Source organism: Equus quagga, chromosome 12, assembly GCF_021613505.1.
Source record: "Equus quagga isolate Etosha38 chromosome 12, UCLA_HA_Equagga_1.0, whole genome shotgun sequence".
Taxonomy (NCBI): Eukaryota; Metazoa; Chordata; class Mammalia; order Perissodactyla; family Equidae; genus Equus; species Equus quagga.
Genome location: NC_060278.1, coordinates 19773245 through 19917423, shown reverse-complemented (window position 1 = coordinate 19917423; position 144179 = coordinate 19773245). Strand labels below are relative to the sequence as shown.

Below are 144179 nucleotides of genomic sequence, written 5' to 3'. Positions count from 1 at the left end.
GTTCATGTCATTTGGTGGACATAAGCACGCTTTATCCTGTATATATATTCATGAATAGAATTGCTGAATTATAGTATATACATATGTTTAGCTTTAGTAGATACTGGCAAATAGTTTTCCTAATTAGTTGTACCAATTTACACTCCCACCAGCAGTGTATGCGAGTTCTAGCTGTTGCATATCTTCACCAGCACTTGGTATTGTCAGGGGTGTAGCGGTATACCATTGTCTTATTGGGATTTTGGGATTTTTAATTTGCATTCCCCAATTGATCAATGACATTAAGCACATTTGTGTATGATTATTGGTCATTTGGACAGCCTCTCTTGTGATGGGCCTTTTCAAGTCTGTTGCCCATTTTTAAATTTCTGAGTTGTCGATCTTTTTTATTAATTTGAGGGAATTCTTTCTATATTCTGGACATAAGTCCTTTGTAGGATATTTGTTTTGCAAATGGCCTCTCCCACTCTATAGCTTGTGTTTTCGTTCTCGGTGTTCTTAAAGTTCTTAATTTGAGTGCAACTGAGTTTGTAAATCTTTTTATGTCATGTTAGGAAATTATTTTCTATCTGCATACACTTTTCTTTTAAACTTGAATTTGTCAGTGTGTTAGTTTCCTGAGGCTGCTGTAACAAATTACCACAAACTTGGTTGCTTAAAACAACAGAAATTCATTTTTCCACTGTTGTGGACGCCAGAAGTTGGAAATCAGTATCACTGGGCCAAAGTCAAGGTTTCAGCAGGGCTGTGCTCCCTCCAGAGGCTCTAGAGAACAATCTGTTCCCTGCCCCTTTCTGTGCCTTGCCTCTTCCAGCTTCTAGAGGCTGCGGGCATTCCTTGGTTTGCGGCCTCATCACTCCAATCCCTGCCTCTGTCTTCATCACACCTTCTCCTCTGTGTGTGAAGTCCCCCTCTGCCTCTCTCTTATAAGGACTCTTATGATGGCATTTAGGACTCACCCCACTTATCCAGGATAATCTCCCCATCTCAAGATCCTTAATTTAATCTCATCTGCAAAGACCCTTTTTCCATATAAGGTCATAATCCCAGGCTCCAAGGATTAGGATGTGGATGTTTTGGGGGTCCATTTTGCAATCTCTCGGTCAAATTGACTTCAGAGTAACTAAACGTCAAGGCAAGGCAGTGATATTATAGACAGAGTTCTGGCTGGGAGACTTGAGTGAAACTACCCGTGCAAAATTTTAGCATCTGTGAGCCTCAGTTTCTTTGTTAATAGGAATAATAATATATGTCTTCTCAACTCTACAAAGTTGTTTGCAGGTGAAATACTGCATGTGAAATTCATTTGAAATATTGAAATTTAGGGTCACGTGGTGCCGTACTTGAGAAGATGAGGTTGAGTACCTTGCCCACGTATCACAATTCTCATTTCTGCCCCTGAATGAAACTCCTAGGTAAGTAAATACTTCCGGTGGCATTAGAGGGGTCCAAGCCGTAGGGGAAGTTAGCCTGGATTTTATGTCAAACGTTCCAGACCGTGTAGCATCGTAGTTTGGAGTGTGTCCTCTGGGATCAGACCTCCTGGGTTTGAAGCCCAGCTTGATTGATTCCTAGTGGGACAATCTTGGGCAGTTTGGGGACTGACTTCACTTAACAGCCTTCTGACATTATATCCAGGGACAGTTTAATATAAAGGATTGTTAACTAGTAGAAGGGGCTTAGCTGCTAAAGGGAGTAAAAGGCTAAAAGGCATCTAAGGGGTACCAAAGGCCCAGCCACTACCTCTTGGCTGAAAGGAGGGGACAATAAAGGAACTAAGGGCAAGGATGGGAGTCAGTCCTCTTCAGAGAAGCCATTGCTACCTCAGGAACCTGCAGCCTGCTGGTGGGACAAGACTTGCAGAAGGTAGGGCCAGAGCTGGTCTGCAGAAGCAGTGCCCAGAGAGGAGAGTGTGGCCGGAGATGCGGCTGGGACTCCAAGCTGGCCTCTGGGCTCCTGCTCTGAATAACTATGGAGGACCAGGACCTGTAAGGGAGGGTCTTCCTGGGGCTGCAGCCTTGCAGTGTCCCTCTGGTGCCCTCTGTTGACATAGCCTAACATTCTGCCAGCTCCAGCCATGAGGCAAGGCAAAGAAGGGTGGGTTTGGGGCTGGGACACAATACATTGATAACTGGCAGTGATTTATCCTCTTATGCCTTATGTTCATCTGGAAACGGGAGATAATAATTTTACACCCCCCCCACATACAAAGAATTATCACATAGACTTATTGTAAAAAGTAAATGAATTAATGCGTGTAAGTGCTTAGACCCATAGCTAGTGCAGTCTCGGTTGGCTATTCCAATTGGCTCTAATTTATTACCTCCTACCGGGCCCATGTCATGAGCTGATATCCAGGGAAGAGCGGGACCCTGCCTCTGCCCGCATGGAGCCGCATCTTTAGCGCCTTTAGTTACATGGTCAGATTTCAGATGCTTCCTAGTTTGTATTTTAAGGACTAATACTATCCTGAAGCCTAGCTTTAAGAATTTGAAGAACTTCTTAGCATAATGTAACCATTTTTCTTTTGGTCTAACTCTTTTTAGCAGAGAAGGATGCATGATATTTTTCTCTGTGGTTCCTTAAAAAGAGAAATCACTGCCAAATAATGAATTCCTTCACCCAATATTTATTAACTGCCTACTATGGGTCAGACAGGATTCTAGGTCCTGGGGATGCAGAAGTGAACAAGAAAAGACAAAACGAAATTTCTATCTTCATAGGGCTTAGATTCTAGGTGGCGGCTGGGGGAGATGGACGACAGACAAAATAAATAGAAATAGGGTATAAGTGATAAGTACTATGGAGAAAAAGAAAACTGGGAATGAGGATAAACTTGATTCTCTTCCTCAAGTCTCACTACTTAAAAAGAATTATGTGTGTGTCTGTGTGTTTTGGTGCCAGTTCCATGTATATTCTGTGATTCCGAATCAGTTGTGGAAACTAGAAACGCCAGGATTCCAGGAGAGCCTGTGTGGGGAAAATTTTCCCTTTGATTTTGATAAAATTTGAGTTAGGTTCTTTTTTTTTTTAATCTTCCCCTCATAATGTAAACATATTTGCCTCAGTCAATTCAGATTCATTGTACCAAGTTGCACATCTATGTACTCAGTAGGCGAGAGAGTCCTTTCTCTATTGGCAATAGCCTTAATTCTCTCTTAAGTGCCAGATTGGTGGTAATTCTCTCTGGTGAGTTGCTAAACCCAATCTTTTTCATCTGTATGTCTGAATGTCAACATCTCCTTAAATCTGAGTCGGACCTCTGTGTTAAATTCTTTTTAAAAATTCTTCCTTATTTAAATATTCATGGGAATGGCTGATCTCCAACCTATGAAATAAAAGTAGAAGTTTTAGACAAATCTCTTCCATTTAATTTTCCCATTCCAAAGACTTTAGAAACAAGTCTGAAAATTATAGGAACCACAAATTTAAAAAAAAGTGTTAGTTTGATATGTCTGAAATTAATGCTTTAATTTATTCACCACAGAATGTCTTCACACATCGCTGTTTTTTGTAATTTATACCATACACTGTCTACTCAAGTTAATGTGTGAAGCATGGTTAAATTATGCCTAAAAAGGAATATGAAAACTCTCTACAATATGGTCACGGGAAAAGGGTCTAACAAGGAGTAATGGGGCAAAATTTAAATAAGAGAAATTGAAATAGAAGTTTCAGAAAAACTGTCAGGTATTGAAGATTCACCTAACTGGAATAAGCTCCTCAGAAAAAGACTTAAAAACTTTTAGAGGGCCAGCCCGGTGGCGCAGCAGTTAAGTTCCCATGTTCCACTTCGGCAACCCTGGGTTTGCTGGTTCGGATCCCGGGTGCGGACATGGCACCACGTGGCAAGCCATGCTGTGGCAGGCGTCCCACATATAAAGTGGAGGAAGATGGGCATGGATGTTAGCTCAGGGCCAGTCTTCCTCAGCAAAAAGAGGAGGATTGGCGGTAGATGTTAGCTCAGGGCTAATCTTCCTCAAAAATAAATAAATAAATAAAAAATAAAAATAAAGTGAGGCATATTAAAAATTAAAAAAAAAACTTTTAGAGCAGTCGACTGGAAATGGATTAGACAAAGTTCTAGAAAATATTTCTATAGGGAATGCATAATTGTACGTGTGGTCTAACCAGTAGACCACATAATCTAATGAGCTTTTGTGTGTTTTCAATCTTTTGTTAATCATATCAAAGGAGGTTTGGGATAAAGATCAAATGAACAATTCCATAGAAAAGAGACATATTTTGTCAATATGATGTCGTTTGTTCTTTTCCCCATTGTGTATCACATGCTGACAGGACTTTCGTTCCTCTTCTTGTGGCTAATTTAATGCTGTAAAGGATGCCAGACTGATAGCTCGGGAGATTGCTGTCTGTTCTACACGTTCCTGACCTTGTACTTCAGTCTCATTCTAAAGGAGTCCGGGCGAGAACTGTAAAGGCAGGATGGTCACTGTGTGATACAGTTTTGTTTTCTTTTTGAGATTAATAATACAGTCCTAATGAGTGTTTTTAAATGTTAGCAATTTGGAGGTTGCATTCATTAATTCACTGAAACTCCTACCTGTGTGTGAAACCCTTGCTTGTAGGTTTTAGGCCGTGTAGGAAATACAGATCTCTGAGAGACTGCTCCTGCCTTCAATGAGTGTACAGTTCGGTGAGCTGCTAAAATGAGTAAGAGCTGCTCTTTACATGGGCCATCACTTCTAAAACTCTGAACCCAAAACGGGAAATGGAGTTCGGAGATGTGAGGCATGAGGGGGTGGGGAGAGGGGATGTGCAAGAGGAGGTTGCCACGCTGGGTGAGTGTAGGTTTATTTCCCTCTGTGATGATTAATAGACTTGTTTTTTCTCTTGTACTAGGATTCTCCCAAGAAACAGAACCAATAAGAGATGGACAGGTCTAGATAAAAAGATGTGTTTGAGGAACTGGCTCACATGATTACAGAGACTGAGAAGTCCCACGATCTGCATCTAAAAGCCGGAGACCCAGCAAAGCCGATGTGTAATTCCTGTCTGAGTCCAAAGGCCTAACAACCAGAGGAGCTGATGGTGTAAATCCTCGTCCAAGGGCAGGAGAAGACCGAGGTCCCAGCTCAACCTGGCAGGTAGGAAGCAAAAGGGACGAATTCCTCCTTCCTCCTTTTTGTTCTATGCAGGCTCTCAACAGATTGCATGAGGCCCACCCACATTGGGGAGAGCAGTCGACTTCACTGAGGCCACTGATTCCACTGCTAACCTCATTCGGAAACACCATCACGGACCCGCCCCATGGCTCAGCCAGGTTGACACATAAAATTAACCATCACAACTCTCAAGTCCTATTTCAGCGGTTCCTTTCAAACCGAGTTGAAGATGCGAAATAACTTTTGGACTTCTCTAGAGGAAACATCAGCAGGACAGTCTCATCATTTACGGCCTGGGCCTTTGCTCCCGCCTGGCCTGCCCCACTTCTCCTCCGCACTCTAGAGCTCTTCCTGTTTGCCTGCTCTGTTCTCAGGGAAGCTCCGCTTGTGAATCTTATCGTTGACCCCAACTCCCCCATCTGTCCCTGCCCTACTCAGGCCCCGGGGAACAGTGGGCGGGAAAAGCTGTTCAGCGCTTGTCACCCACTGTGGCTACTGCTGTTCCCTGAGCTAGCACAAGGCCTGTTCCCTCCTCACTCAGGTCACCGAAGGGTCCCTCGTTTCATCTGCAGAATCCTTTGTAGTCGAACCTTTGCTTCGATGAGATCTATATCTTATGGGGATAATGTAGTTTTTAAAACAGCAAAGCAAAACAAATAAATTGGATATCTACTATGAAACTTAGGTGATTTGGTGATTCTTCTGGTTTCATGAGTTGATTGTTAGTAATTATGTATATAGATACATTTATACAATTCTAATGATTTTTACTAATTGAATTGAAATTGTTTATAATTACAAATTAAATGTAGTTGTAGTACATATTTGCTTTTAGAATAATGATTTAGTCCTACGTAGTGACACTGCAGTAGTTTTAATCTCTGGAGAATTCAGTTGAGATACCTTTTTTTTTTCATTTTTGGTGAGGAAGATTGGCCCTGAGCTAACATCGTTGCCAATCCTCCTCTTTTTGCTTGAGGAAGATTGGCCCTGAGCTGACATCTGTGCCCATCTTCCTCTGTTTTTTTGTATGTGGGACGCTGACACAGCATGGCTTGATGAGCAGTGTGCAGTTTCTGCACCTGGGATCCGAACCTGTGAACCATGGGCCACTGAAGCAGAGCACATAAACTTACCCACTATGCCACCGGGCTGGCCTCCTGAGACACCTTTTTTTTTTTGTTTTTTCTTTTCTTTTTTTCACCGGGGGGGGGGGGGGGGGGAAGATTAGCCCTGAGCTAATATCTGCCAATCCTTTTTTTGCTGAGGAAGACTGGCCCTGAGCTAACATCAGTGCCCATCTTCCTCTACTTTATATGTGGGATGCCTACCGCAGCATGGCTTGCCAAGTGGTGCCATGTCCGCACCCGGGATCCAAACCAGCGAAGCCAGGGCCGCAGAAGCGGAACGTGCGAACTTAACCGCTGCGCCAGCGGGCCGGCCCCCTAAGATACCTTTTTTTAATGAGAATGATCAAGATTGAAGATAAAAAAAAGTGAGAATTAACCAGGTTAGAGTAAATTTATCACTTCAAAATTTCACTTTTTTCCTCAATCTGTGTTGGTGTTTTTCTAGAAAGACTTTTGAGTGCTTTGGCTGATGCCTGTTTTAAGTTTTCTAGGTCCCCTGGAGTTGCCTTTTATTGTAGTGGCTTTGATCTGTTCTCTCAGTTTGGCAATGCAGACTTCCTTCAGATTTTTAAACGTTCCTATAAGCACTTTGCTTTGAAATTCCCAACTCCCTTTCCAGGAGCTGAGAAGAGACTTTGAGCTCATTTAGACAAGTTACGCTGACAAGGAGATTTTCATATGGCTACAACACCATATAGTCTTTAAGGACAGCTGACTTGGTCCCTGTCTATAGTGCACCAATAAAACATTTCCAGCTACTTCAGCATCTTAATGCTCCCAACGGCCTCTGCTGGATCCTGCTGCTTTTGGAGACTGATTTTTTGATATTCTGATGTTTTCAATACATTTTTTTGTGGGCAACTCAAGAAGTAGTATATACCTAAGAATTCTCATTTTCAAGCCTAAGGTATTCACTTCTGACGTTAGTGATATTCCTCTCATTAATTTTCTTAAATTAGGGTTACCAGATCTAGGGAGAAAAAACTCAAACGGGAACACCCAGTTAAATTTGAATTTCACATACAGAAAGAAAGCTTTTTTTTTTCTTTAAGTCTAAGTATATCCCATGCAGTATCTGAGACATACTTTTACTAAGCAATTATTCGTTCCTTGTGTGAAATTCAGATTTAACTGTGTGTCTTGTATTTTATTTGGTTGCCCTATCATAAATGGGATTTTCTGCTCCCGCAGCTTCCCCACCCTTCCAGCTCCAGAACTTTACCCGGGGTTCAGAGTCCAAAGAGAAGGAGAGGGCGTGGAGATATAGGAATATAGGAGGGGATACTTGACGTTTGTTGCCAGGTCCTTGGCAATTTCCTGGCCATAAACTCCCTTCTAGGCCTAGAAAAGTGGTGCTGAGGTATCAGGTAAAAGGAGGGGAGCCCCAGGAATGAGGTAGCTTCTCATGGCACTGTTTGCCCATCCATTTATCAATAACAATTTATCCAGACCCCAGCAGCACTGCAGCCCCATTTACCAGTGAATACGTGGTCCCCGACTGTTCATCTAGAGTCTACAGCCAGGCCGTGTGGTACTTTATGATGTCCTGAGAGCCTGTCTGGTTGCAGTTACCCATCATCCTACCGTTTAGTGAAATGTAATTCTGCTTGTAAGATGTTGGTATGACAAGAAAAAAATTAATATTTGAGGGTTCACAGCCTCTCCTCCTCCTCACCTTGAAAAGGACAATTCTCTCTTCCTGCCCTGTGTCCCTGGTCCCAGGATCACTGGGGACCAGGTTAATGGGAGAGGGCTGGAATTAAACGCAGCCACGGCCGGTTTGATTGACCTCAGAAAGGCAGCAAGATGAGACGAGAACACATACAGAAGACGAGAGAAGCAGGGCAGAAAAGGAACAAGGCGGTGTGCGTGTGGAAGGGAGAGATCTGAGAGGGGAGGATTTTGGAGGAATGTGAAGAGAAAGAAGGGGTTTGAAGGCAGTGTTTCTGCCAGACTCTGTGAAATATCAGGGAAGAGAAAGAAAAAGATTTTCAGGAAGTTGTGGTGTGGATTGTAAGATTCATTCCCCGTTGGCATTTTTTTGAGCAGCTGTGGTTAATATTTATATTTATTTAGTGACTTTTTAGCTGTTGCCGTGATGTTTCCCCTGATTGTGAATTATCCTGAGATGTACCTACATACGACCCAGCTCTATGCCATTTACCCAAAGTAGGGAAAGAGAAAAAGCAGGGCAGTGAGGATCCATTAAATTCTGATCAGACAAATGTTGGGCAGCCAAACTGTAAAGCAGTGCCTCATTTATTCCATCATTCTAACAGTCCCTGGGAAGAGCTAAAACAGTTATTCCCCACAGGAACATTAAAACATAAATTGATGTTATCTATTCATGTATTTATGACATTATGGATTTTCTCTCTACCCTCTTTCCTCCCTTTTCCCTCATATAGTTAAATATACGTGTGACATGATGTGTGACCATGAGATAAATAAACATATTTTTGTCATGCCGAGTAGAACTTATACTCCAAATCAGTGGTTTTTTCTTTTTCTTGCAAAGTTTGTCAACGTGGATGCTGAACTCTTTGCATCTATGCATCATTGCACTGCATTGCATTGTTCAAAAACATTGGGATCTCCTGTTTTGGAAATACCTTCAGAGTTTATGTCAGATTATTTTAATTATCCTCACTAATGGAAAATCTGTGTCCTTAAAGATACATTTGACTTTTGAAAACAGCCAAGGATAATTTGGAGTGTACTTTGATGGATAAAGTATATAATCATAAAGATTACACTTTTGGATAAAAACAAGATAGGAAAATTAATGAAATTTTCTGCATAGCTCATAAACTGAAAATAATAAAATAAGGCATTCTAAATTATTTGTGAGCAATGAATTGAGTTGAGTAGAAGTATAGTCTCCCAAAAACTACTTCAAAATAACCATTTCTTTTAAACTGTGTTTATACATTTGTTTATCCATCCATTCGCTCAACACTAATTCAATAGACATGCCTTGAGGACCTACCCAATCTTAGACACTGGCTCTGAAAATACCAAGATAAAAAAACTTAGTTCTTGTTCCCAAAGAACTTCTAATTCCATTGAAAAATAGATATGTAAACATACAATTTTAATATACAGATCCAATCTGAAACCTTTGATGGATTTTGGAAGTGAGAATATTTCACATTTTAGCAAAGTAATACGATGGGATTCCAGTTGCTATGGCCGGAGAACAATTACCCCAAAACTTTGTGTCTTAAAACAACAAAAGCATTTGTTTTTCTCATGAGTCTGTGTTGTAGGCAGGGCTTGGTGGCATCAGCTTGGCTTTGCTTCACCTGGCCAACAGTTGGGGCCTTTGAACGCTGAGGGCAGGCATTGCTCTCACATGTCTGGCAGTTGACACTGGTTGGTGATTGAGACCTTGGCTGGAGTTGATGTGCCAGAACACTTACATGTGGCCTTGCCATGTGACTGAGCTTCCTGACAACATCGTGGGTTCCAACGGCAAGCATTTTGAGAGAGAAAGGAAAATAGGCAGAAGCCATATACCTTTGATGTATGACCTAGCTTTGGAAGTCAAGCAGTGTCTCTTCCACGACTTTTATTTATAAAACCACTCCAAGTTTCAAGGAGGAGAGGAAATAGCCCTCACCTCTTGATAAGGAGTGAAAGTTGTAGAAGAACTGTGGGATAAGAAGTGTTGCAGTAGCCATTTTCGGAATGGGCCACAGATAACGCATGCGACATGTTACATAATACTACCATTGGTGGGGGGGCTTCACTCTGTAATGAAACCCACTAATATTTCTGCAACAAAGTGAATGAATATTCACACAAAGTGGAATAAATTGAGATTATAGATATAAATAGTTCAGTTCAGGTTTTGCCGCTAAATGAGTTACCAAAAAATATTTTAGTTTTCAGAGGTTTTTCTGGATTTTAGACTTTCCAGTAAGTGATTTTTGACCTGTAGTATAATTTTTGCTGATGCAGGTTATAGGTATCCACAACATATTTGGACGAAGAGACTGTAGAAGGACTGAGGGAGTAAGAAATCTTCACGGAAGAGATAGCCGAAAAGGGGTCAATTAGGAAGGACACTCCAAACTAAACAAACTGTCTGTACAGTCATGGAGGTCTGAGAGAGCATGGGGTGTCCAGAGAAAAGCAAGGTTTTCAGAATAGAATATATAGATGAGAGAGTGTCGGGGTCAGGTCATGAAGAGTCTTGGATGCCGTATTATGGAATTTGGATGTTATCCTGTAGAGATAACATGAGACCAACCACAGATTTTAAACAGGAGAGGGATGTGATCGTATTTACTCTTCAGAATGATTATTTTGGTAACAGACAGTAGATCGAGGGGAATGAGAATAGCGTTCACTTAGGAGGTTCTTGAGTAGGCAGCTAGAAATGATGATCGCCTAAAATAAGAGCGAGGAAGAACTGGTGCATTTAGCTGCATTTCCTTTTCTACTATAGAACAGAGTAAATCAAGAAAAGCATGACACGGAGATGGAGAGGAGTTTCATTGTCTCTTTTCTAGATTAATTTTTTATCCAAGTAGTGCGTATATCTTCTTTACAATGTAAAATAGCATAAGGCATAGAATAAAAACCAACATGCCTCGCACCACATCTCATCACCCCTAGTCTTGCTCCCTAGAGGCTCCCACTTGCACTCCTTTAAATGGTTTCTTCTGGGGTTTACCTCCATGATCTAAATAATGTGCTGTGTCTGTTACAAGTAGTGGAAAAACCAATTGAAAATAACTTAAATGGTAACACGTATTCTCACATAACAAGAAGTCCAGATTGGGCAGGCTTCAGACACTGTGTTTGTCTCCATCTCAGCTGATTCCTCTCGTGGTCACAAGCTTGATGCTTTAGTTACATGAAAAAAAAAATCCAGTGGAAGAAAAAGAGGGACTGTTCTTCTTATGAGTCTTTGTTTTGTTTAGTTTATCAGCAAATAAATTTTTTCCAGAAGCTCCCCAGGTCCCTTCCCTTCCTGTGCCTTCTGCTCATTTGGGTCACATGCCCTGTGTTGGGTGATCTGTTAGTCACTTGGCATCACTTCTTCTAAGGGCTCCTTTCCTTTGAAGAGGAGAAGCCAGAAGCTACATTTGCCAGAATCTTCTTCATTTTGCAGCCAGGCTAGAGCATGTCAGCGAGAGGCACCCTTGCGCCCAAGTGATGGAGCGATCCTTATTCTCCAGTCAGTTGCAGTCAGAATTGTGAGTAGATGTGATACTCCTAGAAACTTCAAGGCAAGTTGTTTTTGTTTTTCTTTTTTTAAAGATTGGCACCTGAGCTAACATCTGTTGCCAATCTTCTTCCCCTCCTCCTCCTCCTCCTCCTCCTCCTTTCCCTCCTCTCCCCCTCCCTTCCTCTCCCCCTCCTTCTTTCTCTTCTCTCCAAAGCCCCCTGTACATAGTTGTATATTCTAGTTGTAGGACCTTCTGGTTGTGCTATGTGGGACGCCACCTCAGCATGGCCTGATGAATAGTGCTAGGTTCACGTCCAGGATCCAAACCAGCAAAACCCTGGGCTGCTGAAGCAGAGCCTGTGAACTTAATCACTTGGCCACGGTGCCGGCCCCTCAAGGTGAGTTTTGAGAACAACTTGCTTGAGTGCTTCAAGTTGAGAAGGTCAGCGGTGATTTCTCTGACCATTGCTCCCTTAGGCCTTTTTTCTGGGTAAGCCACCAATTCCCTATATTAAAACCCTTTATATCTAGACTGCAAAGAGTAGCTTCTGGTTTCCTGACTGATATATGACCCTTCCTAAACGTATCACTGATGCTTCAAGAGAAATGAATTATGGCGCTGACATAGATGGATCAAGATTTACACCCATAGACATGTGGAAGGAGGATGGACATTTGAACACAAATCCTGTTCTACCAACAAAGAAAAATGGGATGAGGAAGGAGATGTGATTCCAGTATGGAGCAAAATAGTAATACTGGGAAATTTGGCTTCTGGTAATGGTGACGTAGCTTGGTTGGACTAAGCTTCCCACAGATAACAGTGATAAAGTTTGGATGAAAATATTAAAAATCGACTACTTGAAGACACTAGACAGAGACTAAAAGCAGGCAGAAATTGGAGAGGAGTCTCCACTTAAAAAGATTGGAATTACACCAATGTGATTTTGAGTTTGCAGTTTTTGCCCGGAGTTGCTCACCAGTGAAGTTGCAGACTTACAGGATGGTGGTGTCAGAGTACAGAGTTCAGGGCTGGAGGAAGGGCTGCTGGGGATCTGGGGGCAGGGGGTCCTAGAAGGGAAGGAGCCATATTGATGGTGAGCCCCCACATCTGCACATAAGCCCTGCTCAAATTCTTGTCTGACCATTGAAATATACATTAGTGGAGGAGACAACAAAGAGCCCAGTGGAAAAGTGGCAACTAAAACCTGAAAGAGTTGAACAGAAATTTCAGCTATACCCCAAAACAGAGGAGGAGACAGACTTAGGAGTTTGAGTCCAGCCAAGTCAATTCCTTGCTAGAAGAGAAATCACACTTTTCTGAGCAATATAACAGAATCCAGAGTCTCTCCAATGTATCATTCCTAATGTCTAGTAGACAATAAAAATGACTAGACGTGTGAAGAAACAAGAAAATGTGACTCAAATGCAAAAAGAAAAAAAACTGTCCATGGAAACCAAACCTTAGGAGGTGCTTAGCAGATGAGGACTTTAAAGCAACTACTATAAAATATGTTCAAGGACTTAGAGGAAAATATAGCCATATTGAATGAACAGATGGAGAATCTTAGAAGCAAAATAGAAACAATGAAAAGATTCTGTTTTAGCCTGTTTGGGCTACTATAACAAAAATGCCATAATGACAAATGTTTATTTCTCACAGTCCTGGAGCTAGAAAGTCCAAGAGCAAGGCACCAGCAGATTTGGTGTCTGGTGAAGGCAGACTTCCTAGTTCGTAAATGGCTGTCTTGTCACTGTGATCTCACATGGCAGAAGGGGTAAGGGGGCTCTCAGTGGTCTCTTTTACAAGAGTACTAATCCCATTTGTGAGGGCTCCACCTTCATGAGCTCATCACCTCCCAGAGGCCCCATCTAATACCATAACATTGGTGGTTAGGATTTAAACATGAATTTTGCGAGGGGACACAAACATTCAGTTTATAGCAGACTCAAATGAAAATTCTAGATGAAAAATACAGTAACTAAAATGAAAATTTTACTGCATTTGATTAACAGCAGATTGGAGATGGCACAAGAATCAGTGAATTGAAAGTAGATGAATGGAAATTGTCCAAATTCAAGAAAAATGATGGAAGAAATATGAATAGATCCTTAGAGAGCTGTAGGACAATACAAAGCAGTCTCATATGTGTGATTGGAGGACCAGAAGGAGCAAAGAGAGAGAATAGGGAAGAAAAAATATTTGAAGAAATAGTGATTGAAAACTTCCAAATTTAGTAAAAACACTAACTTATAGATCCGAGAAGGTCAGTGAACCATAAGCAGAATAAATACAAAGGAAACCACACTAGGCACATGTCAGACGGCTGAAATCCAAAGATAAAGAGAAAATAAAAACTATATATTATGTAAATAAAAACGTTAATACAAATGATGGCAGACTTCTCGTCAGAAAGAATAGATGCCAGAAGACTGATGCACACCCAGATCCCAGCAATGAAAACCTTGTTGCCTTCATTGCAAGGAGCCCCTATAGCAGATAGCCTTCAGTTGTCAGCCCCTTTCAGGAACTGATTAGCTGTAGAGAGCTCCCTCACTCAAGGTCATGCCCCTTCCCAGGTTGCCTACAGCCAGTGATTGATCAATGCAGGAGTATCTTGATGCAGGAGTATCTTGACCTGACTATCTTGGCCCAATGCAAGACAAATCAGAAGGGCCGTTGTTGCTCCAGATCGCCCCAGGGTGTGTAGGGCATGCAGCTCAGCTCAACTTTTCCTTCTGACTACTCTTGCTTCCTTCTCCTTTCTGCAGGTTTTGATTCAAGGAAACTCCTTAGTAAACACCCTGCTGGATAAACTCCATCTCAGAGTCTATCGCCCAGGCAACCCAACCTGTGACAACAATTGAATAACATCTTTAAGTACTGAAATATATAAAACTATCAACCCAGGATTCTGTATACAGCAAAACTGTCTTTCGGAAATGAAGGCAAATAAAGATATTTTCAGATAAACAAAAGCTGAGAATATGTATCACCAGCAGACTTGTGCTATAAGAAATACTAAAGGGAATTAAGTGGAAGGGGAATGACACCAGATGGTAACTTGGATTCAATGGAAGGAATAAAGAATGCAAGAAATGGCAAATATTTGGGTAAATATAAGAGTATGTACACATTTTCTTGAAAAATCATATGATTGTATAATGCAAATTATAACACTGTGTTGTGGGGTTTATAACATAAGCAGATGTAAATATGAGTAAAACCTCATAAAGTTTGGGAGAGTAGTAAATAAAACTATATTATTAGAAGGTTGTTATATTTATGTACAGTTGTGCAATATAAACTCTAAGTAGATTGCGACAAGTTAAAAATGTATAATCGTAGGGCAATTACTAAAAATAATGCAAGATGTATAGCTAAAGAGCCAATAGAGGAATCAAAATGAAGTACTATAAAACATTCAGATAACCCAAAAGAAGGCAAGAAAAGAGAGAGGAACAAAGAGAATTGGACAAGTAGGAAACAAATAGCAGAAAGTATATTAATAATAATGGGAATAGGTTTCTTATTGTCAGAGAAGGGAGTTACAGATACAGAAAGCAGGAAACTAGAATGAACTAGTGGTGTTGGAATTTGTGTGAATCAATGTCTTTCAATATATATAAGTAAATACGTAAGCATGGAAGTAATATGTGTATGTATATACTTATATGCCTGTGTATATGTCTATGAATATATGTATATATGTGAATAGATGGATAGATGGACATACACACAAATCCATATAATGACTGGCTCTGACCACTGACAAGGCTTGAAAGCATCAACACCCAATAGCAATGAGCTCATCTGGAGACCTAATCTTGATTTATGAAAACCATTCTCAAGCAAAAAGAACCAAGGCATTTTGAAGAAAAGATTGATTTGAGGACTAGGGTAGGGAATAGTCAAAATGAGCCTGGAACATTTCGTACCAGAAAGTAAGTCCCCAAAGAATGATGGAGATACATCAAAGGACAGAGTTCAGCTTGAGTGGGCTCCCAGTGGCAAAATCTGGGACAATATGACATCAAAATAAATAATAGCAATAAATTATAAGCCATTGAATAAAACAAGAATCCAGGTGTCCACATTTAATATAAGTAAATGTGTGAGTAAATTGAAAGTTAGACGAGGAACAGTTATTTACATAGTCTCAAATTACCTCCTCATAAAGCACCTATTAATTACAAAGGAGAAAAGGGTAACTTTACAGTGGAGAAGCTGGCAGACACCGTCTTAACCAAATGAGCCAAGATAGCCTCACTAGTAATGGGACAAAGGGAAATTAGAACCACCTGATAGAATTCAATGAGGAACGGCACGCACCATCACTTCGGCCATACTGCTGTCAAAGATCCATAAGCTGAATCTAATCACAGGGAAACATCAGAAAAGCCCAAATTGAGGGACATTCTATAAATAACTGTTCTGTAATCTTCAGAATTGTCAAGGTCGTGAAAATTAAGGAAAGTCCAAGAAACTGTTCCAGGCTGGAGGAGACTAGAGAGACGTGACAAATAAATGCGATGGAGGATTCTGGACTGGGTCCTTTTGCTATTAAAGACGTTAGTAAGACAATTGGTGAAATTTAAATGGGATAGAAGGATTAAATAGTAGTGATGTATTAATGTTAATTTCCTGATTTTTATGAAAGTGTTGTAATTATGCAGGAGAATATCCTTATCTGTAGGAAATATACACTAAAGCATATGGGAGTAAGGAACGTGATATTGGCAGCTACTCTCAACTGGTTGAGGGAGAAAAAAGTACTTTGTACTGTACCTGCAGCTTTTCTGTAAGTTTGAGATTGTTTCCAAAATAAATAAACACTTACTTCCAAAAAAAAAAAGTACCCATGAGATACCAATAGAATGACTAAAATAAATAGAAAATGATGACAGAAAATATTGAAAGGAGGGTGTGAAGGCATCAGAGCTCTCATAAATTGCTGGTGTAATGTAAAGTTATAAAATCACTTTGGAAAAGCTTTGGTAGTTTCTTATAAAGTTATCCTTTCCTTTGACCCAGCAATTCCATGCCTAGGTATTTACTCAAGAGAAATGAAAGTGTATGCCTACACAAAGACTCGGACATGAATGCTTGTCACAGCTCTCTTCATAATAGCCAAAGTCAGGCAACAAAATATCTTTCAAGAGGAAAATGGATTTAAAATTGTGATATAATCATACAATGTAATAGTACTCAGTAATCAAAAGGAATGTACTAATACATGCAACAATATGGGTGAATTTCACAGACATTATGCAGAGTGAACAAAACTGGAGTACATTCTCTATGATTCCATTTATATGAAGTTTTAGGAGAGGCAAATCTAATCAGTGGTGGAAAAATTCAGAACAGTTAATTGCCTCTGGTTGTGATGTGATTAACTGGGAAGGGATAATATTTTAGGGATATTTCTGGGCTGATGTAAATGTTCTACATCTTGATGGAGTGTGGGTTACACAGATGTATCAATTTATCAAAATTGTAGATTGTTTACATAGACAATTCTAAGGAATCTACAAAAAAAGAGAATTTAGCAAGGTTGCAATATACAAAGTTCATATAGAAAATCAATTTTTTTTAAAGATTTTATTTTTTTTCCTTTTTCTCCCCAAAGCCCCCCAGTACATAGTTGTATATTCTTCGTTGTGGGTCCTTCTAGTTGTGGCATGTGGGACGCCACCTCAGCGTGGCTTGATGAGCAGTGCCATGTCCGCGCCCAGGATTCGAACCAATGAAACACTGGGCTGCCTGCAGCGGAGCGCGTGAACTTAACCACTCGGCCACGGGGCCAGCCCCTAGAAAATCAATTTTTAAATTTTATATCCTAGCAACAATTGGAAATGAAATTTTAAAAGTACATTTATAACATCAAAAATTATAATATTTAGGGAAAATTGAGCAAAAGATATGCAAGACTTCTATCCTGGAAACTACAAAACGCTTGTGAGGAAAAAATTAAAAGACCTAAAGAAATGGAGAGAGGTACCATGCTGAAGAATTGGAAGACTCAGTATTGTTAAGATGTCGTTTCTCCCCAAATTGATCTCAATCCCACCAGGCTTTTTTTTATAGAAATTGAGTAGCTGTTTATAAAATTTATGTAGAAATACAAAGGACCTAAAATATCCTAAGCACTCTTGAAAAAGTAGGGCAACATTGAGATGTTCCTCAACTGCCTAGTAAGGTATTAAAAAGATAATAAGAAGAAGCTTAATGTGTATGAACAGGACTTGTTGTCTGGTGGGCTCTGTAGGGTAATTGGCAGGCACATAGCTGTTTTATTGGGCAACCTCCAAATGTGAATTTTCTCCAGGAGGTGAGGCATCGATGCGGAGGTGCAGTGGTGGTTGGGGGAGTGACAGTGGGAGAGGGGACCTTGGACTGTACCATTCAATAAGCAAACTTTCATGCAAAAAATTTTTAGGGACGTTTCTTCACTGACTTCTACTATATCTAGTGTCCATGTCCAGAGCATAGGGTTAAATTTCTCCAAATATAAAATGAACCTCTCACCCCTTCTGTGGGTTGATAAGGGGTGCCTAGCTTCATGGAGTATGGGAGAGACCTTTTAAAGACACTTTCAGCCAATCCCTCCATTTGTAGTCCCATTCTCACACCCATTTCCTGTCTTATTTGGTGCTCTAATTTCCAGATCTTCCCAGGGTTCTTTTAGGTGAATTGGCTTGCTTCTTTTGGCATTCTATTGTGAACAAGTCTGGTTGCTTTTTGGCTTTCTCTTGTCTGCTAAGTAAATTACCACTCCATCGTCTGTTTTCCATTTCCCAAAATTTTATTGATAATCCTTATCTGTTGTTTCATTCTCTTTTTTGTGTGTGTGGTTATGTATTTTTTAACCCTTTACTGCCGTTTTAGATTGGTTTTGGTAGTGGACATAAAAAAATACTTCTTTAATTTAATCTTTAGTTTAATCTGCCATGAAAAACTGGAAATCTCTCTGGGCTTTCCTGAAAGGTAGTGTGATTTGGAAAGGTAGAGATTGACGGGGAGGGACCCACAAATGGAGAGAGAAGCGATAGGTGGAGAGAGGGGACAAATACGAAAGATATCTAGATATGAATTTTAAAGTACTCAAATATTTTTATTATGAATTTAGGAAAACATTCTTTGGTAATGAAGTTATTGAAAAGAAAGAACAACAGTGATATTTTTAGTGCACGTGCTAAAGACCAACTTTTGTTTTGGTTTGCTTTACAGGTGTATTCTCATTAGTGAAAGATACTGATGGGGTTATAATGGGCTAAAATCCTTATCATGGCAAACAAAGTCAGACTAATGGCCTCCTGGATTTCACATGTTCTAGGCCCTTCTCTCTCTGACTTTATTTCATACCACTGCACCTTCATTTACTATTCTTAGGCCTTCTTAAATAGATATTATATTTTAGCCCAATCCTATTACTTTATAATCTTGTCTATATAGCCCCAATTAACATGCCTGTTTAATCATTCTGCTATCCAAAGAATGTAAAAAAATTTTTTGCATAAACTCTTGTGGATTATTATAAAGTAATGTGTTTTACTCTTAAAAATCAATTCCTCTTCAATAAAATATTAGCAAATCAAATCCAACAATGTGTAAAAATATTATTACACCACAACCAAGTGAGATTTATTGCAGTTATGCAAGACTGATTCAACATTTGAAATCAATTAATGTAATCCATCATATTGACAAGCTAAAGAAGAAAAACCATATGGTCATATCAATAGATGCAGAAAAATAATGAAAAAATCCAACACACATTCATAAAAACTCTCAAAAAACTAGAAATAAAGAGGAACGTCCTCAACTTGATAAAGAATATCTACAAAAAACCTTTAGCTAACATCGTACTTAATGGTGAGAGACTAGATGCTTTCCCACTTGATCAGGACAAGGCAAGGATGTCCACTTTCACCACTTCTGTTCAGCATCATACCAGAAGTCCTAGCTAATGCAATAAGACAAGAAAAGGGGGAGAAAGGTATACAGGTTGGAAGGAAGAAATAAAACTGTCTTTGTTCACAGATGACATGATTATCTATGTCTCAAAGAATCAACAAAAAACCCGGAACTACTAAGTGATTATAGCAAGGTAGCAAGACACAAAGTTAATATGCAAAAGTCAATTGCTTTCTTCTGTATCAGCAATAAGTAAGTGGAATTTGAAATTAAAAAACACAATTCAATTTACGTTAGTACCATAAAATGGAGTAAAGAGATCAAAGAAGATATAAGTAACTGGAGAGATTCCACACACATGGATACAAAGACTCAATCTTGTCAAGATTTTTCCCAACTTGTCAGTTCTTCCAAGCTTGATCTATAGATTCAATACAATCCCAATCAAAGAATAGAGAGCCTAGAAATAGGTCCACACAAATATAGTCAAGTCATCTTTGACAAAGGAGCAAAGGCAGCTCAATGGAGAAATGAATGTATTTTCAACAAATGGTGCTGGAACAACCGGACATCCACAAGCAAAAGAAATAAATCTGCACACTTTTCTCAAAAAGTAACTCAAAATGAATAGTAGACCTAAATGTAGAAAACATCAAGACTCCTAGAAGATAAAATAAGAGAAAATCTAGGTGACTTTGGTTTTGGTGTTGACTTCAGCTGGAACACCAAAACCATGATGGAAAAAATTGATAGTTTGGACTTCATTAAAATTTAAAAACTTTTATGAAAAAGACATTGTTCAGAGAATGAAATAAGCCACTAATTGTGAGAAAATCTTTTCAAAACACATATCTTATGAAGGACTGGTATCTCCAATATATAAAGAACTCTTAAAACTCAACAATAAGAAAGCAACCCTATTTTTTTAATGGGCAAAAGATCTGAATAGCCACCTCACCAAAGAAGATGTATAACTGGTAAATAAGTATATGAAAAAGTGCTCAACATCACATGTCATTAAGGAATTGCAAATTAAAGAGACAACAAGATACCGCTACACACCTATTAGAATGGCTAAAATCCAAATGCTGGTGAGGATGTGGAGCAACAGGAACTCATTCATTGTTGATGGGAATGCAAAATGGTACAGCCACTTTGGAAGGTAGTTTGCAAGTTTTTTGTTTGTTTTTTACAAAACTAAAAATACTCATACCATCTGATCAAGCAATCATACTTCTTGGTATTTACCCAAATGAGCTGAAAACTTAATGTCCACACAAAAACGTGCACACAAATGCTTACAGCAACTTTGTTCTTATTTGCCAAAACTTAGAAGCAACCAAGATGTCCTTTAATAGGTGAATGGATAAACAAACTGTGGTACATTCATACAACGGAATATTATTCAGTGATGAAAGAAATGAGCTGTCAAGCCATGAAAAGACCTGGAGGAAGCTTAATTGCATATTGCTAATTGAAAGAAGCCAATCTAAAAAAGCTATCTACTATATGATTCCAACTGTATGACATTCTAGAATAGTCAAAACTATAGAGACAGTAAAAGGATCAGTGGTTTCCAGGGGTCAGGGGGAGGAAGGGAGGCATGGATAGGTGGATCATAAGGGATTCTTAGAGCAGTAAAACTATTCTGTATGATACTGCAGTGGTGTATACATGTCATTTTACATTTGTCAAAACCCATGGAAAGTACAACACAGAGTGAATCCTAATGTAAACTTTAGACTTTAGTTAATAATAGTGTATCTTTATTGGCTCATCAATTGTGAAAAAAAATGTACCACACTAAGAGCCAGCCCTGGTGGTCTGGTGGTTAAGATCTGGCATTCTCACCCCAGCGGCCCGGGTTTGTTTCCTGGTCAGGGAACCACCCCACCTGTTGTCACTTGTCATACTGTGGTAGCTGCGTGTTGCTATGATGCTGAAAGCTCTGCCACTAGTATTTCATACACCAGCAGGGTCACCCATGGTGGACAGGTTTCAAAAGAGCTTCCAGTCTAAGACAGACTAGGAAGAAGGACCTGGCCACCCACTTCTGAAAAAAATTGGCCATGAAAACCCTGTGAAGAGCAGCAGAGCATTGTCTGATAGAGCACCAGAAGGTGAGAGGATGGTGCAAAAAGATGGGGCATGGTTCTGGGCAGGGTTCTGCTCTGCCGTCCACAGGTATCCTGGCAGTTGGAATCAACTCCATGGCACTAACAACAAAACCTCACAAAGCAAGATGTTAATAATTGGGGAAACGTGGGGCAGGAAGGTTGAGGAGTATAAGGGAACTCTGTGCTTTCTGCTCCTTTTTCTATAAACCTAAAACTGCTATTAAAAATAAAATCTATTAATTTTAAAAATAAAAAATAAGGAAATTTTAAAAAGTCAATTCCGTGACGAAATAGTTGTGATGATGGAAATGTCTATATCTTGACTGGGATGGGAGTTACACATCTGTAGACATTAATCAAAACTCATTTGATTGTTCACTTAAGATCTATACTAAAAGATCAACTCTATATTATCATCTGTGCTTAATTTTGCTGTAGTCAACTATATATATATGATACGACATTGAAAAGTTTAAAGGAAGCAGGAATCAGCTATAAATAAGTATTTTTGACCTTGAAGAGATGATGCAGTGTTCTTGAGCATCATGAAAAGGTGGAGAACAGCGCTCTCAAATGTATCTCCTTGTATAGCTGGTCTTCCTTCAGGTTAACTAATATGCAGAAGGGAAAATTCTAGCTCTAGGTTTCGTTTTCCTAACTGTGGCTTTTGGAGATGCCTTACTGTATACCTTTCAGATTTAGTTAGAAGAGAAATGCTACCTCATGTTTGAGCCCCTACACGAAAGAAATCTTGGTGGAGAAGTGGTGTGAGCTTGTTCTTGAAGGAGGTGGGAGGTCTGAAGAGACACAGAGATTTGGGGCTCATGGAGCATGAGTAGCCACGGTCCACTGGTGAGTGCTAGTGAAGGGGAAAGTGGCAGAGCTGACCTGACTCCACAGGTGAAAGTTTGTGTTCAGGAGCCATGAGGAATAAGTCCTTAAATATAAGAATGAGAAATTTGCCTTGGGTCACATAATCTGGGAAGAATTGGGAGAAGACACATGTGTCCTTATTTCTCTCTCATGCTCAAGAGTTCAATGACCTTGATTTATTTTGTGGCTGTGATGGTTAATTTTGTGTGTCAACTTGGCTAGGCTATGGTACCTAGTTGTTTGGTCAAACATCAGTTTAGATGTTGCTTTGTCAATGTGACTGACGTTTAAATCAGTATACTTTGAGCCCAGCAGATTACCCTCCATAATGTGGGTGCACCTTGTCCCATCAGATGAAGGCATTAAGAGAATATGACTCTGGTTCCCCAAAGAGGAAGGAATTCTACTCCAGGCTGCCTTTGAGACTGCAACATCAGCTCTTCCCTGTGTCCAGTCTGCTGGTCTGCCCTGTGGATTTAGGACTCACCAGCCCCTATGTTGCATGAGCCAATTCCTTAAAATAAAATCTCTTTCTATGTGTATTTATATAGCCTATTGGTTCTGTTTCTCTGGAGAACCCTTAATATAATAGCTAATAGTCAACTACCTATTTTGAATTCCTCTTGCCTCCTTCCTGCCCTCAACCCAAATCAGCTTTTAGCTAATTCTCAGTTTATGGAGAAAGAGATATTTACGTTAAGGTGTTTATGTGAAATTGATAGGGCATTATGTATCTTTTTAAGAATACAATGGTTTCACACCAAAAGAAAGGAGTGCTAAAAGGTTGGAGGACAATACCATACAAATGCATTTGGTTATATCTACACAGATATGTGTTTTCACTTACTTTGTCTTTGGTTGGAGGATATTTATGGATGTCAGTCTCTGCCACCTACAGATGGTGGGCAACTACATCGGCAGACTAAGTCTTCTCATCTCTGAAACATAGATTTTTTTCAGTCCATGGGTAATAGATTAAGAATTCAGGTCCACTAGTTCAGACGTAGTCATTGCTCTCAACCAGACATCTAATGAGATAGTTCCCTTAAATCCTGAGTGCTTACGAGCCTGCCTGCTGCGTGCGGGCACAGTCTTCCATACAGCTCCCCATGAAGGCCTAGTTTGTACAACTGGGCTTCTGCCCTGGTTCCTTGTTTTCACTAGTCATCAGGTAGCTCTAGAAGCATGCCACAAACCAACCCTATTTGGTGGGGCTCTGATCCCCTGTCTAATTTTTGGGGCTCCTGTGCCCCAGAGTGTCTGGCACTGCTCACTCCACTCTTAAGTCTCATTCAACCTGGATAAACTTCTCTTGGACTCTGATTTCAGGTTCTGCTTAACCATGTGCGTTACCACTACTCAGTGACTATCGATGCTGTGCCCTTACTTAACTTGAACTGGACCCTAGTTTTTCTTGTTCCGATGGACACTGTGACATGCATCGTGGGACCCAACATTGTTCCTGGGTTGGTGTGTGCTAAATCTAGTCCCACTGGCTCCAGTTTATTTCCTGGTTCCTGCTGGTTAGACTTTGGGGCCCTATATGCTTCACATTTTGTTTGGTAAGGGTTATTATAGAGTAGTCAAATCATACCACATGGAAGATGGGCAGATAAGGATATCTTCAGTGAGACAGCGACGTGATGAAAGTGGCCTTTTAGGATAAATAATCTCTTAGTGTTATGCAGGATAGATCAGAAACAGGGGAGATGGGCCAGCACGTTAATCCATTAATTGAGGTGTGTGGTGCTTAAGATCTGCCCAGAGTGGTAGTGAACACAAGAAGTAATGAATCTAAAACACTTTATGCAAATAACACGCTATTTGCATAAAGATGTCCACTGCAGAATAATTTATAATAGCAAAAACTTGCAACGACCTAAATATCCAACAGCAGGGGAATGATTTAAATAAATTTTAGTTATAGCCCACTTAATGAAATATTGTAAAACTAATTCAGTAAACTGTTATGAAAACCATGAATCAAAATGGAAAAGTGCATATGATATAGTATTAAGTAAAAAACAGGATACAAAATAATGTGTGCACAATTATTACAAAGTCTATAAATATGCATATAGAATATGCACATAAATTGTATCAAATGATATGAGTGATTGTATGATCAAGCTGGAATTATGTATGATTTAATTTTTTTCTATTTTCCAAATTTCTGTAATATGATTATATTAGCTTTAAAGATTAGATAACTCTAACTTCCTAGTTAGGCTAATTCTTTCTCAGCTTGAAATGATAATTTTGGCAAATGTATTGGAGTTCTGATATCTCCTTGGTCCTAGGATGAGTCTTGAGTGAGTACAAACGTGGCTATTTTGAGAAAGTCATCATTTAACCACTGAAGGCAGGTTTGGCCCTTGATGAAAAAATTAAAACAAACAACAACAAAAACATCTTTTCCAGGCATCCCAAAGAAGACTGACTTACTGACAATCTCTGTGTTGGACTTGTATTGATTTCTAGTATAGCTGGGCTCCAGTGCTCTTCTAGAGCACCCAGTGCTCATAATTTGTACTCACTTTCCCTTCCCTTTTGACTGTGATGGGAACTAATGTTGAAATCAACAAGCCTTAACCATTGTCCGACTGACAAGGCCTGCAGCTGTGCTTTTTTTCTCCCCCCATAGTCTTCTTTATCTCTACCATGAGACTGTATTAACTTCGTGATAAGATCATGGACTTTGAAATATGGCAGATCGGGGTTCAAATTCTGGGTCCTCTGCTCATAGCTGTGTTACTGTGGGCAAGTTACCTACCTGTGCCATGTCTCGGGTGAAATTGTTTACCATGTGGGATCGTAGGGTGGTTGTAACAGGGCCAAGGAAGAGCTATTAATCAAGCTGTCACTCAACTTCACCAAGTTGCTGCTGAGGGCGAAGGGTATGGACCTCTCATGGATCCTGTTTCCTCCTTTCAGGGGAGGACAAGGTAGAGCTCTGCTCAAAGACCCTATATCTTGTGACTCAACAGGCTCTGAAATGTTGTCTGTATTAATCACTCTCCTGGGACAGTTTGAAATTCACTGTCATTCAGAACCTGAATATTCTTATGCAGCTACAGAGTTTATTGAGGACAATAATTTTCAGAAGAGGCCGGGAAAGTGGCAGTCTTTGTACACCTTGATGACAGCATAAATGAACACATAAGTGAGTAGTCTAGAAATAACCCTTGAATTTATGTGAAACAGCTCTCTGAACTCATCTCCCCTGAATACTCCTTTTTGTGGTATCTGTGGCTTTACCACCACCTCTTCCTGGTATCATCTAGATCTCCATGAGCCCAGTTACTGGTCAAATTTATGTAGGAGCTCGTGCTGCTCAGAAACACAAGACTCCCTCTAGTACCACAAGGGACATAGCAATACAAGACCATAGTCAGTAGGTACCAAACAGCAAGGGGAATGATTAAGATGAGAGATCTCCCAGCTCTCCTACTACATTTATATCTGTCCTTGCCTGAGAGTCTAGGACTCTTCATAATTACAAGTTCGTAGCTCTGATAGTTTTCTATATTCACTTCCTCCTGTACATGCTATTTCATCTCAAATTTAAGCACCTGTCCTCTATTACACACTGAAGACTTACCCTACCAATCCTATATGAGGCCCCAAATAAATGATGAGTGAGGTTGATGTAGCCACAACCTCCAAGACCAGTTCCAATTCTGGTCCAGTGAGAGGGGCACAGACTGAAGTATGCTCAAGGGGTACTCAGTACACACCCCAGAGAGCAGCTCCTATCTTCCATGAAGAAGACCCAGATGGGCCCCTCTGGACCTATCCTGTCTGATAGGAAGGACCTATTGGAGGAGATTGACCTGACCCTGTGTCTCTAAACTAGCCAGCCACCCCTAGGCCGTGCGTCGAGCGCTCAATGTAAACGATGCCTGCTCTGATACATTGTGCACAGCCTGGAACACCAAAGGTTTGTTTCATGATTGCACTTTGCTTCATGGAAATATTTCTAATGTCTTTGGCTCTTGGTCTCTTGCTCCACCTTTTATTTATGGTCTTGTACTTGTCCCTCAGATCTCATGCTTGATGCCGTCCTTTGGGCTTGGATTTCCAATTTCTCTTCCCAACAACAGCTTATACTTGCCCCTTGGATTACCTCTGCTTGCACCTCTATAAATCCATACTTTTCCCTGGCCCAGCCCAGCCCCCATAACACCTGACATTACCTCCTCCTGGAGGTATATTATCTCCTCATCCTAGTCCTGTTAATAGGAACCACATATAAGAAAGTAACATATCCGTCTGCTGTAAGGACAAAACTTCCCAGCGATTTTCACCTTTTATCCCACAAAGTCCCAATCTAGTACCACTCAGGAGGAAGGTCTATGGAGAGCAAAGTCAGAAAGCACTTACTTATGCACACTTTAAGACGGACAGGGTACAACAAAAAGGGGTGTGGAATGCTGTTAAAACTAGGAAGCTGTAAGTAATACATTTGTCTAACTGTCTTGCTCATGGACTCTGATCTCTGCACTTTGTTACCTCTGTTTCCTCTCTAACCTGTCTCCCTTGGCTGGATCCTTGAACTTGCTGGCTATTCTTCTTGGCTTACCTTTTCCACTTGGCATTTTGACAATGGCCCATGTGCTATCTCCCTCGCCTGTCCTCCACCCTGCCAGTCCAGTATGGAACAGTCAGGTGCTGTTCCCCCAACTATGACCCTTCCCTTTGTTTCAGAGTTGTAGCTCTCATTGAGCACTTCACCAACACTGACCAGAAACGATGCTCCTGAGCAGCCCAGCTCCCTCCCATGGGCAACTGATACCTTGGAATAGGGCTAAGACCCTCTATGGAGGATTAGAAGAAAGGTGGTTAAGTGATAGGGTGAGGGAATGAGGCAAAGAGAGAGCAGGAAGTGGAAAAGGGTGAAAATGTCAGGGAAGAACCTTGGAGGGAAAGGAAGAATTGTAAAGTTGTTCAGTTAATATTTGGGGGATAAAACACTTGAAAGAATGAGGATTAATGGTGAATGGACTTCTATGAAGAACAAAAATAAAGTGTGTGGAGATGAGAGTTGAAAATAGGAAGAGAAGATGGGTGTAATAATCCGAGAGGAGGTGCATGGTGGGAATTAAGTTTGGGAAGATAGGATACAGGCCATTCCAAGGTGAAATTATAAGGTGGGCAACTAAAACAGTTAGCAAATGACTGCCATTAAAGGGCACTGTAATAGTTCTTGCTTTCAAGAAAGGTATATTCTAAAAGATGGCTTAAATAAGTACAAAAATAACCATACAGTAAGGCAGACTATTAACCACAAGAAAGGTGCAAATAAATGCGAATACAAAAAAAGGGCACCTTGGCAGTCAACACTTAGTGCTATGCCTTGTGTGAAGTAGATACTCAACAAAACCATTTCAGGAGAGACGCTGGCATTGAAAAATGTATTGTAGCACATGTGTGATTTTCGAGTTGCATAGCTGATGTTAATTCTCCACTAGTGATTCTTGACATTACAATCACCTGGGAAGCTTTTAAAATGACTAATGTCCAGACTGGCCATTCAGAGATTCTGAATGGAATTGATCTAGAGTAAGGCCTGGGCATTAATATTTTTCAAAAGCTCCCAGATGATTCCAGTGAGCAGCCAGGGTTGAGAAACCTCCAGTCTATATGTATATTTTCCCTTTTGAAATGCTAGATGGGCTTAGAATCCAAGGGGAGAAGTGCAGATTTGGGAAGTAGGAGGTACAGATTCTAAATCTAGCACTAGTGCCCATTAATAAGTCTTAATTTCCTCTCATCAATACAATAAAAAATGGTATATAAACTCAGAGTAATATATTATTTCTTATTATTTCTAAGACAAATGTGGGGATTCATTAGTAGGAAGTTATGTAAATATATTTAATTACTAAGACTCTTCATCAAGCAAACGAAAATCGTGTTATTTTTGATAACAAAAACCTATTATGATTTACAGTCTATTTATATAATAAATTTATGCATTTTGACATACATCATCCCATTTGTTTCTCTCAAAATCTCTGCCAGTTAAGTATTTATTTTGCAAATGACTGGCCTACAATCACATCTCTGTAAGTGACAAAGCCATTTTCTACTTCTCTCTTTTCAGTCTTGTGTGTTTTTCTAGATCATTGTTGGCATGCTAACATCTGGTATATTCCCTGATGAATCAATAGTATTGATTTTAATGTAAAGGGAAAAAACTCCAGCCCTATTTTCAACCAATTGCTTAACTGGCAGGATGATGGAACAGAAATAAAACAAAAGTATATTGAGGAGGGTAAGTAAGAGTTATGAGGAATTCACATTTGCCACTGGCCATTTCTAAGCAGACTAAAAAGACACAAAGAATAGTAACAAAATACAATAAATTACTCAGCTCCTAGCATCATAATTGCTAAGTAAATGTTTGTTGAAAGAGTGATTGAGAGTGGATAAATTTTAAAATATTTATGGAAATGACCACAATGATACGTAAAATTATTTAATACTTATCATATCCAAGGCAATGTTTTTAGCCGTTTACATGTGTTATCTCTTTTTAATCAGCTCACTAATTCTATTAGGCAGGTGCTATGATTATTCCCCATTTTACAGGTGAAGAAACTAAAGTCTAGAAAGATTAAGGGATTATAGTACTGAGGCTCTGTCCTCTAGTCCATTAGTAGCACTGGTTAAGTTCCTTAGTTACCTAATTACGTAATGCAGTTACCCAACCAGACTCTGCCTTGAGCAAGCCGGGCCCAAGCCCATCTGTCTTCTCTGTGTGTGGCGCCACCTGCTGGAGATGGGACCTGCTCTTGTTACCTTTCTCAACCACTATCTCTTCAAGCGATTTCTATCAGTGACTTGTTCCAAAGTCTGTTGATACCACTTGCCAGGGCACCTCCTCAGCCTTAACTAGGACAGGCATAGGTGGGGACAGGGCTGTTAATTTCAAACGTAACATGAGACTGGCCCAGGGCATGGATACCAGTCTTCTGGATTGTGCCTTGGCTCTCATTTCTGCTCTCCTATGCCTGTAAGCCACAGCAAAATCCTGTGTAACGTATCCTCTGTCCAGCCTTTCTGCAGTTTATTGACTCTGTGGAAGCCATCAATTCTAAGGTGCACCATTTAAAAAAATTTGCCACTAAGAAAGAAAAATTTGCGTACCCAATTATAATAGCATGATGTCATCAAATGAAAGATGCATCCCTTTTTCAGAGAAATTAAAATGTGAAAAAAAGAACATCTTAAAATTGATGAAATATAGCATATAAATGTGTTTTAATAGATGTTTCTAACACTCAGGAGCTGTTCATAGTCAGCTTTTCTCATGACCTTTGCTATTGCCAACTTGCAATGTTTTGCCCCTCCTTTTGGGTGCTATGAACTGTAGCAGCTGCTGTCACAAACAGCACCCTCTTCCAAAAACTGGTGAAGTGTGTATATTTTGGGTGTGGTGGTTAGCACAGGAGAAGAGAGGGATGGAGGGTGCTAAGGAATGGTTGTAATAGGAGTGTGGAATATATCAGACAATATGAAGTTTAGGGAGGGTCTGGAAGGATCCTTTTTGTCACTTCATGATGTCGAAGTATTTCCATCACCCCAAAAAAGTTCCTTCATCTCCCTTTGTAGTCAATTCTCAATCTAAGCCCCAGCTCCTAGCAATCAACAGTCTGCTTTATATCACTATAGTTTTAATTTTTTAAGAATTCGTATAAGTGGAATCATGCATTATGTTGTATTTTGTGTCTGGAATATTTCACTTAGCATAATGTTTTGAGACTTTCTCATGTTGTTGCATTTCTCAGCTGTTCCTTTTTTATTGCAGAATAGTATTCCTTTGAGTGGATTGTGCCACAGTTTTCTTATTCATTCATTAGCTGATATATGTTTGGATTGTTTCCCTAACCTAATGGGGAACCATTCAGTCTTTCATCATTAAATATGATATTAGCTGTAGACTTTTCAAAAATATTCTTTCCTAGTTTTCTGTGTGTCTTTTGCTGTGGGTGTTGGATTTAGCCAAATGGTTTTTTCTCTGTCAGTTAATGTGATCGCATGATTTTTCTTCCTTAACCTGTTGACATGGTGAATTAAATCAACATTGATTGATTTTTGAATGCTGAACCACCATTACATACCACTTTATTATGATGTATAATTCTTTCTATATGTTGTTGGATTCAATTTGCTAACATTTTTAAAGGAATTTTGTGTTTAAGTTCATGAGAGATATTGGTTTGTAGTTTTCTTTTTCTATACTATCTTTGTCTGGTTTTGGTATCAAGGGAACACTGGCCTCATAAAATGAGTTGTGAAGTATTCACTCCTCTTCTACTTTCTGGAAGAAAGTGTCCAAAATTTGTGCTAATGCTTCTTTAAATATTTGGTAACTTCTCCAGCGAATCCATCAGGGCCTGGAGATTTCTGTTTCCATCCCACAAATTTTTCTATGCTGTGTTTTGATTTTCATTCAGTTCAAAATATTTTATTTCCCTTGTGATTTCTCATTTGACCATATGGGTTACTTAGACGTGTGTTGTTCAATTTCTAATATTTGGGGATTTTTCTGGATATTTTTCTGTTGTTTATTTCTAGTTTAGTTTATTTCTTATCAGACAACATACTTTGTATGGTTTAATGCTTTTAAATTTACTGAGATTTGTTTAATGTCCCAGAATATGATCTGTCTTAGTGTATGTTCCAAATGGACTTTAAAGATTTTATTTTTTTCCTTTTTCTCCCCAAAGCCCCCCGGTACATAGTTGTATATTCTTAGTTGTGGGTCCTCCTAGTTGTGGCATGTGGGACGCTGCTTCAGTGTGGTTTGATGAGCAGTGCCATGTCCGCGCCCAGGATTCGAACCAACAAAACACTGGGCCGCCTGCAGCGGAGTGCGCGAACTTAACCACTCGGCCACGGGGCCAGCCCCCCAAATGGACTTTAAAAGAGCATGTATGCATTCTGAAGTTTAGGGTGAAGTGCTCTAAAATTTCAGTTAGGTCATGTTAGTTGATAGTGTTCAAACCTACAATATCCTTATTAATTTTCTGTCTACTTATTCTATCAATTACTGATAGTAATGTGTGGAAATTTCCACCTATAATTGTGGACTTGTTTACTTCTCATTTCAGTTCTAACAGTTTTTGCTTCATGTGTTTTGATGCTATGTTATTAGGTGCATGCACATTTAGGATTGTTACGTCCTCTTGATACACTGACATCATTACCATTATGAAATATCTCTCTTTCTCCCTAGTAGTATTCCTTATTTCAAAGTTTCCTTTTATTAATATAGTCATTCCCAATTTCTTTTTATTAATGGCTGCATGTGTCCTTTCCATCCTTTCCATATCTTTTCCCATCCTTTTACATTTAACTTATTTGCGTTTTTATGTTTAAAGTGGGATTCTTGTAGACATCATATAGTTGGGTCTTGTTTTTTTGAAACCAGTCTGATAATCTTTGCCTTTCAATTGTACTGTTTAATCAATTTATATTTAATGCAGTTATTAATTTAAATAGCCAATTACCTTTATTTTAAAAAGATTAAAAATTAGAAAAAATCATTTATATATTCTCATATTTACCGTTTCTGCACTCTTCTTTTTCCTTCTACATCATTTTTCTTCCATATGAAGAACTTTCTTTACCATTTTTTGTAGTTCAGGTTTGCTAATGAATCCTCTTAACTTTTATTTGTCCAAAAACAGTCTTTAGATCACCTTCATTTTCAATAGATTTTTTGCAGATTGTAGAATTCTAGATTGACAGAGTTTCTTTTTCCAGTTCTTTAAAATTGTCCTTGGTCTTCTGGCTTGCATCATTTCTAATAGGAAGTCTGTAGTCATTCTTTACTTCATTGCTCTTTATATAATGACTTTTAGGGGACAACTTTTAACATATTCCTTTATCACTTCTCAGAAATTTGATTATGATGTGCCTTGGTGTAGTTTTATGCTGGGTTCATGAGCTTCTTGGATCTGTGTGTTTTCCAGTTTTCATCAAATTTTGAAAATTTTTGGCCATTCTTTTTTTTTCCCTGAGAAGGATTTCCCCTGAGCTAACATCTGTGCCAATCTTCCTTTATTTTGTATGTGGGTGGATGCCACAGCATGGCTGCTGACTAGTGGTGTAGGACCATGCCAGGGAACTGAACCCGGGCCACTGAAGCAGAGCACACCAAACTTAATCACTAGGCCATGGGGCCAGCCCTGGCCATTATTTCTTGAACTATCTTCCCATCTACAACCTTTCTGGGGCTCCAATTACAGATACATTAGACTCCATGATACTGTTGCACTGGTCACTGATGCTCTATTCATGTTTTTTTCAATCTTTATTGCTCTATTTCTTCTTTGGATCATATATACTGCAATGTCTTCAAGTTTGCTGATATTTTTCAGTGCTGTCTAATCTGCTGTTAATGCCATTAGTGTATTTTTTTAATTTCAAATGTATTTTTCATCTCCAGAAGTTCCATTTGGGTCTTGTTTTCTTCCATTTCTCTCTTCGTTATGTTTATGTTTTCCTCTACATTCTTGAGCATCTGGAACATATTTATAAAAGCTGGTTTAGGGGCCAACCTGGTGGCATAGTGGTTAAGTTCACACTCTCTCCTTCAGTGGCCTGGGGTTCATGGGTTCAGATCCCGGATATGGACTTGCACACTGCTCATCAAGCCATGCTGTGGCAGCATCCCACATACAAAATAAAGGAAGATTGGCACAGATGTTAGCTCAAGGTCAATCTTCCTCAAACAAAAAAAAAGAAGAAGATTGGCAACAGTTGTTAGCTCAGGACCGATCTTCCTCACACACCCACAAAAAAGCTGGTTTAGAACCTTTCCTATTTCATCATCTCTCTCATTTCTAGGTTTATTTCTATGGACTGATTTTCCTCCTTATTACAGGTTATATTTTCTGCATGCCCGGTAATTTTGTTTGGATCTCAGGACACTGGGTTTATGTTTATTTATTTATTTATTTATTCATTCATTCATTCATTCACTTATGTGAGGAAGATTGGCCCTGAGCTAACATCTGTGCCAGCCTTCCTCTATTTCGTATGTGGGATGCTGCCACAGCATGGCTTGATGAGCAGTGTGCAGGTTTGCAGTGGGGATCTGAACCTGTGAATCCTGGACCACCAAGGCAGAGCATGCGAACCTAACCACTACACCACTGGGCAGGCCCCAGAACACTAGATTTTTATATTTTGGAGTGCTGTAGTTGGTTGTATTCCTTCAAAAATATTGGCCTTTGATCTGACATGCAGTTAAGTTTGTTGGAATCAGGTTGATCCATTTGAGGCCTGCTTTTCTGCTTTGTTAGAGTGAGCCAGAGCAGCCTTCAGTCTAAGATAATTTAGCCCCACCACTTGGGTGATTCCCTTCTGAAGACTATCCCGTGCCTGGTGTATGCCCATCCCCGTGTGAGCTCTGGCCATTGCATGACTCACTGCCTTATGATGGTTCTGCACTCAGTCGTGGCAATTTCATCCAAACATCTTCCGATCAGGATTCAGTCAGTGATTTGAAGGGACCCCTCTGCACATCTCTCAAGATCTCCCCCTGGACACTTCCCTCCCTTCTGCCGTTCTGCCCCACAAATGTACCTTCTCAATCTCCCAGAACTGCAGTCTCTTTTTCCACAACTCAGTAAGACAATTTGGCTTTGTTTGGGTTTCGTGTACCGCACTGTGTCCTGGAAACTGCCTCTAGGTAGTAATCCAGGACTAGGGCTCACCTCATTTCTCCCCCTTCTCTTAGGAATCATAGCCTTTTTCTACCTATTTCCCAGTGTCTGAAAAATAGCTGTTTCATATATTTTTCCTGTTTTTTCTAGTTGTTTATGATGAGACAGCAGTTCCTCTAGCACTTAGTCCTTCAGAGCAGAAGCAATACTACAATACACTTTTTCACCATTTCTATGACTATCATCGGAAACGTTTACTTCCATGTGATCTTTAAGATCATTTTCTCCTACTAAAAAACCCCACTCTGTAGAAATTATAAGTGAAACATGGATTTATACATTACTTTTTGGAAATGTAACGTTTGCACCGAAGGTACAAAAGCAATAGTAAGTTTGCTGATGCATTGGCACAAATCAAAGCAGTGGCACTAAACCAAACTAGTAGTCATATTCTTCGTTCTTATATACTCACACTCACAAAAAGCCAATTTCACTTAAAAATGTTCTAACAAAGCAGTTCATTTTAAAATTATAATTTATAATATAAATAATAATTATAAAATGATTTTATCAAATCGTGACACGTGAGCAGGCATCTTTTTAATATTCTGTGTGATGATGAAGCAGGAAGTACTTAGGAAGCACTCTTCTGCTGCAGCCTGAATTGTGATGGTTGACTCTAGGAAAAGCGTGGTGGAGTTGTTTGAATTGCAAACTGAGCTAGCTGTTTGCTCATGGGACACTACTTTTACTTAAAAGAATAACCAATAGACAAATTGTGGTCTTTGGCAGATATTTTCTTGCAGATGAATAAAGTGAGCCTGTCACTTAATGGAAACAGCTGACAATATTTGCTGCTAGTGATAAAATACAGGCTTTCAGTAAAAATTAGCATTTTACAATTAGCAAATTGTATTTGCCGCCATGAGCTTAATATCTTCCCGATAATTATAAGGATTTTTTGATGAATGGAGGGAATAATATTAATGAATGTGATTTTTAAAATATTGTGTAATAAAGTATGTCAACATTTGGAAGATCTGCATAAATCAGTGAACTAATATTTTCAAAATGACCAATGCATGATATTACAAAATCATGTATGAATAAAGATCCACTCAAAGTTCAAGATAGACCAATGGACTTTAATGTAACAGAGTATGAAAAGTTTATCAGTATAGTTTCGGATTCCATATTGAAATTAACTTTTAGAAAACTACCACTTGTCATAATTGAGTATAGTATCAGAGAAGAAGGTCCACAATTATCTGATTAAGATACTTTCCTCTTTTCCAGCTACATATCTGTGTGAGGCTAAATTTCTTTCATATGCTTCAAACCAAATAACATATTACAACACATTGAATGCAGAAGCAGATACGAAAATCTAGATTTCTTTTACTTTGGCTAGACATTAAAGAGGTTTGCAATAGTGCAGAAGAATGCCACTCTTCTCTAAACTTTTTGGAAATATCATTTTCACAAAAATATATGTATTAATATGTAATTCATTCATTACTGTTATTTTTAAATGAATTAATACTTTAACATTTTTTCCGGTTTTAATTTCTAGTATGGTAAATAGGGATAGATATAATCTACATAAGCAAAGCTTTCTCAGATCCTCAAGAATTTTTAAGAATAGAGAGGGGTTTTGAGACCAGAAAGTTTGAGTTGTTTCTTCTCTAAAGATTACATGAATCTCAGCAGTGATAAAGTCTGGATCTGGTGCCTTTTAAAATCTGGACCTACAGTCACTTCTTGTTTCTCTCTGCTGTAATTACTTATTTCAGTTTTATGCTTTTTGTTGAACAATTTTGGTAGCTTAAATTTTTGTTAGGAAATCATTCATATCTTTCGGGTTTTCGAATTTATTGCCATTGAGTTGCCATTAGTATTTCTCATATTTCCTTTTGTATCCTTGGTTATTTCTCCCTTCTTGTTCCTCATCTTGATTTTTTTCTCCTGAACTCACTCTTTCTTCCATTCATTTCACATACTCCACTAATAAAACAGTATAGGTGCTTTGGAACAAAGAGAATAAAAAGGGAGACTGCAGTAGACAAGAAATGTCAAGGAAGTAGGAAAGTGGACCCATGTGGTGGATGGGTTTCCCTCTCACTTGATCCCCTGTGAAAGTTCAAGAAAAGACGGTGTCGGTGGGGATTGTCAGCCGGTCTCTCAGCCTGGGCTTCACAGGGCTATCGATATTTGCAGATCCACCAGGATCCAAGCTCTGCTTCTCAACGTTTAGCATCCTTAAATTCGATTTTGCTTGTGTTACCAGAGGCTCTGGAGTAACTCTGCTGACTATATTCACAAAAATGACTGATGTAAAAACTAGAATGCCAATTTAATAGTTTCCTGAGACATGAACCAGGTATCTACGTCTGCCGGCCAAAGCATTTCTTTTCTTTACATGCAAAGTGTTTGTGGCTTCTTAGAGACTGCTGTTGGAGCTGCATCTGTAAGGAAATGAAGAAGGCAGGATTTGGCAGAGGGAGAAGCTGGACTGCAGTATAGTTGATGCTGAGACCTCCTGTGATCCTATGGGGAGCTCTGGAACTAGAATGACCCTTTAGAGTTGCCCTAAGTTGAGGCAACGCAGCTGGGTCCTGGAATCTCTGCGTCAGTCCATTGTCGGTTGTGGGCGCCCCCTGGGAGAGGCTGTATCCTGGCCTGAGGCAGGTCCCTGCAGCCTGGAGCTGGGCCCAGTGAGGTTGCAGCTGTGTCTTCTCTAGTCCCAGCACATGGGGGATGGGTGCCTTGGCCCTGAAAATGTCTGCGCAGAACCCCATAGCACTCATTACAAACACATTGTTTGTAGAATGCATCCTGAATTCAGAAACATTAAAATGTGCAAAAAGTACACCTTGAAAAGGTCGAAAGTTAGTGTAAGGATTCAGTCATCTTTTTTGGTATGGAGATGCAAGCTAGACTCCAGGAAGAACTGGAGTAGAGAACTGGAAATCCAGAGGGCCTCAGAGGTTATTCTCCATTGTCTGTCATTCATGATTCTTTTTGCAAATCTGTTTTACTCCTCTTTCCTGGTATTCCAGCATTCTTTGCTAAACCGTTTAGCAAGTCCACATGGGAGGTAGATAATTGCCAGTGCTGTGCTCGTAGACATTTAAAATCTGGCTTTCTGAAGGAAAAGAAGTGTGCACATGTATTTATATAATTTTTACTGATATAAAGGATATGGAGGACACAATTTATACATAATAATAAACTATACAATACTCTTTATTATAAATTCCATATAGCCAGTTGGTTCTCACCCAGGACTTTGATTTTGGCAGAATTCTTGTATCCTGAGCCAATCTGTGGTTATAACTGATGAATGAGTCTCGCCCTGACAGGAATGCTGGTGGCTTAAATTAATGAATAAGACAAAAGTGAAGCAACAAAGATACACGTCAGAACTTCACTTGTTTGTCAATGATGTGAGAGACTTCTTTATTGAATTAGCTAATAAGTTTTGAATCCTCAAATTTCTGTCCTCTTTGCTATCTAATGGCTACAGACATAACACTTTAAATTTAGTTTGTATCAGTGCTTCTCAACTGGAGAGAGATTTTGCTCCTCAGGGGACATTTGGCAAGGTCCAGAGACATTTTGTTGTCACAACTATACAAGGGGTGTTACTGGCATCTAATGAGTAGAGTCAGGGACCTCCCTCCCCACAGAGAGAATGATCTGGCCCAAGGTTGAGAAACCCTGATCTGTATTGTTAACATTTTCTCCATAACTTTTTAAAATGTAGAGAATCAACAAAACAATAAATCAAGTCCAGATTTGTAGCATTTGCCAGTTTCTGTGGTGTAAATATTCCCACTATGGCTGCTTTCAAACTACCAATATGGCGACCTCAAGTGTGGAGTCAGTAAAAGCTGGGCAGTAGCACACCATTATATAGTGTTTCCACCACAAAGATGCAACAGTCATAACTAACTCCAAAAGCATAAATAATAGTAAAATGCAGTAATAAAATTAGGACGTAATAGATTCTGTGTCCTTATTACCTTTGTTTAGAATATAATGTATTTAATTGTAAATAAACATTTGCTTTTAATAATTGCTATGCTTAATGGCTGACTCATAAAATTCCTAAAACTTTAGCAATCAGCTCTTTCAGGTCAGTATGGACTGACTTGGCTCCAGCACGCCGCTGAAATGGCTAGCCGCCACTCTCGAATTAACATTTTATATATCCTGTGTCTTGGGAAGATTGACTCAATTCCACTGTCAATTTTCTAGGGAACAGACTCTGATTGGTCCAGATCAGGTCAGGTCCCGCCCATGGTGTAACTACACAAAGCAGGCGTGTGAATGTGGGTGGAGACTAAGGGAGCCTGCCCTCTTCCATTAGGACATTAACAGAAGCATCACCGTGAGTGGGTGGGCATCCCGAGAGGAGCCCATGACAGTGCTGCAGACCAGTGACATGGGCTTCCTCCTCCGCTCCTGTTTATCAAGACTCCATGCAGGCCAAGTTTATGACATCCACTTTGGTTCCCCCAGAGAGATTCTGAAATAATATACAGTCATGCACCCATGATGATTTTTTGGTCAAGGATGGACTGCATATACGACAGTGGTCCCATAAGATTAGTACCACCACAGCCTAGCTGTGTAGTAGGCTATACCCTCCAGGTCTGTGGAAGTATAGTCTATGATGCTCGCACAACGATGAAATCACCTAAGGACACATTTCTCAGCATGTATCCCCATCCTTAAGTGACGCATGACTGTGTTAGATGAGGGGTTCTCAAAGTGTGGTCTCTGGATCCACGGCGGCTATCTCACTTGGTAATGTGATCAAAAAGCAAATTGTTGGGCATCCCAAATCTCCTGAATGAGACATTCTGGGGATGGGGACCAGCACTCTGCATTTCAAAAAGTCCTCCAGGTTATTCTGAGGCACGCCGAAGACTGTATTCGATTGTACAGCTTAAAAGAGTAAAGTTAGGGGCCGGCCCTGTGGGTGTGTGGTTAAGTTCGGACACTCCGCTGCCGCGGCCCAGGGTTCGGGTCCTGGGCGCAGACATGGCACCGCTCGTCAGGCCACATTGAGGCGGCGTCCCATATGCCACAACTACAAGGACCTGCAACTAAGATATACAACTACGTACTAGGGGGGATTTGGGGAGATAAAGCAGAAAAAAAAAAAAAACATTGGCCACAGTTGTTAGCTCAGGTGCCAATCTTTAGGGGGGGAAAAAAAAGTAAAGTTACTTTCTATCCTTTAGGACAGCAACAAAACAAACCCAGGTTTAAATTCAGTATTTCCTCCAGTTCCTAGAAATGGCAAATAATCTCTTAGTATGAGTTACTCCAAAAAAGGAATCATCTCATCAATCATATATGGATTTTTACTATTTCTTCTTTTAGAAAATGACTCATCTTTAATTTCTGTGAGTATTTTATTATAGCCTCATATATGTGATGAAGTCACATTTATCTTACATAATTTACCTTTTCTGGATCTCTTTCTTTTAACTTAAATTTTTTTTCTTTTGAGGACAATTAGCCCTGAGCTAACATCTACCACCCATCTTCCTCTTTTTTTATTTTTTTTTCTGCTGAGGAACAGTGGCCCTGAGCTAACATCCATGCCCATCTTCCTCCACTTTATATGTGGGACGCCTACCACAGCGTGGCTTGCCAAGCTGTGCCATGTCCGCACTCGGCATCAGAACCGGGGAACCCCAGGCTGCCAAAGTGGAATGTGTGAACTCAACCATTGTGCCATGGGGCCGGCCCCTAAAATTTTCTAATTTTTATTTTTTGTGAGGAAGATTGGCCCTGAGCTAACATCTGTGCCAATCTTCCTCTATTTTATGTGGGATGCAGAATGGCTTGAAGAGTGGTGCTAGGTCCACGCCTGGGATTCGAATCTGTGAACGCGGGGCCACGGAAGTGGAGTGCGTGAATTTAACCACTATGCCAGCAGGCTTGCCCTAGGATCCATTTCTTATCTTTTTTTTTTTTTTTAAAGCTTGGCACCTGAGCTGACATCTGTTGCCAATCTTCTTTTTCTTCTTCTTCTTCTTCTCCCCACGGCCCCCCAGTACATAGTTGTATATTCTAGTTGTAGGTCCTTCTAGTTGTGCTATGTGGGATGCCACCTCAGCATGGCTTGATGAGAGGTGTTATGTCCATGCCCAGGATCCGAACCGGCAAAACCATGGGCAGCAGAAGCTGACTGTGTGAACTTAACCACTCAGCCATGGGGCCGGGCCCCCAGGATCTATTTCTTGATTCCCAAGCTAGCTGTAACATCCTCAAGGGTAGGAACTATGTTTCGTATTTGGTTTAAGCCACAGAACCTAATGTAGTCTGGAGCTCACAGAAGACATTTAAATATTGATTGAATAATTATGAAGATTTAAAAAAATATTCTTCTTGTATAACCCTTTGCTTTCTTTTACTGGCATTATTTAAAATTTATCATATATAATTTCTAAGGTAGTTATGCTGGAAAACATTATAAAGAATTTCAATAACAAATAAAACAGAAAATGACTATCTGGATTTTTTCCAAATTATGGAATTTGTACCAAATTATGGTATAAAGAAGAAGAGTCAGCAGTGGTACCAGACAGATAACAACCTTCCAATGATTTTTCTAGATTTATATGCTTTTCTTGCCAAATGGAGACTATATGCCATATTTTCAGTTTCATTATTCTAGTTTTTTACTAAATATATCATGAGCATTCTCATATCATTGAATATTTTTGGAAACATGGTTTTTAATGTTCTCTATTATTCAGTTGTATGGATGAACCATAACTTATTTAACCATTTCCCCCATTTAGGACATTTGGGTTGTTTCCAATACTTCACTTTTTAAATAACTTATGATGGGATGGGATGCATATTTTAAAAATGAATACATTATTTCCCTTAGAGTCAGGATAAATTCCCTGGTCATCTTTTCCCCTTCTGTGTTGAAAGGCTTACTCATCAGTTTGCTTGTTCAAGTACTCATCTCTCTCAGGCCTTAACCAGGATTTAATGCACGTGTTAACATAACCATCAAAATCAATGAAAGTCTTAAGCTTAAAGGAGCCTGTTTACTGCAGCCAGTATCTTCTCTGTTTTACACTGTCTCCCATCTGGCCAGCTGTTCCTTTGTGCTTTGTAAACTTCTATTACTGTTCCTGTCTTCCATGTTAACCCTTCAAGTATTGTGTCATACATAATCTCTAATGCATAAATCAGGAAAATGCTAATAAATTATTTGCTTATTGAATTATAAGTGACTCAGGAAACAGATATCCATGGAAGAATGTTACTGTATTTATTAGTTCAAGGACCTTTTCTTTGTAAAATATCTTGTTTTCAAAAGCCCTAAAAATTCGCAAAGCATCTTGGGTTAGAGAGTGAGTTAACTTCCCTATGTTGATTTATTTTGGGCGAAAGTCAGATATCTTTTACATGAAATATAACCAACACACATGCATGTATACAATAAAAAAACTTCTTAAATTGGAATGAACAATTCTCTATCATCTTTTGTTTTGATAAACCATCTTACCCATTATCAGTTGACCGAACTGAATGATATTTCTTTCCTTTTGTGTGGGGAAAACTAACGTCAAATATTGCTTAGTGATGGCTTAAGTATAATTTTTTAAAAATCTTCATAGAACCAAAACTAAATGCATTATAAACAGTTTTTAGGGTCTTTAAAATTAAAATCTCTGATATAATTTTTCTCCCCAACTTAATTTTTCTTCTTGGGTTGGACTTAAAAAAAAAAAAGACTTTCTGATTACATCTCCAGTTATGTCATTGAAAATCTTGATTGCTGAACACGTGACCAAAAAAGTTATCTGAGTTTGAGTAAATATTATCACCAAGATATATAAGTAATGTAGAACTGAGGGTGGAAAGACAAATTTACTTCTGAAAACGACTTAAATGGATGTCGTTACTTAAGTTTACAGGGGATTTAACAGGCTAGCAATGAACACTGCCCTTTTCCTCTATATTTATGAACTAGTGGTATTGTTCAGGTTTTTTCACTCTCTAGGACATCAATTTTGGCAAGCAGGTAACTTCAGAAACTGACGTGAACTTCTGGTATCTGTAAGGATCTAGCCTTAATCAACATAATTGAGATGTTCTACCAAGAGGCTTTTGGACCTAAACTAGGAGGTACAAGCAGGTGAAATAACATTGAAAATGCAGCTTGTCGACCTCGGCACGATGAAGAAGACTCCTGTTTTAGTCCAACTTCATTTGTGTCTCTACTAGTGGAAACTACAGGCGCGCTGCCGGAGGGCGCCGCCAGGAGGCGTTAATCCCCAGCGGCTGCGTCAACAGCAGGCGCCCCGGAGCGCTGTCTTCCCTCCTCTCGCTCACCCCAGCTTCCGCCGGAAGCGGCCGCTGTCAGTCCCCCTCCGGTGTTTGGACTTGTTTATAGTGGGTTGGCCGCGCCTGGCTGGGCGAGTCTTGATCCCAGAGTCGGAGAGGGAAACTCAAGCTTAAACGGCGGCAGCGAGATGGACATTTTGAAGTCGGAGATCCTCCGGAAGCGGCAGCTGGTAGAGGACAGGAACCTGTTGGTGGTGAGGAGCCTTGGGGTGGTGGGGCGCTGGCGTCGAGGAGTTGTGGGGCGTGGGGAGGGGCTGGAAGGGATTCGAGGCGCGGAAGGGGCTTAGGGAGAGCCCGCCACCATCCCGGGGCGGCCCCTCTAGGTCCCCTCCCCCGACCTCTTACCCGGGAGCATTAGGGAGGACGGGGGGCAATTGCAGGAAAACCCAAGATTTTGGCAATTTACCCCCCGCAGCTGCCCCTTTGTACCCACTCTCCCATGTGTCGGTGTTCTTCCGACGGGCCCCGATTCTTGTGGTCGTTCACGCTGGTCATTTCACTAAAGATTTGTGCCCAACTGAAATAGAGGAAGAGCCGACTCGGGATTTAAGTCTTTGAGTCCTTCCTACTCGTAAAACCTGATGTGTTATTAAATTCTCCACCCCGACCCCCGCCCGCCCCAAACACGTACAAAAGTCTGTTAGGCAGCTCTTCACCGATAGGAAGGCTAAAACTGTTTTGGAGAAACCGTGGAGGAGGAGAAAGAATTACGTGATTTAGGAACTTCCTTAAGTTGATCTCCACTTCTTTATCGCGTGACAATAACGTAGATCACCGGTTCTCATAGCTGTTGGTCTCAGGACCTCTGTACACTCTTGCAAATTATTGAGGCTCCCAAAGGGCTTTTGTTTATGTGTTTATCGATATTTACTGTATTAGAAGTTAAAGCTGAGAAGTTTTAAAAATACTCATATATTAATCCGTTGATCATTTGGAAAGTATTGGTTCACTGAGTTGTGCAGATCTTCCAAATGTTGACATACTTCTTTACACAGTATTAAAAGAAATCACATTATTTAATATCACCAGTGAGAAACGTCTTTAAGTATTGGGAAACCGTAAGCTCATGTTGGCAGATCTGAGTTCTCCACAATTTTAATTTTCACTTGAAAACTGAAATTTTACCATTGGCAACAGTGCTATCAGTTGCTTCCCTGAAGTGACAGGCTCACCTTGTTCACTTCTGGGAAGTTATCTGCCAGATACCTCCGTCTGAGTAACCATAGTTTGTCTCTCAGGTATTTTTTCATGTAAAGATGATATTCCACGAAAAAAGCAGCTGGTTTAGTTTGCAACTTAATCACACAAGTGCTCTCCCTCCAGACAACCATCCTACTTTGGTATAAATGAGAAGGGCTTTATGTGTACTTCCTGTTTCATCAAGGGATATTAAAGAGTTGCGATCAGCGATCAGGACTTAATTAAATTAATAATCTTACTCTTCGTCAAGGAGATTGTTAAGTGAAACTGCCTGCTCCCTCCTTTACTTAGTGCTGAAGAATGCAGTGACTGCTGGTACCCTTTAGTTCCACTGCCTTGATTCTTGTTAAGGCCTCCGGAGACTTACTGTTGCTTTCATCCTTAGTGCAAATGTCCAAGAGTGAACAGGCAAGTAACACCTTAGTATTGAAGATAGTTTTGACATCACGGGCCCTCTCAACAGGGTCTTAAGGAACCCACGGATCTATGGACCAGACTTTGAGAACATCTGCTTAGATCTTTGGATATAATGTATGGTTAATGTATATGATATAGTGTAAGAAAGTTGAGATTGCTTGGTGGATGGCAGATTTCATAATCAGTGAAACTTTAAAAACAATTGGCAAAGTGGGAGCTAGTTAAACAGAATGTTATTTAGCAGATAAGTGGGGAAAGCTTGTCCATATTTGTAGCTTAGTATTTTTGTCTCTACGTTAGGGATCTTTTTATTTTGATGAGTGACTTGGGAATATTTTTAAAAACTTTTATTTTCTTATTTTTTTTATTTCATTGAGGTCATGATGGTTTAAAACATTGTGAAATTTCAGTTGTATGTTTTATTTATCAATTTCTGTATTGACTGCATCATGCTCACCACCAATAGTCTAATTTTTATTTGTTACCATATATATGTGCCCCTTTAGCCCTTTTGCCCTCCCGCAACACCATTCCCCTCTGGTAACCACTAATCTGTTCTCTTTGTCCATGTGTTTGTTTATCTTCCATATATGAGTGAAATCATGCAGTATTTGTCTTTCTCTGTCTAGTTTATTTCACTTAACATAATACCCTCAAGGTCTATCCATGTTGTTGCAAATGGGCTGATTTTGTCTTTTTATATGGCTGAGTAATATTCCATTTTATATATGTATACCACATCTTCTTTTATCCAGTCATCAATTGTTGGCACTTGGGTTGCTTCCACTTCTTGGCTGTTGTGAATAATGCTGCAGTGAACATAGGGGTGCATAAGTCTCTTTGAATTGTTGATTTCAAGTTGTTTAGATAGATACCCTGTAGTGGGATAACTGGGTCATATGATATTTCTATTTTTAACTTTTTCAGAAATCTCCATACTGTTTTCCGTAGTGGCCACGCCAGTTTGCATTCCCACCAGCAGTGTATGAGGGTTCCCTTTGAAAAAACTATTTAGGTGTTGGAATGTGTAGTTGATGTTAGGAAGGGCCAGCATGTTGAAATCTAAGTGCTTTAGAGCGAAAATCACAAAAAGCTTAGCTCAGCTCACCCTCAGCCTTTACAGCGTGTGTATTTGCATAATCAGGTAGGTGAGTGCTCTTGCATGATATAAGAGAATGTATGTAACCAGACATCTTTTCTTTTTGTACGTGTGAGAAGACAGTTTTTTGATTTGCAGCTGTATGATTTTGTATAGAATCAGTTCCTTTGTAGCCTTTATCCTTCTGCATCATAGTGTCCGTCAGTAGCTTTCCAACTTTTTTCACTGCCCCAGCCGCAGTAAGAAATAAATTTTTATATTTTGCGCTGATATATATATATATATATGACAAAAGTTTCATGAAACAATTCTTACCTTAACTACAGGTGATTCTATATGTTTTATTATTTTAATCTATTCTGTTTCATTTTTTAAAAAATGCTGGTCAGGGATCAGTGACTTATTTTCATTGCCCTGTCTGCAGCTGGCAGACACCTGGCTGTGTTGTATTGTTCTTCCAGAAGAGCTGCCTCATCTTGGTCAGTACAAGCGGTATCCCAGCCTTTTTCTTGTCAGTCTGATGGTTGGATAGTAAACGCGTTGTGAGTGCCCCTTTGTTAGACTGGAGAGGCTTCTACAGTAGCGTCCTGTCGCCTGTCCTGCAGTGTGCTGCCTGGTGTGACTGCTCTGAGGTGGCTGCAGTCTCTGCCTAGCTCGAATCCCAATGCTGTGGAACCCCGCTATTGGTGAATCTTCATTTAACACAAAGCCTCATTTATGTGGGGAACCAGGTTGCTTGGGGAACTTAATGGGGCATATTTAGCAGTTTTATTAGTTGTGGTTATGAGGATGGGCTTTGTGTAGAATTCTAGCTTTGTTTTTTCCCAGTATTTATTGAATGTTTCCTCTATGGATACTACAGTGTGCCATGCAAGACTTAAAAAGAAAATAATGCTTGAGCCTTTTCTTTAAGGAACATGCATTCAGTTTCACAGAGAATGTAGACGCCAACAGCAAGAAACTCCTCCCCTTTTCCCCTGTAAAATGAATAAGGTATGGGGTATAGCGTGGGTCAGAACTTCCCCCTGCACGTTGGATCCCAACTTCTCTTTTTTAGCATTATCAGGAGCCCTAATGTCATTTATTCCCTTTCTTCGTGTCTTCAGTCTCTCTCCTGGCTTTTCCCCATCAGCACCTAAACATACAGATGTCTCTCCTATCTTTAAAAAGGTTTTTTTCTTTTTTTTAAGTAACCGTCCTTTTTCTTTACAGCCAAGCTTCTTAAAATAAATTTTAATTCTCAGTCACTCCTTCACCTGATGCTTACTGGTTTGTGCCCTGACCGCTGTACTGAGCCCATTCTAATTAGGGCCAGCAGTGCCCTCCACGTCTTCCTCCCCAGCCTCGACAGCACTGGGCACTCCTGCCCGCTCCTTTCTCGGCTCTGCCCTCGGCGTCTCCTGACCTCAGCTGCCTGTTTGTCCTCCTGCTTCTTGGGCTCCTTATTCTTGATCTCCTTTACAGGCTTATTCTTTTTTTCTTTTTTCTTTATTTCTCCTCCCTTAAATATTTGTTCATGCCTAGGCCACTTTCTCTTCACTGAATATTCTCTTATATTAATTTCATATTCCCCTCAGATTTCTAGTTACCATCTGTGTCACGGGGTCTTAAATGGGGCCTTTGGATGGACTTTAGAGTATCCATCAGCTCCTTGAAATTTTATAAAAAATTTAGCACATATATATGCCCCCTCTTCTCCGCCTCCTATGTATGATACTGTTAAGGAGATCTTTGACTCAGAAGTTGGAGAACGAGTCGTTTCTGTGCTGGTGAGAATCTCTCTGTACATCATTCCCTAGCGCGAGTCAGTTGTTCCAGCTCTATTGAAGCTTTTTCGTTTTTTCAGTTCTTTGAACTTGCCTTTCTAAACATTTATTTATCCCTTTCTGCAATCTTCTATAATCCTCGCCAACTCCTCTCTTTCTTTAGTCAGTGAGGAGCCTTAAACATTTTTTTAATATAGTGAAAAAACTGTGTCGTAGATTGTGTCATGTTGATACTGTATTTTGACGTCTGCTGCAAAGTAGATTTTTTCCCTCAACATTTTACTGAGAAAATTTTCAAATGTAGTAAAAACTTAAAAGAATTGTACAGTGAACACCCATATATGCCTGCCACCTAGATTCTACAATTAAACCCGCAGTTAATATGTTACAATATTTGCTTTATCACGTAACTGTCCATCTATCCATCACTCTATCCATTCATCTAACAATGCAGAAACTGCTTTTATCTCAGCATATTTATAGCAGGCAGAACATTTTAGGATAGTGATGGGCTGTTTTAGTAGCTTCTCCACAGTTTGATGAAGGGGCATTCATATGCTAAGTATTTATTCTTTCAACTGTCATAAATTAGCAATAAAAAGCTGGGACACCACTTGATACAACCAAGGATGAGGCAGCTCTTCTGGCACCATATAAACAAGTGTTTTTCAGCTGCAGATAGGGTAATGAAAACAATTTACTGATTTTATGCGTTTCAAATTAAGTCGTAGACATTGGTACACTTTACCCCTAAACCATTTTGCATGCATATCATTAACTAGAATTCAGTATTTATTTATGCTTTTTGTGTGTATACAAAAATTTACATATGAAGAAATAGACAAATCTTAAGTGTACCAGTCAGTGTATTTTGACAAATGTATATGCCTGTGTAATCCTGTCTGTATCAAGATACAGAATATTACCTTCCAGCCAGTCCCTGTCCCTACGATCCCCAGAAGCAACCACTATTTAGATTTCTTTATACCGTTTATTAGTTTTGCTTGCTCCAGAATTTCACATAAATGGGGTCATACTATGTACTCTTTTGTGTCCCATTTTGTTGAGTCAGAATCATGTTTTGAGTTTTATCCATATTGTTGCATGTATCAGCTGTTTATTCTTTTTACTGCTGAACAGTATTCCATTGTGTGAGTACATCCAGTTTTTTAATCCATTCTCCTGATGATGGGCACCTGGGATGTTTCCAGGATTTGGCTATTAAGATTAAATCTACTGTGAACCTTCTTGTATAAGTCTTACTTTCATTTCTCTTAAGAAAATACTGAGGCGTGGAATTGCTGGGTTATGGAATATGCATCTGTTTAATTTTATAAAAAACCACTAGACCTTTTTCCAAAGTGGCTGGACCGTGTTACACATCCACCAGCGAAGTAAGGGAGTTCAGATACCCTACATCCTTGTCAACAATTTGTGTTGTCAGTCTTTTTAATTTTACCCATTCTAGTGGATGTGTAGTGGTATTGCATTGTTGTTTTAATTTACATCTTCCTCATACTCAATGATATTAAGTACTTTTCATGTGTTTTTTGACCATTGGTATATCTTTTGTGAAGTGTCTGAAAAAGTTGCTTGCATATTTTTTTTGGTGAGGAAGATTGACCCTGAGCTAACATACATTGCCAATCTTGCTCTTTTTGCTTGAAGATTGCCCCTGAGCTAAATTCTGTGCCAGTCTTCCTCTATTTTGTATGTAGGATGCTGCCACACCATGGCTTGATGAGCAGTGTTTGGGTCTGTGCCTGGGATCCGAACCTGCTGCTGAAGCAGAGCCTGTGAACTTAACCGCTCTGCCACTGGGCCGGCCCTGAAAATTGCTTGCATACTTTTTAATTGGGTTGGTGTTTTTCTTCTTACTGATTTCAAAGAATCCTTTATATATCTTGGATGCCAGTCCTTTATCAGATGAATGTTTTGTGAATATTTTCTCCCACACTGGATTTTCTCTTCATTTTCTTGATAGTATCTTCTGATGAGCAAAAGGTTTTAATTTTGAGAAAGCCCAGTTTATCAATGTGTAATGATTATTGTTTTCTGTGTCCTGTCTGGAAATATAAAAGAATATAACCAGTTGGAAAACACTTTGGCAGTTTCTTGGAAGTTAAACGTACACCTGTTGTGTGATTGAGTCATTCCACCCCTAGGCATTTACTCGAGTAACATATTTTCTTATGTTCTAAAAGCTTTATGATTTTATCTTTTATAAGAAACAGGGTTTTTAAAAAGTTTCAATTAGTTTTTTGTCTGATGTGAGGTAGGAGTGCGGTTTACTGCTTTCCATGTGGTTATCCAGTTGTTCCAGCCCCATTTACTGAAAATAGTTTTCTTTTCCCTTTGGATGGTTTTGGTGTCTTCAAATCAAGTAGTCTGCAGAATCAGATAGTTGTGGAAGTGTGGCTCCATTCTGGATGCTCTGTTCTGTTCCCTTCATCTGTTTGTTGATCCTTATCCCAGTGCCACACTGTCTTGATTACTGTAGCATTATGGTGAGTCTTAAAGTCAGACAGTGTAAATCTACCACTACTACTGCCAGTTTTTCTTTTACTCTTGCTTGCTTTTCTCCTGATACTCCCCTTCCTCCTCCCTTTTCTCCACATCATCATCAACACTTATTTCTTGTCTTTTTGGTAATAGCCATTCTAACAGGTGTGAGGTGATATCTCATTGTGGTTTTGATTTACATTTCCCTGATGATTCGTGATATTGAACATCTTTTGATGTACCTGTTGGCCATCTCTCTGTCTTCTTTGGAAAAGTGTCTATTCAGATCCTCTGCCTATTTTTTAACCAGATTTTTTTTTTTACTGTTGGAGTTGTATGAAGTGTTTATATATTTTGGATATTAACCCCTTATCAGATATATGATTTGCAAGTATTTTCTCCCATTCCATAGATTTCCTTTTCATTTTGTTGATGGTTCCCTTTACTGTGCAAACCTTTTTAGTTTGATATAGTGTCTTGTTTATTTTTGTTTTTGTTGCCTTTGCTTTTGGAGTTGGATCCAAAAACTTATCGCTGAGACCGATGTTAAGGAGCTTACTGCCTATATTTTCTTCTAGGAGTTTTATGGTTTCTGGTCTTACATTCAAGTCTCTAATCTATTTTGAGTTGATTTATGTGTATGGTGTGAAATAATAGTCTAGTTTCATTCTTTTGCATGTGCCTATGTTGTTTTCTCAATATCATTTATTAAAGAGACTGTCCTTTCCCCATTGTATATTCTTGGCTCCTTTGTTGTAAATTAATTGACCACATATGTGTGGGTTTATTTCTGGGCTCTTTATTCTGTTCCATTGTTCTATATGTCTGTTTTTATGCCAATACCATTCTGTTTGGATTACTATAGCTTTGTAATATACTTTGAAATCAGGGAGCATGATGCCTCCAGTTTTGTTCTTCTTTCTCAAGATTGTCTTGGCTATTCAGGGTCTTTTTAGGTTCCATACAAATTTTAGGATTCCATTTCTGTGAAAATGCCATTGGAATTTTGATAGAGATTGCATTGAATCTATATATTGCTTTGGGTAATAAAGACATTTTAACGCTATTCTTTTTATCCATGAGCACAGAATATCTTTCCAATTATGTCTTCTTTCATCAGTGTCATATAGTTTTCAAGGTACAGGTCTTTCACCTCCTGGGTTAAATTTATTCCTAGTTATTTTATTCTTTTTGATGCAATTGTACATGGGATTGTTTTCTTAATTTCTCTTTCTGATACTTCAATATTAGTGTATAGAAATACAGCAGATTTTTGTATATTGATCTTGTATCCTTTAACTTTACTGAATTCATTTATTAGTTCTAACAGTTTTTTGTTGGAGTTTTTAGGGTTTTCTCCATATAGTATCATGTCATCTGCAAATAGTGACAGTGTTACTTCTTCCTTTCCAATTTGGATTCCTTTTACTTCTTTTTGCCAAATTGCTCTGGTTAGGACTTCCAGTACTGTGTTGAAAAGAAGTGGCGAGTGTGGGCATCCTTGACTTGTTCCTGTTCTTAGAGGAAAAGCTTTCAGCTTTTACCATTGAGTATGATGTTAGCTGTGGTCTTGTCATATATGGCCTTTCTTATGTTGAGGTACATTCCCTATATCCTCACTTCATTGAGAGTTTTTATCATTAAATGGATGTTGAATTTTGTCCAGTGCTTTTTCTGCATCTATTGAGATGATTCTATGATTTTTTATCCTTAATTTTGTTCATGTGCTATATCACATTGATGGATTTGTGGATGTTGGACTATCCTTGCATCTTTAGAATAAATCTCACTCGATCATGGTATACGATCCTTTTAATGTATTGTTGAATTTGGTTTGCTAATATTTTGTTGAGGATTTTGTATCTGTGTTCATCAGAGATATTAGCCTGTAATTTTCTTTTTTTGTGATGTCCTTGTCTGGTTTTGGTATCAAGGTAATGCTGGCCTCATGAAATGAATTTGGAAGCGTTCCCTTCTCTTCTATTTTTGGAAGAGTTTGAGAAGGACTGGCATTAATTCTTCTTTGAATATTTGGTAGAAATCACCATCTGGTCCTGGATTTTTGTTTTTGGGGGAAGTTTTTGATTACTGACTTAATCTCCTTACTAGTAATCAGTCTATTCAGATTTTCTGTTTCTCATGATTCAGTCTTAGAAGGTTGTATGTCTCCAGGAATTTATCCATTTTTTCTAGGTTGTACAGTTTGTTGGTGTATAGTTGTTCATAGTAGTCTCTTATGATCTTTTGTATTTCTGTGATATCATTTGTAAGATCTCCTCTTTCATTTCTGATTTTGTTTATTTGAGCCCTTTCTCTTTTTTTCTTGGTGAGTCTAACTAAAGCTGTGTCAATTTTTTTTATCTTTTCAAAGAACCAGCTCTTAGTTTCATTGATCTTCTCTATTGTCTTTTTAGTCTCTATTTCATTTATTTCTGCTCTGATCTTTGTTGTTTCCTTCCTTTTACTAACTTTGGGCTTTGTTCTTTTTTTTAGTTCCTTGAGGAGTAAAGTTAGGTTGTTTATTTGAGATTTCTTGTTGCTTGAGGTAGACATTTATTGCTATAGACTTTTCTCTTAGACTGCTTTTGCTGTATTCCATAAATTTTGGTATGTTGTATTTCCATTTTCATTTGTCTCAGAGTTTTTTTGTTTTCCCCTTTGATTTTTTCATTGACCCATTGGTTGTTCAGTAGCATATTGTTTAACCTCCACGTATTTGTGAATGTAGCATATTGTTTAATCTCCACATATTCGTGAATTTTCCAGTTTTCTTCTTGTAATTTCTAGTTTTATACCATAATGGTCAGAAAAGATGCTTGATATTATTTCAGTCTTCTTAAATTTGTTAAGACTTGTTTTGTGGCCTAACTTATGATCTATCCTAGAGAATGTTCCATGTGCACTTGAGAAAAATATGTATTCTGCTTCTTTTGGATGGAATGTTCTGTGTATGTTAAATCTATCTAGTCTAATGAGTCATTTAAGACCAATGTTTTCTTAGTGATTTTTCTGTCTGGATGATACTATCCATTGATGTGGCCTTGTGTCTCTTTAAATTGTGTTTGCATGCCCTTCCATTTGGTATATTACTTTAGACTCTTTCAGGCTTATTTTCTTCAGCAAGATGTTGACCCTGCCACATGGTTTGTGATCTGACACATATTGTCTTTCTTTGCATATCCAAGCTGTATATTTGTTAGCTCTCCATTGTCTTTTTGTAGAGTTCTTGATGATGTTTGTATTCCATTTATATGAACACTAAAAACCTTAACATGACTAAAAGAATAATAATTCTTAATTAGTGAAATGTTGACAATCCTGGTTGCATGTTGTTTTTGATTTTGATTTTTCTTTATTAGTAAGGGCAGACATTTCAGGTGATACTGTAGAAAGGTTTCTGTATGTTAGTCCTATGGATCTCAGTTTTAAAATCCAGAAAGTACAACTTGACAGAGTCCAAGAATAACATTTGTAAAGTAGCATGTAGGAGTTAGCTTCTGTCTTTAGAAGGAGAAACAAGTACACCCTTTGTAGTTTGTTTTTAAAATCTGTCAGGATGAAAGGTCCAATGGAAATGTTAGGTGCTATAGGAGAGCATTCAAAGTAGTTTAACCATCAGTTCATGTGCTGTCTTAAAATAAATACCAACCACTTTTAGATTTTTGTGTTTGAGGGACTATATTTTACATTCAATAGTTAATTCAATTAAATTAGAGTTTGAAAATTTTGAATACAGTTAGAAAAGAAATTAAATTTGTAAAATGAGTAAACAAGTCCTAAAGTCTAAGTGTGGCTCCATTCCTAGAGAGCTCTTAACTTTGGGCAAGTTGTCTAACTCACCTGAGCTATGTATAAAGGGAGTATATTACCAATAGTCAAGTTCTAAAATTCAGCAATTTTAATTCTGTCATAAATGTATCCATAACACTTTATGTTTCAAAGTGTATTTTCAGTGTTTATAGACACAGTGTTTATAAACACAGTGAACATTATTTATGAATTATTTACAAAATAATGTTTTGTAATTAGAAATCACTGCTTTAGTTCCTTTCTTACAAACTACTCTTGTTTTTAAACAAAAAGTAGAGAGTAACATTTGAAACATGATCAAGAACCTTTTGTTTTTGACAACTTTTTGTTATGAAGTAAAGGGTCACATAGTACAAAGGGAAATATTTTTATTTTTCTCTCGATACCTCTTTAAAAGGTAAAGCAAATTAAGTTTCTTATTAATAGATCATTCATTCAAATGATTCAAAATTTAGGACATACTGAAGGGTTTACAGTTATACACCACATAGTGACATTTCTGTCAACAGTGGATCAAATATACAGCGGTGGTCCCATAAGATTAGTACCATTAGCCTAGGTGTGTAGTAAGCTATCCCATGTAGGTTTGTATAAGTGCACTCTGTGATGTTTGTACAGTGACGAAATCGCCTAACAACACGTTTCTCAGAATGTATCCCTGTCATTAAGTGACACGTGACTGTAGAATAAAGTTTCCTTCTTACCCTTGTCCCCAAGCTGCTCAATTCACCTCCTCCAAAGCACCTAACATTCATTTTTGTGTATCCTATAATTATTTCATGCATATAAAAGCAAATGTGGAAAAGAGGCAAATGTGAGTGTATTCTTTTCTCCTTTTTTAATACAAACGGTAGCATACTAGATCCATGCCTGTGCACTTGCACAAGTGTTTTTCATTTATCAAAAATATAAAAGCAACTTAATTTTTAAAAAATCCCCTTTAACAGAAATTGACAGAATTCTGAAATTGAAACAAAGGGAGGAGCTATAATAACCATTATGAAAGATACTGGAAAACAAAATAATTAGGGAGAATAATGCATTAATATGTTATAATAAATTGAAAAATCCAAGTAAGTAAATGACTGAAAACTACAGGAATTAGAAAATCTGAACAAACCAGTAAGTGAGGAGGAAATAAGAAAAGTCTGACAACTAAGAGAGGAGTGACTGAAGGAGGGAATTACAGTTGAATTGAAGACTGCTTAAAATAAGTCAGAGAAGATCCTTTAGATTTGCGCCTTGGACATTATTTCTGACGTCAGTGGATTCTTCAGTGGAGCACTAATGAATGAATGCCCAATTTTTGGGGTGCTGCAAAGAGAATTGGAGGTGAGGAAATGGAGATATTTATGAGAAAAGATTTTAGTGTAGTTCTGCTGTAAATGGCCCTTAGCATGATATCTAGTGCAGAGTAAAGAATTTTTCCCTTAAGGTAGGAGAGTCTTGAGCCTATTTAAGTGATGCTGGTCAGGAGCCAGTAGAGAGGGAAAAGGTGAAGATTCAGAAGAGAAAATAGATGATTGATTTTGAGGGGTCCCTGGGAAAGGCAGGAGGAATTGAGATCCGGAATACAGCTGGGAGGGATTGGAGGAGGCTTTCCTCTCCCATTCTGATAGCAAGAAAGGACTGGTGCTGAGACGAGTCCTTGTTTGATGGCTTTCCCTTTCTCTGTAGAGTAGAGTGGCTTAGTCATTTGGTGAAATGAGGGAAGAAGTGAAGGGATAAGAGGTTTGAGAAAATGGGGAATGTGTGATGGTCAGTGTAGATGATAGGAGAGAAAACTGAGTGGATAAATACACCAAGATCAGTGGGCAGCATTGAGGCCCAAGTGGTTTGTCAGCATTGCTTAGCATACTGGGACAGGCGTGGAGAATGCCAACAGGTGGATTCTTCTAGGACAGTGGTTCACACTTACTGGTCTCAAGACCTCTCCATTCTTAATTATTTTTGGCTCCAGAGATGGTTTGTTTATGTAGCATATATTTATTTATAATTACTCTTGGAAATTTAAAAATATTTATTTACATTTCATACAATAATAAACCTATGTGTATTAACACAGTACGTTTTTATGAAAACTGTATTTTCCAAAACAAATTTAGTGAGAAGAATGGCATTGTTTTACATTTTCAGAAATCTCTTTAATCTCTGGCACATTAGAAGACAGTTGAATTCTCCTGTTTCTCCATTCAGCCATTGTGATATGTTGTTTTTGTTTAAGTATATGAAGAAACTTCATCCTCACACAGATAGGTAGTTGGAAAAGGGAATATTTTAATAGCTTTTTCAGATAATTGTGGATATTCTTCTTTGATACTATACGAAAACTAGACAAGTGGTAAGTTTCTTAAAGATTAGAGTTTGGATTCTGACCCATATCGATGAACTTTTCATATCAACGAACTTTTCTTATATTGAAATCCATTGATCTGTTCTGCTCTGTGTGTGTTCTGATCCATTCTGCCCATAGATCTTTTGCCTATGCATAATTTTGTAACGTCTTGCCTTTGTAACATCAGGGTTTGCTGAGTTATACAGATCTTCTGAATGTTAATGTTTCATTAATGTGATAAAAAAATTGCATTACTATCACCACTGATTTCATCAGAAAAGCCTTTAAGTATTGGGAACCCATCAAGTTCACAGTGATGGATACAAGTTTTCCACCATTCTAGTTTTTGCTTGAAAGATGGAATTTTATCATAGGCAACAAATGCTATTGTTGTTTTCCTTTAAGTGACAGGCTTGCCTTGTTCAGTTCTGAGAAAATGTTTGCCAAATAAGTCTGAATAATCAAACAGTTGCACAAGTGCTTTTCTTTGAGACAGCTACCCTACTTCATTATGTAGCAGAAAAGCTTTCTGTTTCATTTCATTATATCAAATATTAAAAGGCTATGTACTCGAGGGTTGAGATTTAGTAAAATTGTGCTTTATCAAGACATTCTTAAGAGAAACCAGCCTTTTTATTTTCCTGCAAGTGCATGGTGGTGAAGAAGGCAGTGAACACTGGTATATAAAGTACTTAGCCTTTATTTATGCTGAAGTTTCAGTAGTTTTCCTCACCCTTGCTGTCGTACCATCATTGCAAGTATGAGCACAGAGAAAAGGGGCCACAAGATGTTATTATGAAAATAAACTAGACCTTGCAGAACCTCTGAAAAGGTCTTAGGGACGGACCCCCAGAGGTCCACGAACCGCATTTTGGAAATTGATGTTTTAGGCTTAAGATTTTGTTAGGTGTGTTCAGTGGAATTGAGACGTGATAGTAAAAGATAGCAGTCATTAAAGATTGAACTATGGACCCTGGTCTGGAGAGTCCTTTTACTTTGTTCCTACATATCAGTCCTTTCTGAGTGGATACCAATATATGTTTGCTAACTTATTTTTTTGAAATATGACAGTTACATGCTACATAGTCAAAAGGAACAGTTTGTGACGCTGAAATAACATTTTGGGAGTGAAGAACTGTAGCTTGGAGTACTGGATCAGTACAGAGGGTTTCAGGACCAGAGTTCTAGTCCTGCCTCTCTTACTCCTAAGGCTTTCGGAGTTCTGGGAAGGTCATCTAACCTTCCTAGTTCTCAGGTTTCTCATCGCTAAGATCAAGTTAATAGTATCTGCTCCCACCTTTCTCAGGGTGGTTCTGATATTACCCCAGGTAGTATCTTCAGCTTTATAGATGTAAAGCTGTGCTTGCTGTGTGGTCGATAAGTCAATAAATGTTTATTGAGTTAATGAATGAACTTAAAAACACTGGTTATTATGAAAGTTTTAAACATACACAAAAATATAATTGTAAAATGAACCCCTGTCTACCCTTCCCCTAACACATGTAACACTAGAAAGTAACATCATGTTCTCATATAAACAAAATATGATCACACCCAACAAAATTAAAATTGGGTTCTTAACACCATCAAATACTCCTCTCACTTTCAAATATCCCCAATTGAATTAAAATACACACACATATATATTCTTTTGTAGTTGGTTTGTTCAAATCAGATCCACACAAAGTCTACTCATTGCATTTGTTTTTTATGACACTTGTTTCTTTTTTCTTCTTCTTCTCCCCAAAGCCCCCCCAGTACATAGTTGTATATTCCAGTTGTAGGTCCTTCTGGTTGTGCTGTGTGGGATGCCGCCTCAGCATTTCTTGGTGAGCAGTACAGTGTCTGTGCCCAGGATCCGAACTAGCGAAACTCTGGGCTGCCAAAGCAGAGCGCATGAACTTAACCACTTGGCCACAGGGCTGGCCCTCTTGTTTCTTTTAATTGGGAACATTTCATTCCCCCAGACCCCTTTTTATGCCATTAACTTGTTGGGGAAACTGGGGCTAGTTTTGTAAAAGTCTGTGTTTAATTGCTTCCCAGTGGTGTTATTTAGCTTATTCCTCTATTCCCTACATTTTTCGCAAATGGAAGTTAGACCTACGTGTTTGACTAGATTCAGATTGAGCTTTTTGGCAAGAATGCTTTATAGATGGTGCTGTGTACTTCCTGTGTATATCACAGAGGAGGTGCATAATGTTTTCCTGGTGCTGAGCTTGATGGTGGTTCAAGTGTTGGCAGACTGATCTTTCCATTGTTCACCATCAACCTTTCTTGTAATGGTCTTAGTATCCATCGATGGTCATTCCCTGAGTGAATGAGCTTTAAAAGTATGACGTGCTAAATACATGTGTGGACAGATTATTGAGGTGCTCTTATAGTAACTACCTATAAAGTAGAGCAGTATCATTTTTTTTTTTTTTTTGAGGAAGATTAGCCCTGAGCTAACTACTGCCAGTCCTCCTCTTTTTTTGCTGAGGAAGCCTGGCCCTGAGCTAACATCTGTGCCCATCTTCCTCTACTTTATACATGGGACGCCTACCACAGCATGGCGTGCTAAGCAGTGCCATGTCCATACCTGGGATCCGAACCCGCGAACCCCGGGCCGCCGAGAAGCAGAACGTGTGAACTTAACTGCTGCGCCACCGGCCCAGCCCCTAGAGCAGTATCTTTATTTGAGCAAAGTCATCAATGAAATAATATCCAAGAGTCAGAGATGTAGATAATAGCAAACCTCCAAATTAGGCACTGTACATTTAACAGCAAGGGTAATTTTATATATCGTATGGAAAGAACTAACATTTTTTCCTCCCGCCAGAGTAGATTTAGAGCTTGTCTCTTTATATCAAATTATATTAAAACAAATACCTTTAAGCCATCTTTTTAATAAAAGTCTTTCCAACACTATTCTATGTCTAGATTATTTTAATAATTGATTAATAAAGTTTTAAGAATTAATACGAACACACTTAATTGATTCATACAGTAAGATTCCAGATGATAAAATGAATTTGGACACACCCTTGGAGCTCTCTTGGTAATGAGATTTAAGATGTCAGCTATCGTTGCCATCATTTTTGTTTGGTCGTTTCTGTTAGGAGAAAATAATTAAATCATCCCATTTTATGTGGTTCATAATGAATCCATTTGTAGAAATCATCATTGAACTCAAACATTGGGAAATTAAATCAAAACACTGTGAACATTTAGAAAATATTGTTAGTTTCTTCTCTTTGCTGTTGGATATGCCTGTGAAAATGAAAACTGCAAGAAAAATACTTCATATTTCCCAGGGTTAGAGGACAGGTAGCATTTTCAGAAAATCAATATAATTTCTATGGAACCAAAAACCTTTATCAAATTCTTGAAAAACTGAAGAATGTTTTCTCATTGTTGACTATGACACATGAAATTTTACTCAAGGACGTATTATTAACTTATTTCTTTCTTCAATAGGAAAATAAAAAATATTTCAAACGTAGTGAACTTGCAAAAAAAGAAGAAGAAGCATATTTTGAAAGATGTGGCTACAAGGTATGAATGCCTGCTTTTATGTTAAGTTGTATATTTCTGAGTTTAAATTTATACAGCTGTTGTGAAAGTAACAAAATTATTGATCTCTGTTCAATTTATCAATGTTATACATTAGCCTATAAATGAGAAGCCATCTGGAGAGGTATGAGTGTTTGTTTTTGTTTTTTCTTTCTTTCTTTTTTTTTTTAAATCTTGAATTTAGGAAAATACATGCATGACTTTTGGCTTGGAATGGTTTGGCTTTTGTGGACGGCATGAAGTGACTTGAGATCAAAGCTTGAACTTTTTTTTTAATTAAGTCCTGAATCTGATACTGCCTCATTTTCATCTCTGCCACCACTCCTCTCCCCACCTCTCCCAATAAAAGTCTCTTTTTAATGGGTTCAAAATGATTTATTCATTCAACAACAGTGGAATTAGCAGTGGTTTTTTCCCTGCTTTCTCCTGAATATTTTAAGCTGTGTTTTTATGTTTGCATTGTTAATAATTCCTTTTGTCCCTAAGTACCTCTACCTGAGATACAGTGTCATATAACATTTATATGCTTTTGTGTAATAAGGGATCACATGTTAAACACTGCTTCGTCTGTTGGATAGAAATATTTTTTAGAAACAAATGAGTTGCCTGGAATACTTTGTATAATTTAGAAGCATGATTGAAATTATCTTTGAGATTACCTAGTTGAATAATGTATTGGGGTTTTTATTGGGAGGGGTTAAAAGTTATGAGGTGAAGTTATCTTTAAGTTATTTTAAAAGAAGACTATATCTAGTTTAATAATTTTTTAACCCAAGTTCAGAGGTTTTAAAATACTTTTGCTAAATCATAAATTTGAAATCAACTTTTTGCTCGTGAAAGTCAACATAAAATAATACTCTTGTGCATGTAATGGGGAAAGTTCTGAAAATTAATTTATCTGGCATAGCATTTCTAGAAGGAAGCATGAGGAATGCGAATGGTATGTATATGCATTTGATTTTATTTTGTAGTGTTGGGAGAGGGCAAGTGTTAAAAATGTGTTTATATTTCTGATATATTTCTAAAATATGAGGGTTTTTATTTGTATTTTGATATTTTCCATAAATATATTGATTTCATTTGCTTCTAGTTTAGGAGATTAAAATGTTTTATGTAAATAATCATCTAACAGATACTCAGAAGGAAGTTTTCTCATCTTTTGCTTACCCAGCATCGTCTAACTGAACGTTGATTTGGAATAAGAATCACTTACTATGGGTTTACTCTCCTGACTTACTGCTTTCCGAGATCCCTAAATCTGAATCTTTTCAATTTGTTATAAAGTAGGAAAATAACTTAAAACAGTGGCAGTTTTGCTTTGTTTAGATTGCATCAGTGATATGACAGTACTTTCTTGTTTCTATAGAGGAAAACACTGAAGCAAAATAATTACTGTAAAGATAGTGCTTTTAACGTTGAGGCCAGCTGGCAAAGTGTCTTAGATCTTTTTCTTCAAGCTGTTAACTGCCATTCTGTAGTTAAAAAGCCTTTTCATCTTGAGATGTTTGGAGAAATACCTAGTGCTTTTTTGTTTTGTTGGGGTTTTTTTGTGAGGAAAATTGGCCCTGAGCTGACATCTGTGCCAATCTCCCTCTATTTTGTATGTGGGACACCGCCACAGCGTGGCTTGGTGAGCGGTGTGTAGGTCTGTGCCCAGGATCTGAACCTGTGAACCCCAGGCCCCCGAAGTGGAGTGTGTGAACTTAACCACTATGCCACTTGGCCAGCCCTGAGAAATACCTATTTTTATGTTTAAAAAGAAAGCATAGATTTTTCTTTCTAAAATGTTTTGATGTTTCCTTCTTGGTAGTTATGAAAATACAGCATGTATTACCTTTATTTCTTTATGGAAACTAGTTACCATTTTTTAAGACTTGATGCTAATTTGGTTTGTGAAAATACGAAAGTTTAGTTTTTTACCTCAGTTTTCTGTTAGCACTGTTAATACTGATAGACATAACCTTTTACCATAAACTATAGAATCATAATTTATATCATTTTTTCCATACGCCCTTTCTTAATTGAATGTGAATTTTCCCTTAACGTTGATTTTCTTTTGTGTTTCTTTCATCTTACTTCTTTTGGCATTTTAGACTTGTCTTATGGTCAGATGGGAAACCATGTTTCAATACCTTTACAGACCTCACAGTGGGGCTTATAAATTGCTGAACACAATCTTCCTAAACTGTGACTTTGGGCAGCAGCCTCAAGAAAATAGATGAAGAGATTTTTTTGTCCCTGCAGGGTCATGTGCAAGAATGCCCACTCTTTTCTTTGTGTGGTATGAGTAGAGAGGTGCCATTTTTCGTTATTTTTCCACAAGGTTCACCACTCCATTTGTGGGCGAGTTTTGTATAGCTTGGGAGTTTTTCTACATGTCCAACAGAGATTTCTGTGCACTTGGATTAGTGGCTTTCAGAAAGTAGGATAGGAAAAAGCTAGAGCGTGAGGCTTCACCGGTTTCTGTTAGAAAGTCATTCTTTTCTGTGGTCTTCATTGAAACCCAGAGCAAGGATCAAATAACCCTGTAAGATGCTTTGTCTCAAAGAAGAGAAACTATTTGATTGTTTTTAAACAAAAAGTAAAATTCTTTAGAGACTAGGGAGAAAATGAGTTTAAATAGTTTTAGAAGCTGTTCTACTTGAGTCACTCTTGTGTAGGAGAATGCTGTCTCCTCTGTGCATGCTTCCTACTTGGGGTGTCCCTGAAATGGCTGAGTTCCGTAAGCTCTGAAAAGCATGTACGTTTATTATTAACTCTTTCCTCAGAGGAACGTTTAGAAAACCTTCAATATTTAAAACGAGGTTCATTTCTGTGAGTGGCTAATGTACTAGAGTGATAAATATTAACTATACTATATTTTAAAAACTGAATTTCATTTCTTTTCGTTGTTAATACAGATACAGCCCAAAGAGGAGGACCAGAAACCATTAACTTCATCGAATCCAGTATTAGAACTTGAATTGGCAGAGGAAAAATTGCCCATGACTCTTTCTAGGCAAGAGGTAAGTTTACATAAGAGCATTTCATGAAAAAGAAAAATCTTCACAGCATTTGCATGCATCTCCAATTCTTTCTAATAAGTTATATGTCATTATTTCCCATGAGATGACTTACTGAACTAAAAGTACTGTGCAGCTAGCCGGCTTTCTTCATGAGGTTCTAAATTAATCTCTGATGCTGTTATCTTAAACTTTTTAAAGAATATATCCTCCTGAACTTTAAAAACTAAACACATTGTTCTAAATAAGTATAAATACATGTATTCTGAATAATTAAATTGTCTAAATTGTCTTAAATAATATATTATTTTGTAACTTAATTTGTCTTATTTAATACATCTTTCTAGATCATAATATAGAGATCTGTATAGTTTTTTAAGAGTGTATAATTTCCCACAATATTTTTAAAACCAGTTCTTTTTCAACTGTCATGTAGATTATGTCAGCATTTCCCTATTATAATTCGTTCTAAGAATGAGCATCCTTATACAGACATTATTGCATGCATAATAATGTATGATTAATTCCTTTGGAAAATTTTCTAGAAGCATGATTTCTGGGGTCTATGTACTGAAGGCTAAAGACTGTACATTTCTAAGACTTTTAATACCCATTACCAGAGGGCTCTATACCAATTATACCAATTTATACTCTCACCTAAACTGTTTGCCCATACCCTGGTCAATAGCCACTCTTATTACCCTCAAAAAAAACCCGCAATAACTTAAGATATTCATGTGATATAAAGAATTCAAACTATACAGAAGAGTTCAAAACAAAAATGAACTTTGAACAAAAGGAAACTTTCAGAGAAGAGTGGCTGACTGTAGAAGCTGTCTTGAAAATTAGATGAAGGAATTTTGAATACTTGGCCAGATGAGAAGAATATTAAAGACTTTTTAAAAAATCCATTGACAACAGCTCTAATTTTGGAGAAGAATTGAGTATCTTCAATGCTTTCCTAAAGTTACAACTAAGATAAATGGATAGAAGTTTGAGGGAGGGTAGATTTTAGTTTATTTTGAGAAGCAAAACATACCTGTCCAAAAATGGGATGGGCTGTTTGATGAAGAGAATGATGTCTATTGTTTGTCAGACAGGGTCCTGACTAAGAGGTTTTTGAGGTCGTTGCTCGTTGGCTGGAGCTAACACTAGACGACCGGTTAAGTTTCGTTTTAATACCAAGCTTCCGTTAACCCTGTGGGAGCCCTGCCAGTGGTTTCTAAGTGTGATGCTATTTGTGTTCCCAGATAAAGTTGTTGGTATTTTTTTTTTAATTTGGATCAACCCTATTTTCTTAATTACAATTTCTGTTTTTCCTTTTTATGAAATATAATGTGTATACAAAGAATGAAACATATATATACAAAAGAATGGATAATTACACAACAAACACCCATATAACCATCAGCCAAGTCAAGAAAGAGTATTATCAGCCCCTCAAAAGCCCTGCATGTGCCCCACCCTGACTGCAGCTCACTTTCTCCTCTGAGGGACACGGTTTTGGTTTTATTGTAGTATTGTGATGCCGACTCTTGGCCGTGGTCATTGTTATTATCAGCTGACTCCAGACTTTATTTTCCTTCTTTGTATAATATTATCACTTCCTCCCATCTTAATGTTTTTCTTATGTATTCTACCACACAGATTGGTCCTTTCCTGAAACAGTCAGCCAAAGGACCTAAACCGTTAGAGTTATTTAAGGTTTGACAATAGCTCGGTATATCTGTTCAGGGAAATTAAAAAACAAACACAACTGACTTTCTGCATTGACATTTCAAAATAAATGTTTGGTCACCTAAAATAGGAATTACTAATAACATAAGGAATTACTATTGTCTTTTGATTTTTTTTTTTTTTTAACAGGTTATCAGAAGATTGAGAGAAAGAGGAGAACCAATCAGACTATTTGGAGAAACTGATTATGATGCTTTTCAACGTTTAAGAAAAATAGAGATCCTCACACCAGAAGTTAACAAGGTAAGAAGTCAGAACAAAGCTGGAAGATATCGTTGTACCACATCAACTAGGATGGTATGGAGTTCGACTAATTGCCTTATTATAGCAAAAATGGAAAATATGGTTGCCAGATTACTGCTGCTGAATGTAAGTTTTCTTTAATTTTAAAAAAGCACAGTTTAGTGCATTTTGACAAACACATACAAGCATGTAACCACTACCTTTATGAAGATATGGAACATTTCCATCACCCAAGAGAGTTCCCCAGTACCCTTCTTAGCTGACCCCCATATTCCTCCCTCACTCCTGGGCAAGACCTTTGTAAATTGTAGCACCGTAGCTTAATTTTGCTTGTTTTGGTATTTCATATAGATGGAGCCATAGAGTGTGTCTGGCTTCTTTTGCTCAGCTTGTGTTTTAGATTAGTCTGTGTTATTGTGGATATCAGTAGTTTGTTCCTTTTCATGGGTGATGGTATTCAGTTGTATGAATATACCACAATTTATTTCCAGCTTTGAACTGTGATGAATAAACTGATGTGAATATTCTTATACAAATATTTTTTGGACCTGTGTTATTTTTCTTTGGTAAATACATCTCTTGGGTCAATACCTAGAAGTGGAGTTGTGGAATTGCAGAATAGTAAGAGTAAAGTATGTTTAACTTTTTCAGAAATGCCAAATGGTCAAAGATGTTAGCTCAGGGCCAGTCTTCCTCACCGGGGGAAAAAAAAAGCACCAAATATTTCCAGATGTTATCAGCATTTGTTATTGTTAGTCTTAAATTTTAACCATTCTCTTGTACGTGTAGTAGTGTCTCATTGTGGTTCTAGTTACAATTCCCTAATAACTAAAGATTATGAGCATCTTTTTATAGACTTATTGGCCATATCTTTCTCTCTGCAGTGTGTGTTAAAGTCTTTTGTTCATCTTTTAATTGAGTTGTCCTTTTATTTTTGTGTTATAGGAGTTCTTTATATATTCTAGATATAAGTCCTTTGTCAGATATACAGATATTTGTTTTGTGGCTATTTTCTCCTAGTCTGTGGCTTACTTTTTCTCTTCTTGGTGTCTTCTGATGGGCAGAAGTTTTAAATTTGATGATGTACGCTTTATCAGTTTTTTCTTATATGGCTATTGTTTTTTAGTGTTTTGCGTAAGAAATCTTTGCCTAACCCAATGTCTTGAAGAGATACTCTTCTGTATTTTCTTCTAAAAGCTTAGTCATTTTAGCTTTTACATTTAGGGCTCTGATCTTGTTTTATGGCTCAGGGAATGGTCTGTTGGTGACTATTCCGTGGGCTCCTGAATAGAGTATGTTTTATGCTTTGGACAGATGTCAGTTACAGTAGTGTTGTTCAGATCTTCTGTGGCCTTCTTAACTTACCTGCTTGCTCTATCAATTACTGAGAGACAGGTGTGGTCATCTATGGCTGTGTAACAGACCACTCCAAGACTTAGTAGCTTAACATAATTTATTATTATAAAATCTTTTTCAGTTATCTGTGACTGTAACAAACCACTCTGAAACCTGGTAACTTAAGGTAATTTATTATTATCTTTCACAGTTCTGTGAGTTGATTGGACTAAGCTAGGCAGTTTTTTGTTGTTTTTTTTTTTTAAAGTATGCTTTTTGGTGAGGAAGATTGGCCCTGAGCTAACATCTGTTGCCACTGCTCCTCTTTTTTTTTTTTTTCTCCCCAAAGCCTCAGGACATAGTTGTATATCCTAGTTGTAGGTCATTCTACTTCTATTTGAGACGCTACCACATAATGGCTTGATGAGAAGTGTGTAGGTCTGCGCCCAGGATCCAAACCAGTGAACCCCAGGCCACTGAAACAGAACCTGTGAACTTAACCCCTCGGCCATGGGGCTGGCCCCCAAGCCAGGAAGTTTTTGCTTGTGGTCTTGCATGTGTTACAGTGGGGTTAGGGCTGTGGCTGAGGTCATGTGAAAGTTCCCCTGGACTGGCCTTCGAACTTAGCATAATACCTTAAAGGTTCACCTGTGTTGTAGCAGGTGTCAGAATTTCCTTCCTTTTTAAGGCTGAATAATATTCCGTTGTATGTATGGACCCCATTTTGTTTATTCATTCATCCTTGATGGACATTTGGGTTGTTTCTACCCTTTGCACATTGTGAATAATGCTGCCATGAACATGAGTGTACGAATATCTCTTTGAGCTTCTGCTTTCACTTCTTTTGACTATGGTGAAGTGGAATTGCTAGATTATAGGATGATTCTTTAACTTTTTTTTTCCAAAGCATAAATGAATTTTTAAAAATTGTCTTTATTTTTATTATTAATGTTCTCAGCAATTTGTTTTTCTTTATTTTTGGTCCTTTCTAACACTTTCTTAACCTAAATTCTTGGAACAAGTGAGTGGATTTTGTAATGCTTCATTTCACCAACATTTATTTCTCTTCTATATCCTGAGTCACTTTCCTTATCAAAAGATAGTATAAAATACTAATGTGAACTATTATTAAATTTTTATTATCTGATTTAATTTTTCTACTCATGTTTCATTACTTGAAAAATCTTCTGGCTTTTAATATTAATTTATTACAACCTGCTGTATTCTAATCTTGTTCAAGCCTGTCCCAAATACTAGAGTTTCTTATTTGTACATTTTTTAAATTGAGGTATAGTTGACATATAACATTAATTTCAGGTGTGCAACATAATGATTCGATATTTGTATATATTGCGAAATGATCACCACAATAAGTCTAGTTAACATCTGTCACCATACATAGTTGTAAATTACTTTTTCTTGTGATGTGAACTTTTAAGATTTATTCTCTTAGCAACTTTCAAAAACGCAATACAGTATTATTAACTATTGCCGTCATGTTGTACATTACATCCTCAGGACTTATTTATATTATAACTGAACATTCTGTTTTAAATTGATAGCAACTTAAGTTTGAATGCATTCTAAAGCTGTACGCTTTTACTCTCTCCTGTCCATGTTTTATATTTTCGATGATACAGTTTACATATTTTTATCTTGTGTATCCCTTAACTAATTAGTATAGTCATAGTTATTTTTACTACTTTTGTCTTAACCTTTGTACTAGTTTTATAAGTAGTTAATCCACTACCTTTACTATATTTTTACTTTCACCAGTGAGATTTATGCTTTCGTATGTTTCCATGTTACTAATTAGTGACCTTTCTTTCCTTAAAGTGCCTTTGACATTTCTTGTAAGGCCATTTTAGTGGTGATGAACTCCTTTACCTTTTGCTTGTCGGGAAAACTCTTACTCTCTTTCAATTCTGAATGATAACCTTGCCAGGTAGTGTTCTTGGTTCGAAGGTTTTTCTTTCAGCACTTTGGGTGAGCATGCCACCGTCTTGTGGCCTGCCAAGTTTCTGTTGGCAGATCTGCTGCTTGTCTTGTGGGGATTCCCTTGTACATAACAAGTTGTTTTTCTCTTGGTCCTTTTAAGATTCTCTCCTTGTCTTTAACTTTTGACGTTTTAATTATAATGTGTCTGGGTGTGGATATGTTTAACTTTTTGAGGTATTGGCATACTGTTTTCCACAGCAGCTGCACTGTTTCACGTTTCCAGCAATGCACAAGGGTTCCATTTCTCCATATCCTAGCCAATGCTTGTTATTTTCAGGGTTTTTTTTTTTGATAGCCATCCTAATGGGTGTGAAGTGGTATCTCATTGTAGTTTTGATTTGCATTCCCCTGATGACTGGTGAGGTTGAGCATCTTTTCATTTGCTTATTGGTCATTTGTATGTCTTCTATTAAAGACCGTTGCCCATTTTTAATTAGCTTGTTTTTTGTTGTTGTTAAGTTGTAGGAGTTCTTTATGTATTCTGGATATCAATCCTTATCAGATATATAATTTGCAAATATTTTCTCCTCTTCTGTGGGTTACCTTTTCACTCTGTTGATAGTGTCTGTCATGCACAAAAGTTTTTAATTTTGATGAAGTACAACTTAGCTATTGTTTCTTTTGTTGCCTCTGCTTTTGGTGTCATATCCAAGAAGTCATTGCCAAATCCAATGACATGAAGCTTTTACCCTATGTTTTCTTCTAAGAGTTTTATAGTTTTAACCCTTACATTTAGGTCTTTGATCCATTTTGAGTTAATTTTTGTATATGGTATAAGGTAAGTGTCTAGCTTTAAGGCTTCCGTTTTTATCAAATGGTCACAGACTGGATATGAATAGAATGTAGAATTTGCTGGTTTGTTATAAACATAGTTAAAGCCTAGGATATAGATGAGACACTAGTTTGATACTGTTGACATTTCTGAATGTTTCGGGAGTTCAGAATAATTGCAGTGAGGTCAGATATTTAAGTGCACTGGGGAGATGGGTTAGGGACTCTCATGGAGACCTGCTCACTTTCACTAGGCTTCAGTAGAAAATTACAGCATTTATGAATATTCTTATTTGGATTTGTCACTCATATACGTTTTATTTTTCTGACCATCAGACTAGCTATTGTACATACATTCTTTTAAATTTAAATATATTCATAAGAATTAACCTTGAGCAGTGATGAAAGCTGTATAAGTTGAAATCTTATTTGACTTTAGTTTTATTAAGCTCTTAAACTCCTTGTAGAGAGAAAGGATGAATAGTGCCTATCATTAGTGAATCAAAAGTGAAGCATCAGTGAAATTGCATATTAGGTGTAATTTTTCACCTCTCTCAGGGGTTGAGAAATGATCTGAAGGCAGCTTTGGATAAGATCGATCAGCAATACCTCAATGAACTTGTGGGTGGTCAAGAACCTGGAGAAGAAGACACACAGAACGATTTGAAAGTTCATGAAGAAAACACCACAATTGAAGAGTTAGAGGTAATCTGTACACCCACTTCCCTCATCCCCCATCACACCTTTGGTTCCCTAACCGGATGGTTGAGTCATTCGATTGTTCAGGTCAGAACACGCTGTTGTCTTTGGTCATTACAAAGGCCCTTCTTTTATTCCATGCTTGTATTTATTTACTCCCTTTTTTCTCACTCTCCACTCACATCTCCCTACTTCTTGCCTTCAAAAGTAATCATTCTTACATGTTTTATATACATCCTTTTATTTGTTGGTGGTCTTGTAAAACCAGTAGTGCTTTGTATGCATGTGTTTTTTGGGTTTTTTGAGGAAGATTAGCCCTGAGCTAACATCTGCCACCAGTCCTCTCTTTTTGCTGAGGAAGATTGGCCCTGAGCTAACATCTGTGCCCATCCTCCTCTACTTTATATGTGGGACACTTACCACAGCATGGCTTGCCAAGCAGTGCCATGTCCCCACCCGGGATCCAAACCAGTGAACCCCTGGCTGCTGAAACGGAACGTGCGCACTTAACCGCTGTGCCACCAGGCCAGCCCCTGCACGTGTTTTTGATTTACATAAATGATATTGTACTTTGAAATTCTTCATTCCCTTTTTTACTTTTCTGTTTTCCACTTAGAATTATGTTTTTAACATCCATCCCTCATGCCTTATGTATACCTAAATCTTTGATGGTAACTGCTACATAATATATCATACACTGTGGCATTCACTGCCTTTTACTTTTTGTTCCCCCGTAATGATGGACAGCTAGATTGCTCCCAGCTCCCTAATACCACAGGCAGGTTTGTGATCAGCAGTCTTGTACCTAACTCAGTATGGACTGAGAAGCAGGATTGCTGGATTTATATATAACTTGTCTAAGTACTTCGAAGTTGATCTCTAGAGTGGCTGTACCAGTCTACACCGCCACCAGCAGTGTGTGAATTTCTTGTATCCCTGTCAACACTTACAATAATCTTGCTTTCTAATTTTTGTCAGTGTGTTGAATGTGGAGTGATATGTGTAATCTTAATTAAGAAGCAGTGTTGTATCATCTAAATGTCTACTTTGAACCAAAAATATGGCTTAGTTTAAAGCTCTTAATGCTTAATAAAACATAAAACGTTATTTTTCTGTTTCCTTTCATTCCTGGCTCTTGCACATGTTGCACTCTCTCTCAGAGAGATCATAGTTGAAGAGGCTGCTGTTTTAATTGCATTAGCCCTCACCCCAGTGCCTATCTATGGACCCTAAATTTTATTGGAATAATTGGTGAACAACTAGTTCTGGGCTTTTTTTTTTTTTTTAACAGCTTTATTAAGATATTTACATACTATACAATTACCCATTTAAAGTTTGCAATTCAGTCACTGTATTCACAGGCTGGTGCTGCCATCATCACAGTTATTTTAGAACATTTTTGTTCCCCTAGAAAGAAATCTCATCTCCATTAGCAGTCACTTCCCTTTCCCCCCTCTGTTGTCTTTCGGTTCGTAAAAGATAGCATGCTCTAGGTTTTTTTTTTTAACTTATCTAGAAATTCTATCAGGTTTTTAAATAGAAATAGAACAACATATGTAATGAAGACCCATGTTTAGACTGGTGTACATATTCGGTTGTCGCTCTTTACTAACGAGCAGAGGCATTATATTTCTTCAGGCACTGGGAGAATCTTTAGGAAAAGGTGATGATCATAAGGACATGGACATCATTACCAAATTCCTCAAGGTATGTACTTTTAGGCTAAGAAGGGCTAACTTTAAGAAAGGAGGACATTTTGGTTGGCTAAGAACTGTTCTTATATTTTTGGATTGTCAATGGTTAAAGACTGGAAAGGGAAATCTTCAGTAAACTTTCTTGCCTGTACACTGTTTATGATATTGCTATGCACTTGGATAGAGAGGTTAATCAAAGAAAATGTATACATTTACTCTCCTTGTGGCACTTTTCTTTGAAGCTGACTTATTAATGTAAACACACAGATGAGAATCTCAGCAGTGGAATGAACAAGAAGTTTGAGGAGTTCTTAATTTTTTCTAAACACTCTAGGAACGAGTGCAATGAGGGCAGGGTTCCAGAAGCTTTTAGGAGTGGTTGTTGACAGTAAGGAAAAGAAGGAGATAGAAGGACACTGGCAGTGAAAAAAGCAAGCATATCAGTAACTTTTCAGAGATTTCATTTTCTCTGTTCTGCAGGTAGCTGCCTGTTCTTGCTATGGTTAGCTCATTCCATCTTTCTTCTCAGCTTTTCTCTCTTTAGTGGTCTGGGTAAACTATGTGGAAATCCCAGATTTATTTTAGCATTTATTCACAAACTATTTTTGTTCAGGCCAAGAGATTTTTGCAAGAAATGCTTTCACTTGTATTTACAGTTTAAATACAACATATTAGTCATCAAGATTCTGAACATATCGAGGATATGGCATGGAACTAGCTGGGCATGGGAACTCACGTGAACTAGAATTTCCTCTGTGCAAGGTACTGCCCCAGGGGAGTACATCCTGCTCAGCCTTCGCTGTTTGCCTGCCTCTATAAAGGGTGCACTTTGTGCAGTTGGACCCAAGGAGCACTAATGGAGTTTTCCAGGGTGGGGGTTGGTCATAATTTTTTATTTCTGTTCTTTTTTTCCTTCCTTCTCCTTTAGTCAGACGCTTTAGTGGGAATTTTCAATAGAATTGTGGTCTCTTACTGCAAAAGTAGAAATTCTAATTACTACAACAACATACTTGGAAGATTGATTAAATATCACAACACATATGGTATTATGGCTGATAAATCTAGGTGGGTTGAATTTTATGTAATAGAAATGCAAGTAAAGGTTTATTTCTATCAAATAGTTACCCATGAAATTTGATAGATCTTTTTGGGGAAAATGGATTATCTTGAGCTAGGAATCGGGAAGTTTGTGACTTGCCAAAGGTGCTTCAAAACATACATGACAAAATAAGCAGAAATAGTCGTTAAATATTATTTGATATTTTTATTAGTCAAGAGCTTTAGTGTAAGGATGATAGTATACTGTTGTTTGTGTTAGAAAACTTTTAAGCGTATTGAACCACTGGGTGGCGTTGTAGTCTAAATTTATCCATTCTTTCAACAGTTTCTTCTTGGTGTTTGGGCTAAAGAGTTGAATGCCAGAGAAGATTATGTGAAGCGCAGTGTGCAGGGTAAACTGAACAGCGCTACTCAGAAACAGACAGAGTCCTATCTCAGACCCCTTTTCAGGAAGCTACGGAAAAGGGTAAGAGATTCCTCGAAAAATGCTTTTATTAACTGACTTTTAAAAAATAGAATAAAGTTAGAATAAATGCAGCCAGTAATTACACAGAGTAACTTCAAAAATTAGTTATGCTTGTGTTTTCTTTTCCAGAATCTTCCTGCTGATATTAAAGAATCAATAACAGATATTATTAAATTCATGTTGCAGAGAGAATATGTGAAGGTACATGTATATAATGTTCACTTAATGTGGCAGTATTTTACATAGGAGATTTAAGAATAAATGTGAAATGAACTAGTAGTAAAAAAAGCTTTTATTTTCTAATGTTTTGTCAGCTTTATCGTTAGGCATTGAACAATGAACTTTCAGAGCTTACTGTATTTTTCAGTCATTTCTAAGATAGAGCTAAATGTTCTTAAGAGCATGAACTTGAACTAGGCAATGTTCGTTTCATGAATGGGATTGAATTTCAAAGTTTGTGGATTGTTGATTATGGCTTGGAACAAATTTTCCCATAGAAACAAAGTTATGTAGATTAGTTTCCCAGGCCAGCTGTAAAAGCCTACTTAATCCATAGTATAGCTGAACTATTGTACTAATGATACAATGGAATTTAACCACCCTTTATACTTGTTTCTGTGAGGAAATGTTCCAAGTAAGGCTGCCAGAATTCCTCTCTCCCATTTCAGTACTGCAGCAACGGCAGACCCCTTGTAAGGGAAGGCTTTTCCCCTTGCTCCGGGGTCTTTACTCCAGAATGGGCTTTGAGAGGAGCTGGCAGAGGGGAAGAGCTCTGGTGTCCAGGTGCTCCGGAGGTAGAGTTTAGGAAGGGGAGAATGGAGGGCTGGCAGTTGGCAGAGGGGAGTAAGAAAAGGGCCTGCTGCCCCAGTCGTGGAGATTGGAAATGTGACGCCGCTTGGCGGGCCATAAGCAGTTTGAGGAGGGGGGCTTCCAGCAGCTGTGCCTCCCGAGAGAGCAGGAGTAGAGAATTTCAGTGCAGGAGTTCCCTGACGTTCCAGAGCAGTAGACGGGGCCCTGACCGAACAGTAGGAATGACCTTACTTATTCCTGTGCTCTCACACATGTCTGTGTTCATAAGAAGGGACTGTGGCATTCCTGCACCCAGGAGTGGTCTACTGGATTAGAGGCTCAAGAAGTGATCTTACTCCTCCATATGAGAGCAAGTTAGTTTTCTCAAAAAGTTTTTGTTTCATGGCTATAAATTTCATTCCTGGATAGTTTCTGTTAGTTGCATGGTTCTTCTCACTAAGGACAGTTGCACTGGAATGGATGGATAAGGTCACCATCACTACAAAAAGCAGTCAGATCACTTGCCCACTAGAGTGCATGCCTTTCTTCTTGCTACTTTTCTCATTCTCATATATGAGAATCAGGTGAAAGCTTATTTTGTCTAAACTACAGAAAGAACCGAGAAACTTTAATAACCTATTTGGGAAGTATTTTTGGAAATTTGGGGAAACTAAATAATGGAATTTTTATCAGTTAATATCCAATGTTAAAATTTAAATACATGAGAATCAGCAGTAAAAATGTATATGTGCCCCTTTTAAATTAAGCTTTATAAAATTGAGTAGAGCACATTCAAATTTATCGTCAGGGTAGTAAATAATCTTCAAGTTAGCCTATTTGTAGTATCTCATTTTTTTTTTAAATCAACTCTGTATAGCAATCACATTGGTGTTTGATTTTTAAAAAAAAATCACTTTTTGAGGCCTGGCTATATAAGCTGCTCTGCTACCCTCAGCGTCTTTTAGAATTTACTTCTGTTTCGTTTTTCTTCTTTTTCTTCCTCACAGGTAGCTAGGCTTGGTTTAGAAAGAGAGCCATTTGTCTTCATTGGTTTCTGTCTTCAGGTTTTGTAGCTTTTAAGGTTCTTGGCAGGTGGGAGGTTTGAGGGGGGCAAAGTGAACCGACCTCATCCTCCAGCTATTTGACTTGAGGGCCGATATTTAGTCTCTGTTTACACATCTGCTGTGGACCCTGTGTGATGGTCCCAGCACACGGCCCCCGCTGCTTTCGGAGGTCAGCACTGCTGCACAGCCAGGGGATCTAGTTTCGGGTTGGATTTTGAAAAACTAGTTAGCCTCTATCTTCTCTCTGACCACCTATGGAGAAGACTAGGTCTAAAGGAGACCCAAACTAGGGTTTCTGTCAGTGCATCACGTTACCTGCCTGGTAATTCCTGATCCGAATGTGTGACTTTGCAGTGCACAAAGGCTGCAAAGGAATGTTTGTCTTTTTACTCACAAGGTTAGCTTGGGTTTCTGTTTTTCCAGGGACATTTGTGGTCCTGGGCAGGGCAGGCAGTCACCTCATATTTTAATTTCTTTTGTTTGAATAAGGGGAATGGTAATATTTTCAACATGCTCAAGAGAAGGATGAAAGTTACATTGTAAAGAGCTGTGAAATACTTGAAGTAAAAGTTTGGACCAACACAGTATTTTCACTTTTTTGATCTCTTCTTAAATTTTCTTTTTAGGCTAATGATGCTTATCTTCAGATGGCCATTGGAAATGCCCCTTGGCCCATTGGCGTCACTATGGTTGGTATCCATGCCAGAACTGGTCGGGAAAAGATTTTTTCCAAGCATGTTGCACATGTCTTAAATGATGAAACACAGCGGAAATATATTCAGGTAAGCAGTTTGGAGGGAAAGAAATTGCTCTGGAGGTTAGCATTCTCTAATTCCTAAACTGTAGGTTTTGGGAGCAGGTGAAGAATCACAGCAAATGGGGCCCAGCACGCAAGGCTGCCCGTCACTCTCTGTAGGTGCTTGTCGTTAGGGCATCTGGACTGAGTCACATAAGCCCTTTGACGTTTCATGTGTGATGCAAGACGGGGTGCAGTGGTGCGGTTTAATTACCTTGGTGTAATTAAAACAACTGCAGTTTGCTTTGGGAGTTTAGTGAAGAATAACTAACAGCGTCTTTTGTAATAAACCTCATTTTGTTGTTTTCAAGGTAGATTTAACATCTACTGGCTAAAAAGGTATGAATAGTAAAAATTGGCTTTAATGAATATACTTTTTAGTAATGTATAGTAATACTTTACTACACAAATAGGCCTAAAACGTTTATAGTTTATGAAAGTTATGCATGCCTCACGTAACTTGTTTGCACTGTTGTTGGGCTCAGCTTTTCTTCTTAGTGGAACAAAAACGTCAACTGTAATCTGGCTTTTGCCAAATTGTCAGAAATCCCAGGTTGTGTCTGTATAACGACTTTTGCTGAATGTTAATTCTAAAGCTTGAAGATGATACTCTGAAGTTTACTTAAAATGTAAAATTCACTCAAAATGCATAAAGTGCTTTCAGATTTTGTGCCAGAGAACAGTCATCACCATATTCATGAATTATCTTTTTATTTGTGTTTCAGTTCCAAGTGCTGAATGTTAATTTGTGTGTCACGCTTTGTGCCTTATTCATATGTATTAGATTTTAAAATATGATTTCAACCTGACTTCCTAATATAAATTGTAGAATTTATGGAGTTCAAATATACTTGTGGAAATTTCAAAGACATTTCCATTTTTTAATAACCACCAGTGACCATATTGAAGGCAAAAAGCTTTTAGTTGGAAAAAAAAGTTGTTTGCCTTTAACAATAGAGAACAATTTCCAATGATTAAATTTGCTAATTGTGTTCAACTGTCCTGTGGCTAAAGCTATAGTGTTTATAAAAGTTCATATAATTAGATAAATTGTCTTAAAGACAGCATTTCTTTTTTAAACAATGGCATGATTTCCACCTCCCCATAAAACTGATTTTCTTTTTAAAAATATACCTAGCATTTATTTTTAAAGGTTTCTGGTTTATTTTGGAAGCTATATAATGACCTTTCCTCCCTCCATTGTTTTTCCTTTTTAACTGTTCCCTTCCCATTTAAAAAATTCTCCTTTTTTCCCCAAGGTGATTAGGAAAAATTGGTGAACATGCTATCTTTGAACCTTAGGAAAGTGTTTGGCCTAAACCCAGTAATATTCTCGTGGACAGATATAAACGTCATAATACAATCGGGTGGACTCAGCTTGATGAGTGAGGGAAGCCATGGAGTACTGAATAATGGATCCGTGTCTATTTGGGTGGATGGTAGTGATATGTTGCGGGGTGCTTAGTGACCTCAGTACTGTTCTACTCAACATTTTAATGACTGATTTAGATAACTGTTGAGAGGTATTATTTATCAGATTTACAGACAGCAAGAAACAAGGGATAGGGTGTGTGTTAAGGTGGAAAAGAAATTGCCGTTCCAGAAGTTCTTGACAGACTGAAGAAAGGGGCAGATTCTAAAAATATGATCTTTAGCAAGGATGATCATAAAGAAATTTGGATCTAGTAATCGTTTCTTGAGCATACAGTCTGAGCAATCTGAGCAATGAGAGCTTATGCTGCATCATTAGACGTAATTTAGTGTAAGTTCCACCAGGCAAGAACATAGTTTACTTTTGTATCCACAGAGGCTAGAACAGTACCTGACTCATGGTGAGCACTCAATAAGTATTTACTGTTTGAATGAACACTCTATAGGACAAGAGAGATGATAGTTTTGATCTTTTTCTGGTCCTTGAGAAAGGAGACTCTTGGTAAGGATCTGGGCACGAGAGCTATAGAAAATGGAAGAGCGTTCTGGTGGAAGAGGGATTGTCTTCTCCCGTACAGTTAAGGACCAGTTAAGGTAGAGGAAGGAAGATACATTTCTAATCATTCTTTAAACTTTTTATTTTGAAATAATTATAGACTCACACGAGGTTGCAAAAATAGTACAAAGAAGCTTTTGAACAGGCAGAGTTGCCCCAAGATAGGAGTAGGGCTGCTTTAGAAGATGCGGGTGAGATCCCTGCCACGTGCTATTGCAAGCATCCAGGTAACTACTGCCCTTTCTGGTCCTTCAATTGCTCTTGTTCTCTGCCATTTTCCCTAGAGGCCATTACTTAAACTACGGTCGCAAACTCCCATGCCCACGGCAGGTAACAAGTGGGCTCAGTGTGAAGAAGCACCGGATCTGCTCTCTGTCATTTGTTTTCCTACTTTTCATATAGGTATGGATAGAAGCACTATTTTTTTCCTCTCAGCTCTGCTGTAAGAGATGTGGACAGTGCAAGCACAGTGTGAAGTGTCAAGCAGTGCTTCACCGCACGGTTATTGGAGTCACTTTAGCTCGTTGTTACCTTGTAGGAATATGGTTCCAGCATTGCTCAATCTTCTGCTTTGTTTTCTTTTAGTGAGATGCCAAAAATCTTAATTTTTTTGAAAAAAGTGGATGCTTCTATTTTTAAAATATTAGCACCAAATTAAAAAAAATTGCATTGTGTAAGGCCAAACAAAATGCCAGTTTTTGATCTGTATCTTAAAATAAACCCATAGGGCAGCTCAAGGCAAAAGAATGCCGCCCCTCTCTCCCCTTAGGAGTTTTATGAAATTTTTGATTATACTTCACCGAGTAATTTACTAAGCTGTCTTTTGACTTTCCCTACTGTTACTTTGGTATTTAGGTGACGTTGACTTGAATTATCCTTAAAAAGGGATAATTTAAATATACTGTTTGAAGTTTAAATGAGGTCTTGACACACTTTTTTTTAAAGGATCAGGTAGTAAATATTTTAGATTTTGCCCTTCATAGGTCTCTGTCGCAATTACTGAACCTGCAGTTCTAGTGTGAAAGCATCCAGTGGCTGTGTTCCAGTAAAACGCCATTTATAAAAGAGGCTGGTGGCCTGTGGGCCATAGCCTGCTGACCCCTGGTGAATGTATAAACCCAAAGCTTGTCTGCATTAAGGTATTTGCTGAGGAGGTAATTGTGAAAGTCATTTAATAGGCTAATTTTTTCATGTTACATTGAGATATAATAAACCTCAAGAAACAGTGTAGCAGGTGAAGTGTACTAATTGTCATTGTACAGCTCAAAGATTCTTGATTGATGTAATGTTTATCAAGACATAAAACAAGATCTCTAGAACATTTCTAGCAGTACCTCAAACGGTTCTTTTATGTCTTTTCCCAGCTTAAATCCTCTTCTTGTCAGAAGTAGCCACTAGTCTGCCTTGTGTTGTTATTGGTTAATTTTGCCTGTTCTTGGATGTCATTTAAATGGAATCTTGCAATGTATGGAAAAATTTTTTTATTTACAATTAATGCTGAGAAATATGTGTTTTATGAAACATAGTAGAAAACAATTTAAGGGGCTACTTTACTGTAACATGATTTCATCTTTGGGTTTTGTGCAAGCCTCTATAGAATTTAAACTGTGAAAGTTGTTTGAAGTGTTCTCTTTCTCACAAAAATTAAACACACCACAGGGAGGATTTTCTCACCATGCAGATCAAAGACCAGTTGTATAGCTTATTAGCTAGCCTCAAATCCAGGGTTAGATTTAAATTGGTGGTAGTAACTTCAAGAACTTTGTTCGTTCTGCCAAATACAGATGTCACTTTTGGCCCAGATTTAGATAAAGCTTCTTTACACAGATTATAGGCAGCTCTGTTATTTGGAGACTTAGTAATTCAGTCATTTCAAGACATCTCTTGAAAAAGTTCACATCATGGGCATTCTTCACTTGTCGGTAAAAAAGAAAAGAAAGAAAAGCTGAAAGTGGCATCAGATGATTCTTTGTCTTCCACATCCACTCGCCACCCTTCCTCACCTTGTCTTATGTCCCAGAAACCTGGCTTTTGTGACCAATATTGAAAAGCTCCTGGCTTGCAACTGGGGCAGGCAATGAGAGGGACTGGAAGGCATTTTGTAGGTGGGAGAAGAATAAGTTTAGGGTGTTTATTTCCTTGGCTTCCTCCCTGTAGTCACTGAGGCTTGAGTGCAGCCCTCTACCCAAGGCTGTAGTTTCTCTCAGGTGGCTCTCTCCACACAGCTACCCTCTCTGGCTTTCAGTACCCACTCTCCTCCCATGCCCCTTTACAACACAGGCTGGCTACGGCTTCCCAGTATTGCCAGCTCTGGGGTGCTGTGCTGTCTCTTGTTGGTCCAAGTCCTGCCCACTCCTTTGTAAAGTCCTTGGAACTCCTGTCAGATTATGCAGTCTGACTGCGCCCCTTGTTTCCTGCTGATATCCTCCCTGATACGTATAGATTGATCACTGTGCTGTGTAACAATACAGATTGTTTTGGGGATTAGAAGATTAAGGGATAACATTCATTCCAAATAATTTTTCTTAAGCTTTCACTATTAAAGGAAGGCAAAATGTCCTATAATGTTCTTCTCTGGCAAGTTGTTTTTAGCAACCTTAAGTTTGTAAATTCCCTAGTAAAGGCATCATTACAACATTTTGTCAGTTATTTCAATCCATATTTCAGGTTTTGGCATATTTCATCTGTACTAGCATTTGCCAAATTTATTTGTTCATGAAACGTTTGTAAATTTATAATATATTACCAAAAGTGTTATCGCAGAAACATTCGTTACTGCAGTGAGTGATCTCAACTTGATCCATATATTGGAAACACAACATCATGGTTGATTGGTAAATGGTCCCCATGTACTGTCACACGTTTGTGAGTCCCCTGGCTTCGTGCTACCTCCTGGCATTCTTGCTGTGATAAACCACTTCTTAAAGGCACATTATCCTGTGATGACAAACTGTCTACCCATTTAATACTTCCTGGAATATTAACACAAATTTTTAGGGGGCCAGTCTCGTGGCCGAGTGGTTAAGTTTGTGCGCTCCGCTTCGGCGGCCCAGGGTTTCACCTGTTTGGATCCTGAGCGCAGACATGACACTGCTTATCAAGCCGTGCTGAGGTGGCATCCCACATGCTACAACTAGAAGGACCCACAACTAAAAAATCCTATACAACTATGTACTGGGGGGCTTTGGGGAGAAAAAGGAAAAATAAAATCTTTAAAAAAAAACAAACAAATTTTTAGAGAAAGATACTACTACCATTTATCTTTCACATCCATCACCTTTTAATAGCGCAGAGCACCAGTGTTCAGTAGGTACACGTTTTGAAGAATGCTGATCTGGACTGTGCCATGCTACTTTTTAGCTGTCAGCTTAACTGATAGTAAATAGACATTTTAGTTGGGGTATTAAATCTTATATTTCTCAGCTTAAGAAAGTGAGATCACCTGGCACTGTGAAGGCAAGGGGGTTAAATAAATGAAATCTTCCCCCAAATTGGTCATTTGGCATAAATTTTTACTTAAATTACCTAAGTAGGCAAGTGCTGTTTTCAAAATGGAGTTATTACTTGTAATTTCTTTTGTTACTTTCTGTGAAATGATGAATCTTTAAACTGGAAATATATTCTCCTATAGAAAACAAACGTTCAGATAAATAAAAAATGAGAGCAGCTCTCTATTTCTTACCATAAACTAGTTCTAAAAGCAAATTGAGTTAGTCCCAAGTTATCAGTTCTCTTTAATATTCCATTAAGTCCTGCAGATGCTGAAAACTTTATACATTTAATACTTGCAACGGGACTTTTCATTACAAGCAGTATGGAATTGCCGTTATCTGCCATCATTCCAAGTAGCTTGATCCAGTTCAGTTGTTTAGCAGTCTAGAATGAGTTACTTAGATGAATTCAATTTTAATGATATACGTATGTGAAAAGAATTCCTGTAGACAATTTTTGAAGAATTGGCATTTTTATGCATGACTGTTGATATTATATGAAATTGTGGAAATTAACTTTTAATAGTTAAGTACAAATTTTTTTGAACATCACATTTCAGGTCAAATGAGTTATTCCTTTAGTTTGAAGTTAAGATAAAGTATCTCATGTTAATTCATTCCTTTGTGAGAACTTTGGCAGCTCATTGACAGAATTTTAAATAGCTAGGTATAAAATGTCACTCAACTTATCCCTTATTCTTCAAGAACATTCTTTGGCTGTATGCCACTAAATGAATCTGTGCTTTCATCTTCAAGACTGTCTTATAGTGTAGACTCGTGACAGATACAGAAATAATTGATTGAATAAAATTGTCTTCTTTATACTTCAATAAAAAGATTACTTAAAAACAAAAATGTTTTCCCCAAGTCCTATTAACTAATGATAGTTTATAAAAGAAAAGGCAAATGTAGCTAAAGAGTTGTGATGGTAGTTTGGTTTGGTTTTAAAAAGTTTTTGTTTTCTGCAATAATAAAAAAATTGCTAATTTTTCTAGTGGATGCAGATTGATTGTTTTAATGCTTCATTGATATCTGGATATAAACAACCCTCATTATCCAGGGTTTGTATCTTATATCACATGCTGTGATACATCAAGCTGTATCTGTATTTGATATTTTTACATTTTATCTAAAATATTCTGTAATGCTTTCAATTTGATTTTTTTAAAAAAATTGTAGTAAATGCACATAAAATTTATCATATTAACCATTTTTAAGTGTAGAGTACGTCAATTAGACTTTTAAATGCAGAATATTTTCCTAGAAACATACTGATTTAAAAAAATGAATTTAGTTAAATATTATATGGGGAGGAAGTCATTAAGGAGCCCCTCAGTTTCCACTGTAGACTCTGGAAAGGCTCAGGATGTGGGGCTATTAGGCACTTCTAAAAGGCCAGACCACAGGATGGGGCTGCACACAAGGGAGAAGTGGTCCAGAGGTTCCTTCTACCACCCTGCACAAGTGGGCCCTCCTGCCCTTCTCCCACTCTAGCGGAAAACAGGTTAATTTTCTGAGGGATTTATGCTGCTCAGGAAAAGTGAGATGCCGTAGTGAAAACAGGAGACTTTAGTGAAAGTCTGTGTATTGACAAACGAAACGTCTAGTTCCTGTTCTCCACTGGTTCCTCTGACGCTGGCAGCCAGGCTTTTACTCCTGGTCAGGAAATTGGAGGAAACTTCCCTGAGAAACTGACCCAAGAGAAAAGATCTACAGCTACTAACATTTAGTATTCCTCCAGTGAAAAAACCAGCTTTCTGCCATATTGTCCTAAAATGAAGTTCCCTTGACAAGCCCTGCCATTCAGGGAGTTTCCTTTAACTCTTTAGTGCTTTACTCATAAAAATGAATGTTCACCTCGGATCCTCACACATTTAGAGAAAGTTTCCAACATGAAAGAGAGAGACCAGAACAAAAACAGAAAAAGAGTTCAGAGAAACAGAGTTATAGGGAACAGAAAAAACCTCTTCAATGAAAACCTATAATTAATATCCTTAGATAAGGTTGTAGACATGAAATAAGAACAGTATGCACAAAAAGAGAGGGAATCAAAAGGAGCTCTTAAAACGTTGTAGCAGAAACTTAAACATTAAATAAAAGGGTTAGAAGATAAAATTGAAGAAATCGTGAAAGTAGGAAAAATAAGAGAATGAGGGAGTCAGTCTATAAGGTTTGCAACTACTATTCAAATTCCAGAAAAAGGAGAATGGAGAAATTGGAGGGTAAGAAATAAAGAATAAATGCAGGAACACTTCCCCGAGCTGAAGGACATGAGTTTCTAGAATGAAAAGAAGGGTTCACTGAACACATAGCAAATGAATAGAAAAGATCTCACGTCAAGGTACACTATAATGAAATACTGGAGGGTAAGGATAAAGAGATTTTAAATGCTTCTAGAGACAAGAAACAGATCACTTACAAAGGCTCAGGGGTTAAAATGCCGTCATTCTTCTCATCAGCAGTACCAGAAGCTGGAAGACAGTGGGGCAGTACCTTTGCAATAGCGAGGGAAACAATTTCCAACTTAGATCCTGTTCTCATCCGAACTGTCACTCAGGTGTGAGTATAGGCTAGCAATATTTTCAGACAAGTCAAGTCTCAAAAACGTGACCTCTCAGCTACCTATTCACTGGAATCATCTCATCATCATAGCTACACTTATATAGTGCTTAGTATCTGCTTCACTTCACTTTTTAGAGCAACAATATGAGGTTACATGATTTCTGTTTTACAGGAGGAAACTGAGGCATAGAGAAGTTCCCAAGGTCACACAGCTAGTAAGTGGTGGAATTGGGGTTTGAACCTGGGTAGTCTTACTCCACTATGTTATATTGCCTCTACTTGAAGATGGACTCCACCAAAATAAGGGAAAGAAACGAAAGAGATCCAGGAAACGAGATCAGCACAGGAGGGGATAAAAGGAATTCCCAGGTTGAGGGTGAAGGGATGCTCTAGGATGGTAGCGGTATGACGAGGTCTGGAATTCAGTTGGTCTAGATTGAATAGACAGGCAGAGGGCTCGAGGGAAAAAATGGGACAGATATATCACCTGATGTGTTTGGTCATATTGAGAGTAGTCTCACTGTTGGAGAGTGAATTGGTGATATCCACACAGAAAAGCAAAAAGATGGGGAAAAATATTTATGAGAGGAGATGTCGTCATAATATACGCCATGTGGTTCTGCTTTGAACACTATTTGTGCAGACATTATGAGGTAAATCCTGGATATTGAGTTCGCTAAGAATTCTGATTTGGGGAGGATGGGGGAAGAGAAAGTGTGTTTGAGTGTTTGCGTGCACATGTGGGGCTGATAGGCATGGTGTAAGAGAGTTAAATCCTCAGCTTTCATAGTAGCAAGTCAGTAGATAATATCTGACTGATAAAAATCAAGCACTATCAGTATATATTTAGAAATATGTCAATAAATAACCAGAAAAAACGCTTAGGAGATTTAAGTGGTTGCCTCGGGGGTGCTAGAATTAGGGATTAGAAAGGGTGAGGCACAGGACTGCTATTATTTGATGTAAGAGCTGTGTGAGTTTTCTTTACAACAACATACACATAAAACAGAATTATCCTTGGCTTTTCTCTTTCTGCCCCAGCCCAGATCCCATCTGTCAGCGAACCTCGATGGTCTGACTCAGAGTATATCTGGAGTCTGACCCCTTCTCACCACCTCCACTGCTGGCCTCCGGGTCCAGCCACCTCCCTCTCTCTGATTGTTGCAGTGTCTCCTCTGGTCTCTGAGCGTCTCTCCCTGTCCCTCTTCAGTTTGGTATCTGCACAGCACCCAGAATGATCCAGTGAAAATACAAACCAGATATGCTGCTCTCCTGCTCAGAGCCCCACAGTGGTTCCCTAGTGTGCTTGGGATATATATACTTAAAATATATATAAATATATTTAAAATATATTTTAAAATACCATCAGTTTTGAAGAAACTATTTCCAATAAACTAAGCTAAGCAGCTCATTGTCTTACTGGCTTAAGCATCCACAAGCAATTTGAAGCCCAAATCCTGAGGGATCTAATTGAAAAGATTTGTTTCTATTTGGAAAATAACCATATGCTATCCTGAGATTATGCCTCTTTAAAAATCTGTGCTGTGTACTATCAAGCCTCATTGCAAAAATTTATTGTAAGGTTCCTCGGTAACTATTTACGACTCGGACTATTGAGTTTCACAGCCTTTTGGCAGCTAAGGTTTCAGACAGGATACTAGTATTTATTTTTAAATCATAGAATCTGCTTAGTGAGGGTAAATAAGCGTCACAAATATCTTCTATAAGGAGCAAACACCTAAGATTCCAGTTCTTATAAGAATTCCCTCCAGCAGGTTTCACGTTTCTCTTTTATTTGCTCATAATAATTCTTGCCATGTTTTGCTGCTGATTAAAGCTATTTATATTTCATCAGAGTGTTCTCTTTCTTAGCTTTGCCTCTCTTCTCACCTATTCCTTCAGGAAACTTAAGATGCCAAGTTAGTGATATCATATATATTTCCATGGCTGCAGGTCACAATTCTGCATACACATGATTAGAGTTCACAGCAGGAGAAGCTGGACTATGAGAAGGAATGGTCTTTATTTTAGCACTTTATGATTAGCACAGGGAACAAAAAAATGTGAGGAGCAAAGCAAATTACATGGTGTTTCTTTGTAAACGTCTTCTTGGAAATTAGCTGAAAGATAACCCCCCTCCACACTCCTAATTCTTAGATAGCCTAATATGGACAATCTTTGAATCCACAAAGGACTTTATGTAAAATGTTGGAAACCTCATGTTTCCCTGAGGTTGAATCTCTTAGATTATAGCTCAGTTCGCAGAAGTAATTTATATTTGTGTTGCCTACTTACTCTGAGACCAAAGAGATTTTGCAGGGACTTTTCTTGTTGTTGTTTGTTTTCTGTTTGTTGATTTCACTGAGCTTAAGAGCTGTTTGAGTACTTAGGTGACTATCGAGTGAGAGTTCCAAGTGCTTGATGTTGTTTTTGGTACCTGTGACATCAGCGGGCATTTCCAGATGGCTTTTTCCCCTTGCTCCCCAGACTTCCAGATGTGCTGTCTGTTGTTGGGCTGTCTATAGCCGCATACTCTGCTTTTCCCACTAGGTCATGAAGCTCTTTCTTCTTTTAAGAGTAGATGATATTTCATTGTATCATTTTGAGTAAAGTGAATTTTGGAGGAACACTACATGAGTACCAGGCAGTGTGCTATATACATTTCCATATTGAGTATCTCATCTAGGCTTGAACATAGTCAACCTTTGGCCCGTGATAGGATTTTATTGTTCTTGTTATTGTGATAGGAACTGGGTAGTTTTCATTTTTGTGAACCCAAGGTGCGAAACTTTAAAATACTTTGTGCCAAGAACTGCTTTGGAGATCACTAAAATTAAGTGCTGCTGTTCTTGGTTGATGTGTTTAACAACTGATCAGTGTTGCTCTACTGTATTCTAATACAGTGTTACATCCACAGCAGGTTGACAGAGTCTTTCCTTGTAAACAAGGAAATTTGTAGTCTGGCAGATAAAACAGTGAATAGGATTCATTGCTGATTGCAAAACTCTTCCTAGAATTGTTCCGGAGAGATCTCTAGTGGCATGTGGCAGGTTTCTGCCCTTGTCCCTGGCCTGTTTGTGAATTTGGATAATGACTTGGCATGTTTGTTCAGCAGCAGATGAGAAAACTAGAGGAATAACGGAAAATGAAATGCCAACTCAGGATTTTATAAGATCGCAGACTGAAGGATGAGTTGAAAGAGAGAGAATGAATTTTAATAGTGATAGTTCTTGTCATCAGTTAAAAATAGCACTATAAAATTATAGACTGGATAAGAACTGGCCAAATTGCAGAAGAGAAAGAAAGCACTTGACATTTGTGAGATCCTGGGAATTAGCAGTGTGTATTGTGTTTCTCTAACAGGAACCAAAGGCGCATGGTAACAGACGCCCAAGGCACAGAGCACAGGTGGTGCGGCAGTCCTAGCACTGCGCTCTGCAAGGTTGGCCGGCCACGCTGGGAAGGCTGCACTCACGCTGTGCCATCATAGCAAAATGTCTTATCATCAGGTGTTTGGTGCACACAAAAGAATACACGCAACATGTGAGTTATGAAAGAAACAATAAAACAAGTATCTAAAGGCCTTAATCCTAGTTTAAAAACTAGAACATTCTGAAGATCATGGAATCTGTGTTTTCCTCCTTTACCCTAGAAGTATCCATTATCCTGAATTTGTCATTTCCTTGCTTTTTCAAAAACAATTCTACCATGTTATGAGTGTATTTGTAAGGAGCATATCATTTTTTAAGTTGTTTTAGTTGTATTAAAATGGTAGTATACTGTATGGAGCCTTTTGCCACTTGCTTTTTACATTCAGCATTGTTTCTAGGATTCATGTGTCTCAGTTGTTCTCAACCAGAGTTCCTCATCTGGACCATAGAACACAGAAGATGATTTGTGCCTTTTTTAGCGCCTATTTTCTCATTTCTCTCAAGGATGGTACATATGTAGCATCCTTTTAGATACCTAAGAAGTGAGCTGTCTTGTTACATGCAATGAATGCTTTAGGCTAGGGAATGGGGCTTAATTCTCTATCGGAACCTGGTGGAGAATGGCTGAATTGTTATATGTCGCTCTCGTTAATTCATTTTTACTGCTGTAAAGTGTTCCGTTTGTGAGCATACTAAAGCTTATTTGTATCTTTTCCTATGATGGACATTTGGGGCATTTCTTTTGTACTTTTGATGTTATTATTATTGTGGACAATGCTGCTATGACCATCTTGTACATATCTCCCGGTGCACATGAATAAACGTTTCTCTAAGTATACATCTGATTGATATCGTTGGGGACTGCTACATTTTAATGGAGACATTGGTAAACTGGAGTGAGTCCAGAAAAGGGCGATGAAGAGTAGTTCAACCATATTGTAACCAACCTTTATCTTCCTTATTTTCTTAGGGATTGAAGAGGTTAATGACCATTTGCCAGAAGCACTTTCCTACAGATCCATCAAAGTGTGTGGAGTACAATGCACTATGAGATTGGTGTATGGTGTGTAAATAACAATGAGAAACTTAAAGGAGCACGGTACGGACTTCTGGAATTACCAACAGGAATGAGGGAAGAAGAAAAATGGAGTTTCTAATCTCTGAGTTCTACTTCATGCAACTCTTGGTCTTAAGAACTGTGTTGGCTCTTACATCACAACCGACTGCGAACTGACTTTTCTGTCTTGCTTTTATTTTAAGTAGCCAGAAAGTTAAGTTCTAAAGACTTTTCCCTATATTTTAAGTGTGTAGGCAATAGTCAAAGAAGGGAGTTTAAAATGACTTTTTCACATTAAAATTGAAAGTTGCAGTTAGATGATTAAAAAGGAATGTTTGAGGATGGACTTTATTTCTGTAAAATAAGGTAATTTTCACCTTGTCTTTTATGTATATTTATAGAAAATATTTTTATATCTTTCAACAAAAATATGGAACCATTTAATGAAACTTTATAGTCCTTAAATATTGCTGAACTTTTGCCATCTTGCAATAGAATTTGAGTGTAAATGTTATTACTGTTAAGTGTATTTTTCTTGTGTTTCAAAGCTTGCTTTTATCTTCTAAGGAGTGTAAATGTTAGTGTTTGTCATCTCTGGGGACAGATAGAATTAACAGGAAATAGAAGTGTGAAAAACAAAGATGGTATATTATACCAACAGAAATTCAAATTTAAGTATCCCCAGTGCATCAGGGTTCAAGGTGGGCAAATGGATTGTCGAGCCAGCCAAGAATGGGGACATTTTGGTTGTGCTGGTTCTTTCTAGAACAGGATTGCCTGCAAGTTTCGTCCTCGTGAGACCTGTGGTGGACTGCTGTTCCCAGCTTCATGCTGCCGAGCAGGAGAGAAGCGTGCCAGCACTGTTGCCACTGCCTGAGACAGTAGGCCCTGGGTCTGATTCTCCACAAATGAGGACTTCTTCTGAATCTTGCACAGTGTCATCCCCAGATAATTGTGACAAATCGCTGCGCTTTAGAAGTTGGAGGACTCGGTTAACAGAGGAAGGTGGGTAAAGAGAAGGTGTCCTGACCAGGTGGAGCGGCGGATTCGGATAGTGGGAAGAGCGGAGGCTCCGAAGTGAGAACTTCCTAGCTTCCGATTTCAGCTCTGCACCCACTAACTGTGTGACCATGAACAAGTAATTTAATCCTTCAAAGCCTCAGTTCCCTTGTCTGCGAATGGTAGTGATAGTAGTACATACCTCATAGCGTCATTGTTGAGTTTAAGTAAATAAAATGCTCAGTCATTGTTGTATTTAAGTAAATAAAATGCTCAGCATGCTGCCTGGCAAGTAATAAGAGCTCAGTAAGTAGCAGTTGTTTCTTTGTTCTTTGTTGAAGCCAGAGTAGCTTTGATGAACCCTGTGGTCGGGGCAGTGTGTACTCACATAATGAAAACAACATTGACAGTGGTATTAGCAGCAACAACAGTGATAGTGGAAACATTTATTACGCGTTTATTCTATCTAGGCTCTATGACTGCTTCTGCTTTCAGCCAGTTTTGAGTTTAGAAGGGCAGAGGATGTGGTGGGAGCTAGAGTCAGCCGAGTTAGGTGGGTGTAAATTCACAATCACTTATCCTGGCCCCTCTTGGGAAGGCTTCAAAGCCAGTTTTGGCCACTTGTGGTCTATGGCCATGCCTATCTGATTGTTTCTGCTGGTCGTTTACTTGATGGTGGCCTAAGCCTGCTGTCCTGAATTGTTGCTCACTCCCCACCCTACTCCCTACTTTGGAGACCATTTCTCATGATTAAATTAGTTAGAACTTAGGGGAGCTTACTAGGGCAAATGAGAGACAGTCTTCCATAAAATATGACGACAGTCTAGCCTATCATTATGTCGTCTTGTTGTGTGGGACTTGTTTATAAATATCGTTGAATGGATACTCCTCAAATTCCTTTTTCTTTATTCACAGTCAGACTGCAGCATGATAGTTAATTTCCTGTTATCTTCCCATTTGCTCTCAGTTAATATTCCACATAATGAAGAAACTGCATCGTGTGACACCAGTACCTTCTAAAATTGACCAGTATGGACAGCTGGTTTGAAAAAAACAATTGTAACACATTCTCCAGTGCTGTGAGCGTTAACCGTTTGGGCCTTGGATAGAGGGAGGCAGGTTCAAAGATGCAGGTCCCCTCATAGAAAAATTCTCCATTTCCCTGAAATTAAAGACCTTCAGATGACTGCACATAATCATGTGGATATTAGAAAAAAATGACCTCCCACATTCTCCAAATCATGAAAATTTTAGTTCAGCAGCTATGACATATTTTTGTTTTTAGCTATTTTTAAAACAATAAAGGCATATCTTTTTAAATCAGTCACAATTCTGAAATAACGATGCTTCCTTTTCTTCTTCCCCACCTGCCTAGACTCCTCTCCAAAGGAGTTGTGTGTTTCTGGGTTCAAATTTAGTAAAACACTGATTTTCCCTCAAGTAAGTACTGCATTTTCTAGGAGTGTCCTTGCCAACTGCAAAGATGGGGAGTGTTTTTCAGCGTTGCGACACAGAGCCTGTGGTAGTCTTGAAGTCATGGCTGTGATTTCAGTCTTTGGGGAAAATTAGGAAAATAAACCTGAGGCCAAAGATAATTGACACATAGGGAGAGAGAGGACGGTCCAGATCCTGTAGGAAGACGAGGAGGCCCTGAGAGACCAGAGCTGGGAAGGCAGCTGTCACTCATGGCAGAACTCGGGCATTTGCTGCCGGCCCTCAACTCTCAGTGGGAATTTGGAGGAATAGGAAGTAGGACTGATAGCAGCACGACATCTTAATGTTAAGTTCTTCCTTCTGGTGATTTCCTGACCTCCTCTAGCACTTTAGATTGCTCTGGGATTTGACCTCAGTAAATACTTTAGAAATACAACTGTGTTTTTTTATTTGAAAGTAATAATTTATTCTGAAAGTAAACAGCTTGGGAAAGACTAAGAAAAGCGTTTCAGAGTCTTTGGTAGATTTGAGTTTGAGGATTCCTATCACTGGCTCCTTTTCAGCCATACAATAACCCTCTTCAGTGCTTCTCAACATGGAAGGGTAGTAGAACTAAGTGGGGCCGTTTCCATGAAAGGGGAGTATTAGGTTGACACATGGCTGTTTCCTTTGTCTCAGTATCCTGAAGAGCATAACTTAATGGATTATGCCTCCTTGCTCCTCCACCCACCCCCCGTATACTCCCATGAAGCCCCTGGAAGAATAACTTTATCCCATAGAAATTTATGGTATGGAATCGTATTGGGAGTCTTGAACTGAAAGCACTTTCTCACGGCATATTTATGTAAGAGTTTCCAGCTGTCCAGAGTGTGAGGAGCCAGCTCCAGTCCCCCGAGGGTCACTATGGGAACACTGTTATGGCAACTGGTTTTCATCACAGACTCTGCAGCTAGATTGGCTGAACTGTAATCACACACTAGTACTTTAATGGTTAACAGTAACCTTAAAATCTTTTGAAATTTAAGAATAAGTTCTGGTGGTATGGAATAACTAGAAGGAATGCAGTGTGGCTAGCAATAGCAGCTGTGGTGTGAGCTGACCCCATTCAAGATTTTGGAACCATGCTCATTAAAAAAAAGTTTTTTACGTTTACCAAAACAGTTCATTATGAAAACAGTGATTACTTATTTTTCGCCTTTGTAAACTCTGGGGTACTTTATGTAACTTGCTTAAACTAGTCCTTGTGTTGCCAGTAATGGTTAGTCTATTTAACTAGGCCATTTCCTTTTGTTTAGTCTCTCCTCCCTGTCTTAAAGCACCAGCTTTGAAATAATGGTCAGCTTTCTCAACTCTTTCTCACAGCGTTCAAACGTAACACCTACTTTAACTGTGGAGAGTGGCTAAGAAGTTTTGAGCTCCTTTCTGAGTGTTGTGGTGATCTCAGATCCCTTCACTGAGCTTCCTACCAGGACACTCAACAGTTGAGTCATTTGCACAGTGTGCTCTCCTTGCCTTTCCGAACTCCCAGTTTTACAACTTGCCAAAACCACATGCCCTTTGCTCTTAGCCTGCTCTTCCCTTAAGATTGAGGAGAAATTGTGGACCATTAGTGTTGCCGTCTGAGCCTGGCTTAGAGCTTCTGCCCTCCTGGGAAGTAGGAGAGTTAAATCTGTAGCTTTTGAAACTTTTTGCCTATTACTCATAGTAAACAGTAACAAACTCACAGAAACCCAGTATTGCATACATATATGCATGTGCAACTGAAACACAAGCACGGGACGTACTTTTCTGTTGTATTCTTTAAAAAGATATGCTGGTTGTGACGCTTTGAATTGGTTTACAACCCATTCCTGTGTTAGGACCAGCAGTTTGAAAACCGCTGATTAACAGGAACCATCAGCAGAGTGAAGGAAGGAGATGACCTGGTAGATGAATTCAAGGCAAAAGGACTCTACTTCTGTTTAGTTTTTTAATATAGAGATACAGAGATAACACTCAGCTCTCAAAGTTAGTCTGAAATTTAGGAGATTATAAAACCTTGAGTACTTCAAAGGTTAAATATTTCTGAAGCAATAATTCTTAGGTTTCAATTGAAGAGATTTGTCCATAGAGGGAAAGAAGGATAACCAAAACGAGGAGCATATACACCATCTGTAAGCAAATTGGCAGCATGGATAGGTGACCATTGTAGGCTGGCTGTAAATTGTGTAAAGCAAGATTAAGCAAAGTAGTATAAAATACGTGGGAGGTCAGTTAAAGTCTGAGAGAGGGTTGAGACAGAGAGAGATATAAGGAGTCCAGTGTTGAGCATCAAATATCTGGACAGGGTTTGTTCAGCCCTCTGAAGATCATTTCCCAGGACTCAGGTAGGGCTAGGTTACGTTTCTTTTAATGTAAATTTTTAATTGAAGTGTAACATATATATAGAAGAATGCACAAATCAGAAGAGTACCATATCATGAAATCCTTTTAAGAGTGAATATCTCTCATAGTAACTAGCACCCAAGTCAGGGAAGACAATGTTATTAAAACCCCAGAAATCCCTTCACGCCCCTAGTCACAACCATGGTCCTTGTTTCTAATATCATTTTTAGAACCGACTTCATTGATATATAATAAACATACAATAAAATTCACCCAAAATATATAATCGTTTTAGAATATTCACAGAGTTATGTAACCATCACCACAATCAAAGTTTAGGACATTTTCATCACCCCAAAAAGAAACCCCATGCCTGTTAGTAATCATTCCCCACATAGATTAGTTTTGCCTGTTTTGGGGGTTTTCTTTGTCAGGAAGATTGGCCCTGAGCTAACATGTCTGCCAGTCTTCCTGAATTTTGTATGTGGGACGCCGCCACAGCATGGCTGATGAACAGTGTGTAGGTCTGTGTCTGGGATCCAAACCTGCGAACTCTCAACCGCTGAGGCGGAAGGTGTGAACTTAACCACTATGCCACTGGGCTGGCCCCTGTCTTGCCTGTTTTTTAATTAGCTCATTTATAAATGGAGTCAAACAGTTTTCTTGACTTCTTTTATATTTGATTTCTTATGGTTTCTGATATTCATCCTTGTGTGTAGTTGTGGTTCATTCATTCTTCTTGCTGTATCCCAGTTTATCCATTCTACTGTTGGTAGAGATTTGAGTTTCCAATTTTTGTATGAACACTGTGTATGTGTATTTTGGTGAATATAAATTTCTTTAGGGTATATACCAAAATGAGAAATTTCTAGGACATATGATATGCATATATTAGCTATGGAAGATACTGTCAAAGAGATTTCCAAAGGGCTTGTACCAGTTTACACTCCCACAAGCAGGATTTGAGCATTCCAGGTATTCCACGTCCTGGCCACACTTGATAAATCCTCTGTCATTGGCATTTAGCCCTTCTGGTGGGGTAAGATGGTATCACATTGTAGCTTTTTTTTTAAATTATTTGTGTGTGTGTGAGGAAGATTGGCCCTGAAGTAATATCTCTTGCCAATCTTCCTCTTTTTTCCCCCTCCCAAAGCCCTAGTACGTAGTTGTATATCCTAGTTGTAGGTCCTTCTAGTTCTCTGTGGGGTGCTGGCTCAGCATGGCTTAATGAGCGGTGTGTAGGTCTGTGCCCAGGATCCAAACCGGCAAACCCCAGGCTGCCAAAGTGGAGTGCACAGACTTAACCACTATGCCACCAGGCCAGCCCCTATCACATTGTGGCTTTAATTTGTATTTCCCTGATGACAAAGAAAGCTGAGCACTTTTTTTTTTTCCTGAGGAAGATTAGCCTTGAGCTAACATCTGTGCCAGTCTTCCTTCACTTTATAGGTGGGTCACTGCCACAGCATGGCTGACAAGTATTGTAGGTCTGTGCCCAATATCTGAACCCATGAGCAGTGGGCCACCGAAGTGGAGCGTGCTGAACTTAACCACTAAGCCATGGGGCCAGCCCCCTGAGCACCTTTTTTATATGCTACTGGCCTTTGGACGCTATCTTTTATGAATTTCCTGTTTAAGAGTTTATTTTTGTCCATAATTAAATTGAATTGCCTGCATTTTTTTTTTTACTGATTTATAGTTCTTTATATATTCTGTCTATGAGTCGTTTGTTAGATATATGTGTTACAAATACTCCCACTCTATGACTTGCCTTTGTGCTAGGTTACTTTTTATACAAAGGGGAAATAATCTTGTAACTAGCTCAGATATTGATATAACCTTTGTCAGCTATCTTTGCCAGATAGATTTTATAAAAATCAAATCATATGTCAATCTTAAATAATGTAATTTTTCTTTTGTTTAATGATGTCATCATAGTGGCATGCCTAAGAGTATAGGATTTGAGAGAAGAGGAAATCATGTGAGTTTTTGTATTTGTGTTACACTTTAGTTTTATTAGATGATTATTTCATTTAAGACTTGGCCGGTTTTATTTTTCTTCTTTGAGTGTGCAAGTTTATATGCCACATGGGTGTGGTGTAGACACTGCTAGTTGTTTACACTATTTTCATTCTCCTCTTCTTTGCTAATAGAAGCCTTATTTGTTCAGAGCTGCAGTGTGTGCAGTTAAAACTACTTGCTCTCTGGGCCAACCCGGTGACGCAGCAGTTAAGTTCCCGTGTTCCACTTTGGCGGCCCGGGGTTTCTCAGTTTGGATCCTGGATGTAGACATGGTACTGCTTGGCAAGCCATGCTGTGGTAGGCGTCCCACATATAAAGTAGAGGAAGATGGGCATGGATGTGAGCTCAGGGCCAGTCTTCCTCAGCAAAAAGAGGAGGATTGGTCGCAGATGTTAGCTCAGGGCTGATCTTCCTCAAACAACAAAGAAAAAAACAAACAAAAAAAACTACTTGCTCTCCTAGCACCTGTTAGGATTGGTTGTGTGATATAGTTCTGCCAATAACATATGAATAGAAGTCTGTTGGATGGTACTTCCAGGAAAGCTATTGCTTTTCTAAGAGAAAGAGGTAAACTTAGCTGACAGACATATTTTGCCCTTTTTCTGTTCTTTCCTGAAAAGTAGTCATGATGCTTAAATGCTTTGCAGCCATCCTGCAGTCTTGATAGTGAGAGACACATGCTAAAGATGGCAGGGTCAGTTCTTTGATGACATTGTGGAGTCATTGTACAAACCTTGACCTGCTTTGTTAGTTAGGGTTCTCCAGAGAAACAGAACCAGAAGGAGATGGAGATATATATATTTAATTATAAGGAATTGGCTCATGTGATTATGGAGGCTGAGAAGTTCCATGATCTGCTGTTTGCGAGCTGGAGACCTGGGAGAGCCAGTGGTATGAATTCCAGTCTGAATCCAAAGGCTTGAGACCCAGGAGAGCCGATGGTGTAAGTCCCAGTCTGAGGGAGGAGAAGACCAATGTTCCAGCTCAAGTAGATGGGCAGAGAGAGTGAATTCCCTTTACTGCCTTTTCCTCTATTCTGGCCTTCAACAGATTAGATGAGGCCCACCCACACTGGGGAGAGCAATCTGCTTTACTCAGTCCACCAATACAAATGGTAACCTTTTCCAGAAACACCCTCACAGACACACCCAGAATAATCTTTAACCAGACATCTGGGCACCCCATAGTCCAGTCCTGTTGACACACAAAGTTAACCATTCCAGCTGCCTTCCTCTGAGCCTAGTGTTCTCTGAGAACAATATTGGGTAACCTCCCGTAGTTGTGTTCTCATATATTCTGCTGATTTCAGTCTCTAGGCAGTATATACATTTCTCAGATTTTTTGGCTTTCAAAGTCATTGAGGCTTGTGGCAAGTACGTCATGGTACTGTGAGGTCACATCTACCGCAACTGGAATAAGATCTGACTGCCACCTTCTACTAAGACGTAAATACGTACAACAGCGTTCACTTGAATGAGTTCTGTGGAAATCGGCACCAGGTCATTTTGACTGCAGAGAAGCCACTAGTCAAACTGACGTTAAGGGCAGTTCAAGGACAAACAGGGATTGGAGCAGAGGCCAAGAGGAGTGCTTCTGGTGTGCTGTGGAGATTCTCGTCACCCAGTTTATTGGATAGAAGCATCTAGCTCTTGTTCCTCTCTTCTGTTAGTCCCAAATCTTCGTCAGAGTAAGAACTGACTTTGAGAGGAATAAACTCTCTTCCAAGTATCTATTGTAGATGTGTGAAAGATAGCTCTTGAGAAAATATCTGATTGTGATTTCATCATTTTGGGAAAAAGTATCTTGATATCCTTTGACTTGTTATTACCACAATTTCTTCTAAGACAGTGACTCATGTTATACTAACATGGGCCAAAAAGGGTACATGTGTTTTTTTCGTCCTTTATAAATTTTTTAATTTAAAAGTTGAAAATTGGGGTCAGCCCTGTGGCATAGCAGTTAAGTTCACACGCTCTGCTTCAGCATCCCAGAGTTCGCCAGTTTGGAACCCATGTGCGGACCTGCACACCACTTACCGGGCCATGCCTTGGCAGGCGTCCCACATATAAAGTAGAGGAAGATGAGCACGGATGTTAGCTCAGGGCCAATCTTCCTCAGCAAAAAGAGGAGGATTGGTGGCAGATGTTAGCTCACGGCTAATCTTCCTCAAAAAAAAAATCAAAATTGAAAATCAGCTTGTCCTTTACATTATAGCAGTAGATCTGTAGCGGTCTCCATTTGATTTTAGAGCCTTTAGTTTGTCCTTTGATGAGGGACTTCAGGACTGCCAGTGAGGTGACTGGCCACAGCTGGGAGAGGTGACAGGCTAGACTTCTGGTCAGCTGGTTGGGAAGCTGTGCTCTGTCAGCTCCCAGCGCACCTTCCCCACTCTGCTTCATAATGAGACTGCAAACCACGTTTCTCCTTTGCCGGCCAGCTTTAGTCAGGTGTCACCAATAGTGGGCACGTGAGCGACTGGAACCTGGAGGAGGGAAGCAGGGGTCTGCTCCTCTCATTTGCTTCCTGTCCCTAACAGTGATGGCACAGCCACCATTCTCCAGCCCAGTTGTGCCAGTTAATTCCTGAGGGAGGAGTTGATTCCAGTTGGCAGTTCTTCCATACTGTAGAATCAGCGTCATCTTCCCACTCCAAGAGCGCAGCTCCATCAGCTGGGGCCTCCTTCAGAGGCTTGAGCCCCAGCTCTGCGAGGTCCTGCCAAGTTCCTGAACACCAGCACCAGCTGAGCGGCGTCCGGTCCTCACAGGTTTGACTCCCAGCTCCACAGGGCACCTCCTTCAAGGTTCTAAGTTTTAATAATCCCTTGTCTCTATTTCCCATTCTGAAGAGGGGTAGCTGCTTCCTGTAGTTAGTGTCTCTGTGGCATCTCAGTGTCCCCCTTTTTTGCAGTCACCTCTTCACTATGTAGTTAACAGTAATTTATATCAAGTTATCTCTGTTAAAATAATTGGTGTGGTTTTGGTCTCCTGATGCAACAGGCAAGCAGATGTGCAGCTTCTGAACAAAGGGGAGTGAGACCAGGTCCTCTTCCTAGCAACCGCAAGCCAGATCATTTTTCACTGCACGCATCAGCATCACATGGAGACTTTCCCTCCTAGATTGTGTGATTCACCCCGCATGGGATAACTGAGATTATGGGGAAACTAGTGTTTACCTACTGTCTGGTCATGAAGTCTAGCCTTGCTCCCTCCTTTCTTCCCACTCTGCTCTTCTCTAGGCTCTTCAAGACATTCTGTCTATTTGTTCCTCTGTATTCTTCTGCGTTATTAGTAGCTTCTTGACTTCACGTTTCTCGCTAGTTAATCTAGATCCCATTATCATCATTTCAGTCACTCTCGCCAGTACCTTCTACTCTCTTACCCTTTGTCCTTCTGCCGCACCACACTACAAAACCCAAGCCCAGATCATCCCACCAGTCTCCTCCTGTGCCCTGGCGTGTAAGTGCCGCTGGAAGGAATTCACAACCACCAAGTGTCCAGTGTCAGCGGGGCCCTAAGCGGTGCCTGGAGGGCTCTGTCTTCTTTCATCTTGGGTTGTGCTATTTCTATATTGTAATCTTTGTAACTCTGCTCTATTCTGACCCTACCCCTGCTCCCTTTTCACCCTCTCACTTGGAGGGTAGCCTCACCTATCTTTTCTCACCCCGAGTTGATTATGGAGGCAAGCTTAAGGTCTGTTTCCACCTCCACGTTTACCAGCATCTTTTCTTACCTGACTTGGGAGGAGAAGGTGTTCCTCCTCTTGTACAGGCTCAATCTTCCACTGACCAACCCTACTTTCTTAGCACTGGCTACTAGGCTATAAACTTTACTTTTCATTTTCTCCCTCCCTCTACCCCCAGTATAAATCTCTAAGGCCACAGGGATTTTACTTCCATTTCATTTGCTGCAGACATGAGGTGTGAGAGTAAGAAAGCAATTGTGCATAATTCCAAGATTTTTGGCCCAAGCACTAGAAGCTTGGAGTTGCCCGTAACTGAGCTGAGGAAGGTCGTTAATGGAGCAGGTTTGGAGGGGAAGGTCAGAAATTCAGTTCTGGACATGTTAGCATGTTAGACATCCGAGTGGAGATGTTGAGTAGGCAGTAGGATGCACAGGTTTCAGAGGAGGGCCAGGGTGTAGAGGTAAATATAGGTGTTATCGGCATAAAGATGACGTTCAAATCCATGAGATGAGATGAGAGCCACAAGAAGAGTGTGGAAAATGAAGAGAAGGAGTCCAAGAACTGAGCCCTGGGACACTCCAATGCTAAGAAGTCAGGAAGATGAAGAAAACTATCCAGGAGATTGGAAGGAAGAGGCCTGTACTATAATAAGAAGGAAAACCAGAGTGTAGTGCCCTGGGATACAAGTGAAGAAAGTGTTACAACGAAGGAAGAGGGAGCAACTGTGTCCAGTGTTGCTGGTAAGTCACATAAAATGAGAGCAGAGAATTAACTATTGGATTTGACATTGTGGGGAGTCGACCTTGACAAGAGTGGTTTTGATACACTGGGGGGAATGAAGCATGACTGGAGGGAGTTTGATAGAAAGCGGATGAATGAATGAAAAATAAAAAGAACCTACTAGTTTGTGGGGATACAAATTATGAAGAGAAAAATGGTTTCTGATAAAATCTTGGTGCAATTATAAACATATGGGCCCTGTCAGTTAATCTGCTCGCTGTTTATAGTTCTAAATTGCAGTCCAGCCCTTCAGCTCTTGCCTGAATAGATATTGACTATACTGGGGGCATGGCTTTGTGCAAGGCACAGAGGTTATCCCTTTGCAGGTTCTTTCGCCTTTTCTCTGCCATCTCTTTGACCACTCAACTCCTTGAACAAGATTTCAATGAGAGGTCCCATTTATACACTTGTTGATTTCTTATCCTTGGGACTCGTTTTAATCTTTCTTCTATCTGTTTAATGCTAGTGACCTCCCTTCCTCTTATCCTGTGGTCGCCTGTTTGTCTAATCCATGAGAGTGTAGTTTTTGAAGACCTGGACTCAGCACGGAACACGCAATGAATGACTTCAGCTGTGGCCCACTGTGTGCTTGCTGGCCTTCATCAGTGCTTCTCTGATCCCTCTTTTTAGAGAGAATTTTATGTATAAGCTTTTTTGAACTGATATTGTGGGAGAGAGAAAGGAAGGGCCTGGCTATTTCTAATGCTTTTTACTGGGATTGGGTGTTTCTTATGTTCTCTAATAACCAAAATAGTAACTGTTTGGTACTGCCTCATTGGCACTTTGTAAGGGGGAGAGAGTGTGTGTGTGTGGAGGTAGGAAGGAGTGGGAAAGAAGAGGAAAAGTCCCATCTTCTGTGTGCCTGTTGCTTTCATGTGATAGAGCTTAATGAGAAGCTAGTAGATTTATTTCCTGAGCTGTGATATATTTACTTGTAAAAGACTTGTACAGATCCTTGTTTGTTTGTTTGAAATGAGTGTTGATTACAGAGGCCGTGGTTGCTGCCCCAAGGAAGGGCTTATGAGTATAAAACGCTGTCCTAACAGGCTCGCTTCCAGACCTGCTTTGTGTCCTCAGTGGATTGTTTTCATTTCTGGCAGCAGTTAGCCTGCTGCAGTGGCAAATGCTTCAGCAAGGGCTTCCCATCCAGGGATGTCTTGGCTGCCAGGCTTTTAGTTTCCTGCTAGTGACGAGATGCATAGTGGGTTAAGTTAGGCGCCAGGGAATCAGTTGCAGCAAAATCTGCACTAAAGCAAGCCGGTCACCCTTTCACCCATGAGTGTGAGGCTTTTTGTGCCTGCAGGCCCAGTAGGCCAGTGCGTGGTGATATGATTTGGAGGGTGGGTGACAGTTTGAGCTGTGGTGTGAGCACAGAGGGTGAACAGCAGTGGCACTAAAGAGCCTGAGCATCCTGCTTGTCTCTCTGATTGGCTCTTTGCATCCTACACAGAACCAGGGGCCACATGGAGACAGAGACTGAGGATGACCTCCAGAGCCCAGCTCCGCTCAGTGTTTCTCCTCCTTGGACTGCTCTGTGGGAGCAGTACCCAGGCCCAGTACATCCTGCACACATCACTCCTTGTGATGAACAGTGATACGAATACTAAGTAGCATCCTGACAAAGACTGATCTCTACTCTCAAATCCTTTTTTGTAGTAGGAAGAATACATAATTGAGAATATATTATCTTTGCAGAATTAACAAAAGGAAACAAGAATAAGAGGGCATTAGCCTCTACTAAACAAACTGAGCTTATCTGAATCATCTAGCAAGCCAGTAAGAATATTATCTATGGACTGACTTTAAAAATGAGCCCAGTGAGGACACAGGCACCTGAGCTACAGATTTCCGGAGCATGCTTAAGCTTTTATCACTTAGAAACAAAATCTCCAGGAGGCGACTGAGATCTTTTCATTTTGAAAATGCTTTAATAAGTGTTGACAACACTGTTTTGCAAAATGTAAAGGTACTATACAAATTCTTAATACAAAAAGAATAAATTAAAAGCAGATTTCTTTTTAATTCTGCAACTTTGTCTACAACATACATCTTTTTCATTGATTACAGTTGAACAGAATCTAGGAAAATCATTTTACATGCTCTACAGTCAGTTTCAGGAGCAACCTAATCCTTTTCTCCCCATTATTAAACTAGAGTCGATTTTACACAACTTGTAATAAACTATTGACATTAATGTATATGTAAAACTTTACACCTAGTTAACTAAGCAGTAACTGGTCATCTGATAGCACCTGGATGAGGTTTGCTATATTTAGAACTAAACTAATACTGAATGAAAACAAATTGGAATTTTAACAGTTTCAACACTGACCTGCATATAATAAAATAAAGAACGCACCTGTCTCGTAACAAAGGCTGGTGCAGGCCTTTTCACCAGTCTTCTGGCTAAACAGGCAATTTCTTACACTATCCGAAGAATCCAATAGGGGCTTTAGATCAGACCAGGGGCTTCATAGTTCATCTTATTTTGTTTTAAAGAAATCGGGGCCTATAAAGAGCTTGCAAGTGCCTGGATACAATAATATCGTTTCCCACACTGATCATTAATCACGTCAGCCTCAAAGGACTAACACCTTATGTACACTTTGTAGTAACTGAACGCAGCCAAACAGTAAAACCTGTTTTACTTAATCTCTGTTCTTACTACCAGACTGTCCTGATGTTTGTCTGAACTGTAATTCCCCTTCCTGCTCCATCCCTTTCTGCCCCCCGAATCCAAAACCCAAGTGTTTAGAAAGAATTTTCGTCTTTCATTGCTCGTAACCCAACTGGGCTAAAAGCTTGATCGATTGACTTCAGACTTGATTTCAAACTGCTGTACGTGTGTAACCCACAGCCATGTAACCTTGTCACCTTCTGTTTCCCTTTTGACTTTTCCCGTTGCACATAGTTCAGTTTGATTATCCGTGTATCTTCTTTTGGGAGAAAGAAAAAATGGCCCAATGTACAATGTTTCCGAATGGAGAAGGCAAAAACCCTGTTTGTAGCTCTGTCAAAATAAGAGCAACAAAAATATCTCCCCATCCCTCCCCAGAATCATTTAATAACATTGTAACCAGTTTTATTTGTCCTGCAGGGTTTACCCCTAAAGTCTTCTCTGAATACGAATCTCTTCCGCGCACTGGGGGAACCCGGCCCTGAATTGTCCAGACTGGGCTCAGCCTGTTGTGAGCCCCCAGTGTGACCCCCCCCCCCCCCCCCCCCCAGTGCTTTTCAAGCTGCAGCGCAGAGGGAGCACCATGATTATTTATTTCATTTTAGTGTCCATTCTTACCCTCCTGGTCTGGTAGAGTCAGTCTATTGTTATTCTTGGATTACACATACATAAATAACAAAGATTTTTCTTTTTACGCTAAAGCTAACTGCAATTCAGCTTTCCCACAAAACCACCCCCACCCTGGCTCCTGTCCCTGGCTGTCAAACGCCTTTCCATTCAATAGGAAGTCATTCCAAGTGAGAAAAGATATCCCCCCGCCCCCCACTTGCGCCAATAAGCACAGCATACCATCTCTGTGGAGACCGTGTTTGTGCCATTTTGAATAACCCAACTAAGAGTGTGCACTGGTTATTATAAAAGTATTTTTGAGGACTTTGAAGATTGATGGCTTTCCAGTTGTGTATTAAGCATAGCTCAAAACACATGTAAACGAGCAGCTCCCACACACCTTTTTTCTCTCTTCTTCCTTTTTCCTTCCTCTTTTGGTATCTGTGGAAAATATGGTATATCAAGGTGGCTGATGATGTTGTAAGCATATAAACTGGGTCCTCTGGGAGCTGATATTTTTTTCAACCCTGCTCTACTAGTAGACAATGTGAGTAAAATCTTTCTACCTAAGGACATAGTTGGGTTCTTTGACTAAGTGACACATTGGTTACGGGTGCCGAGAGAAGTCGGATCTGAGCTCTTTGTCACACAAGTGCTAACAAACATAAAATGAGCCACAACACTTAAACACTCGAATGGATCGGAATGTGCTTTTCCCTTGGTTTCCCATAAAAAATAAAATGAAACACCTTGTGCAAAAAAATAGGATACACTTTTACTGGTTGTTTTAATGACAGAGAACCACTTTTGGCAATCATCACCTTACGTTTCCTACAAACCCCCCAAAGGAAAGCAGCTTTGTGTCTTGGGCTTAGACCAGGGCTAAGAGTACACTCTGCTACCCACCCCCAGGTCTGTCCTCCTTCGTGTCCAGACTCATGGGATCCACGTCAGCAATGCCAGCCAAGACTCCCCGCCTTTACCATCACGTTGGGTTAGTTTTTCAGGCTCTCGACCGAGAGAGAAGGTGGAAGGTTAAGGGAGAGGGATAAAGAGGGGGAACAGTTTACAAATGGTTGACTTTCACGTGTGGCGTGTAGTAGCAGTTTAGAATTTGAAAGAGATTTCATTGCAGAAGGAATGTCTTCCTCTTGGCCCCTCTTATTTTTTTGTGTTTTTGTTTTTTAATTTTTTAAATCTTTGGCAGCATACAACTGATTGTGATCCTCTGATGCATCTCTGACGTGTTAAGCCTCTTTTTTCATTCCCCCTCCCCCAACAGCCACTCCCCCCAGGGAATATTTCAGCGGTCAACTGAATATTCCCAGGAGGCATCCTCTTCACGAAGTGCTTGGTTGGCCTACAGGTGACAGGTTGGCCACAGCTTAATAGTCTTTCTGGATCACCCTGTACTTAAGTCCCCTTTCCTGGTCTCTACCAATGCCATTTGTCCACAGGAATTTGATGCCAGCCAGCTTCCCTGACAGTTCCTGGCCTGGGGGCTGTCATGGCAGGGAGAAGCCACCAAGGTGCCAGTGAGGATTGGTGCCTGGCTCTCTGTGGACAGGAGAGCCAGGGGCCACACAGTGGGACCGGAACCTTCCAGAATGTCTCCTCAGTCAGGTTTTTGAGGGTGAGGGGATACGGAGACGGGAGAAAAAAAGTGCTGAGGGCCGAAGCTGGTGCAGGGTGACAGTGCGTCTGGGTAAGGCAAATGAGAGGCAGTGAGGTGATCTCAGAATGGCGTTGAGTCGGTCAGATTGAGGCCGGCTGGCTCACACAAGGGTCCCGGGCTTGGCTTTTTCCTGCCCGTACCACTGGACGTCAGCTAGTTCTGGATAGAGGGAGGAATCCAGGAAACAGCTGTCACTGTAGCTCCTGCAGGGAATCCAAGAAGAGACTGTCAGTGGAGAAGGACACTTACCAGCCCGTGTTCAGAAATATGTGTTTATTTCTACAGGGCCCGCCATTGATCAGGAGTCATCCCTGTTCATAAGGCACGAGGCCTGATACAGTGCTGAGTACACAGAAGGCTCTCCCCGACTGAAAAAAGTCCATGTAAAAGGGACCTATGCCTTGAACATCCGTGAAGGAGGAAAATGGAGCTAACACTGAGGCAGCGGTTCTCAAGCTTGGCTACATGCTGGAATCACCTGGGAACTCTCAAAATCACTCATGTCTGGGCCCCACCCTGGGGACGCTGGTTTAATTGGTCTGGGGTGTGCTTGGGCATTGAAGCTTTCAAAGCACCCCCCCCCCCCCCCCACCCCAAGTGATTCTGCCATGCAGCCAAGGCCAAGAGTCCCTTGGCTGGATTCCTCAGGATTTTTTTCAACAACAGTTGCCTGGGTTGTCCTCCATGAGACCTAAGGCATAACCACATTTCACTAGATTTCTATTCTTTCTAGAAGCACACTCGAAATGTCACGTTTCCCTGTAGTGAAACTGAGGTGATTTTTGAATAGAGTTTAAAAACTTCCGAATCAATGCTGCTTATTTTAAATAGCATACATTGTTTTGTGATTACAAAAAAAGTGTATGGAAAATATATAGGAAGATATATAGAAAGTGAGACATCCCTATGTAGGTTGGGTAGAAGTAATTTTTACATATCAATAAGCAATCAGAGAGATATATCCAAGCCAATAATCATTACAAGTACTTATTAGGAAGAACAGCCCTCTCCAATGATCCTACACTAGCTCTTTCAAGGCAAGATAAAGGTCAGACCTCATCTCAGTGAACGGAGGAGTGGATGGGAATTTGTCCAGTAGGTGCCCAGAGGCTGCCTAAGCTGCCGGGAGCTGCCCATGTGGCTTTTTAAAAAAATTTTTTTTGAGGAAGATTATCCCTGAGCTAACATCTGCCAATCCTGTTTTTGCTGAGGAAGCCTGGCCCTGAGCTAACATCCGTGCCCATCTTCCTCTACTTTATATGTGGGACGCCTACCACAGCATGGCGTGTCAAGAGGTGCCATGTCCGTACCCAGGATCCGGAACTGGTGAACCCTGGCTGCCGAGAAGCGGAACATGTGAACTTAACCACTGTGCCACCGGGCCGGCCCCTCATTCCTGTGTTTTTAGTGTTGACTCCTAGGAACTCTTCTGAGTGTTCATTTGTGCTGATTCCTAAAGGAATGAAACCTGTAGGCCTTTAACCACAGCCTTCGGTTTGTGAAGCAACATTTTGTGAATGACACTGGTCTGTGAGTCTGGGTTAGTAGGTTTGTGTGTCGTTAAGGCTGGATTTTCAAGTTTGACCTCCCCAGAGCATATGCTATTTTAGGGGTAGTCATATCTTTTGGAAACACCGCAAGGACTTGCCATGAATGTCAGAAGATGGTTTCCTCCCCTGCTGCCGATCTCCCCATACCTTGCACTAGGGTTATGGTTGGGGATGGGTGATGGAACAGACCCTAAACCAGTGTGGTTCAAAGAAAAGCGAGTTTAAAGAGCTTCTTAAGTACAGTCTCAGGAATCAGTTTATGACTGAGAAGGATCAGTCATCTCCATTTTTGTGTTTGATTTGCTGACTTCTCTAGGCACAAATGGATCAAGGCAGTCTGGATTTTGTAAATGTTTCTCATCTGGCTTTAAAAAAAACCCATGAAAGTTGGAAAACCCAAGGCATCTCTGAGCACACTGTGGCCTTGAATGAGAGTCCTGTGCCTGGAACCCCTGAAATATACTGGGGTTAATACTGCTTAAATGTGGCTTCAGAAACAAAGTAACATAAAGACTCTTAATTATGGTACCGGCCATGGTCATATATTACTGTATTTAGGTGGTAAATGCTGACTCTGCTGCACCCTCCCTGTAAGATTCTGCTCCATCCTGAGAAAACTTTTGCCATTGTGCCTGAGGGATTGAGAAACTTTCTGTGGCAAAAGGTTGGTTGGACTCCACAGTGGACATGATACTGTCCTTTGGGGACAGTCCCTTCCTAATTCCATGTGGTCCTGGTGGTGCTCTCCACTAGGGTGTCACCCCCTACCCTCACCAAGGGTGGACAAGTGACCCAGGTGGGCCAATTAAGAGTCCTCCAACCAGTCACTGGTTCAAAGATGGGCATATGCCCAAGCAAGGCCAAGCAGCTTTCACACTATGAGGATGTTGGCTTCCTCCTGAGAGTGCAGGAGGTGGAGGTAGAGATGGAAAGAACTAGAAAGCCCTGGTTCCATTTGTCCTTAGCCATGAGACAGGTACGATAATGCAAAACTCACTAGTTTATAAAGGAACAGTTGGATCCAAATCATACTTCTGGAAGTTGAAATAAATTCAGGTTACCTGCTCAGACAGCTAAAGCTTTTTATTAATATTTGTGGAGAAAACACTTAAGATTTCTCATTCGCCTAAGTTCCAGCTTCCTTCCTCTTAAAGTTTGCATTTCAAAGATATGGCCTGGGGGGCCTGCCCCATGGCCAAGTGGTTAGGTTCCTACACTGTGCTTCCTGGCCCAGGGTTCACTGGTTCAGATTCCAAGCATGGACCTACACACTGCTCATCAGGCCATGCTGTGGCAGCATCCCACACAGAAGAACTAGAAGGACCTACAAGTAGTATATACAACTATGTACTGGGGCCTTTGGGGAGGGGAAAAAAAGAGAGATGGCCCAGGAAAGAGTTCCTGGAGAAAACCAGGTAGAACATTTACATCTCAAAGGCACAGGGAAAGAATGCAAGTTCCTCCAAGAATAACTTTCGTTTCCTAAATCCAGATCTTTTAAAATATCTACAAGCCTTTTGAGATGAACAGCAGAGATTCTGAGATTGGTAAAAAGATTAGGTGGGCTTTGCATTGCTTCTAGAGCTACATTTCTGTTCTTGTAAAGACTAGATTTGTAAGATAAGTACAGCTGTTTTTAATTCCTCAAGGAATTGGGTGCAACTTGAATGAAGCCAATAAGATCTTTAAAATATACTCAGTTGAATCTTGTTTTTTAACAGTTTGGTGGCAGCAGTGGGATCCAAAGGAGACTTCTGACAGCTTCAGGAACGGGAAACGGGCATTCATACCCATGGACCCTTTGGCTTCTCTGTCTGTCTTGCCATTTTGGATGGTTGTGGGTAGGTCCCTCTCAGTGTCAAGCTCTGCTCAACTTGTGCTTGGCTTCCAATCTAACTGGCTTTCCAGTCCAGGATTAAGTGGCAGGAGGCTCTAACAGAGTGCCAGTCCTCAGCCCTCGCTGGGGCTGCAGTCTCAGTCCAGGGCTTAGCAGGTCAGCTTGAGCTGGCGGATGGTTTCACCCAGCACTTGAGTCCCTAGCCCTTGGTTAGTGCACAGTCTTTGGGGACGCCTCTTGCATCCATGGGGTCATTCAATATTGCCTGGAATATGTACTCTTTGTCCCAGCTGAAACCTGACAAGATTTTTTCTTTTTTTAAGATTGGCCCTGAGCTAATCTGTTGCCAATCTTCCTCTTATTTTTTTTCTCCCCAAAGCCCGAGTACATAGTTGTATATCCTAGTTGTAGGTCATTCTAGTTCTTCTAGGTGGGACCCCGCCACAGTGTGGCTTGATGAGTGGTGCATAGGTCCATGCCCAGGATCAGAACCAGAGAACCCCACGCTGCCAAGGTAGAGCATGTGAACTTAATGACTCGGCCACAGGGCCAGCCTCCCTGACAAGATATTTGAAAGAATTTTTGAAGTAGTTCTATGGTCATAAGTTCGCCGAATTGGAAGCTGATACTCAGAGCCCCACAGAACTTTTTCTCTGGCTTTCTCCCTCTAAGCCAAAATGAAACTGTGTGCCCAGGAAAAACATTCTGAAGTCTTTTGTGGGAGGACTTGCTAAAACATTCTGACGACAAAGTTCTAAATCTAGAACATAAGCATCTTCGGATTTCCATCTTGGTTGAAGATCTTCTCCCTGATATAAGGACGCAAACTGAAGATAATGTACAGCCTTGTGTCACTTAACAGTGCTGCTATGTTCTGAGAAATGCATTATTAGGTGCTTTCATCTTTGTGCAAACACCACAGAGTGTACTTATGCAAACCTAGGTGGTTATAGCTACTACTACACACCTAGGCTATATGGTACTAATCTTATGGGACCACCACCATGTATGCAGTCTGTCCCTGACTGAAAGGTTATGTGGTGCCTGACTGTAGTTGGATGGGTGGATCAACTTATGTCATTCAAGTCACAGCCAAATTCCATGAGGAATTAAAAATATCCTTTTTTTTTTTTTTTTTTTGGGAGAAGAGAGATTGCTCTATTTTAGGGAATTGGCTCATGCGATTGAAGGAGTTGGCAAGTCTGAAATCTGCAGGGCATACCAGCAGGCTGGAAACTCAGGCAAGAATTGACGTTGCAGTCTTGAGTCTGAATTCCACAGGGCAGCAAGGCAGAAATTCGGGCAGGGTTTCTATGCTGTAGTCTTTAGGAGAATTCCTTCCAGAAACTTCCATCTTTGCTCTTAAGGTCTTCAACTGATTAAATGAAGCCTACCCACATTATGCAGAATAATCTGCTTTACTCAAAGTCAACTGATTTAAATATTAGTCACATCTGAAAAATCCTTCACAGCAACACTTAGATCAGTTTTTCACCAAACTAGCAGGTGGAGGGAGAAGGAATGATAAGGTTGGATCAGACGTGAAACAAGTAGGGAGAGCCATATTTTTTTAAGCATAGAAGTCAAGACCAGTATTACAACCTTCTGAAGTTTAAGCATTATTCAACCTTTGCTTCTCAATAGCTAGATGCAACTTGAAAGACCTGGAAGACTTTGGGGGTGTGGGAAGAGTCAGTGAGTGACTTGAGGAGTGCAGAGGAGCTGAAATAAGAGATATTAATATTTACCTTAAGGTATTAGTATTTACCTTTAATGTTTTAGATGTTGTTGCTGCTTGTGAGTAAAAACTAATACATGTAATAGGGAAAGACAACACAGAAACTAATTCTAGTGCCCAGTTCCTACCCAGGGGCTAGAGCCAAGATTAGATGGTTCAGATGTTGGGAAGAAGCAGCCAAACTAACATTTTCAAGACCCTGTCATTCAGAACTGGAGCATACAGATTATCTTATTTAATTCGAACAGATTCTAGAAGTTTTTACAGATGAGACAATTGAACGTCGAATTCCTTAAGTGAATTGCTTGGAGTCATACAACTTTTTAGATCCATAGTTCACATCCAGGTCTATCTGACTTGAAAGCCCATTCTCTCTTTGCTTCATCATTCTGCCCAGTTCTGGAGGCTGGAAGTCTGAGATCAGGGTGCCAGCGTGGTGGGTTGTGGTGAGAACCTCCTCCAGGTTGCAGATTGCTGACTTCTCATTGCATCCCTCACGCGGTGGGAAAAGCCCCACTTATCCTTTTTACCAGTCTCCAGTCGTCCTGTATTCATCTCAAAAGTCTTGCAGATATTGTGAAAATTCTGGCCTCAAAAGTCTTGCAGATATTGTGAAAATTCTGGCCTTAAGAAAGCGAAGTCCTCTTGGCAGGAGCTTGCATTCTTTCCCTGTGCCTTTGAGATATAAATGTTCTATGTGGTCTTCTCCAGGAACTCTTATCTAGGCCATCTCTTTGAAATGCAAACTTCAGGGAGGTAATTCTTATCAGAAGGAATAAAAGAACAGGGAATGCTATTTGGAACTTAGGCAAATGAAAAATCTTAAGTGTTTTCTCCACAAATATTAATAAAAAGCTTTAGCCTTCTGAGCAGGTAACTTTAATTTATTCCAACTTCTAGAAACACGATTTGGATCCAATTGCTCTTTTACAGACTAGTGAATTTTGCATTATCGTACCTCTCTCATGGATAAAATTTTAAAATGAAAGCTGTAAGAGCTTTGTTCACATGTCTCTGTATGTTTATGCATGTATGTATGCTGTAAATGTGTATTTTCCTATCTCGGGATGGTATTGCCAAAATTAATTTGTAAAAGAGCTCTACTTAATTGGCTTAAAAAAATAAGCACATATCAAATTAAGTATTATAAAACTCTCAGAAGTATAGAAACTTAAATGTTTTTCAAGTTAATGTGATCTAGGATAAATCTTTAGTAAATAAAAGATGGTTTTAAGTTTGTTGGTTTAATTAAAATAGCTATGTCTTCAGAGTTAGCACCAAATACAAGGAAGATGTAAAACTTTTTATTCTACCTGGATTTACTAGTCAAATAAATTCATGTTATTTCTGTTAGAAAATTTGTCAGCAAGGAAGATAACTTAAGGTGTTGGTTAGCTACTTAAGGTCTTGAGAAATTTTCATTACTAACATAAACATAATTGTTAAGAACAAGTGAACAAGTATGTATTGGTCACGGTCTGTATGTTTCTCACTGGGTATGAGTTTTTTCCTGTCAACAGGCAACTGCTAATTTTGTAGCAAAGAAATTACTTGAAAACATCATTCCTACATGAGGTGCCCCTCACTGTTTTGCATAGTGACCTCAGAACTCATTTTACTGGCCAGATAAACCAAGAACTCTGCAGAGTCCTTCCTATGCTACAGCTGCATTGCCTGTTTTATCCTCAATCTTCAGGACTAGTAGAAAGGACTAATGGCATCATTAAAACCCAACTAGGAAAATTTTGTGAGACTTTGGAACTTCCCTGAACCAAGGTGCTGTCACTAGTCCTTTTGCATCTAAGGTCCTTCCTTTTGAAAAACTTAAGCTCATTCCCTACAAAACAGTAACCAGCAGACCCATGCACCTGCCTCATTCTCTATTCTGTGACCCTCAAACTGCCCAACAGGACCTATTAAAATATTGTCAGTCACCTATTATCTATTCCCAGAAACACCTCTCACGAGTTAAAGCAGCTTATGCTGAACAAGAATACAACCTGACGTCTGACTCCCCTCATGACCTACTCTCTGGAGAATATATCTACTGGAGAAGACATCAACTAAAGGACTCCCTTTCCCTTGTTGGAACGGACCTTTTCTGGTACTGCTCCCCAATTCCTGTGCAGCTAAACTCGAAGGAATCACAGGACGTGAATGGACTAGCAAAGCCACCAGTGATCTTAAACTCAAGATCTTCTGGCATTCAGAAGCAGATGACATTGGATGTAGATAGCTATCCCAAGACACTGGACCAGGCCTGTATAACTTACAGCTTGATTTCCACCTCTGTTGTCCTTTACTATGAAAATCAAATGGGGGAAATTAATCAGACTTCTAGGCATATCTGTTTTTTTCTCATTTGCCCTTTTCCATTGCTCCCTGACCTGGAAAGATAATGCCCTCATCTGTATCTTCCAGATGACTGCCAAGGGAGGTAACCTTTCAGACTTCGGGATTTGCCATCTAAAACTCTGATCTGTCCATGATATTGCAGATCCCCTGGTCCTTTCTGTAACCAATTTTTCTATCCTTAATGCTACCATAAACAACACCGAATTCCCTTTGATGCCAGCTACAGAGTTGAACTTTGGTAGCCAGACTTCCCGGTGCCTTGTTTTTCCCTTTCTCTGATTATAACTGTACTTGCCTAATTAGATACAAATACCTTGCAAACTGTAGTACATCTGCACCCCTGCATTCTTATCATTATCTAAATCAGGTGGGCCCCCAGTCACAAAAAAATCTCACCAGCAGCACACAGCTTTGCAAGGAATTTTGAACAACTTTTTATTTCAGCCTAGGAGATGTACTGCCCGAATGCACCAAAAACCTAACTGACCCCTGGCTTGAATATGCAAATGCAACAATCCAGGCAAATGAATCCATTAACAATACTGCTTTAGCAGGAGTCGTTTCTACCCCGACAGGCTTTATCTTTGTCTGTAGCGGTTATCATTCTCCTTGGGCCTATGAACGCCAAGATGGTTGGTGCATAACTGTGCAATGCCTCTTAGGTTATTTAACTGTCCACAACCCAACTGAGACACTTCATTGGTCAACTCCCCTGAATTTACATTGTTGAGCTAGGCGGGACTTACTGGGAGATATTTGTGATTCAGGATTTGCTTCCTTTTGCAGATCCCTACCTCCCTGGTTAGGAGTGCAAATGAGGCTATGACCAAAAACCTCTCTTTAACCCTTGGAAACATAGCCCATTCTACTGCTAAGACCGTAGCCACCCAACAAAAAGCCCTAGACACTGTAGCTAAAGTTGTCCTTGACAGTAGGATGGCCCTTGATTATCTCTTAGGGGAACAAGGAGGTGTCTGTGCCAGAGTCAACACCACTTCTTAGACTTGGATTAATACTTCTGGGGAAGTTGAGCTTCAATTGCATATGATCTGAGAACAAACCCATGGGTTACAACAAGTCCAATCTGGCTCATCTTGGAATTTTGATTTATTCAGTTGCCTACCAACAGGACTGAGCTCATGGTTTGGATCTATACTATAATTTGGTCTTTCTATCCTATTGTCATTTTGTTTTGTATTGCAATTTTTAAAGTACTCAGTTGTGGTCTATCCAGCCTTTGTAAAAATAACAAATCTGATAGACTGATGCTTGCCTAATGCCTCAAACTGATATCTAACACCTATACCCTTGACAGTCTCCCTACCATGACCCTCTATTTTGACTCACTATAAGTTGCTCAGATGTGGTTTTGGTTATTATTAACCCTGAAAGCTTTTCTCACTCTGAGTAAAGGTGTCTAGTCATGGCATGGTGAAGAAAAGTAAACAAAATGGATGATCAGTCAACAGGTGAAGTCCATGCAGAAGAAACACCTAACAATATATTGGGTGACCAGTGCCTCCTAATGAGGACTTGATCAAAAAGGGAAAATGAAGAACCAAACTAAAATGAAGTCATGTAGGTCACAGACAAAACGGAGACAGTCAACACAGGCTCACAAAGGAAATGTAACCTAACTGTACAGGAATTTACAGCTCTTCTCAGAAATCAACAGAGCCAATCCTCAAACACCAAGTCTGTTTACACCATCATGGGACTTCCTCGTCCCCCTGACTCAGCTACCCTGATCCAAATATGCAGAGTTTGGTTTTTTACATTTTTGTTGTTTAAATGAGGTCAATGAAATCCACTTGCCATTTCCTTCTTCCATGGGACAAGACACCTGAAGAATGTCCTCCTCAGCTCTGAGGGGCATGTATTCCATTGACAATGTCTTTGATCAAGAAAAAAAAAAAAAGCAAAGAAGGAAAACAATACCTAAATGACATGGTTGATCAGCCATGCTTCCTGCAAAAGATCTTGATCAAGAGGGGAGAATGTGAAAGGATTTCAATCTAAAATGGAACCAGAGGATATGAAATGGAAAATCTCAGCATGTGCCCTCAGAAGAATGGACCTAAGAACCAAGAGACTGATTTCCCAAAAATGCCTCATTTACAGAAGACAGAGACTTATCTCCTGACCAGGCAACATCTGGCAAGAATCTCTCCATCCTCAAGCCAAAGAACTCACTGTTTAGACTCTGGCTGGAGCTCCCCCTCTTTGCACTCCTTGCCCATAAATACATCCTGCCCCAAACCCTCAAATGGACTATAGTATGCATTTCCCAAATTTCAATTCCTCTGCTATTCCTGAATAAACTCAACTTCTGGTAATTTGAGTTTGCCTCAGTTTACCTCCTTATGTAAGTTGACAGCCATATGGGAACATTCTAATTCGATAAGATTGTTCGTTTAAGAAGTACACTTCAAAGCAAGGGCTCCCAAATCAAACAACCAGAGTGCTATACCTATTTTAACTGACATGCAAAAGTCTCCAAAAGGATTCAAGATTCCAAAATAGGTTCATTGAAAGATTCATTACAAAAAGGTAGTGAAAAATTAAACACACATGGGGTACCTAAAACAAAAGACTCTAAAACTGACCTGGCTCCTACTGCTCCCCTTGATCCTCCTTTACCTGAGTCCTCACGGTTGACTCATCTTCTATGTGAACTGCCTTTCCACTCTGAAGAGACTACAAGATCATAAACAAAAGTCTGCCAAGTTATCGGCCTTACAGACGCCCCCATATGGACCCCTCCCAAGGTTGATGGGACTGTGAGGGATTTTCCAGTAAACTGCTACCAGTTATTCCCTTAAACAGCCAAGGGGAGACTCCAGTTAAAATTAATGGAAAACCTTGCCAAACCCTGGTAGTTGCCAGGGCTACGCTCTCTACTTTAAACCCCAATCACTCCGAAGCCTACAGATTGCTCAGGATGCTGGGAAGGCTGGCAGAAGCTGACAAAGGGTGAGTATTACCAGAGTCATCTCTCCCAGATCTCCAGTGCCCGACTGAGAGAGGAATGTAACATTTCACACTGTCCCTTCCTTTCCAAATGCAGACCCCCTGGTTATTGATCCTTTCTCTCCCAGAGACTGCTGTCTTTCTTTGGGAATGGCTGCATCTTGGGAGGGTAGTATCTTTTGAACCTTCTTTGGGGACGCCTCTTGCATCCATGGGGTCCTTGATTACTGCCAGGAATATTTACTGTTTGTCTTAGCTAAAACTTCACAAGATATTTGAAAGGATTTTTAGGTAGCTCTATGGTCAGAAGTTGGCCGTTGGAAGCTGATATTCAGAGCCTGATCGTAACTTTTTTTAGGTCTTCTCCGTTAAGTTAAATGAAACTAAATCTAGAATATAGCAATCTTTTGATTTCCATCTTAGTTGAAGATCTCCTCCCTGATATAAAGAAGCAAATTGAAAATAATGTAGTTGGATAGATGGGTCAGCCTATCATGTCCTTCAGGCTGCGACCAATTCTTTGAGGAATTAAAAACTGCACTTGTCTTATCCACTGAGTCTTGACAAGAACAGAAATGCAGCTCTAGAAGCAATTGGGAGCCCACCTCTCCTTTTTACCAATCCCCAAATCTCCTCTGTTCATCTCAAAAGGCTTGCAGGTACTGTAAAAATTCTGGCCTTAGGAAAGCAAAATCCTTCTTGGAGGAACTTGCATTCTTTCCTGTGCCTTTGAGATGTAAATGTTCTACCTGGTCTTCTGTAGGATCCAGGGTAATTCTTAACAGAAGGAAAAAAAGGGAGGGAAAGGTTACTGGGAAACTAGGCAAATGAAAAACCTTGTCTTCCCTACAAATATTAGTAAAAAGTTAACGCCATCTGAACAGGTAACCTTATCTTATCCCTTCTGCTAGAAACATGATTTGGATCCAACTGTTCTTTTATAAATGAGTGAATTTGGCATTATCATAGTTATCTCATGGCTAAAAATTTAAAACAAAAGCTATAAGATCTTTGTGTCTGTATGTTTGTGTATGTCTATGTATGTACGTTATAAATGTGTGATTTTTTCTGCCTCCAGATGATATTGCCAAAATTAATTGATAAAGAGCTCTATTTAATTGGCTTAAAGACAAACAAGCGCTATATAAATTAAATATACTCTCAGGAAGATAAAAACTAACCCAATGTTTTTCAAGTTCATGTGATCTAGGATAATCTTTGGCAAATAAAGCCTAGTTTAAGTTTGCTGGCTTAATTAAAACAGGCATGTCTTTAGAGTTATCAGCATTAAATATAATACTTTTATTCTACCTAGTTTTACTAAAAGTCAAATAAGCTCATGTTATCTCTGTTGCAGAATCTGTCAGTAAGAAAGATAACTTAAGTTGATGGGCAGCTGTTTAATGTCTTAACGAAATTTTCATGAGTAATATAAACATAATTGTTAAGAAGAAGTAAATTAAGTAGAGATGTAAGTAAGATAAAAGTTTATAAAACAACTTTTCAGCAATAATTAGGCTTATGGTATGTCTACTCAAAAAATAGTTTCCAAAATCTTTTTGGTAACTTGAAACCCTAAAGTTATATTGAAATAAGTTAAATGATGTATCTTCACTGAATATCTAGATCATTTCCAAATAAGATAAAATACTGAAATATGAATTACTCAACATAGGATTATCTACTTTTGGCTTCCTTTTACAGAGAAATTAGATATTTGGGTCTATTAGTAAACATGCTTTGTGCCACAGTGAAATATTTACTGTGAGGAAGAATATACTTGCAGAAACTATGAAATGTATGTATAAGTTTGCCAATGCACAGAATGCTGGTGTAACAGACAGTTCACAATTTCTTACTTTTTATTTTCATTAGGAATTAAGGATTCTGAGGTTTAAGAATTCTAACCAATATATGTAATTAAAACTACTTAGAAATAATCAGGGTACAAGGAACAACTGCGCATTAAATGTAGGCAAGGAAAGTAAAGTGATCGTTCCAGAATGGGAAAAAACTATATATGACAAACTCTAAATGATTGTTAAGAAGTTGTAGGACGTTTGTAAAAAGGAATCTTGAGAAGGGATTTTTATGTGTGGTCAAGCTGGCTAAGATAGGATGGATTTAGGTAAGTTTTTTTTAATGAGTTTTAATATCAAAAGTACACTGGTGCAAAATCAGAATTTGGTTTTCTCTCTGTTCAAAGGATAAAGTTTTATTGGACTTTGGTCTGCTTTTGATGAGTGATTGTGAAAGTTTCTTTACCTTTTAAGTAATCTGTCTGAACAGCAAATATTTTGTGTCTTATCAAAGTAATTTACTGGGCTTCGCATGGTCTTTCTCAGATCATCGATTAATTAAGAAAACCCAGTCTTCTCAATATTAAAAGAGCTAAGGCTTGTTCACAACCATCTAACATTCTGTGTTTGCCTTTAACATCTTCTATTGTCACTTTGGTTAAACAGATAATTATTATTTCATAATGATCTGTGATCCTATATAGTCCTATGTTCAAACTTTTTGACATTTTGACGACTTCCCAAACTCAAGTTCTAAATGGTGTCTTTTTGGGCCCCATGGCTGAGTGGTTAAGTTCACATGCTCCACTTTAGTGGTCCAGGGTTTTGTGGGTTCGGATCCTGGGCGCGGACCTAGCACTGCTCATCAGGCCATGCTGGGGTGGTATCCCACACAGCAGAGCCAGAAGGACCTACAACTAGAATATACAACTATGTGTTGCTGGGTTTGGGGGAGAAAAACAAAAAGAGAGAAGATTGGCAACAGATGTTAGCTCAGGTGCCAATCTTTAAAAATAAACGGTGTCTTTTTGACCTCAAGTAACTCTGAAATTTCCCAGAGGGCCCCTGGAAAATCTCAAAGGATTTCTCTTTCACCTTGTAAAAGAGACATATTGTATTAATTAGGTTTATTTGGTATGTTAGATTACATGGAAAGTGTTGTCAAATAAGTGATGACAAACCTTCTTAGATTACTTGTATGGATGTATGTTAATAATGTGAGTGTGCCAGAAATTGTTGGAAGTTCCTAGAAATCTGAAATGTCCAGGTACAATGGTATCAGTCATAATTTGTTATCTTAAAACAGTGTGTATCAAAAATAACCAAATTTCTTTGTCAATTCTCATCAGATGAAGTCTCATCAGATCTTTAACCACGGGCGTTTTTATGTCTTTTGTCATTTACAGACAGTTATTTATATTTTTAAAGATTGGCACCTAAGTTAACAACTGTTGCCAATCTTTTTTTTTCTTTTCTGCTTTTTCTCCCCAAATCCCCCCAGTACATAGTTGCATATTTTAGTTGTGGGTCCTTCTAGTTGTGGCATGTGGGACGCTGCCTCAGGATGGCCTCACGAGTGGTGCCAGGTCTGTGTCCAGGATTCAAACCGGTGAAACCCTGGGCCGCCGAAGTGGAGCACACAAACTTAACCACTTGGCCACAGGGCTGGCCCCCAACAGACAGTTACTTTTTACTCTGATGCTTTTGCAAAGGTGAGATTCACGGAAAAGACCCTACCAAGAGCTCTTAACCACTGACACCACTGCCAAATTACAAGGTGTCGAACCTTGGGTGCACATTTCACAACTGAAGAAGGCTCCGCCTGACATCTGGTCCTGCGCCAAAGCTGGGGCCCTCAAAGTCCAATTGACTAGGAAGAGGAGCAGCCGGCAGTGAGGCAGACTGCTTCCTCTCCAGACGTCGGATCAAGAATGATCTTTCCATTCCTCCTTCCCTCTTCGTCCTTTTCCTAATTCTTACACCATGAGGGTCTTTATGATTCTTTCGTCCACCTTTTGCCTTGCTCTTGCCTGGAAAGATTATGCTGTTGTTTGCATATCTCAGGCCTTCCAAGGGGAATATGCAACCTCCAAATGACTGGTGGGTTTGCCACGATGCTGGTGATCCTGTAGTTCTGCCCGTTACAAACTTCTCCAATTTCCACTGCCTCAGTTTCTATGGACCAAACTCAGCTTCCTCTCTATCAAGTCATACCCCCTAACCCTGGCATCCATTTCCTGTCTGGTAAACAACCCCAGACTAGGGGAACTTGGCCTCCAGCCTCTGTACAAAGAAAGGGATATAAAGCAAGGGTAACCAAAATGAAACCACCTGTGTGGTGTACAGACGCTTACATTTTTCTGGCCTCCATGGCTGTCAGCTTTTGAGTCCTGAGGCACAGACTCAAGTGGCAATTACCAAAAAGCATTCAGGATTCAGAATTTGCTTCCCTTGGCAGAGCTCTGCTCCCCTGGCTCGGAGTAAGCGTGAGTGAGGCTGTGATCAGGAACCTCTCCTTAACTCTTGAAGATACTGCAGAATCTGCTACTAAAGCAACAGCTGCTCAACAAAAATCCCTAGGCTCTCTGGCCAAAGTTCTTGATAATAAGATAGACCTTGATTATCTTTTAGCTGAGCAAGGAGGTGTCTGTGCTGCGGCCAGCACTACTTGCCGCACCTGGGTTAACACGGGGAAGTTGAGACTCAGTTACATAAGATCACTGAACATCGGCTTAAGAAAGTGATTCCTTCAATGGGGGCTTTCTTTGACTTATCTGAGTCTGACTGCTTTGGGTCTTGGGGACCACGGCTCCTAAGTGCTCTCCAGACATCGGGATGATCCTGTTTATAATAATTATAATCTCCCTGGTGTGCTGCATTCTCTCAAAAGCTTTAAATGCATGTTCTCGACCGCTAACCACCAAGCAAATAAATGATCTAAGAATAGATTGTCAGAAAAGGAACAAAGAGAATGACTGACTTAAAGAATGTGAACATGATGTCACGACCTGTGAATACCACACAGAAATTCAGCAAAAAACTGCGAGAACTCCAGAGCGGTAGCTGGGAGCAGTGTTAACGCCTTAAATGTTGATCACATCTCCCAGGCTGAGAATCTGGTCAAAAGTGGAGAATTGTTAATAAGACAACAGATCCAAAATGGTGTCAGTTACACTAAACTCCTTGTCACCAAATCAAGACTTAATTAGTTTCGGCTCTCCCAGAAATGGAATCTTAAACCAGTCCCTCAGGAATCTCCTGATCAGCACTAGCTAGATGATCTTCCTGACAGACCCTAGCCACCCCCTAAAGGAAGGTGACCTTGCAATAACGACCTGCTTTTTTGCCTAGTAGAGCTTCCTTGTGCCTGCTCCTCTCTGCCTGTAAAAGTCTTCCATTTTGTACAGCTCCTTGGAGCTCCTACCTGCTGGATGGATGCTGCCCATTTCATGAATAATTCAATAAAGCCAAGAAGATCTCTCAGTTTTACTCAGTTGAATTTTTTTTTACCACCACCTTCCTCTCAAAGGCTAAGCCCCTATTTTCCTAATCCTCCATGTACCAACTCCAGGGACCGGCAGTAAATATTGTTCCCTGTCACTCTCCTAATTTGTTCAGGCTCTTGTCCTCCTTGACTTTTCAGGCTGAAGTCCGGCTCTTTCTCTACAGCAAAATGGGACTCTGCGCTGACCCCCAAGCACCCTGCTTGTTTCTGCATCTGTGTTTTTGCCCTTGGCACGGCCTCTCTCAGCCCCACCTGTCTAACCCCCCTCCTCCCATTGCAGGCCTTTGAAGTCAGGCCTCGGAATCCTTTTAGCACTTTGTTTAAAGTCTCAGAGCACTTAATACAAAAATGCCACAGTTTCTTACTCCCCTTGTATGTCTCCTGATAGACTTTCAAATTGTTGATTTCAATTTGAACTCCTGGAACTCTGATCTCTAACATGGTTTCTTGAATATAGTCAGAGTTCAATTTTTTTATTAAATAAACTTATGGCTTTTTATCCACTTTTGAATGGTATCCTTATCTTTTTTGTTAAGCCTTGAAATGCTATTTAATTTCAATGTCTTGTGTCCCAGTTAGATTTTGGTCCCTGAGGACAGGAACCAGACCAGGTGTTACTGTTTTTATGCCCACTATAGCAGTGCTTTGAGAATTCTAACGTGCATTTCATTCACCCAGGGATCTTGTTAAAATGCAGATTCAAATTCACTAGGCCCAGGAGCCTAGCTTTCTAACAAGCTCCCAGGTGATGGTGATGCTGCTGTTGCTGCTGCTGCTGCTGCTGATGCTGCTGCTGCTGTTGCTGATGCTCATGCTCGTCTATGGACCACATTTTGGAAAACAGCATTTGGTAGAGTACCTAGCTGTCACTCAAGAATGCAGGGACGAAATAATGGGTGATCTCCAGGTGCTTCTGGAACAATTCCGTCTGCCCTTGGTACTTTGAACCATAAACTACATGATGTTGTTCTTTTCATGGGCATTGATTACTAAGGAAGTGATTCCTTCAATGGGGCCTTTCTTTGACTTATTTGAGTCTGACTGCTTTGGGTCTTGGGGACCATGGCTCCGAAGTGCTCCCCAGACATTTACTAAACCAGTAAAAGCTTCTACAAGTATATGTATGCTTGTAGAGCCTGGGAAGGTCCAAAACATACTCTGAGGTCTTTTCTGGGAAGTAGCATCGGGAGTATCTAACATCTGATGTAAAAACATACATATGAACATATATCGAGATCCACATCTATCTAGAAACAAGACATACAAACAGTAGCTTCCACACCATTCAGATGTTTCCTTCTGGAAGTTAAGATATGGGGAAGGGCAACCCACGTGCAGCACATCTGAGACCACAAAGTCATGAGGGGGAAGCGGAAGGGCCGTAAGAACAAAGCATTCCCTTACGATACCTCTATTCCTCAGTACTTTGGTGAGTTGGAGACTCAGACCCATCCATAATGGGCGAGTTTTCTGTTGCTTCTCTGAACAAAGGAAAGCAGAAGGAAGAGAAGAGAGGTCATGTTAAAGAGAGGAACTGACACAGACATGATTAGTAGCTTATTAATACGTTGGCAAGACCAGTTGACTATACACCCAAGTGTTAGTGACAAAGAATATACGTCACGCAGAACTTTCAACCCCCATGAGTAATGAGTCAAAAGACCTCTTTGGTTTTATCAGGGAGGCAGGCTGTACCACTTTTTACCCATTTCTCATTTTCTTACCACATCACAGAGAACAGTTATTGTTAACGATAATTCAGCTCAATCTGATAAAACTTTACTTCGAGGACCAAAATATCTTTTGCTTTCGAATTTGTCTTGAGTCCTCACTAGCTGTAGGTGGTGAAATATGGCAGGTTTCAAGACCATCTCAAGTGTGTAGACATGTGAGGGGTGCTCATAAATTCCAGAGCCTGCTGTTTTCAGTCAAATAATCATATATTTGGATCAGGTGAGACTGGGCATGATCCAGAAAATTTGGAGGATCCAGAGAGAGCGTGCCAGAAATCAGAAGTTCCTTACTTGGGTGAGATGGTTTAGCCACTGGAGGTACCACATATAGAGAAGATCTGCCATCCTTTTATCAATGAATCTTGGTGAAATCTTGGGCCCTAGGCTTTGCAGCAGCTGCCTGACCACACGAGCTAGAGCCAGGGTGTGGATGGCATGTAAGGGAGTATTTTATGACCTGTAGTAAGGACAGAGGGGTGACTGTTGCTCGAAAGACAGACCAAGAAGTGGGAGTGGACACAAGAACAGTGTAGTCGGGACTGTACGCTCTCTTAATTCATAAGGACTAAGAGGGAGCTTGGGGTACTTCAGGGATTGTCAAACTTGAGTGCATCAGAAAACCCTGGAGGACTTGTTACCACACAGACTGCAGGGTCCCACCCCAGAGCTGCTGAGTCAGTAGGTCATGGATGGGCCCAAGAATCTGCATTTCTAACAAGAGCCCAGGTGATGCTCATGCTGCTGGTGTGGGGACCGAACATTAAGAACCACTGGCCTGGTGGGAAAAGACAGGGCTTTGGGATCACAGAGCGCAAGGCTAAGATTCCAGCTCCATCCAGCTGTGTGACTTTGGGCAAGGCAGTTTACTTTCTCTGCGCCTCGTCCATAAAACTCAAAGGCCTGGGTACTTCCCTTGCCAGTTTGCAGTGAGGATCGGATGAGCTCATTTATGTTAGTAGAAGCTCCCAGCCTTTGAGTACACAGCAAGCACTCAATAAAAGTTAGCTCCCCTTCTCTTCTATCAAATACTAAGGCACCATAAAGCCTGGTTTAAAATCATTATAGATAAGTTTTCAAGAATAAGAAATGTCTGCCAAGCATGGGAGCCTGAAATGCAGTCAGTGAAGCCAATTTGGGTCCTGGTTTTTTCTGATGATTCAACTCACAGCTGTCAAATTTTTCCAGACATCCCCACTGATGGTCCAGCAAACTAGAAACTGAATAAAGCCAGATAGAGGGACCCATAACTCCTGTACCCAACAGGCACTGATAGGACATAACATCTACTTAGAGGTGACGTCTTAGGAGCATCAGAAAAGGCAGGAATTGTGAAGAAAGCAGGTTATGTGCATCTGCTGGACTCTTCAGTAGATCAAATGGCCACGAGATTATAACGCTCTATGCCTACATTTAAAGCCACAAAAGGAGCTGAACTTGGGGTTCATTTTGCTGTGGGCCGCTTCTTAAAGGTCTCAAGGTACCTGATTCCCTTTGTTGATTAAGAATAAGCATTTGGCCAGGACCGAGATGGGATCTGAGCCTCCTGCCTTTTTTCTTAAGATGCATCCTGACACTGCAAAGCATCTAAAACATTGGGCCAGGCCCAGCCCAGAGCAGGTGCCTAAACCGTTCTGTCTCCCCTCTCTCCTTCTTGCCTGGCATTTTGAAGTCAGCCTGGCACAATCAGAACCCAAATCAAATGCTGCCTGGAATTCTGACCAAAGAAGTGCAATTCGACTTCTGACACCCACCTTCCCCGCTGTTCCGGGACCACTGCCAACTTTAAAAGAGAGAATTCACCCGCATGAAGGGACAGTGATGGAAAGGAAAGGGGTAGAGGGTACCAGCAGTTCATGGGGCTTCTTTAGAAAGGAAGGGGTTTCCCCGTAACGAACACTCCTCACTCTGCTGCTGATAAACTCTTCTTCTGTCACTAGGATCTGACACTCATTGCACTCTTCCTACCTGACAAGGAATGCTGAGGATCATTCTAGCACCTGGAAGCGGAGGATTAAAGGTCTGAAAGGGGAACTCACCCAGTCTGCCAGGTTAGGATGTGGTGGGGACTGCTTGGGGGGGTCGCTCCAACTTCACTCGATGGCGTTGAGCTTCTCTGGCTTTGAGGTAAGGCAGCTGTGTGTAGGTGGCGCAGAAAAGACGGGCGTCAGACACGGGGGGTCTGTGAGGGACCTTCTTCCCAGGGATGCTCGCTATGACCCCGTGGCAGGGTCACAGTGGGGAAACATCCATCCCTCCCCCACATTCGGCTAATTCCATCTTCTCCCCCAAACCATGCAGCTCCATTCTGAGTCAGGCTGACCTGGGATCCCACGCCCCTGCTCTGCCACTGGGAAGTGGCCACAGGAATGGGGACAGGCTAGACAGCAGCAAAGAACCCGATGCCCACACAGTCCTTTGAGGGAGAGCTGGGTTGGGCTGAGAAGCAGGGAGAGCCTCTTTCTCTGGACCCCAGGGAGATACACCTCAGGGCATTTTCAGATGTGGCCCACGGTTAAAACTGTGTTCTTCGTTAAGAACAGAGAAGTTCCAGAAAGGTTCTCACAGCTTGCTCTCTTTGCCTTTCCAGGCTTATAATTTACCACTTTAAGACCTTCCAAGGGGGCAGGGTTTTTAACAGCTCCTCCAGATCTGACTGCTAGGAGTTGACGGACGTAGGCAGGATTTTCCTAGTGGGGAAAACTTAGTAGGAAGTAAATCCTACTTAAAGGCATCCTTTGCTTTCTTGGGAATGGAATCTTTTTCATCAGGAAACCTCAGATCCAGCTTCTTAGAATTTTTAGTCTTAAAATATGTTCCGAAAGATTTACCTGATCTCTTTAAGTAAAGCAAATCTACTAGGCAAGTGCTGCAGTTTGAAGGAACATACGCTCCTGTCCCTCCTCGGACCGTTGCTGCTTCCAGCAGGTTTACAGAGAACCACGCTCTTGAAATGGCATGCTTCATATACTCATTCATTCGTTCTCAAAACCCTCCCGGGAAGTTGGTGGCGCATTTCACTGGGCTAACTTTACAGACGAAGTAGGAATATGGGGAAGGCTCATTGAGGTCCATGGTTCTCTCACGATTGCCTGAATCACTTCTATTCTCTTCTCTGGAACTTGTTATTTGGCCAGTGCACCAAAATAAACAAGTCAATGGGTACACGGGAAGAGATGCAGGAGCCGTGTGGCATGGCACACCTGGGCAGCCAGCCGGTCCTTACTCTCTGCCCTGCTCTCTCCAGTCCCCAGGCGTCTCCTTCAGCTCCCCAGAAATGAACCCCACCTTTTCTTCTGTAAGATCGCCCTCTCTCCCCTGATCTTTGCCCTGACTTAAGCCTCTTTCCAGGCACAAGTCACATCCTGACGTGGAGTTCCTTCCATCTGCTGCTGACTCTCCTTTTATTCTTATACTTTCTAAATCATTTTTATCATGTCTCGAAATCCTCCCCCACTTTCTTTTCTTACAGTCAATGGGCTACAGTGTCTTATCCCTGCACGAGTCTCCCCTCTCTTTATGATGCTACGAGTGTGTCCAGGAGTTCATATACGCTAGTGACTGCTGAACAATCGCTGGATAGCATCATCCTCATTATTCCTTGGAGAGGGAGTGGGAAGGGAATGTAACATCTTAAGGGAAAGGACGGTTTCTTCCATTTTTTACTGATTCAGTACTGCTCAGTGCTCTGAGTACAAGACTACAAGGCACCCCTTAATTATGAAAATTTTAAGATGTAATATCAACGTATTGAAAGCACTTTATGAAGATTACTTTGGTTGCATCCCAATATCATTAAAATGGGAAGGCAAGGAGCAGTCAGGAGTTCCCAGTCACAGGTGAGGTCAAACGCTCAGCTCGGCCACTCCCTTCGTAGCCAGTCTGCCTCCACCTGGGGAGACGCCGGCCAGATCTCAGGGCTGCATGACCCAAGTCCGTGCCCAAAGCAAGCTTTCCTCTGTAAGGGTGCCACTTAGGAGTCTAATGTAATAGCATCTCACTGTCCGCCAGGGAAGGTGCACCTTTGACTGGACAAACCCTGAGACATGACTTCACATAATGCCTTTGACATCTGTCCTTAGAAGGAGAGGTGGCTGGAGGGATGGTTTGCACCGCTACTAAGGAAGCTGTAATGGCCCAGCCCACACGGAATCGCACCCCTGCCCCCCGATCTTTGTCACTCAGCAAAATCGGGGCTAGAATGGGAGGGGGTGAAGGAGGAGGGTCGGAAGACGTCAAGTCTCACACATCTGGCAGCTAGGTTTCTAGAATTAACGTTCTCTTTGTCACTGCAAGCTCTAAGAAAATCTGGAAGCCCTTGAAATCGGTCAACAGTTCACACTCAGGCTGGACCACGTGCGCGCAGGGCTGCTCCCCCGTCCCCACTCTCACCTGACGTGGCCTTGCACATCTGGGGCATCCTGGTGACCCTGCTGTGCGCCACGAAGGTGCTCTGGGAGGAGGTGCTGTACTGGGAGCCGCTGTCCGAGGAGGTGGAGCTGGTGTGCGACAGGCGGCTGCGCTCCTTGTGGGAGGCTGTGGAGCGCTGATACCACTGGCGCAGCTCGTCCGAGACGGCCGCGCGCCCCGCGCCCTTGTCGTGGGCGCCCTCGCGGCCCAGAGATGGAGTCCGCAGGATCTGCGAGCGCGACGGCGTCAGGCGGCCCGCGTCGCCCTCGTCGCCGCCGCGCCAGCTCTCCCTGAACAGGCCGCCCGCCGTGTACGAGTTGGAGGTCTTGAACTGCGCCTTGACGCTGTAGTGGCCCTCCTGGTCGCTCTCCAGGCTGCGCACCACCACGGGCGTGGCGCTGCCCTCGATGTACAGCGGGTACTCCTTGATGCGGTACTGCGAGCTCGGCTGGCTCTGGCTGTGCAGGTAGACGCCGTGCGCGCCGCCGCCGCGCGCCGCCAGGTTGGGCATGCTGCCCGAGTTCGCCGCGCCCAGCGCGCCCGCCGCGCGCTGTCGCTGCCGCTGCCGCGCGCGCGCCTTCGACGGCGAGTCCTCGGCCAGCGTGGAGTAGTTGGCGTTCATCTGCGCCGGGTAGTAGTGCTCCGAGCTCGAGTGGCTGGTGCAGGAGGAACAGTCGTCCATGGGGTCGGAGCCGTTGCTGCTACGAGTCCGTGGGGTGTAGAAGTCGGGGCTCCCCGTGTCGTTCTCCGAGCCCAGGAGCTTGCCCTGGGACTCCAGGCTGGAGCTCCGGTGCCGAAAGTGCAGGGCGAGGCTGTGCAGTCGCGTGGGGCTGAGGTCCACTGACCTGCGGGGAGATGGCTCGGTGGGTCTGGGGGGCCCAGGAGAGGGGTGTCCGGGAGGAGGGAGGGGCTCTGCAATCATCGCATTCGGGAAAGAGCAAAACGCACGCAGCCCGGAACCTCCAGCAAATGCGCGCCTGGGAAACTGAGAGCCTAGACAGGGTTGCCCTGGCCGTCCAGATGCTCCCCTTTGTTCCCAGGTGCAGACGGGGCAGGAGGGGGCTGCTGATCCCTGGAGGCGAGCTGGGCCTCCGCTGTGACTTTGGATTCCGAGTGGGAGGGGGGACTGAAGACAACCCACAGGAGGGTTCTTCTCTGAAAAATGTATGCCAGTAACCAGGGGCTTTTTTTTTTTTTAAGGTGGAAAGGGATTCTATAGATAGAAAAAGAACCAAGAGAAACCCTATTCTAGTATTATGCTAAACTAGATAACATGCCCATTTTTGTAGGTCACAAAACAGTCCAGCAGAAGCCCTTCATATGGTTCAACTAAATACCAGTATAAAATCCACATAAACAGATTTCCATTGCCCATGAAGACCTTAAATTGGAAGGTTGGTGGTACAGGAAACACTAAAAAATGACGGATGCAATACTTACCAGGCCACTACTGTGTGTCATCCATTCTGCTTATCCAGGTCCACACTATGACTATCCAGCAATATGTTAGGGACAAGATGCAAGGACTACAGGTAAACGGGTTGGCCAAGTCCAGGAAGAGGCGAATTCTAGTTCTGACTGTCCTTCTAGATAGAATGTGAAGTCCCCACCATGTGGCCCTCTATGACTCGGTTCTCAGTTTCCTCTCTGGTCCCACCCTCTCCATCACTCTGTTCTGGCCATACTGGCCTCCTGGGAATATGCCAAGCGCAGGCCTGCATCCAGGGCTCTGACCTTACTGTCCCCTGAGTATCCTCAGGTGTCTACTCAGGTGTCACCTTACTACAGAGGCCTTCTCTGATGCCCCCATTGAAAAGATGATCTCTCCCTTCTCTCTCTAGCCCCTTGTCCTGTTCATTGTTATTCTTAGTGCTTATCATTGCTTGACATATTTTTTCACTGTGACTCTCTCCCAACTAAAATCTGAGGAGAGCAGGGGTGTGGTCCGTTTCCTTCACTGCTCTACCCCCTAGAATAGTACCTGGTTCATATAGGCACTTGATAATATTTGTTGCATGAATGCATGAATGAAGAATGCATGAATGAATGCATGGATGAAGGAAGGAAGGAAGCAATCTTGCCTGGAGAGCTCAACCTTATCCCACATAAAATGGGTCACTACTTATGGCAGATCACACCATCTGTCCCTTGGGCCACGGTCCCTATGGGCTCAGTTTTTGATAAAATGGAATGATGGCTTTGGTTTTGCCTTTTGTTAGAAAATTAAGGTGTGATTCACGGGAGCCTCACTTTTGCCTGTTCCCTTTGCGCTTTAATGAATTTACGTCTTGAGGCATTAAAAAGTCCGAATAAATTTAGGCCGCAGTAGAAAGATATATGAGGACTATCCAATAAAGATGAGCCCAGCAGTACAAGGTCGTTCTGGTCCCAACACTCTTCCTGGCTAATCCGGCTGGCCTTTCCTGCCTGCATTTGGATTAGGAAAGCTCCTTCCACGCCCTCTGTCTCCAGAGGATTCTCTGGCTTACTCCCAGTGCCCATGGAGCATGGACAGTAGGATAGAAGGGTCTCTTGACTAACACGGGCTTACTGCTACCAGCTCAGTTTTCTATTCTGCCTCATTTTAAGGAGAACCTACCTCACTGGTTCAGGCCTGACTCTAGCTCACCCATTATCTGGACCAGGTTGGAGTCAGCACTGCCAAAGTTTACAAAGGAAGGTCTGGTTTAGGGAGGGAGATGGCCAAGGGCGGAGTGGACTCACCTCGTGGAATGAACGTAGTGGGGACTCCGGACCCGCAGGTCTGGCGTGGACGGCATGCTGGACTGTGAGTTCCAGTGAGGCAGGCTGCGGATGGGGCTGTTCTGCAGGGAGCTGCTTCCCCCGCCTGCTTCGGCGCAGCTCCCCGTGCTGGGGAAACGCTTGTGGCCACTGCAAACCAGAGGAGGCCGTGCTGGTCACTGCCAGGCAGAACCGCACCTGTTCCCCGGTTGCTGACTAAGCCTTGGGACATCAATCTTGATGGCAGGAAAGCTTGCCCAGGATCGCTCCCTCAGATCTCTACTCTGGTTCTCACCCTTTCCCCCAGGAGTGGGTGGCGCTTCCCGTCCCTGACCCCCATGGCATGTGAGATGAAGACCCTCGTCAACCTTCTCTGGAACAGGTAGCGTGAGTGTTCTGTGAAGGCCTTGCCCTCAACCACAGTGTCTGTTTTCCAAAAGACAAATATTTACCTGTCTGGGCACCCACTTACAGCTTTATGGGGTGTAACGAAAGGAAATGAGAAAAACAGAGAAGCAGACCAAAAATCTCTTCCAAAAAACCCTCTCTACATCATCAGCCAAGTAACGAGCTGATAATGCCCAGCTAAGGTTACAGCTGTTTGGCTCCAGAATTCTGCTGGAGGATGGTTTAAGGTTTGAAACCACTTTGGGATTCCTACGAGTGGTCTCTGACTTACCATTCTGGAATAAGGCTACCTAAGATTTCCTAATTAATTCCCGTGGAATTTAACATTAAAGCCATCTGCCAACACACTGACTGTGAGCCAAAAACCCAATTTCCCTTGGAATGACAAATCTGCACCTCGACAGGGTCAGCAGCAGAGGGCGCTGTGCGCGCGGTGCTGTTGAAAGACCACCCCAGGAAGGAGGAAATAGGCTGATTGGGATTTTGCCACTGGTGGATGCTATTTGGGGCAGCCTTTGATTCTTTCAGTGACCTCCCCGACCCCGCTCACCTGGAATGACCGTGGGAGGAACGTTTCTTGACCTTCTCGTAAGGCTCATCTAAGGAGGACTCACTCCACATTTTGGGCTTTATGGGGGACTTGTCATAGTCGTTGCGGTGATAGTGCATCTGCCGGAGTCCCTCCAGGGACTGGGGAGGAGGGGGCCTGTTGTGCGATGGTGGCCGAGGAGGGAGTCCCTTGTGAGGGGACTGTAAGGGGGACAGTGTGCTGGTGACCTGAGAGTCTTCTGCACAAAGACGGAAAGAGAGGCACTGAGCAAGGGTCATCCTTCCCACGGCCCCCAGACACACCCCCGCCCACCTCTGCCCCGACATCAACCTCTGGGGGCCAGACAGGCATCCGTCCTTTGAAGGTGCCCCATGACTCTTCCCCAGTTGTCAAGACAAGTCGAACCAGAGCAAACCAAGCCCAACCTTGGAGCAGCACTAAAAGGGAAGAGCAGTTTCCCTTTTGATTATCTACAAATGGAGTCAAGGCTGAATTTCATTAAACACCAACGACAAATGATTGCTTCACACCCAACAGCCAAATATAGTCATTATTATACTGTCAGTGTTCCTTCAATAGACGGTCCGCGTCTAATTTGCTTCAGGGGAGTTTCAGCTCCAGCAGGTTTTGTCTGTTTTGTTCACGGCTACATCTTCAGGGCCTAGAATGACCGTTGATGCATAGTAGGTGCTCAAGAGATATTTTTTGGAAAAAATGAATGAACGTTTATCTGTCGAGTGTAATTACCTGCCGGTGGCTCTAGCGATCTACCGTCTCTGCTTTTTCAGACTGTCTATATTGGCTTGTAACGTGTTCCTGTGTGACATTTGCATTCTGCAACTGCCTTAGGGTCTCTGGGAAGGAGACGAGCTACAAACAGTAGATATGAAAGAAGACTAGTGCCTGCCTTCGGGGGAGTGATGATCGAACACCTCAGGGTGCCGGGGGACTTTCAGAGGAAGTGAAGTCCGTCAGTCAAAGAGGGAAGAGTAGGCGAGGCTGGTGGGAGGGGAATCAGCGTGGATGGCAGAGGGGCGGACAAAGGGAAGAGCCCAGGGCTGCATCCAACTGGGGCTGTGCCTGGGGGGGCAGAGCAGAAGGGGAGAGGGAGTGCAGACCTACTGTGCACACTGGGACAAGCAAGAGCCCCAGCTGACAGGGGGCTTTCAATTCCAGGCTAAGGAGTCAGGATTCGGTCTGAAAGCCACAGGAAAACTCTGCAACTTAAGCATGGATGTGTCAGGATGGAAATCCTGTTTAAGAACCAGTCATCTGGCAGGGGTCAAAAGTGGGCAAGGCTGGGAGAGGGGCTGGGGAGGGGTTAAGGAAGGAAGACATCCAGTGTGGAGAACCTGGGGGAGGGCGGCCTTGAGCAGACAGAGGCAGGAAAAATGCAGTGTTCCTCGTGAAGGCAGAGAGGCAGAGGTGGGAGTTGGAGGGGAAAAATACACAGAAGCAAACCTCAGAAGCCCCATGACCTTTCCATCTCCATCTAGTATTGTCTTCCAAGCCTACTTCTCAATCCCCCATCCTTGAACCCTGGACACACGCTAGGCTTCCACTCCTCTTTTAGTACTCAAATCAGCAAAGGAAAGAGTTCCCAGAAGGAGGGAGCCTGCGATGGGAGTTGTGGGGGGGAGGTCCCAGTGAGGCCCTAACGCCCCTGCAGAGGCTGCAGGTCTGGAACGTGGGAAGGAAACTGTACTTACAAACGATGCATCAAAATTCGCTAACAACTACATAAACCTCCCTAACTCCTCTATTACAGAGGAATCTCACTGACTCGTTCTCGTTGCCTCCCCTGGAGAGACTGGAGTCCACAGAGGCCCAAACCAGGGCTGGATCTCTAATATTCGAAACACAGCTTTCTGCTCCCCGGTGGCCCCATCTCCTCCCCACCATGCAATGAAGCTGACGATAAAAATACTACCATCTGATTGCTCATAGCGGGGCCAAGACAACTGGGTGAATAACCCGCCAGGGGCCAAGACAACTGGGTGAATAACCCGCCAGCCGTTCCCCACATCAATAGCAATTACTATTATTCTTGCAATTATCATTATGGCTATGACTTGGGTAGACCTTTAATGTTTTCTGTCTGAATAGCCACTTATCACTACCCGCCTGAGGGTTCCCTAAGAGCAAAAAATTAACTGCCACTTAATATATTTCCATATCATTAACACCCCGGCCTCCCAAGTTTTGGTTTAACCAGCCACAGGAACTTTCTCGGAGATGGTTGCGTGTCTGGAATCCTTTCGTTCCCAATGTGTGATGGTGGGCTAGGGGGTGAGGGGGGGGATCAGTTGTGTTTCTCTAAGAATTTCCCAAGAAAATATCCTGATAATCATGAGGTTTTTAGAGTTCCCTGGGAAATAATAAGATGATTTTCAAGGCGTGACCAGGCATCCAAAGGGACATCTTCCTCTTCATTTTCACTATTTCTCAGGAAGGTATAGAGAGTTTCTTGTGTCCCTGAAGCTCCCAGGCTCTCCCAGTAGGTTTCAATCTTTGATTTGGGATCCAAATCAATGTCCACCTCTTTCTTCCAGAAATTATGAATACTCAAAAGGAAACTACGCATGGTGTTCAGATTCTCTGTTTAGTTAAAAACGTGGTTTTGGCAACTAAAAATGTGAAGCATCACTCACTGAATATCACCTTAAATCTGACCTCTGGGCCACAGGAAATACTAAAATTCCAATAGACATGGCTATGTAGCACCCACCCACTCCCAACCAAATAGGAGACACTGGGAAATGAGAGATTTGTGAGGAATCCGGCTGCCATCTTGGACTGGCTCTTGCCTTCCCACTGGGCTGTCCCAGACTACACACAGCTTAATCCCAGTTTAATCTGTGCTCCGAGTTCTCAAGCAAGACACGGACAACCTACCATCCTCTAGAACAAGGGCATCTGAGAGGGAACTGTCTTCACTGGCAATATTTCCATCTGAGAAGACAAAAAGGGAAAGTCTGTGAGTTTAGCACATCCCTTGGCCAAAATGCTACTTGTTAAAATTGCATGTTTAGCACCATCCCATATCCTTCTCTTACTAATCAGAAAGAACCCATGAAATACAATGAAAATGCTGTTGGGCATTTCTTTTGACTGTCCCTGTGGTGGGTCATTACCTCATGCCCCTCATCCCGACGCTGCAATGTGGCCCTGCCTTTGTGTATTTGTGCTCTTGTTTCACAGGACACTGCAATGCTGAGTAGCTGGATATCCAACATAAAGGCTGCCTGGCCTGGTTAAGCCACATCATTGTTCCAGTCCAATCTCAGGGCATGTCCCGACTAAACCAAAGGAAGCGAACTGCTATTTATCCCACAAATGCGAAACTAGGGTAAGGAGCTTAGCTTTGCTCATACAGCAATAAATGGCTTCTCAATAAACTTCTTAAGTCATTAGTAGAGAGAAGCTTGTTTAAGCTGCTAAACACAGCTTCTGTGTCTCCAAAGCTTATTTTCATAGACACCATTCAATTCACCACGAGAACACTCCCCAGAGGGAGACAGTAGACAATCTCCCATCTGTAACAGCTGGGGAAACTGAGGCGTGTCTAGGGAGGAATGGTATGTCTGGGATTGCTCTGCTCTCCTGGCAAAAGGTCCCAGGTCTTCAGATTCTAAGTTTTGTGTTTTTTATCTCTTGAAAAAGAAAACCACACTAAGGAACTAAGAAGACCTAAATTCCTCACGCCTCTAATTTAAGTGGGGCTCGTGTGAGGAGAATATTATTTCCACGAGGCAGCAAAATAGAGAAGGTCTATTCTTGAGTGGCTACAAAACAATGGCTGCAGGCTTGGATGGGATGACAAACCAGTTGGTACAGTGACTGAAAAATGGCATCTGTTGGTAATCCTAACAGAACAGCCCTCACTGGGCAGGCTGGAAAACCTGCTCTTCTGTGGTCGACCAGCAAGACATTATCCCTATGGTGCCCCTCCCAGACTCGGCTCTGTTGGCCATTCTGGATGTTTCTGCAGAGCTGGGATCCCCAGTGCCTTTGAAGGGCAGACAGAGGTCTCAAAAGAGCATCAGACAGAGAAGGGCTGGTGTCCACATCTCTGTCAGGAAGTGGGGGAAAAACTGACAAAGACTTGGCCAAGGACAACAGGGCCAGATGGGGAAAGATGGATATTCCAGATTTCCTAGAGCAAAAGGATTTTTTTTTCTGGTGCTGAAGAAGATTCGCCCTGAGCTAACACTTGTGCCAGTCTTTCTCTAATTTGTATGTGGGTTGCTGCCACAACATGGCTGCTGACAACTGGTATAGGTCCACACCCAGGATCCAAACCCAGGCCGCTGAAGCACAGTGTGCTAAACTTAACCACTAGGCCACCAGGGCTGGCCCCGAGGATTTTTTTTATGGTGCCTTCTTTTTTAAACTAGGAATTCACTTTATTCGTATTAATTGATGGACTGTAAACAACTAGGAGACAGAGAGCCTTGACTTTGGCATCTTGGAGTCTCCAGTATATCATTGCTTCCCCAGTATGCCTATATTTTTTAGGCTGTAGATTTTTATATATATATATATGTATATATAGACACACACACATATATGTGTATATAGACATATATAAACAAAATTATGGTAAAAGATATATAACAGAACATTTACTATTTTAACCATTTTTAACTGTACAGTGCAGTGGCATTAAGCACATTCGCATTGTTGTGCAACCATCACACCCACGTCCAGAACTTTCTCATCTTCCAAAACAGAAACCTGTCCCCATGAAGCAATAAGTCTCAGTCTCCCCTCCCCAGCCCCTGGTAACCTCTATTCTACTTTCTGTTTTCCTAGAGCAAAAATATTTTAAACATGCATAAGCCCTGAAAGAATACTTGATACGTATTTTAAAGAATTTTCTGATTTAGGGAAAAAAAAGGATTGTAACAGTTCGGGGGACTTGATGGTTGTTGGTGGATTTGGGGTATTTCCTTCTAGTGTTTACCAAATATAATCACCCAAACTCTTAACCCCTCCTGACTGGAGTTCAGGGCTCTGACAGTCAGAGTGGGGCAGCCCAGCCGTGCCCAGCTCCAGCTTTGGGATGGGAGCCCCAGGGGACAGAGTCAGACTGAGGAGGACAGGGGGCTGGCAAGGGGTGCTGGCCTGCAGTGTGCCCCAGCCACCCCCCTTTCCTTCCAGACCTAGGGAGGCTGGTCAGGTCCGTGAGAATGGTAGAGCCCAGGTGAGCCCCGGGCTGGCACAGTTACTCGGCTCAGCGCATGGTGAGGGCTGAGGGTAGTGTTTGGCCCATGGCTGCAGGTTCTCCCAGGGAGGCAATAAATAAGTGATGAGGATAGTTCAATTTCCATAAACCCTCTCATCTGTGGACCTGAGTGCACTTTATTGCTCTCATTGGTATCAGGCCTTATTAGCTTCATCTTATGGATGGAAAAAGTGAGGCACAAGTGGTTAACTAGCTTGCCTAGGTCATGCAGGGAGCCAGGCTCCCGGCCCCCTCCTGGGATGGAGGGCTGCTGGGGGAGTGGGGCCACCTGTAGTGGGGAGAGGGCCCAGCACTGACCGTCAATGATCAGCGAAGCCCTCTGGGTGGGCTTCTTCCCAGACTTGACCCGGTTCTCGTTGATTGCATTTTCAATCTCCTGCAGCTTCTTCAGTGCGTTCAGATAAGAGGTTTTCCTTTGTTTCTTCAGTTTTTTGCTGACATTGGGGTCACTGGCTAGGCGGCGGGCAGCCTCCGTTATCTGGGACTGAATGGCAAACTCCCGTTCCAGGCGTTCCAGCTCGGCCTCCTGTGGGAGGGAGAGCACAGCTTAGACTTAACGGGGTGCTGGGCAGGGAGACACTATTCCTCCCAGCCCCTGTCCCTGCCCCAAGGCGAGCGAGACCTCGTTACTCCTTGGGAGACCTGCGTGCTAGGAAACCAGCATTCCCAGCACCTAATTCCCAACCTTGCCTGACGCCGCAGTGGCCCTGTTCCTACAACCCGGCAGCCTGGTGCCCTGGGCACACCCCCTTTCCAGCCTCTTGGCCCCTGTTCCATTCTAGAGACAAGCGTTGGTCCATACACTGGCACCACCATCGAGAAGCAAAGAGCTCCCGTGCTCCAGGCCTTGGGGGTCTTTTGGTTTTGATTCCAGGATCTCGAGCAAGGTTCATGAAGGCCAAGCCTTGGTGGAAATTCAGAGCCCACTTATCTGGGGTGTAGGATGCAGCGTTATTTACTTTTGGAGCAGCTTTCTGTCATGCTTTTCTACATGTTGGCTAATAGGGAGTGCACAGACGTGCCTCTCTTCCACCCTCCCACTCATGCCCTGTCTCCCATATTTTGAGCCCTCCGTGTTGGGACTCATCCTCACTCACTCCTGTCTCTTCGGGGAGCGCTTCTTGCAAGCTCCAGCTGTCCTCTCTGGCTCTTCCTAAAAGCTCTGCCTGGGCCATGAGTGGGACCCTCAGGAGGCCTGGGTGGCAGATGGTGGTGGACCAGTTTCCCCTACTCCTTGCATTGCTTCAGGGCATGCTCCTGCCTCTCCTTGCGTACCTCCCTCCCACCTCGACCCCTTACTTTGGCCAGAAGGAGCAAATGGATGAGTTTTTCCTCAGAGTTTTGGTCCCGGGAGAAATGAAGCTGTGACTGCCAGGAAATACCTGGAGACCCAGAGGATGAAACTGGGGACAGTGGATTTTCTGCTGGCCTCTTTGCAACTCAGAGTTTTTCGAATACTGACCGTGAGGCCAAGGGAGACCAGGCCCTCATCTTGTCCTAGGTGATCCACTCACGCCGAAGTCTGACAGGAACCGATCTAACCATGTAGGAGTGCATCACCAAGTTTGGCGGTATCCGGGGATCTTCCTAGTTAACGGCCGAATAAAACATTCCCAGGCTGGATGCCTCGGCAAGCACAAAACTCTTAGCTTGATTTTATTTCCTTTTGAGCACTTTAAGGCTGAAGGGAGGGGGCACCAGGTGTGAGAGCGAAAGGTGAAGATGAAAGGGAACTCTTTGGGAGACAATCAACTCCTTCCAGTTCCTTCAAATGCCCGATGCTTTTGTTCTCCGGGAGGGAGACGAACATCAAGATGGACTCCCGCCCAAGGTCTTGAAACAAACAAGTCACCAAAGACAAAGACTGTTCTGTGAGCGTGACTCCACCTAGCAGCTGTTCCCAGGCTGTTGCGATAGCCCTGGCCCAAGACACCGACCCAAAGTTGTATAGGAGCCCAGGACAAATTCTCGCTACTGGAACCAAGACAAGTACAAGGCTGGTGGCCCTGTCTGCGGTACAGATGCTGCCTGCTGTGTGCACAGGGAAGCCAAGTGTACGTCCAGGAGAACCGGGGAGCAGCGACAGAGCCCAGGAGAGCCTGTCCTTCCTGGAGGAACTTGCATGCACCAGCTAATTCTGTGGGGCTCCCTTTCAGTAATTTACGAATGGTAATATGCAGGTGAGGATGCACATGGAATTCTTGGGAAACTGAAATCATCCTTCACTGAAGAGTGTGAAGGATCGGCTGGTGAGAAGGTATGGTGAGGCTGTGAGAAGAATGGGGCGTAGGGCTCACGAACAATGGGGGCTCCTCTTAAAAGGATGGTGCCAGGTGTTTGCCCAGCATAAGGGGAGTGGAAGTTCCTTAGGCAATTCTGATGACAGCCGGATGTGCAAAATACCCAACCAGGTAGTCTCTTAAATGGCACCTGCCCTCAGCCCAGTTCTGACCCCAGTAGAATCCTGGGCCCACCCACAGCCACAGTTCTTCTCCTCGAATATCTCATCTCCATGTCAAGCAACTCATGTTGATTGAGTGTCAAGCAGGTGACAAGAACTGAGTTAAACGTTTTCACATGCCAGCTCATTTAATCCTAGCGACAACCCAAAGAAATAAGGATTATGCATTTCATTTTATGGAAGAGGAGAATTGCCTGGATTAGAATTGCCAACTTTAGATCTGGATGGAACATTCTGGTGTGTCCACCAGTCCGCTGGGATCCCAGGAGATTCACCCACCACTTCCACTGGCTCCAGGGCACTGTGGTCCCCTCTGAATTCACCCTCACGCTAACCCACCAGGTGTTACATGAGAACGTTGGTTTCGACCAATCACTTTTTGGAAAAGACTAAATATGTCCAGTATTCCCTTCTCCACTGGCTTTGACTCCTGCCCTTTTAAGTGCTCTGTTCAGTAGCCTTTCAGTGAGTAACTTTATTCAGAATAAGTTTGGGAAGACACTACCTGGACATGACCCTAGGGCCTGAAGGTACACCTGGCCTTGAATTTCCCTGGATAACTTATTAACCAGCTGGAGACTCAAGCTTTCTCCCCACAGGTATGAACTCTCTAGTTCCAGCCCCGACCAGTATTTAGTCAAAGAGGAGAAATGAGCGATGCTTCAGCGGCTCCTCCAAAGGCCAACAAGCAAGGCCATGAGGGCCCAGCATCCTGCTCACGCTCTGGCAGCAATTCTATCAGCAAGGTTAAGTTGAGGCCACTGAGGGCAGGCTCTACTATCTTCCCCCAGCCAATGGCATCTCTGCATCTGTTGACATGGCCTAAGTTTTCTTTCCTCTTTGCTTTTTTCTTCCATAGATCAGACATTACGCTTGGCTCTGAGTAACAAAGGGCCGGGAGGCCATTAAAAAGACAAGTAAGTACACATGGTTTTACTGGAACGTTCTCTCAAGCTTCACTTAGCCACTTGCGAACCAAGCCTATGGTGTTAGACAAACAACTTGCACAGAAATCAACTTGCTACTAACGCAAGCTAGCAAATCCCAGTAAGGGAGCTACATCCTGACCAAGCCAACTTCAACTTCACCAAAGGTCAAAGGACAGATACTCAGGCGGAAGGGGAAATGGCACTGGGCATTGGGTAGGAGGAAGAAATTGATATAGGAAACCTGACGCCCTAACATATAGGGGAAATGAGGGTTATGGGAGAAAATCCAACAGCAGGAAGAAGGTCGCACCTCTCCTTTGGGCAGGACTTTCTGCTCATCCAGCTTGAAGGCCGTCCCGATTCTTCTTCGAACAATGGGTGGTTCCTCCCCTGGATCCAGGGGGTATTCCACAGGCAGTTTACCCGTCAGCTCCTGTGTGTGTACAACAGCATGGAGAGGACAGAATCAGAGGAGGGTATGTGCTTGGTTTCTAGGACACACACACACACACACACTTCAGTGCACAGATTCAAAAGAGTAACGTTAAGCAGTATGCCTAAATAAGAGTTCCTGAAATGCCATTTCATTTCTGTAAAAACGTATGAGAGACATCCTTTCTTTACAGACAGATGCACTTCAGTTTTTCCCAAAGTAAATTTCTGTTGGGTAAATAAAATCACCATTGGCTTTCATCACAAAATCTGAATTTCATTCAGTTGTTCATTTCCCTTGTGCCCCTGCATGCCTACTATGTGCCAGGAGAGGTCGCACAGCTGGGAAGGAGCAGAGCCAACACGAGATCTCAGTCTTTCTAGCTCCACACCCTGTGCTCTTTCCCTGCATCAGATACTCCCTTGCAAATATCTAAGTTCACAATGTCTTTCAAGTGAATTTTCTTGGGAAGAGGGATAGCTATGTGGCAAATCCCAGAAAAGTGCTTACTACATAAATTAGAAACTAAAAATGAGTAACAACTATTCCACTCTGGCTAGATGCTCAAAGAACAGGCTGAGCTTAAAAGACAAATGTGTACAAATAGTTTCAGTAGAAACTGGAAATACAATCCGTGTTATTGACAAGGCTATCTGAAAAGATCTGCTGTGTATGTTGGGCTCTGCAAATCTAACTGTTGTGAGTATGATGACAGTGAGTTTAGTTGACACACTTCCATACCAACAAGGACCCTGGCAAACACTGAGGTCTGGGATGATTCAGGATTAGAATTCGGTTCTATAATAGGGAGTTATGTCTGGGCTGAATAAAGGTCAAATTTGAGTCAGCAGCCGATCCATGTGGTGGAGCCAAGGTACCGGCTGCAAGGAGTCACTTCCAGGGACCAGAAAACCCTGGGGGAGCCACTGTGTGCCTCCAGTGGCACAGGTGGCACGTCCAGGCAGAGCCTGCACTGGTTTCTAGTCCCAAGTCAACACTGATGCTGCAGACTCATGGGGCTGCACAGAGGAGGAAGAGCGCAGCCGTCCACCATCCTCACAAAAAGCTTTTGTGCCGGGGGCACCCAGCGCAAGTGTCCAACAGGCGGGAAAGTCCAAATCGCCAGATTCCAGACGCTGGCTGACCTTCTGACAGGAGGAGTGATCCGGCCTCTCCTCCCACTGCTGGGTGTGCGTGCAATGGTGTGCGCAACTGGTCTGCACAAGGACACCCACTCCCCACTTTCCTGGGCCTCTTTCCTTCTGTGTTCAGTCCACTGGGAAACAAACTCTTGGACTTTTCATTCCTCAATGTAAGCATTTCAGAGCACAATGGCCAACTCTTTGAGTCTGAAATGTTCTGCAATTTTCTTCCCTCCTTTTTTCTTTTTCAGTGTGGTTCAAATGTCTGCGAAGTAGTTCTCTGTTTATTCTGCAACATTTTTATCTGCTTCCCTAAAAGTCTGCCTATAAATAACGCAGCATACTGAGGATTTTATATTAGGACTTTCTTTTTTTTTAACTTGAAACTTACAAAAAGGAGAGAAAAGTTGTTAAAATGGCCAGTGATTTATAACTCTCAAGTATCGGTAGTTTTAAAACAAAATATATTTAAAAAGTAAAGTACTGATTTTCCACCATCCACTTGAAGGCATTTGAGTCAAGACCTTGATTCTCCATATTTAATCTGATTTCATGTGTAACCAGAGCCGCATGGGGAAGGGGGAATTAACGCAGTGTGGTGAGGGACTCAGCCTGGTTCCTCTTATATGGGTGATATTCTGCCAAATGCTCCCACTCCGCCTCTTTCTGGCTGCCCTGCTCCCCGGGGGACAAACAGGGCTGCTGATATTCCGAGCTGAGGGGAGCAGTGTGATACAGAGAGCAGAGCACAGTTAGCAAGAAAGTTCTGTCCCTTTACTACAGATGGGTCAAGAGACTCATACGGTGGGAGCCAGCACAGAAGCCCTGTGCCCTGGGCCGGATTCTCATGAGGTTATTCCTCTGCTCAAGTGCTGTTTTCTGGTGTCAACATTCTAAGAAGCAGGAGCTTAACTTCTCTCATTTTTCTTTTATTTTAAGGGAAACAGTGAGACCTTTATAATGCATGCTAACCTTGCCTTGACATGCTTCTCCAATTTTCTGATGCTGATGCCCTGCTGGATTTAGGGACGTTTCCTCTATTTAAAAACAAAACAAGCCTTTACCAATTATTAGGTGCTGACACCCAAACCTAATTTTTTTTCAATCCTTCCAGCACATTCTTTATAAAAAGGCTGCTAATATTCACAGCATCACAGAGCACATCCCCCAGCCAGGCCAATTGCTTTCCTAAGATTTGCCGTGGATTTGTGCTAATGTGGGTCTGCTTTGAGCTGGCTCCGGTTTAAATCAACCCAGAGCATAATTAAGCCCAGTTGAAATGTAATATGATCTCACTCTCTGGCGCCTGCGGCCAGGCATTATTATTTGGGGGAGGGGAGCCCGTCTCTTCAACTTAGTTTGGGAACCACTTTATTCTCTCATTCTGAACTGCTCACCAACAGTAATGTTACATGCTAGGTCGAGCGCACTCTCTCTGGAACACTCCCACCCCATTGTGTCCTTGTGCGAGCACACACACACGTGTGTATACACATATATGCACAGTAATGTGTGTTGCACTAAAAAAATCAAGTCTTCATGCTAACAAAGAGTCAAACAGAAAAAGGTGCAAATGGATGTTCAAAGAAAGAGACAGTGGCCTGCCACAGCCTCCAAATTCCAGTGAAACTGGAGACAAGTGTACACACAGGCTTGAGGAAGCATCGCTTTGCATAAAATTTAAAAATATCACTAGGCTAAGATTTCATTTAAAGAAAAAGACCGAGTTAAAGAAACACTGGATCATGAGTTTTAAAGGGGATTATATACCAAGGGAAATCCTGGTTTCCCTGTTGATCGCCAAGGATGCTTCTCAATACGATTTCCAAAGATAAATCTGAAATATCCTCAAGAGAAACAACAGCCACCACAATAATAAACTCACGCACAGCATCTTAGGAAGATGGTGGCAAACCATTATATCCAATGAGGTAATATCATATGAGGAAATGCTTTATAAACTATGGTGCACCTTGCAAATATTATTATTTACAATTGTTATGATGACTGTTACTATTACTTGTCATTTGGCCTCTAGTGGAGTTCCATCTGGGATTCTGCCAGGATCTGCTTTAACTGGTGTCCTAGTGTTTCAATAAGACCCACCACTTCTGCTTCTTTATAGGGCTGGGTGTTTCCAACATCTGTATTTCAGAGCAGGTTTTGCTTCCCTCGTATGCTCTCTTCATGATCCGCACCCTTGCCTTTTGTAAACATGTGAAGATGGATGTGGGCACAGACAACACAGATTTCCACAGGGCGAAAGAGTAACTGCTTACAGCTTCCCGGAGGCAGAGTTTCTTCAGCTCCTCCAGCCGCTGGCGTAGCGTTTCCTCCAGAGCTTCCTGCCTGGATTTCAAGGCGGCCAGCATGTCTTTCTTGGCAGACTGAGAGCTATCTGATTCCTGAGAACCTGTCAATAAACAGTGGGGTTACTAGGCCAGCTGCGGGGTGATGCACATCTGGACCACTAAGGAGTTTAACTGGAGCCCACACCGTGGATATAGGATTTACCCCAGGAACTGAGGGAGTGTGAAATAAAACAGGTGTTGCAGAATCCCAAGTGGGAGGAGCGAATTCTCAGCACTGAGGGGAACTCATAGCTGGCCAGGACGGGCAGAAAATTCACACACCCGACAAAGAAGTTTCTCTTTCTTGTTTAACTCAAGATATGTCACATACTCGTTTTAATTTCACTAGCAAATTTTACCACACTTTACACGATGAAGGAGAAAGTGAAACTCAAGCCAGTCATTTTAATATGTAGTTTTAATTTTCTTTTTGCCATTTAAAAATGCTTATTCTTTGGCTTAGTACAAAAATAACCCATGTTTATCGTAAAAAATTTGAAAATGCAGACATGTCTAAAAAACATCCATAAATAAGTCATCCAGAAATAACCACTGTTAGGCATTTTCTTTTGACCTTTGTATCTAAACACATACTTCAAAAATAAAATTAGATTTTTATTGTATTTTTAAGTTTAACATTGTATCATGAGCAAATTCCCTCTTATTAAAATTTATACATATTTTTACATGCAGGGTAGAAATACTTGCATGATGATTCAAGTAGCAGACTGCTGGATATGAAAGCTTTGTAGAAGACTAACTTTGGACCAAACAAAAGGAAAATAAGCTGGAGGGCCAACTGGAGGCATTTAGGTTAGACCAAAAGACTAATTTCTGGGCCTCAATGTTTAGATTCTAAAATGGGTTTCCTGCAATTGAAACTACTACACCTTTTCTACTTTGATGAGTTAGACAAGGCGCATTGACTATCTGGAAAAGGAAGAGCTGATTATGACTTGGCTTCTCATGCCCATGGAGAGCAGAAGTGTCAGAAACGGACAGGTGTTATTGGGTGTCCATTCAAGGGGCTCAGACGATGCCATTTGCAACAGCATCAAACAATCCCAAACACCTAGGGATCAATCTAAGGAAAGATGTACAAGATCTCTACAGTGAAAATTATAATACTCTGTTGAGAAAAATTAAACACTTAAAACCATAGAGAGCTGTACCAAGGTCATGGATTGGAAGTTTGACGTTGTAAAGTTGTCAATCCTCCAGGCATTGAACAATAGAATCATTGCAATCCCAATAAAAATTCCAGTGGGATTTTGGGGGCAGGGAGGGGAAAATTGTATTTCCATATGAAACATTTTTGAACAATTCAGTGAATGGCTGACAGATTTGCAAATAATCCAATCGGAATTCCCAGAGTCTTTACCATTGTTTCTTCCTATGGTAAAGAAGGCACCTCAAAATCTCAAGACTAGAAAGGATGTCTCTGCCTTTGCATCAGAAAGCTCTGCCATGCTCAACTCATCCCCATAAATATACGATTCTACTCTCTTATTTAATCTCAGAGCAAGAAACCCCATATTCCCTCAACTAACATACACCTAACTTCTTATAACCCTAAATAACCACGAATTCATCAATGCCCAAGTACAGTTTGACTCCGACTTGGGCCTTTTGCTTTTCCCCCTTCACTCCATTCTAGCCTGAAATAGAGAATCTCAGTGCCGGAATGCATCTTCTTTATGCTCCCATGGTAGCTAACAAATAGTAGCTTGAATAAACAAACAAATAAATGTCAATCATATACTCAGATGCTATAATTAAGTTGTATCTCAACTCGGTAAAGAAGTCTAGGAGCTGTAAAGTCATTTCTTCATAGAACCTGCCTTCCAAACTTTTAATCATTTTTGTAGTTCTTTTTTGGATTTCGTCATGCTTCAATCACAGGTTTCTAAATCGGATGGCCAACACGAGTGAAAGCTTGACTCTTACTAAGTCTCCGTTACCTCATGGCTCTCAGATACCAAATCCATGTGGTGTCAGACTCATGCAACACAGTGCTGGACATGACTGCAGGCTTCCCTTTTTGAAATGGCTCAGGTTTTCTACCTCCATGCTTATCGGTACTAAACTATCTCCAGGTTATATCCATCTAACATAACATCACTAAATCACTGTGAGTCTTAATCTGGTTCTCTTAGTCATTGTCATCAATCACATATGAAGACACAGGAAAATTTAATGAGATACACTCCATTCCATCATCCAAAGAATTAATAAGAATGTAAAATAATACTCAAGAAAGTCAGACTTTAGATTTAAAAAACAGGCCTGGGGAAACTTGAGTCCAAAAAGATTAAAGCATTTCTAGTTTAAGTGAAAAATTCACTGTCTTTCCTTTCACCCTTGCCTAACCCCTCAGTAGGAAATGATGATTTATGAAGTCAAATCTAAGAATTAACTATGTTTAAGAACGGCAAAAATCACACAACATTCAACTTTGGGAGGAGAAGCCCAACATTTTTGGATGATCTGGTCTCTAGTTATGGTA

General features: G+C 40.8%; 2 protein-coding genes and 1 long non-coding RNA gene across 8 annotated transcripts in view; 2 read left to right on the top strand and 1 right to left on the bottom strand.

Moving 5' to 3' along the window:
- LOC124248547 (uncharacterized) overlaps nucleotides 1–5796 on the top strand; it is a 10734-nt gene extending 4938 nt beyond the window's left edge. The window contains exons 3-5 of one of the 5 annotated variants that reach the window (XR_006891069.1): nucleotides 1326–1415; nucleotides 4590–4674; nucleotides 4864–5796. This is a non-coding gene — a long non-coding RNA (uncharacterized LOC124248547). Of the gene's footprint in view, nucleotides 1–1271; nucleotides 1416–4589; nucleotides 4675–4863 lie in introns of all 5 variants that reach the window. The other 4 variants (XR_006891067.1, XR_006891071.1, XR_006891070.1 and 1 more) reach the window with 4 other exon arrangements.
- A 36635-nt stretch (nucleotides 5797–42431) lies between these two features.
- PRPF18 (pre-mRNA processing factor 18) lies at nucleotides 42432–88586 on the top strand. 2 transcript variants are annotated; one of them, XM_046679641.1, is made up of 11 exons: nucleotides 42432–42606; nucleotides 58998–59075; nucleotides 59191–59217; nucleotides 61994–62098; nucleotides 63962–64075; nucleotides 68738–68884; nucleotides 70517–70585; nucleotides 71957–72097; nucleotides 72227–72298; nucleotides 74577–74732; nucleotides 87188–88586. In XM_046679641.1, exons 1-11 carry the CDS (start codon nucleotides 42541–42543, stop codon nucleotides 87266–87268), a joined length of 1056 nt encoding a protein of 351 aa, XP_046535597.1. In that variant the 5' UTR covers nucleotides 42432–42540; the 3' UTR covers nucleotides 87269–88586. The 2 variants fall into 2 exon arrangements, with proteins under 2 accessions (XP_046535597.1, XP_046535598.1); XM_046679642.1 differs by lacking the exon at nucleotides 59191–59217.
- Nucleotides 88587–102590: 14004 nt separating this feature from the next.
- The window catches only part of FRMD4A (FERM domain containing 4A), a 275085-nt gene continuing 233496 nt past the window's right edge, over nucleotides 102591–144179 (bottom strand). The window contains exons 15-23 of the mRNA XM_046678619.1: nucleotides 141602–141735; nucleotides 138058–138180; nucleotides 134655–134883; nucleotides 132005–132061; nucleotides 129110–129347; nucleotides 128134–128301; nucleotides 125392–126254; nucleotides 123039–123135; nucleotides 102591–103718 (exon numbers count right to left, since the gene is read on the bottom strand). Of these exons, the coding sequence (XP_046534575.1) occupies nucleotides 103616–103718; nucleotides 123039–123135; nucleotides 125392–126254; nucleotides 128134–128301; nucleotides 129110–129347; nucleotides 132005–132061; nucleotides 134655–134883; nucleotides 138058–138180; nucleotides 141602–141735 (2012 nt within the window). The 3' untranslated portion in view covers nucleotides 102591–103615. The remainder of the gene's footprint in view (nucleotides 103719–123038; nucleotides 123136–125391; nucleotides 126255–128133; nucleotides 128302–129109; nucleotides 129348–132004; nucleotides 132062–134654; nucleotides 134884–138057; nucleotides 138181–141601; nucleotides 141736–144179) is intronic.

Excerpts from the sequence above, each read along its gene's own strand:
- PRPF18 (XM_046679641.1), top strand. The coding sequence starts at position 42,541 with ATGGACATTTTGAAGTCGGAGATCCTCCGGAAGCGGCAGCTGGTAGAG. Across the intron at positions 59,076-59,190 it reads TTGAAAGATGTGGCTACAAG|CCTATAAATGAGAAGCCATC; the intron begins GTATGAATGCCT and ends GTTATACATTAG. Across the intron at positions 59,218-61,993 it reads ATGAGAAGCCATCTGGAGAG|ATACAGCCCAAAGAGGAGGA; the intron begins GTATGAGTGTTT and ends TTGTTAATACAG.